This window comes from Equus asinus, chromosome 6, assembly GCF_041296235.1.
Source record: "Equus asinus isolate D_3611 breed Donkey chromosome 6, EquAss-T2T_v2, whole genome shotgun sequence".
Classification (NCBI taxonomy): domain Eukaryota; kingdom Metazoa; phylum Chordata; class Mammalia; order Perissodactyla; family Equidae; genus Equus; species Equus asinus.
Window position 1 is genome coordinate 77,085,965 of NC_091795.1, and position 144,179 is coordinate 77,230,143.

Genomic DNA, 144,179 nt, shown 5'->3' on the forward strand with positions numbered 1-144,179 from the left:
AATCTGCTTTCTGTCCCTATGGATTTTCCCATTCTTGACTTTTTATATAAGTGAAATCATACAATATGTGGCCTTTTGTCTGCTTCGTTCACTTCACATGTTTTCGAGGTCCATCCATGTTGTAGCATGTATCAAAACTTCACTTCTTTTTATGGCTCCATAGTCCATTGTATGGGTATGGATATGGATATGCCATTGTATGGATATTCTAAAGTATGGATATGAATATTCCATTATGTTTATTCATTCAGCAGGAGATGGACATTTGGGTTGCTTCCACCTGTGGGCTATTGTGAACAGTGCTGCTACGAACGTTCATATACAAGTCTATGCGCAAACATATGTTTTCATTCCTCTGGGGTCTATACTTAGGAGTGTAACTGCTGGATCATATGGTAACTCTGTTTAACTTTTGAGAAATTGCCAAACTAGTTCTTTTCCAAAGAAACCACATCATTTTACATTCCCACCAATAATTTATAAGGGTTCCAATTTCCCTCTATTTTTTGGAAGAGTTTGTGAAAGGATTAGTGCAAATTCTTCTTTAAAACTTTGGTAGATTTCACCAGTGAAGCCACTTGGTCCTGGGCTTTCCTTTATGGGCAGTTTTTTGACTACTAATTCACTGTTTACTTGTTATAGGTCTATTAAGATTTGCTATTTCTTCTTGAGTCAGTGTGTATCTTTCTAGATACATATGCATTTTATCTACGTCATTTAGTTTGTTGGCCTACAGTTGTTCATAGTAGTCTCCTGCAATCCTGTTTATTATAAGGTCAATAGTAGTGTCCCCATTTTCCCCTAATTTTAGTAATTTGAGTCTTTTTTAAAATCAATCTGGTTAAAGATTAATCAATTTTGTTGATTTTTTTAGAGAACAAACTTTTGATTTTATTTCCTATATTGTTATTCTATTCTATATTTCATTTATTTCCATTCTAATCATTATTATTTCCATCTTTCTGCTTGCTTTGGATTTAGTTTACTCGTATTTTTTAAGAGTAATTAAGGTAGAAGTTTAGGGTTTTGTTTTGAAATCTGTCTTCTTTTTTTAACATAGTGCTTTACAGTTACAAATTTTCCTCTTAAGACTGCTTTTGCTGTATGCCATAAGTTTTAGAAAATTACGTCTTCATTTTAATTGTTCTCAAACTATTTTCTAATTTTCCTTGTGATTTCTTCTTTGAGTCGGTTATTTTGGATTGTGTTCTTTAATTTCCACATATTTGTGAATTTCTCAAATTTCCTTCTGCTGTTAAATTCTAATTTTATCCCATTGTGGATGGATAATATACTTTTCATGATTTCAAACCTTTTAAATTTATTGAGCCTGGTCTTATGACCTAACATATGGTCTATCCTGGAGAATATCCCAGGTGCGCTTGAGAATATCTATTCTGCTCTTGAAGGTGGGAATTATATCTTACTGGTCTCTTACAATAACTTCCAGCTCAGTACCTGGAATGTGTTAGGAGCTTGAAAAATATTTATTGAATGAAAGAATGAATGTCATGACTGTAAGATCCAATTATTCCAAGTCTTTCTTTGCTGGAATGCTCTTTCAGAGTGTTTTCTATGCTTCATTTCTCTACTTTCTGGGATTTTGTTTCCTGATAATCTTGTACAAAATACATTCTGCTCCCATCACATCAATAAAATGGCTTAACTCAAAGTCTCCAACAGCCTTCTCATTGCTGAACTATTAAACAGGCTCCTTTTTTCCTGCTTTTGGTTGGCCTTCAGGCAGCATTTGCCCTATAAACCCCTTCATGTTTTTACTTCTTTCCTTGATTCTAGGACATCATTCTCCCTGAGCGTTTATCCTAAATTTCTTCACTTATCCCCTTCTGCATGAGTTTCATCAGGGTGGCTTAATGTTCTTCAGTCTTTTTCTAAGAGGCCTCACGCATTCTCGTGGCTTCAATTTATACATCTTGACTGAAGATTCCCCAATCACTAGCTCCAGCCTGGACTTATCTGATGAGATCCTAGCTGACATTTCTAATTATCAGCTTACTAGCTGTCCCATAGGCTTCTCAAATTCAACTGCATGGGTTCCTTTAACCTCCTATTTCTCCCGTATTCCTTATCTTCAAGAATGGTGTAAATATTTTCCAGGTCACTCAGTCTGTCAACATATCATCTTTGCCTCTTTCTCGTTCATTGCTCATGTCTCCAGATCTTGTTTGTACCTCTGAAATGCCTTTCAAATCTCTCTCTGTCTTCATTCCCACAGATACGGACCTACATCCGTTCTTATCATCTTTTTCTTAGATTATTAGTAATAACATTCTAATTACTTTCTCAGCATCCAGTTTCTTTCCCACTAATATATTCTTTACTTGGTTTTAGTTCTAAAACATAAGCCTAGTAATGTTGCTCCACTAAAAATCTGTGTTAGTTACCCACTCCCTAAAGGACAAAATGCAAACCCCTAAGTGCTGCACTAAAGACCCTCCACAATCTTTTAAGTTTGAATCTTTTCAAGCTTATGCCCAGTTTTTCCTCATCATGCACCCCACACTTCAGGCACACAGGATTGTCCATTTCCTAAGACCAACTTATTCATTTCTATGTTTGACTGTTTAAAACTTGTCCCTACCTGCTTGTGTGTAAGCTCCACGAAATCAGAGACTTGATCCTATTTATTACTGTATCTCCAGTACCTCCAACAATTCCTGGCATTATGCAGGTGAATGAATGCCATTCTAGGCTCCTTCATCTTCTCTGTTCCCTTAACCTGGGGTTCCTTTCCTCCACTTTCTCACTGGTCAATGTCTATTCATCTATATATATATATATTTTTTTTTTTTTTGGCTGGGAAAGTTTTGCCCTGAGCTAACATCTGTTGCCAATATTCCTCTCTCTCTTTTTTTCTCCCCAAAAGCCCCAGTACATAGTTGTGTATTCTGATTTTAGGTCCTTCTTGTTCTTCTATGTGAGCTGTCACCACAGGATGGCTACTGACAGATCCGTTCTTTTTTAGGCCAGTATCTTTCCCATTTGAGTCTCTCTTTCTCTGCTCTCTCTTTGTATCACCTTCAACCAGTTGCTTCCCTAATGGGAGACAATGGCAGACAAAGTGTCAGGGAGTAAGAGGAAATCCACGGGCCAATGGATAAGTAATACCATGAAGTGTGTGTGTGTGTGTGTGTCTCCTTTCTATTCTACCTACCGCCCTCTGTGTGGCTGCATTGGGCTCCTGGAAGTGAGCTGGGAAGTCCCTGATCTTGACAGGAGCTATGAAGAATGAAGCCATCACTCCTTCCCAAATCAGTCACCTTCTAGAAGATGCCCAAAGCCCACCCAACATGGGCCATGGCGTACTCTACCATACCAGGGTCAGAGCTGAGCCTTGAACAGGGAACGAAGCAGCCCTGAAATGTCACCATCACCAGGAACCTAGATCCCTAAACATCATGGAAAATGTGAAGCCTGTGTCCCATCTCACTCCATTGCCTTGGCAGACAGCAACCCAGAGATAGCTTCTGACCTCTGTCCTGTCCTGGCCTCCTGTGGCTCAGACAAAAATAGCTCAAAGGGATGTCAAGTTCCAGCATCCTCCAATATCAAATTTAAAAAGAAAACTGCATTACCCTCAATAGACATGGTTTTATTGTAATTCCTTGGAATTTGAATAGCATGCCATAACCATCCCCATAAATTGGATTTCTTTAGATTTATTAAGCTGTTTATTGAATGCTGGGTAATAAACATTCAGAATTAACAACTCTGCAACTGCTCTAAGCCAGTTACATATAGAGTTGCTAAACTCCCATAAAATAATTATGAATCAGTTACCATGCTGACAGACCATAATTGTCAAAAGTTCATTGCAGACTCAGGGCCTTATTTAAAAGTTTATTCTTCTTTGCAGTTTTGAATCTCATCTTCTCCTGGCATTCCTTTTCTTTCTTTTTCTACTTTCTTCCCAGTCCTTCTGTCTTCTTCTCTCCTCCGACCATTCTTCCTCCTTTCTTTCACCTATAATAAATGGAGGTAGAATGGCACGAAGAAAAGAGCAGAGATGTGCAGTTAGACATCTGAGCTCAAGACAGGGATCTGCCACCTACTAGCTCTGGGACCCTGGGCAAGTCACTTCTCCTAGCCTTTATCTCCACCAATATAGAGGCAGACATAGAGCATCCAGGGTGTAAGAGGCTTCTGATAACTTTTGGCTTCCTTCCCCTCTCCTGCTACCCCTGCTCGGTTCATCCCCAGCGTGGCTGCCACACTAGTTCTCCTGTAGTGCTGCTCTCTCCACTGCTCTTGCCCATGGCTCCTCTTACTTAACAGCTCAGCTGGGCTGTCCAGGCCCTCCACAATTAGGCCCACTGCCTTCTAACTTTATCACTGTATCTGTGACCCTAGCATTATCTGGATTTTTTTTTTGGAGGAATATTAGCCCTGAGCTAACATCCGTGCCCATCTTCCTCTACTTTACATGTGGGATGCCTGCCACAGCATGGCTTGATAAGCAGAGTGTAGCACCGTGCCCAGTATCTGAACCGGCAAACCCAGAGCCATGGAAGCAGAGTGCTTGAACTTAACTGCTATGCCACCTGGCCAGCTCCTGGATTTTAATTCAAATAACATGAAAATATTGTTTTTAATTGTGGTAAAATCTACATAACATAAAATTTACCATTTTAACCATTTTTAAGTGTACAGTTCTGTCACATTAAGTACATTCATATGGCAATGCAACCATCGCTACCATCCATCTCCAGAACTCTTTTCATCTTATAAAACTGAAACTCTGTCCCCATTAAAGACTGACTCCCCATTGCCCTCTCCCTCAGTTCCTGGTAACCACCATTTTACTTTCTGTCTCTGTGAGTTTAGCTATTCGAGGTACCTCTTATAAGTGGAATCGTATAGTATTTGTCCTTTTGTGACTGGCTTATTTCACTTTGCATAATGTCCTCAAGGTTCATTCATGTTGTAACATTTGTCAGAACTTCCTTCCTTTTAAAGGCTGAATAATATCCTGTTGTAGGTATGTATTACATTTTGTTTATCCATTCATACATCGATAGACACTTGGGTTGCTTCCACTTTTTGACTATGGTGCATAATGTTGCTATGCACATGGTGTACTAACATCTGAGGCCCTGCTTTCAATTCTTTTGGGCATATACCTCGAATGGAATTACTGGATTATATGGTAAGTTTATACAGTCATAATGACATTTTGGTCAACGATGGACCACGTGTACAATGGTGGTCCTTTAAGATTAGTGCCATGTAGCCTAGGTGTGTAGTAGGCTATACCATCTCGGTTTGTGTAAGTACACTCTCTATTGTTTGCACAATGACAAAGTCCCCTAACAATACATTTCTCAGAATGCGTCCCTGTCGTTAAACTATAGAAAAAATATATGTAATGTGTAAAATGACTATATTTGATTTTTATTGTGTGATAACATTGGTTTATAACATTATATAAATTTTGGGTGTATATCATTATATTTCAGTTCCTAGGTAGATTACATCATGTTCACCACTCAAAGACTAATTACAATCCATCACCACACGTGTGCCACACAACCTTTCGCCCTCCTCCCTCCCCACTTCCCCTCTGATAAACACCAATCCAATCTCTGTTTCTATGTGTTTGTGTGTCATTGTCATCATCTTCTACTTATGAGTGAGATCATATGGTATTTGACTTTCTCCCTCTGACTTACTTCGCTTAGCATAATACCCTCAAGGTCCATCCATGTTGTCACAAATGGCCGGATTTCATTGTTTCTTGTGGCTGAGTAGTATTCTATTGTGTGTGTGTGTGTATATATACCACATCTTCTTTATCCATTCATCCCTTGAATCTTGGCTATTGTGAATAATGCTGTGACGAACGTAGGGGTGCACGTATCTTTGTGCATTTGTGTTTTCATGTTCTTTGGATAAATATTCAGCAGTGGAATAGCTGGATGGTATGATAGTTCTATTCTTAAGGTTTTTAGGAATCCCCATACTGTTTTCCATAGTGGCTGCACCAGTTTGCAGTCCTACCAGCAGTATGTGAGAGTTTCCTTCTCTCCATATTCTTTCCAACACTTGTTGTTTTCTGTCTTGTTATTATAGCCATTCTGACGGGAGTAAGGTGATATCACTTGTAGTTTTGATTTGCATTTTTCTGATAATTAATGATATTGAACACCTTTTCATGTGCCTATTGGCCATCTGTATATCTTCTTTGGAGAAATGTCTGTTCAAATCTTTTGCCTATTTTTCAGTTGGGTTGTTAGGTTTTTTTTTAATTGAGATGTATGGGTTCTTTGTATATTTTAGATATTAATCCCTTATTAGATATATGGTTTGCAAATAGCTTCTCCCAATTTTTAGGTTATCTTTTCGTCTTGATGGTTTCATTTTCAGTTTGATGTAGTTCCGTTTGCTCATTTTTTCTACTGTTTCCCTTGTCCAGTCAGACATGGTACTTGATCAAAGTTCCAACAATATTTTCACAGAAATAGAACAAAGAATCCCAAAATTTATATGGAACAATGAAAGAACCCGAATAGCCAAAGGAATCTTGAGAAAAAAAGAACACAGCTAGAGGCATCACAATGCCTGATTTCAAAATATATTACAAAGCTCTTGCAACCAAAAAAGCATGGTACTAGCACAAAAACAGATACACAGATCAATGGAACGGAATCAAGAGTACAGAAATAAACCCATACATCTACGAACAACTAATTTTCAACAAAGGAGCCAAGAACATACAATGGAAAAAGGAAAGTCTCTTCAATAAATGGTGTTGGGAAAACTGGACAGCCACATGTAAAGAATGAAATTATCTTACACCACACACAAAAATTACCTCAAAATGAATTAAAGTCTTGAAAGCAAGACCTAAAACCATGAAACTTCAAGATGAAAACATAGGCAGTCTGCTCTTTGACATCAGTCTTAGCAGCGTATATTCAATTTTTTGAGTAACCACCATACTGTTTTCTATAGAGGCAAAATATTTTTTTAAATATCTTTTCATTAATTTTAAGGATAATTTACATGCTTTATGAACAATTTGGAAAATACAGAAGGACTGTAGAAGAAAATAAAAGTTACTCATAACACCACCATTTAGAGATAACCAGAGTTTATATTTTTAAATATTTCTGTCCAATCTTTGTTCTATACAACTTTACCCTTATGAGCTTGGCCTGATTTTATTTGTGCTTTTCAAACAGAATTATTTAGATAGTACTCTCTATACAATTATGATCTTTTTCTTTTACTCCACATTATATCATGAGCATTTCCCAGTGTTGTTAAATGTTGTACATGTGTCTGTATATGTGAATGGCTATACAATATTCCATTGTATAAATGTACCATTATTTATAGAATATAGTTAAATTAAATCAATAAAAGTATCAATTAAATTTTTTCTTGTATAAAATTATTTTTTCCGGTTTTATTGAGATATAATTGACATATAAGATTGTCTAAGTGCAAGATGTACAACGTGTTTATACGATACACTTATATATTGTGAAAAGATTACCACCATAGTGTTAGCTAACACTTCCATCAACTCACATAATTACTTTTTTCTTTTTTGTGGTGAGAATATATAAGATCTACTCTCCTACCAACTTTCAAGTATACAATACAGTATTGTTAACTATAATTACCATGCTGTACGTTAGATCTCCAAAACTTATTCAGTTTATAACTGAAAGTTTGTACCCTTTGACTAATATGTCCCCATTTCCTCTAGCCCCCAGCCCCTCGCTCTTAAATATTTTGGAAGAATTAGAAAAGGATTGACAGTAGTTCCTTTTTAAATGTTTGGTAGAAATCACCAGTGAATTAACCAGGTCCTGGGCTTTTCCTATTTGGGAGATTTTTGACTACTGATTCAACCTCCTTAATCATTATTGATCTGTTTAGATTTTCTATCTCTTCATGATTCAGTCTTGATAGGTTGCATGTTTCTAAGAATTTATCCATTTCCTCTAGGTTATCCAATTTGTTGGTGTGTAATTGTTCGTAGTTATCTCTTACGGTCCTTTGTATTTCTGTGGCATCAGTTGTAATGTCTCCTCTTTCAGTTTTGATTATATCTAAGTCTCCTCTCTTTTTTTCTTAGTCTAGCTAAACTTTCGTCAATTTTGTTTATCTTTTCTAAACACCAGCTCATAATTTTGTTGATCCTTTCTATTATATTTCTGGTCTTTAATTCACTATTTCTGCTCTGCTCTTTGCTATTTCCATCCTCCTGCTAACTTTGGGCTTAGTTTGGTCTTTTTCTAGTTTCTTGAGATGTAAAGTTACATTGTTTATTTGAGATCTTTTTTCTTAATGTAGGCGTTTATTGCTATAAACTTCCTCTCGGAACTGTTTTTGCTGCCTCCTATAGGTTTTAGTATGTTGCATTTCCATTTTCATTTGTTTCATAATACTTTTTTACTTCCCTTTTGATTTCTCCTTTGACTCATTGGTTGTTCAGGAACGTATTCTTTAATTTCCACATATTTGTGAATTTCCCAGGTTTCCTTTTGTTAGAATTTGTAGTTTCATACCATTGTTGCCAGAAAAGAAACTTGGTATGATTTCAGTCTCCGTAAATTTACTAAGAATTCTTTTGTAACCTATCATGATCTATTCTGGAGAATGTTCCATTTTTGCTTGAGGAGAATGTGTATTCTGCTGCTGTTGGATGGAGTGTTCTACGTATGTCTGTTTGATACACTTGTTCTAAAGTATTGTACAACTCCAACGTTTCCTTGTTAATTTCCCGTCTGAATGATCCGTCCATTGTTGAAAGTGGGGTAGTGAATTTCTCTATTGTTATTGTACCATTGTTTATTTCTCCCTTAGAATCTGTTAGTATTTACTTTATATATTTAGGTGTTCCTATGTTAGGTGCATAAATATTTTCTAATGTTATATCTTCTTGATGAATTGACCCCTTTTCCTTTATATAATGACTTTCTTTGTCTCTTCTTATCATTTTTGGCTTACGTCTATTTTGTCTGATAAGAGTATAGTTACTTCCAGTGTCTTTTGGATGGAATATATTTTTTCCATCTTTTCACTTTGAACCTATGTGTGTCTTCAAAGCTGAAGTGATTCTCTTGGAGGCAGCATATAATTGAGTCTTTTTAAAATTCCATCCTGCCACGCTATGCCTTTTGGTTGGAGAATCTAATCCCTTTACATTTAGAGTAATTATTGATTGGTAAGGACTTGTTAATGCCATCTTATTAATTGTTTTCTAGCTGTTTCGTAGTTCCCTTCTTTCTTTCTTCCTCTCTTGCTGCCTTCCTTTGTGAATTGATGACTTTCTGTATGTTTTGAATTCCTTTCTCTTTGCCTTTTGTGAATATTTCAGGTTTTTGCTTTGTAGTTACTATGAGGCTTACATAAAACATCTTATAGATATAGCAGTCTGTTTTATGCTGATAACAACTTTGACAAAAACTCTACACTTTTACTGCCCCTTTTATGTTTTTAATGTCACAACTTACCTATTGTTATATTATGTGTTCATTAACAAATTATTATAGCTGTAATTATTTTTAATACCCTTGTCCTTAAACCTTTATACTTGAGTTAAGTGGTTAACATGCCACTATATTACGGTATTAGAGTATTCTGAATTTGACTATATACTCACCTTTACCAACATGTTGTATATTTTCATATGTGTTCAAGTTTTAATTGTCCTTTTATTTCAGCTTGAAGAACTCCTTTCCACGTTTCTTGTAAGGCAGGTCTAGTGGTGATGAATTCCCCCAGCTTTGGTTTTTCTTGGAAAGTCTTTATCTCTCCTTCATTTCTGGAGGATAACTTTGCCGGATAGTGTATTCTTGGTTGGCAGTTTTTCTCTTTAAGTACTTTGAATATATTACCCCAATCTCTCCTGGCACGTCAGATTTCTACTGAGGAATCCACTGATAAACGTATGAGATTTCCCTTGTAAATTAGAAACATTTTTCTTCTCTTGCAGCTTTTAAGATTCTCTCTCTGACTTTGGCTTTTCACAGTTTTAGTATAACGTGTCTTGGAGAAGATCTCTTTAAGTTGATTTTGTTTGGTGACCTATGAGCTTCAGGAGCTTGGATGTCCAAATCTCTCTCCAGATTTGAGAAGTTTTCAGTATTATTTCTTTAAATAGGCTTTCTACCCCCTTCTCCCTCTCTTCTCCTTCTGGAACTCCAATAATTCACAAATAGATTCACTCAGTGGTCCCACAGATCACATACACTTACTTCATTCTTTTTCTTTTGTTCTCCTCTGACTGGATAATTTCTAAGTTCCTGTCTTCTATCCCACAGATTCTTTTTTCTGCTTGATTCATTCTGCTGTTAATGCTCTCTATTGCATTTTTCTCCCCATTTCATTCTTCACTCCAGAATTTCTGTTTTGTCCTTTTTATGATTTCCATCTCTTTGTTAAACTTCTCATTTTTTTCATTTCTTGTTTTCCTGATATCATTGAATTATCTTTCTGTGTTTTCTTGTATGTCACTGGGTTTTCGCTTTCCAAAGTTTCCTCTTTCAAATTCAAAACCACTCTTTTAAATTATTCATTGGGTAAATTGCAGATATCCATGTCTTCAGGGTAGGTTATTATAAGATTATTGTGATCATTTGGTAATGTCATGTTGACTTGATTTTTCATGTTCCTTGAAATTTTGCATTGCTGTCTTCACATTTGAAGTAGCATTCACCTCCTGGAGTCTTTACTGACTGCACTCTCCAATATGTCCAAACTCATATTTTTTTTGCTCCAACAGGTGTGCTAGAGCTTCTCCTCTGGAAACCTGGACTTCCACAAGGGCTCTCTTATCAAAGAATGATTGTCTAAGACAGTGTTTCCCAGGGACTCTTTGACTGCAGCCAAGAGGGGCAGGGACTGGTTCATGGGTCACTGAAGGTTCCACAGGTGGGATTGAGGTCTATATGTGTATCACCCAATGCAGAGGTGGACAAGACTCCTCCTGGTTCCCTTAGTGTATGCTACTAGATCCCACCACTCCCAAAAAGGGACTTTTGTCCATGGATGGATCCTGAATTATTTTTGTTTGGAGGGGGTACAAAAAACAAGGGACATCTTATTACACCATGATGCTGACATTGCTCAAATTATTTTTTATTTATAGAAAATTTGAATGACAATTGTAAGTATATAAAATTCATCAAATATCTAAATATTTAAAAAATTTTGGCCTTTTCTAAAACTCAAAGCTTCTGCCCAGCACCTATATCCCCTATCTCTTGGATATGAAAAACAAATAAAATAGTTATTTTCATTTTGAAGAAATATGTAATGAAAATTTAAAAACAAATAGGAGGGAAAGTAACCAAACATCCTTATGCCTAGGGAAGAAATTATATGTATTGTTTTGCAAGTCCTAGGTTTTTGTTTTCTTTTTTGTATAGCTGTTACCAAACTGTATGTGCATTTACCATACTGAAGTCTTAATAAAATTAATTGTAATGACTGAACACTATTACTCAGAGGGCATGTATCATAATTCACCTGCCAATCTTCTATGGCTGAACATTTTTACTTTTCCTAATTTGTCACATTAAAACACTGTAGTTGGAACATATCAAAGTTGGATATGAACTATGTACACATTATTTTTCAATTGCTTGGATTATTTTCTCAGCATAGCATGCCAGAAGTTAATATATTGGCTAACTGATATGAGCATTTTTTCCAGCTTTATTGAGAAATAACTGATAAATAAAATTGTATCTATTTAAAGTGCACAATGTAATGATTTGATACTCAGATACATTGTGAAATGATTACCATGATCACATTAATTAACACACCCATCACCTCACATAGTTAACTTTTTTGTGTTTGTGGTGAGAACACTTAAGATCAACTTTCAGCAAATTTCAAGTATACAATTACAATACCATATTATTAACTAGAGTCACCATGCTATACGTTAGCTCCCCAGAACTTATTCATCTTATAACTTTGATGTAAATATAGATCTCTCAATTTTCCTGAGTCCCAGTCTCTGGCAACCACCATGATACTCTACTTGTCCACAACATTATCATTGCTTTTTTTAGGTTCCACATGTAAGTAATACTGTACGCCATGCACAGCATTTGTCTTTCTCTTTATGGCTTAATGCCTACTTAGCATTATGCCCTCCAGGTTCATTCATATTGTTGCAAATGGCAGGATTTCCTTTTTATGGATGAATAATATTCCATTGCATGTATATATACCATATTTTCTTGATCCACTCACCCATTGACAGACACTTATTCTATATATTGGTTATTGTGAATAATGCTGAAATAACACTATCTATTAAAGATGATGGTTCATTTCCTTTAGATATATAGCCAGAGGTGGGTTTACTGTATCATATAGTACCTCTATTTTTAATTTTTTTTTATGAAGATTGGCCCTGAGCTAACATCCATGCCCATTTTCCTCTATTTTATATGTGAGATGTCTGCCACAATGAGGCTTGATGAGCAGTATGTAGGTTTGCACCCAGGATCCAAACCAGCAAAGCCCAGGCCACCAAAGCAGAGTATGAGAACTTACCCTCTATGCCACCAGGCCGACCCCTCTATTTTTAATCTTTTGAGGAACCTCCATACTGTTTTCCATAGTGGCTGTACCAGTTTACATTCCCACCAACAGTGTACAAGGGTTCCCTTTTCTCCAATCCTCACCAGCATTTGTTTTTGCTTGTATTTTTGAAAACAGCCTTCCTAACAAGTGTGAGGTGATAGCTCACTGTAGTTTTGGTTTGCATTTCCCTGATGATTAGTTATGCTGAGCACACTATCATGTACTTGTTTGCCATTTGTATGTCTTCTTTGGACAAATGTCTACTCAGGTCTTTTTTTTTTCTTTTTGAGGAAGATTGACCCTGAGCTAACATCTGTTGCCAATCTTCCTCTTTTTTTCTCTCCCCAAAGCCCCAGTACATTGTTGTACAACCTAGTTGTAGGTCATTCTAGTTCGTCTATGTGGGATGCCGCCACAACATGGCCTGATGAGCAGTGTGTAGGTCTGCACCCAGGATCTGAACCAGTGAACCCTGGGCCACCAAAGTGGAGCACGTGAACTTAACCACTCGGCCATGGGGCCAGCCCCTACTCAGGTCTTTTGACCATTTTTTAATTAGGTATTTGGGTTTTGCTATTCAAGTGTATGAATTCCTGGTGTATTTTGGATATTAATTCCTTAGATATGTGGTTTGAAAATATTTTCTCCCATTCCATAGGCTGCTTTTAATATTGTTGATGGTTTCCTTACTGAGAAGAACTTTTAGTTGGATGTGTTCCACTTGTTTGTTTTTACTTTTGTTATCTTTGCTTTTGGTGTCAAATCCAAAAATGTAATTGCCAAGACCAGTGTCAAGAAGCTTACCTTCTATATTTTCTTCTAGGAGTTTTATGATTTCAAGTCTTCCATTCAAGTCTTTAATCTATTGTGAGTTGATTTTTGTGAGTGGTACAAGACAGGGGTCCAGTTTGACTTTTTGGTATGTTGCAATCCATTATTCTCAGCATCCTATGTTGAAGAGACTATCATTTCTCCCTTGTATATTCTTGGCTCCTTTGTAAAAAATTAATTGACCATATATGCATGGGTTTATTTCTGGTCTCTATATTCTGTTCCATTGACCTGTGTGTCTGTATTTATGCCAATATCATACTGCTTTGATTACTATAGTTTCATAATATAATTTGAAATCAGGACATATGATGACTGCAGCTTTGTTCTTCTTAAAATTGCTTTGGCTATTTGGTGTCTTTTGTCGTTTCATACAAATTTTTGGACTTTTTTTCTGTGTCTATGAAATTCCAAATATCATTGGAATTTTGATAAGGATTGCATTGAATCTGCAGATGGATTTGGGTAGTAGGAACATTTTAACAATATTAATTCTTCCAATCCACTAGCATAGAATATCTTTTCATTTACTTCTGTCTTCCTCAATTTCTTTCATCAATTTCTTATAGTTTTCAGGGTATAGATCTTTTACTGCCTTTGTTAAATTTATTCCTATGTATTTTATTCTTTTCAATGTTATTATAAATGGGATTATTTTCTTATTTTCTTTTTATAATAGTTTCTAATAGTGTATAGAAACAAAACTGATTTTTGTACATTGATTTTGTATCCTGCAGCTTTACTGAAATTGTTTATTATTTCTAATGGTTTTTGGTGGATTCTTTAAGATTTTTTATATATAATATCATGCCATATGCGAATAGAGACAGTTTTGCTTCTTCCTTTCCAATTTGAGTGAATTCTATTTCGTTTTCTTACATAATTGATCTGGCTAGAAATTCCAGTGCTATCTTGATTGAAAATGGCAAAAGTTGGCATTCTTGGTTTGTTCTTGATCATAGAGGAAAAGCTTTCAGCTTTTTACCATTGAGTATGATGTAAGCTGTGGACTTGTCATACATGATCACTATAATGTTGAGGTATATTATTCTATTCCCAGTTTGTTAAGAGTATTTATCATGAAAAGATGTTGAATTTTGTCGAATGCTTTTTCTGCATCTATTGAGATGACTGTATGATTTTTGTCCTTCATTTTGTCAATGTGGTGTATTACACTGATTGATTTGTGGGTGTTAAACCATCCTTGTATCCCTGGAATAAATAGCACTTGATCATGGTGTATGATCCTTTTGATGTACTGTTGAATTCAGTTTGCTAATATTTTCTTGGGGATTTTTGCATCTATGTTCATCAGGGATATTGGCCTGTACTTTTGTTTTCTTGTAGTGTCCTCTTCTGGCTTTGGTAGCCGCTAATCCTGGCCTCAAAAAATGGCTTTGGAAGTGTTCCTTCCTATTCTATTTTTTTGGAAGTGTGAGAATAATTGATGCTAGTTTTTCTTTAAATGTTTGGTAGAATTCACTAATGAAGCCATCTGGTTTTGGGCTGTTGTTTTTTGGGTCTAGTAATTGTTCTGTTCAGATTTTCTATTTCTTCATGATTAGTCTTTGTAAGTTGTATGTTTTTAGGAATTTATCCATTCTAGGTTTTCCATCTTGTTAGCATATAATTGTTCATAGTAGTCTCTTACAATATTTTGTATTTGTATGGTATCAATTGTAATGTCCCTTGATTTACAATTTTATTTATTTGAGATCTTTCTATTTTTTTTCTCAGTAAGCCTACCTAAAGATTTTTCTATTTTGTTTATTTTTTTTTAAAAAAAGAGCTTAGTTTTGCTGTTCTTTTCTAGTGTCTTTTTACTCTCTATTTTGTTTATTTCCATTCTGATCTTTGTTATTTCCTTCCTTCTCCTAACTTTGGGCTTAGTTTGTTCTTCTAGTATCTAGTTCCCTGAGGTGCAAAGTTGGGTTATTTATTTCAGTTTTTTCTTAATGTAGGCCTTTGTTGCTATAAACTTCCCTCTTAGAATTGCTCTTGCTGCCTCCATTGCAGGACATTTGGTCCTGCCCAAAATATTCATAAGACATTTGCTCCATAAGAATTTGATATATAAGACATTTGGTCCATAACACATTTGGCCCATGCCAAAAGGTCGTTGACATTTGGTCCTGTCTAAAATGTCCATGAGCATATTTGGTCCATGCCAAATGGTTTTGGACAGGACCAAATATCAAGGACCTTTTGACATGGCCCAAATGTATCCATGTATGTTTTGGACAAGATCAAACATGACCAAACATCAAGGATGTTTTCATGTGGACCAAATGTCTTACAAACATTTTTGGCAAGACCAAATGGCCTTGCAAGTATCAAGAATCTTTTTGGCATAGACCAAATGTCTTATGGAACGAATGTCTTATGGACATTTTGGATAGGAATAAATGTCTGCTTATCACTGCATCTCATAACTTTCAGTATGTTGTGTTCCATTTTTATTTGTCTCAAGATATTTTTTGATGTCTCTTTTGATGTCATCTTTGGCCCACATGTTGTTTAGGAGGATGTTGTTTAATCACATATTTGTGAATTTTATATTTTTCTTCTTATAATTGATGTTTAGCTTCATACCAATGTCATTGGAAAAGATGCTTGATATATTTTCAGTCTTCTTAAATTTACTCACTTGTTTTGTGGCTTAACATATGGTCAGTCCTGGAGAATGTTCCATGTGCACTTAAGAATAATGTGTATTCTGGTGTTGTTGGATGGAAGGTTCTGTATATGTTTGTTAGGGTGTTTCAGTTCATGTGTAGTTTAAGTCCAATGTTTCTTTATTGATTTTCTGTTTGCATGATCTATCCATTGTTAAAAGTAGGATATTGGAATCCTCTACTATTATTCTATTGCTGTCTATTTCTCCTTTTGGATTTATTAATATTTGCTTTATATATTTGGGTGCTCCTATGTCAGGTGCACAAATATTTATAATTGTTACACCCTCTTCATAAAGTGATTTTTTAAATCATTATATAATGACCTTCTTTGTCTCTTTCTTGTTACAGTTTTTGGCTTAAAGTCTATTTTGTCTGATGTAAGTATAGCTACCCCAGCTCTCTTTTGTTTCCATTTGTAAGAACCATCTTTTTCCATACCTTCATTTTCAGTCTGTGTGTGTCTTTAAGCTAAAATGAGTCTCTTATAGGCAGCATATAGTTGGATCTTGCTCTGTGTGTGTGTTTTTTTATCCATTCAGCCACTTGATGTCTTTTGATTGGAAAATTTAATCCATTTACATTTAAAGTAGTTATTGATTAGAATGGACTTACTATTTCCGTATGTTAATTGCTTTCTGGATCTTTTGTAGCTCTTTTCTCCCTCTCTTGCTCAGTTTCTTTGTGATTTGATGATTTTTCTGTAGTGGTATGCTTTGATTCCTTTATTTTTATGTATCTGCCATAGGTTTTTGCTTTGTGGCTACCATAAGGCTTATATAAAAAAATCTTATAATTATTTGTCTATTTTAGGCTGATAACTTAATTTTGAATGTATATAAAAGCTCTACAGGGGCTGGCTCCGTGGCCGAGTGGTTAAGTTCACGTGTTCCGCTGCAGCGGCCCAGGGTTCGGATCCTGGGCGCGGACATGGCACCGCTTGACAGGCCAAGTTGAGGTGGCGTCCCACATCCCACAACAAGGAGGACCTGCAACTAAGATACACAACTATGTATCGGGGGGTTTGGGAAGATAAGGCAGAAAAAAAGAAAAGATTGGCAACTGTTGTTAGCCCAGGTGCCAATCTTAAAAAACAAAAAGAATAAAAACCCTACATTTTTACACTCTCCGTCACATTTTATGTTTTTGATGTCATAATTTACATCTTTTTATATTGCTTGACCATTTAAAAATTATTGTAGTAGTAGTTATTTTTAATACTTTTTTCTTTTAATCTTCATACTAGACTTGTAAGTGACTTACCTGCCATCATTACAACTTAGAATATTCTGAATTTAACTGTTTACTTACTTTGACCAGTGTTTTATACTTTCATGTGTTTCCATGTTACTAATTAGTGTTCTGTCATTTCAGCTTGATGAATTCCCTTGAACATTTCTTATAAGGCTGAGCTAGTGGTGATCAACTGTTTCAACTTTTATTTGCCTGGATAACTCTTTATCTTGTCTTTAATTCTCAAGGACAACTGTGCCAGGTATTCTTGGTTAGCAGCTTTTTTCTATCAGCACTTTGACTATATCATTCCACTCCCTTCTGTCCTGAAAAGTTTGTGCTGAAAAATCTGCTGATAGTTTTACAGGAGTTCCCTTGTACATAACAAGTTGCTTTTCTCTTGCTGCTTTTTAGAGTCTCTCCTTGTCTTTCACTTTTGACAATTTAATTATAATACAACTTGGTGTGGGTCTATTTGGCTTTATCTTAATTAGTACTTTCTGGGATTCCTGGATCTGGATATCTGTTTCTTTTCCCAGGTTAGGGAAGTTTTCAGCCATTATTTCTTTGAATAAGCTTCCTTCCTCTGTTTCTCTTCTCCTTCTGGGATACCAATAATGTGTTTATTGGTCCATCTGATGGTGTCCAATAAGTTCCTTAAGCTATCATCACTCTTTTGCATTCTTTTTACATTTTGTTACTCTGACTTGATGAATTCCACTGCCCTGTCATTGTGTTCCCTGATCCTTTCTTCCACTTGATCTAATCTGCTGTTGAACCCCTCTATTGAATTTTTCAGTTGAGTTATTCTTTTGTTCAGCTCTAAGATTTCTGATACTTTTTTTTTGTATTTTCTATCTCTTTGTTGAAATTCCCACTTTGTTCATGCATTGCTCTTCTAATCACAATTAGAATTTTTATGACCAATATTTTGATGGTCTATCAAGTAAATCACTTATCTCCATTTCATTAAGATCTGTTTCTGGAGATTTATCTTATCCCTTTGTTTGGAACAGATTGCTGTGTTCTTCATTTCCCTTGACTCTCTGTATTGGTTCCTGTGTGTTAGATAAAACAGCCACCTCTCCCAGTCTTGACACAGTGGTCTCATGTAGGTTATGAACCTCATCAATCAGCCCACCCTGAGCTCTTGGTAGTCTCTCAAACCTTTGTGATTGTCCAGGTCACTGTTTTTGCTCTTAGCAGCTCCTAGTTTTTGAGGTTGTGCCAAGACCCATCAGTGTCTCAAAGTAGAGGGTCACCTTTAGTGCCTAGAAGCAGGCTGATTGGAAGCCAGACCCTCAGGCAGCAGCTGGGAAAGTATGTAGTTAAGCCTCTTCCAGAGAGAAACTGGGAGATGGCAGTTTTGCCCTGTCCTTCAGTACTGAGACTAGGTGTGTAGCTGTGGGACAGGTGCTCTTGCACCCATTAAGAACTGCTTCTTTGATTTCTGCTGATTTATGGGACTCATGAATGGAAGTCCTGTTGGCTAGCATAACCAGGTGATCCAAGAACTCATCTCTTGGGTGGCAGCTTAAAAAACTGGAGTGCAGACACATGTATAAGCTCCTTTCAGGGAGAAACTGACAACTTGAAGCAGGCTACAGGGAGATGGTGGTGGAGGTGTCCACTGGCATCCCCAGTCCCTGACGAAGATCAAAGCCAGCGTCTAGATGTATGATAAATTAGAAGTCTGATGCTCAGGCCGCAGCTGTTAAAGTATGCAGATGAAGTCTTTTTAGGGGAATACTGGGAGATGGGCACTTTTGTCTGTTCTCTCTGTGCTCAGCCCTGGGGGATAGCTGATTAAGCTCCTTCTTGATTGGTGCAGTCCTGTGGGACTCCTGGATGGAAGCCACATTGGCTAACAGAGTCAGGCACCAGGGACCCGCTTCTTAGGCAGCAGCTGCAAAAGCTTGGGTGCAGGCACGTGTACAAGCTTTTTTCAGGGAGAAACTGGAGACTTGGAGCAAGCTACAGGGAGACAGCAGGGGAGGTGTCTGTCAGCTACCCAGTCTGTGGGGAAGATCAAAGCCAACCCCTAGATGCGTTCTAAATTAGAAACCTGACCCTCAGGCGGCAGCTTTTAAAGTTACAGATAGACCACTTTCAGGGAAAGACTGGGATATGGGCGATTTTTCCTGCTCCCTCTGCAGTGACCCTCCGGGAAGACCATGATGACTGCTTGTGCTATTAACAACTCTTCCTTTGTTTGCTATAGTCTTATGGGTCTCTTGGATACAAGCCTCCTTGACTTTCAGAGATAAATGTTTTGGGGAACCTGTCCCTCAGGTGGGAGTCTTAAAGTTTGAGCACTAAATGTGAGGTTCAAACTCTTCGCTCCTCAGGGAGCAGCTGGGAGTTGGGAGTTCCCTCCCAATTATATGGTGCTGTGCCAGGGATGGGGTTTATAGTGAGAGTGTAGCTCAGCCTTTCCTACCCATTTCAGGGAGAGTATTTCCCATTTGCCCAATGTGTAGGAGTCTCTCAGCTAGTTTCTGAATTTCTTTTGAGATAATTGCTCTGTGTTTAGCTGTACCACTGGTGTGTCTGTGGGAGGAGAGGAGTCCGGTTTTCCCTCTATTCTGGAAAGTCTTCTCCTTTTCTTCCCTGCTAAACCATCTGTCTCTTCTCCTGAAATCACTGCCCACATGTTTTGCCTTATTCTGGAAGCTTTTCCTGAGTGATCCCATTTGACTTGACTCATCTACACACTTTCTAATTCAGTTAGCATTTAAATATACATAAAAACAGAGACAATGGTAAACAGAGAAAAACAATTTCAGGATTCATTTATAAATAATGCTGAGTCTACATTCCTGCTGTACAAATGCCCTTCAGTTAGTGTTCTCCAAAACAAAGTTCTCTTTGATAGACTCTCCATTAAAGGGATTATACATGTGAATGACCCCAAACACCTGGAATCATCACAAAAGTAGATAATCTAACATTTAGAAGAGGATCGCCTGCATATTAACCAGCTCTCTCTCCTACTATCTGCTTCTTTGTCTCCTGAGGACCCAACTAAAAGTTGAATATGAACTATGTCCACAAATGTTTTTCCATTTTGGGAATTATTTTCTCAGCATAGAGTGCTAGAAGTTAAAATATTGACCAATTCATATATAGAGTATTTGTAAGACTTTAATGTGTTTTTCAAATTACTTTTTAAAATTCAGCTTATACATACACTATTTGGGATCAGTGTCTGATATGGATTCTGTATGCTTATGTTTTTCATAGCCTGGAACCATAAGCCAGGAGGGACCTCTGGAAATTGCTGAAATTAAGTAATTCACAGATTTTTAGTCAGAAGACCTGAGCTCAAGCCTTAGCTACACATTTTAGTAGGTTTATACATGTCCCTGGGCCAGTGGTGTGGTGGTAAACTGGCTTTCTGAGAAGGGAAGAAGGAACTCTGATTGTGCTTGTTGCAAGTTTGCATGATGTAAATATTCCCATCATGGATGATTTCAAGCTACTCGTGTGATGTCACTGAATTGGACTTGGGGAGAGATGTACATCGTTGGTTGCCAGGAGCTGTAGAACCAGACCCTGGCAAACCACTGCCCTGGGCTGATACATAACCCTTCATTTAAAATGAAGGTAAGAATGTCTAGGCAAAAAGAAAGAATAAACATGTGGCTGGCCCAGTGGCATATGGTTAAATTCATGCACTCTGCTTTGGCACCCAGGGATTCACCAGTTTGGATCCTGGGCATGGACCTATACACAGCTCATCAAGCCATGCTGTGACTGCATCCCACATAGAAGAACTAGAATGATCTACAACTAGGATATACAACTATGTACTGGGGCTTTAGGGAGAATTTTAAAAAAAGAGGAAAATTGGCAACAGATGTTAGCTCAGGGCCAATCTTCCTCACCAAAACGCATTAAAAAAAAGAATAAACATGATAAACAAACATTTTCATGTTCATGATAAACCAGAACATTTCTGAAAAAAGCTTAATAAGGGAAGACTTATTCTCCTAGGCGTTAAAATATAAAATAAAGTTTAATCATCATCATAATAAAATATCAATAATATGCAATATTCAAAATAAAATATCATAAAACAATATTGATGACATCCAGCCCTTTGTGACAACATGGATGGACCTTGAAGGTATTACGCTAAGTGAAATAAGTCAGAGGGAGAAAGTCAAATACCATATGATCTGACTCATAAGTAGAAGATAAAAACAACAACAAACAAACACATAGTAATGGAGATTGGATTGGTGGTTACCATAGGGGCGGGGGGGAGAGGGCAAAAGGGGTGATTAGGCTCACATGAGAGGTGATGGACTATAATTAGTTTTTGAGTGGTGAACATGATGTAATCTACACAGAATTTGAAATATATTATGATGTACATCTGAAAGCTATTTAATGTTATAATCCAATGTTACTGCAATAAAATAAAAAAAGAAGTTAAAAAAAAGAAAATATCATGTTCGTATTACTAAGAAAACTAATTCTCCTAGTGCCCTCCACTTACTTCTTAGTACTGATGATTTTGTATTTAAGTAATTGTTTGCATAATTATATCTTAAACAACCATATGAACATACAACGGAATTCCATGAGATGAGAGATGTCTGTCTGTTTCACTGAAGTAGCCCCACGCCTGCCATACAGTGGTCACTCAATATAAATTGGAAGTAAATGAATGAGAGCCTAATTAATGGAGCAGAATTTATATCCAAAGAAGGAATGGAATTTAATGTCCAGAGAAAGATACAAGCAAATATAAGAATTTGTTAGTGCCATTCAGTTGATTCCAACTCCTAGTGACCCTGTGTACAGCACAGCAGAACTCTGCCTTGTCTTTCTGCACATCCTCTCACCTCTGGCCCTACATCAGACAAGGCTCTGCTGCTATTCATAGAGTTTTCCTGGCCAATTTTTTCAGAAGTGGGTGGCCAGGTCCTTCCTCCCAGTCTGTCAATCTGGAAGCTCTGCTGAAGCCTGTCCACCACGGGTGACTCTGCTGCTATTTGAAATACCAGTGGCACAGCTTCCAGCATCACAGCAACATGCAGCCACCACAGTATGATAACTGACAGACAGACAGGTGGTGTGGTTCCCTCACCAAGAAATGAATCCGCATGGCAGCGGTGGTGAGAGCGCTGAATCTTAACCACTAGACTACGTATGAGAATTTAAAATATGATGCAAATGGGCATTTCTGATCCACGGGTAGGAGATGGGTTAGTATTATACCCCACAGAGTGTTTTGGGGGGAGGCTAAGCTTCCTAATTTAAAACATATAACAAAATAAATTCCGGATGGCTTAAAGATTTACATATAAAACGTGAAGAATGTCATGAAAGAATACTAAATTGACAATGGTAGTTACTTCCAGGAAAGAAACTGGGAGTGGAGGGGTGTCAATGAAGGTTTTAATTTTATATTTTGCATTTGAAATTTTACAGAGGAAATAAGTAAATATTTTCCTAATCTTGTGCTAAATCTGACACATGAAGTAAAAATTTGATTTAACTTCATAACAATTAAAAATATCTGTATGTTAAGAAATTTCCTTAAATAACATTAAAAGACTTTTTATGCCTCTCATATTTATAAAGAGATTAAAGAGAATATTACTCTTTAGTATGTGTTGGGCAGACTTTGGGATTAGGGACATCTCATAAAATATGGACGGAAATATAAATTTATTTTAAAAAGTTACAAACTTCCTAAGATAAATAAGTACTAGAGATGTGATAGACAACACAATGACTATAGCCAGCACTGTTGTATGGCATTTTTGAAAGTTGCTGGACGCATTATGTTCCCTGATTTCAAACTATATTACAAAGCTATAGTAATCAAATTCATATGATACTGGCACAAAAAAAGATACATAGATCAATGGAAAAGAACAGAGAGCCTAGAAATAAGCAAGGCATATATGGCCAATTAACTTACAACAAATAATGGGGAGAGGACAATCTCTTCAATAAATGGTGTTGGGAAAACTGGACAGCCACAAGCAAAAGAATGAAACTGGACCACTATCTTATACCATACACAAAAATTAACTCAAAATTGATTAAAGACTTTAATGTAAGACCCGAAACTATAAAACTTCTTGAAGAAAACATAGGCAGTATGCTTCCTGACATAAGTCTTGGCTATGATTTTTTGAATCTGACACCAAAAGCAAAAGTAACAAAAGAAAAAATAAATAAGTGGGACTACGTCTTACTAAAAATCTTCTGCACAGCAAAGGAAATCATCAACAAAATGAAAAGGCAATCTGCTGAATAGGAGAAAATATTAACAAATCATACATCTGATAGTGGTTAGTATTCAAAAGACATAAAGAATTCATACAACTCAACAGCAAAAAACCTCCACACAATCCAATTAAAAAATGGGCAGATCTAAGTTGACGTCTTCCAAAGAAGCCATACAGATGGCTAACAGGTACATGAAAAGATGCTCAACATCACTAACCATCAGGGAAATGCAAATCAAAACCACAATGAGATATCCCCTCATACCTGTTAGAATGGGTATCATCAAAAAGACAAGTAATTTAAGTGTTGGCGAGGATGTGGAGAAAACAGAATACTTATGCACTGTTGATGGGAATGTAAATTGGTGCAGCCACCATGGAAAACAATATAAAGTTTCCTCAAAACACTAAAAATATGACTACTATATGATCCAGCATTTCCACTTCTGGGTATTTATCTAAAGAAAACAAAAACACTAACTCGAAAAGATAAATGCACCCCCATGTTCATTGCAGCACTGTTTACAATAGCCAAGATGTGGAAATAACCTAAGTGTCCATCGGTGGATCAATGAATAGAGAATGTGTGGTACATATGTATACAATGGAATGTTATTCAACCATAAAAAAGAATGAAATCTTGACAGTTGCAATAACATGGATGGAACATGAGGGAATTATGGTAAGTGAACTAAGTCAGACAGAGAATGACAAATACTGTATGTGAAATCTAAAAAACAAAACAAACACACATTGACAAAAAATGAATTCATAGATACAGAGAACAGATTCGTGGTTGCCAGAGGCAGTGGGTGGCAGGTGGGCGAAATGGGTTAAGGGGATCAAAAGGTACGAACTTCCAGTTAAAAGAAAAATAATTCCTAGTGATGTAATGTACAGGATGGTGACTACAGTTAATAACACTGTACTGCATATTTGAAAGTTGCTAAGACAGTAGATCTTAAAAGTTTTCATGACAAGAAAAAAAATTCGTAACTATGTATGGTGACAAATGTTAACTAGACTTATTGTGGAGATCATTTCACAATGCATACAAATATCAAATCATTATGTTGTACACCTGAAACTATATAATGCTATATGACAATTATACCTCAATTTAAAAAAAAAGTTGTTAAGTGAGTAGATCCTAAAAGTTCTCATCACAAGGAAAATAACCTTTTCTTTCTTTTTTGCATTTAGATAAGATGACGGATATTAACTAAACTTATTGCGGTAATCATTTCACAACATGTATAAGTCAAGTCATTACGCTGTACACCTTAAACATATACTGTGCTGTTTGTCAATTACATCTCAATAAAATGAAAAAAAATTTTTTTCTGAAGGACCGTGTGCAAACTATGTCAAAAGTTTAAAATCTGCATAACATTTGACTCAGCAATTCCACAGCTAGGAATCTATCTTAGAAAATGATCAGTCAAGTGAACAAATAGTTTTGCATAAAGATGTTCGTAACAGTTTTCTTAAAAATACTGGAAAACTAGAAACATCTCTTGGGAAATGTCTATTCAAGACTTTTGCCCAATTTTTAAACAGAACAATTCATTTTTTTAAGTTATTTTTATTTATTTAGGCTTCCAATTAAAATTCAAAGAAACAGTTCCATTGATTTTTTTTTAAAAAAGAAAATATATATCTACAAATGACTAATCTATTCCATTTCCCATTTTACAGGTCAGGGCTCTTCAAGTGAGTTCCAATGTCAACTTCAGAGTTTTACGTTGCCTTACACACAGATGCCCCCTTGTGGAGGTATACCCTGAAGTTCCAAGTTTCTTTTTAATCATTAGAGTTCATTCTTTTCCCATAGTGATTGTACGGTATTTTGCCAGCTAGATCAGTATACTTGAAAAGGTGTCAATGGATTAGAATCTCAGACCACATTCCTGGAACAAGGGTATCTGGGAAAAAGTCAATTTCTAATCCAGGGCCCCTTGCTGCTTTGTGAGCTCTAAGGCAATGTAATGTGCAAGGTAAAGAAAGAAAGGAGAGAAAGCAAAATTGGCTTGAATTCCTTGTCTCCAAGATTGGTCCTGGCCAGACAGCATCTCTGACAGCTGGGTGTCCCTACGCTTCCTTTCTTACTAATAAAAAGAACTCCAGTGCTGAACTAGCTGGATTTGAGAAAAACTCTGATTTAAAAAGGGAAAGAAACTGTATTTCTTGCATTTTATCCATCACCTGCCTTTCTTAAGCTCCTCTCCTCTCTCTCGTGCCAACACACCAGGTCATTGGGTCAAGTCAGTTCAGCTTGATTCCTTAGTTAATGGCATTTGAGAGCTTATTGGATCTCTGAATGACACTGTCTTTGAAATTCAAGAAGGAGCAAAAGCAAGTCCATCCTGCTTTTATTTCATGACCTGGGCCTGGGCTTGTCTCTCCTGATCCAGATTCAGCCTCTTTCTGTGGATCCTGGGGGTATCTTGACGTACATGCTCTTCCATGGCTGTACCAATCCACAGACAATATTTGGTTTCTCAGGTCCTTAAGTATCATCTGAGTTTCCAAATTTGCAGCAAATAATGTAGTTTGTCTATGAGTTTTCCAATCTCAGTGCTAATGGTCATGAGGTATGGGGTTGGCATGGATGATTGGAATTCACAGATTTTCCTCCATCCAATAGGGCCAATGTTGTAAACCATCCCTCTGACAAATCTTCTGTATTAATTTGCTAGGATTGCTGTAATAAAAGTACCACAAACCGAGTGGCTTAAATAGAAATTTATTTCATCGCAGTTCTAGAGGCTAGAAGTCTAAGATCACGGTGTCAGCAGGGCCCTGCTCCCTCGCAAGGAGGAAGATCTTTCACAGCTTCTGGTAGCTCCTTGGCGTGGGCAGCGGCAACTCCAGTCTTCACATGGCGTTCTCCCCGTGTGTGCGTGTCTGCCTCTGTGTTCAAATTTTCCCCTTTAATAAGCAGACCAGTCATGCTGGATTAGGGCCCACTCCAATAACCTCAGTTTAACTTGATTACCTCCGTAAACAGCATCTTTCCAAATAAGATCACATTCTGAGGTTCCGGGAGTTAGAATTCCAATATATCTTATTTGGGGGCAGATGGTTCAGCCCATGACATATCCCAACAGCCTATTGTTGCAGAATTCAGACTGGATTCAGATGGGGGTCAAATCCAGGCTTATTACTAACCTCTCTGGGGCTCAACTTCTTTCCTATAAAGCAAAGAGATCAGGCAAGGTAATCTTGTCATCCAGCTCTAAAATCTCCTCAGCTTAAAACCTCTCTCCACCTTCATCGAAACCCATCCATTTGATATTCATTCTCCGTGTACCTGGCTCTCCACCTTAATTCTCTCAATAATGGGTTACATTTGAAAAACACTTGATAATGAAATGACATTGTCCTCAAAGGTCCCAAGAAAAGCCTCACAGGAACTGCAGGGGCAGTGGACCATCAGAGGGGGTGCATATTTTGAATACAGATGGGACTTACCAGGACACATCAAAGCCCACTCCCCACTACATGGGCCCCCACATGCCCCTCAGTGCTACTTATAGCTCCCGACCGCCTCAGACATCTGGTATACCAGCCTTTTCACACTTCCACCTCAGCCCTGACACCTGAGCCACAGTCTCCCACTCTGTCTCACCAGGACAGCTGCTCATGCAGAACTACGACTGTTGTCCTTAGTGATAAAATTACCCTGTGAGGGCTGGGAAACCCACCCCACGCAACAGGCAGCCTGCAGCTGACAATGAGGTTCCCCGAAAACACTCAGCAGCCAAACTCCAAACGCTTGTTAGCACAAGTGTCTGCTCTGCTTACATCTCCTCACACAGAAGTTTTGAGCCCAGGGAAGTGAGACAGACATCCAGTTTTGTATTCCCTCTGCAGGCCCATGGTCATCCATGGGAGAAGCCAGTGGGCAACATTGGCATGTGTATTCGCTCTGGTGGGAGCACATTTTCTGTTTTCTTTTCCTACCCCCTGCTCATTGTGGAAAAAATGAAAGCTATAGAAAAACATGCAAAGAAAGCATGAAAATAATCAGCCACAATCTTACCATACAGAGGCAGTTATTGTGACATTTTGGCGTTTTTGCTTCCAGAATTTTCCTGAGCCATTGTATGACATAGTGGAAATCATATTGAATATATTATTTTGAGTCCCACTTATTTTTTGCATGTGACATTCTCACAGCATTTTGCTAAGCCCGGTTGTTAATCAACTTCATAATGAATACTATTTGGGAACCTGGCAACTCCGTTGATGAAGCAAAAATCCAGTCTGAGTCAATTCTTTGGACTCACTGGTAGTTGTCCTTCACATTGACTTTAGGATTTCTTCAGGCCCCAGGAAGGTTGAGGGGTCTTGTTTACTATTACAAAACTCCCCTTAAATCGCAAGCCTTCCGGCCAGGCCACCAATTAAAGGAAAAGTGGTCAAGGCATTCCTTGGTACTCCAGTGAGGCAAATGGAAATCTAAGAATCGAGGAAGTCCAGGACCAAATGGGGGCAACAGTCCCTTGAGTGTTCTCTCAGCATCTCAGCTACCAGGACCAGCAGCATGAGTTGGAGAGAAGTGGCTCAGTCTCACCCTAAGTGTCCTGTAGGGTCAGAGATGGGAAGAGAAAGCCCAGGTGGACGAAACCCAACTCACGCATGCTCCATTGCCTCAGATACCGCCCACCCGGTGCATTTAACCCTCAGCGGCTCTGCAAGGCACCCAATCATCAGCCCCACTTTAAAGACGAATTAACGGAGGCTTAGGGATTATAGGTGACTTGCCTAAAATAAGTAAGGGGCTGAGCTGGGATTCCAATCCAAATCCAAAGTTTTTATACCACACGCAAGATGCCTCTCAAGGGCACAGAGAAGCCTCTCTTCCTGGAGGAAACTAAATAGATATTCATTTGCATCGGCAAGCTTCTCTCAAAAAATAAAGACCCTGGGTATGTTTGGTGTAGTGGATGATGCGGAATGACAGGTAGATCCTGGTTCAGGACTGAGATAGTCAGTCCCGGATGTCATTCCCCGAACATGCTGGGCATGTTGACAACTGATGGCTCTCAGGCAAGTTCCTCTCCAGGCATTGCCTTGAACAGCCCCTGACTGAAGAGAACCACCTCATCCTAGGTCACACCCCCTTCCCAAAGGCAAACTGCATGCAGTTACTGGTCCATGTAGGGGATATGAAAGACTTGCCCCCGTGCCCCAAAGTGCGACAGTTCTGAAGGGCCATCAGAGTCTACACCTGATGTGCACACATGGGCCCATGACCCCATGGGGTCAGCTGAGACTTTTGTTGCCACGGCCTCTATCCAGTTACTTCTATCCAGTACCTCCCTCTATCCAGTACTACTTCCTTCATTGTCTCACAGACACTGATCCCCACAAAAGTCCCCAATAAACCTTCCGCACATAAATCTCCTTCTCAGAAACTGTTTCTTAGATGACTTGCCCGAGACCACAAGACCATTAGTCATTTATACACTGTGAATGAAGGGGATAGAAAAACGCACATCTTCCCTCTAAGACTCCTGAAAACTGGTGTACTCCCCTTGTACCACACTGAGGGAAGAGGGTTTTACCTGGAAGAGAGGTGTGTTGGGGGGGCACAGAGTGCTCTAAGAAAGAGCAGGCCTGGATGGGGTGGCAGAACTGGGGCCTTGAGGCAGCCAGAGGGTGGTGTTCAAGTACTGAGCTCCTGGAAGTGCCAGGAGAGAAGGGACCTAGGAGGTAAGAGAGTGAACCATGGTTCTCAACACTGGCTGCACATGTGAAGCACCTCAGGATCTTTTTAAATATATTATTGCCAAGAGCAGCCGCACTCAACCCTGAGATTCTGACTTGACTGATCTGGGGTGGGGCTCGGGCATAAGCATTTTTTTAATCTTCCCAAGCGATTCTAATGCACAGCCAAGATTAAGAATCATTTGGCTAACAGAGGTGGGCAGGCAGAGAAAGCTTCCTCTAAAACCTACTCTACGAGTTTACTCTGCCCCTGGTGGACAGGCCCTGACTTATCACTGAAGATCACTTCCTGTGCCCCAGGGCACTGCTCACAGAGGGCATAGCCTCACCTCCTGACCATGGGAAGGCCCGAGGACCCTCTGGCAGCAGCAATGTCCCGGCAGGGCTCCTGCGTGCACGTGATGAGGGGGCTGCCTTTCTAAGTAGTGGACCAGCTGCAAACCAGGGTGGTAAACAGGAATTCATTCTCAAAGCACTATCTCCTGGGATGCTTGCTAACCAGTGGATTCTCGAGCCCCACCCCAAACCTAGTACATCCGAATCTCTGGGATGAAGCCCGGGAATCCACAATTTTTACAACCCCTCACCCCCACTCAATTAATCTGCTGCACCTAAGTTTGAGAACTGCTACTGAGAGCTCATTTCCAGGGAGCTTTCTCTTATGCACAGTTCGCTGAATGAAAGCTTTGCTCCCTATGCATCAAAGGAGCCCTCGCCTGCTCCTAGTTTTCTGATGCACACTAGAGTAGGAGTCTCTTCAAGTTTCTAGATGACCGGATCAGCTTGCCAGTGAGGAGCTGAGCAGAGCGTGAGAATCCTCTCCAGCAAATTCTTTCTAGTTCATTTTTCCTTTTAGCAGCAATGGTAAATACCGCTTGTGAATTGTCCCAAATATTATTTTTTGCAGTGTGCAACTGAATTGATAGTTTTACATAATAAAAGGTTAACGTGATGAGCAAACAAGAAATGAATAAAGCTTGATTGTTCAGACACAGAATTTGCAACTGAGAACACTGTACTTATCTTCACACTCAGTCCATTGTCTAATGATTGTTCCCTCAAGATGGAAGTATGCTTATAAAATGGATAAAAATAGATATTAATAGACTTGCATGCACCTCCCCAGTAGAATCTTCTTATCCAAGGAAGCACACCATTTCTTTGACCACCCATCTTGGTTTTTGTAATCATAACTGGCATCTCTGAGCTTGACTGAAGTCTGGTCTTTATGAGGCATCTTGGTGTATTCCTCATACACAGCAGTACTTGGCGGTTTTAACTTCCTCAGTAACTTTGTAATGGTGCCAGCATCCATATTAATGAAATTATTTTGATTATTCTTTGTAGATAGTGCGTCAGTGGCAGTTAGCAACCCGGTAAAGAGCCCCACACGGATCCTCTGCTAGTCCAGGCCCCAAGGCTTCCCCTTTCTTCCTTCTCTAAGGCCACCACCTACTCTTTTCTTTTCTTCTGGGGATTCATTTATCTGCTCTGTTGTAGTTCCTTTTGTCACCCCAAAGACTGGCTTAGATGGAGACAGTCTTTTCAGGACATTCCTTTCTTTCTGTCCCCTCAAATAAACAAAGGCATCCTTTTTAATTAGTTTTCTTGTTTATTACATTGGGGGACAGATGGAGAAGCCCAGAAATCCACAGGGAGAAGCAGCACTGGCTTAACCAGGCTCTCCAAGATCATTTTCTTAGGGGGTCCCTGGAGGTCTCTCCCATTGGGACTGAGAGCCTCTTTTCAGGTGTCTGATTCACAACTAAACCATTTCACCAGAGCCCCGTGTGAACTTGGGTTGGTGCTGCCACCAGGTCCAGAGGATTCCCAGTCCCTGCAAGAACCTGCGTGCCAAGCCTTTGTCCTGGGCACACTGCCTTTTCCTGCCTGAGGTCTGCTCACCCCCAAGGTTGGTCACTGAGTTTTCTGAGCAAGTGAAACATTTCCCCACCCATTTACCAAACACCCTTGCTCTGTCTTCAAGCCATTCTGCACCAACTTTGAGCATTTCTTATCTGTACTTCTCCCTACCCCACCCTATTTGTCACCTTTCAGGAAGAAGGAAGAGTTTCCCACAAGAACTGCGGGTCAGCTGAAGAATGAAAGCAGAGAGTACGGCTTACACCAACCCTCCCCAACCCACACACTTGCATTGGCTGACCTAAGTTTTCTTGCCTCAAATTCCTAAGAACTTGTTTATCGGAGATACACCAAAGAAGGAAATAGCAATGCAGTCCCATATCCTGTTTTGTCATCCATTAGTAGTCCCAGGATAAACTATGGTCCTAGTCCATGTGTCTAGGCTGCAATGACAGTGATCACCCTTGACTGTGCTTTCATGGACCTGGGTGTCCACCAAAGAAGCTTACCCTGAGGGATGCTGGAACATGGAAAGGGGCAGAGCAAGTACCTGGTAACCTTGCCCTGACACAGACACATCTCTTGGCGGGTTGCCTTCCTGCTCCCTTGGCGCATGCCAGACTTGAGTTTCTCTAGTCCCCTCCCACCACAGCCACCACGTCAGAAGGCAGGGAAGGGGTTCATTTCCTTCCACCCACCCATTACTAAGTTTTCCGCATTAGTAGCAGAGCTCACTTCTCCTTGGCCAAATGCTTCTGTCTTTCTCAGTTCAGCACATGTGGCAACACCAGCAACAAATATATCAAGCCAGTCTCTGGTGGTTTCTTCAGGCAATTTTTACAGTATGTAAACTTACTTATTGAAACAGAACTTTAAGAAACAAATGAAAATGAGTTCCTTTTCCTCCTCCAGGCTTTCTCTTGGTCAGTGTCAGGCTCTACTTCCCTCCCCTGGGTTATCACCTTTATCCTTCCCATAAGAGTCCACAGCTTCCACCTTAGAAGTCCCAGCCTCTCTCCTGACCTGGTTCTCCTAAACTTCCACTGGCCAGGCACTATGTCTGGTTTTACTAAATAATAGCCACCATTTATTAAATAGTTACTATCTACCAGACTTAGTATCAAGAAACTAACCTGCCTTTGCTTTTTTCATTCTCTTGACACCTGATGAGTCAGATTCTATTATTATCACCATTTTGAAGTTAGGAAACAGGCTTAGAGTTAAGTAGCTGGTCCAAAATTCCACAATAAGGAAGTGGTAGGGCCAGGACACTTTGATTTGGAAACTTGAGTGTTTACGTGGCTTCTCTTGAAGGTAGTGTTGATTCGTCACCTCTTGCTCTAAGTCTAAGGACATGACTCAGGTGGTTCATAATCCATCCAGAACACAACCCACAGCACAGAAAACTCAAGCTGGGCAAGCTTCCAGTCTCTTCTTTCTTTTTGGCGGTCGTGAAAATCACAGAACTTTGCTGACTTTGCTTTTCTACCCACTGGAGAATGTAAAAATACATAAAATCTGTTAGATGATCCATTTATTACGTGGCAAACACTCTGAATACTGGTTTGCCCCACCGCAATAGTCCCCTTTGTCATATTTTGCAGGGACATTTGGTTTAATCCCCTAAATCAACACTGGATTTGCTTTCTTATAAAGGAAGAAGAAGATGGAGCTTATCAAAATGAAGAGGATGGGGGATAGTTTGCCTTGGGGGGCACCTTGAGGGGAAGGGGTTGAAAGGGAGCTTTGGGGTACCTATAATGTTCTGTGTCTTACTTGGGGTGCTGGGAACTTGGGTTTCACTTGTTGAAAAATCGTCAAGCCGTCCACTTGGGATTTGTGCTTTCTCAGCACTCTCACCTCTGCCTGGACCACCTCTACTACCCTCTTCTCTTTCTGGGCTCCCCCTATCTGTCACTCTTCATTGGTGCCTCCCATGACTCCTCAGTCGAGCTGAAGTTTCCCTGTTTTAGGCTCTCATAGACCTGTAAATCACCTCCCCAGCACTGACTACAAGTGAAATGATCCAGCTGTTTTTTTGGTCATTGGCTTCGTGTGTGTCTTTCTCACAAACCTTTAAGCAACCAGGGCTTGCTGTGTCTACTGGGTCTGTGGCTGAGTCTCCCAGGCCCAGCACAGTGCCTGGAATAGGTGGCCACCATGAAATAATTTGTAAAGGAATGATGGAAGGGAGAGAGAGGGAAGCAGGCAGAGAGAAAGGATAGAGGAGTAGAAGGAAGAAAGTGAGAAAAAGAAGGGAGGGAGGGAGCGAGGAAGAGTTGTGTCTCCAGGATCTGGTGTTTTGAGGCATTGCTAGAGGTTGGCATGGGAGGAGCACTCAGGAATATATTAAGTGAGTGAGCAGAGTCTCCTGAGAAAGAAATCATCCCAAGGGAAGCTAGACTCACTGTGGCCAAGACTGGTTCAAGGACCGTAGCCTAGGTTCATAAGGGAGGGCGGGGACCCTGAGCCCAGTCTGTCTCAGATTTTCTTCTGGTTCAGAGGAGGTTGCAAAAGAGTGATTTCTCTGTCGTTTCTGTAGGACCCTGAGAGAATGAAGTGTCAACCTCTGGGTGCAGGTGGCAGCCTCAGGGGATGGCCATGACACTGGCACAAGAAGGGCGGGGTGACGCAGCACTGTCGTGATGACTGCATTTTCTACATCCAGTGGGCACTTGAGGCACAGCCCTGGTGGCCCAGGCTTGAGTGACCACAGCAGGGTCTATGCACGTGACAGTGATAGTGGAGGCCTTGGTGGCCTTGTGACAGAGTGGCTATTGTAGGCATGAAGGCAATCAAGCCTCAGTGAAACAGAGGCTAGATCCCATGTGGGGACCAACAGGCTGCATTTCAGAGCAGATGCGAACTGCCCAGCGTGGGAAGGATTTGAGGGGCACACCTCACTCCCTTCAGACCTGGAGGAAGTCCAGCCAGAAAATTATGGCTAGAGGTTACTCAGTTTATAGTCTCAGGCTAGAATTCTCTGGAAAACACAAAGCAGCAAGAGTTGGCATCTAAAGAGCACATATGAATGAGGAGGGAGAACATCAAAGAGCCAATGAAGCCCAGAAAGAAAATAGCCCGTTGGGTTTGTGAACAGCTCTTCGTCCCAGGGTCCCTCACGTAAGCCGATCTTACAGCACAACTGTCACCCAAAGCCTCTTGTCTCTTGGCACTAGGAACACATCCCAGGGAGCGACTTCCCTTCTTAACTCAACACTCCCCAAATCTGCTCTGGGGCAACACTCCTGCTCTGGGGGAAAAAAGTATTTTATGAAATGGGAGGAGTCAAAATCAGCATCAGTAAATAGGAAAACTCCCAATTATTTTTCTTTAGGCACTATCTCAAGATAGACTTACGTGGGTAGGGCTTTCTAAAGAATTTTCACACCATTATTTTCTGAAACTATGGCTTTCAAATATTTTTGATTGTGTATCCTATCAGTAAAATCATTTTGGGCACACACCACAAATATACGTATATTTTTAATAAATTACATTTATACAATAGTATGCTTATTGTTTACTGTATTTATAGTGGAAATTCTCTCAGATCATGTTCCTTAGGGTTCAGGCATTCCAGTAAATACATATGAGGGAGATGAAGCAAGCGTCACAATCCTTACTTTACAGATTAGTCATTTAAGACCCAGAAGGGAAGAGATTTGTCCAAGTCAGAGAGCCAAAAACTGTACGGCTGGGATTAAAACCCACTTCCAGTCATTGAGCGATCCGTCCTCACCACCATCCTACCTCCCAGGAGTGTGGTCTGAGCCACACTTAGCAAGGGCTCTTATTTCTTCCTTCCATGTTCCAAACCCCATCTTTTGCCAACCATTACAACTTGGGGATGGATCCAGTCACACGACTTCCTTGTGATTTCCACATTTTTTCTTGCTTTACCTACTTTATCATTCTCTCATAACATAGGGTGAGCCACACCATCAGGGTTCTGGAGTCGGGAAGCATCTGCTTTACAGGCCTCATCTCTTTCTCCCCAATCCATTAAGCAAGGATGATGCGGAGACTCTCCCCAGGTCTCACCATGCCCAGGGATTAATGTGTTCTGCAATATATTTGTGGAAAGAAGATGCTCTCTCCAGCAGAAAGACCATGTGATGTGATTTACTTTGAGTGGCCGCTCTTGATGTGCAATACATGGCAATTGCACTGCCCGGCTTGAGAACGAGGTTGGAGGAAGGTTGCTTTTCTCAGCACTTCCTCTGCACTCTGAGAGGGGTTTTGTAGAAACACCAATTCCCCGAAGTAGACTAAAGAAACTGAAGTACCTGGAAACAATGAAAAAAAGCCACAACCCAGGCAGCCAAGAAATAGGCAACTCGGGCTCCAGGAAGTGAAGTGGGATCAGGTGGAGATAGGCTTGGGGGGCGGGGGGTAATGGGAAGATCTTGCAGTTAAATCCAGTATTCTCTCTCCAGGAGGCACCAAGGCACATGCTGGAGTTATTGTTTAACTAAGGCGGGGCAATACCTGGGGTGCCCATATAAGGAAGAGCCTAAGGAGAGAAAGCAAGCAGATGCCAGCGCTGCCAGCACGCCAGCCTGCCACTTCTCCAAAGAGACTGCCACCCTCCTCCACCAGGCTCCATCCCATGAAGCTGCTGCTGCCGAGCCTGTGGGACCTGCCCAGTCCTAACTCGGGGAACGCGCCATTCCATGTACCTGACTAGGAAACAGGTAGGGTGTGAGTGGTGACGTCCCAGGACTTGGGACCAAGATAGTGCCCCAAACTTTAGCCAGCATAGGAATTTCCCCAGAGTGTCATCATTGTGTAGATTCTGAGTCTCCACTCCCAGAGATATGTATTCAGTAGCTCTGAAAACTGGGTATTTCTGATATGAGTTGTCTGAGGGTAGACTTTAAGAAAGGCGAGGGTAAAGTTTGTTCCATGGGAGGTTAACTCTCCAGAACCGTCTGGCCCCTTTGGCAGCACTGGGAAATCCAGTTCCTATTCCTTGAGGCTAGGCACCTCATCTGAGTCCAGAAGTAGTCAAAAAAGCTACTTCTTTGTCTGTGGCCACAAAGGGCTAAGAGTTACAGAGACAGGCAACACCAAGAGAACCTGAGACAGTACATAAGATTTGTCTGATACAAATCAAATTATCGTTATTAATATTTGCTGGACACTATGCAAGGCACTAATGTTCCCTGATCTTAAGGAGTCACCTCTTTCTCCCAAAAGACAACCATGATGAGGTCCTCAGGGAGACGGCTCCAGCCCCTCTCTCCTCAATGTTTATAAAAGGTCAGACTGAGTGCATCCTTCCTCTCTCAAACCTTTTACGGCAGACTATGCCATTGACAGATGGTAAGAAAGCCCGAAGCCATGCAAAAGACTAGAGCAGAATCGAGAGAAGAAGGTTGATTTTCTACCACCCTTGGGACTCTGTCTCTTGAACAAGTGTTTCCTAAAGCACGGTGCATAGAACACTAGTGCTGGGAGGGGTGGGAGCTCCTTGATGTAAAATGTCTATGATCAAACACTTGGGTAAATGTTGTCTCCTCCCTGCCCCCTTAGAGAGTCATGATTCAGATTTGCATATAAAGGGTCCGAGAAGGCCAAGACAAAGAAACTAATGTAACTAACTGTGCCAGCACTTCTCATACTGAATACTCGTTGGGGCCAGTGCTCTGGACTCTGGCGAGCCTGGGTTCCATCTCTCTTTCTGTCTTGGTCCCTGAATTCTCAGGGGACTCTTTTCTACCATGCACTACTTTTTGCTTTGTATAACCTTTTTAAATAAAAAATTCTGCAATATAGGGTGCCGGCCTGGTGGTGCAGCAGTTTAAGTGTGCATGTTCCGCTTCTTGGCGGCCCGGGGTACCCCGGTCCGGATCCCAGGCGCGGACGTGGCACTGCTTACCAAAAGCCATGCTGTGGTAGGTGTCCCACGTATAAAGTAGAGGAAGATGGGCATGCATGTTAGCTCAGGGCCAGTCTTCCTCAGCAAAAAGAGGAGGATTAGCAGTAGTTAGCTCAGGGCTAATCTTCCTCCAAAAAAAAAAAAGGACATAAGCAGAAAAACTGATGAAATTTCAATAAAGTTTACAGTTTAAGTTAATAGTATTAAAAAAAAAATTCTACAATATAATGTGAAGCCAGGCGTGCTTCCCCATCTGCAAAGCCGGTTCTTTCAATAGACAACCAGGAAAGCTCAGCCAAATGTTTCCTCATCTTAATAATTAAGATATTTGAACAAGGTGATCCCTAAGAGGTCTTCCAGCCCTTTGTAATCTATGATGCTCATGTTGAAAGTCAGCTGAAGGTCTTCTCTTCCAGCTCCTGCATAACCTCAGAGATGATCTGGTTAGCTAATAAACACATATAAATTTTTAAGAGATGGCATAGGGTTGTGGAAGTGAAGGCTTGCCCCATGGCCGCTGCCTCTGGTAGAATTGTACGAAAGTTGAGACATATCATGTCCTATGTAAAGCCCCAGCAATGGGCTACCTCTGAGTCCCTGGTCTGGAAGACAGCCAGGGCTCCCGGGTTAACACTCTTATTCTGCCAAATCAGCCACAAGGGACCTTTAAAACTGAGAGTGGCCAGAACCTCTGTTTGATTTCTCTCTGAAAGGATGGTCCCTCAGGCAGTACTCTGCCTCTGATCACCTGCAGGGTCAGCCCAGCCAGGCCCATCTCTCAGGCCTGTGGATCAGGCATGACCAGGACCTCCCATGCAGCTCAGAGACCTGAGCCAGACCCCACCGCAGCCTGTGCACCAGAGACCCTGAGGTGCTTGTGTCCATCAGAACTGACCACACTCCTTCCTTCAGGAGATGCAGCCAGTGACCACCATCTGGATCCAACTGGTTTTCAAGTAGCTGAGGTAGGAGAGGTCCTTTCCCTGGTTCTCTTAGCCCAACATTCTGTCCTCTCCCCAGTCTAATCCTTAACCAGAAGTGGCTGCCAACCAGCTGAGCGACAGCATTTAACTCCCTCTCCAAAATCTCCAGCTTCCTTTCAGGAACTAAAGAAACTTTCAGATGGCGTTGCCTGGGGGAGAAGTTCGGGGCAGAGGCATTCAAGATGGGCTGGTGCCTACTTCTCTGGCCTGCGGGCCACCTCAGGCACATTCCATCAACTCAGAGGCTGTCCTGATCCAGCGCCCGTGTCTTCCTCTGACACTGTTTGCGAACCCTGTCTTCTCCCTTCAACCGGGTCACTGTCTCAAGAGAGGCACAGGACTCCCACATGGCCCCTGCTGGCCTCACCTGTCCTGGCATGTGGCCCAGGCAGCAGGCGGGAGCTAGAGGTCTCCACCGCATCTCAGGCCAAGGCTCTGCAGGCATGGTCCTTCTCCCCACTGGCCTGTCCCTCCCACCGCTTGCCTCATGCCCCCTCACAAACAGGCTCTAGGCCATTTCTGTTCCTCTCTCGACTGTCTCTCCTTCTTACCCCAGCCTCCACCTTCAAATGCTCTGGTCTTCTTGGATTTTTTAGAAGTGGGGATGGGAAACAATGAAGGAAGGATAGTGGGAGCCCTCAGAGACTTAAAGCCCCCCTCGGCCTGCTTTTCTCTGCATCACCCACCCACTCAAACACACATTTACACACACACACACACACACACACACTTGTGTTCTAAGTTCGTTCTCTTTCATGATGCTTTTTGACATTTAATATAGAAAGCTCTTGTTTTCAAAAGACTTTTCCCCTCTGCTGGCCCACCCTACAAGTGGGACCCCATCCCCCCGGATTAAGATTACTTTCGGAAAAGTCTCAGAGCGAGTAGCTTGGCCTGGGCTTTCTGTACCACTGTCATGGGGACCCGAGCTAGTGAGAGAAGGAGTCTTCTTGAGCCAGAGTGCTTGGCTGGTGGTGCTATTGGACCTCTCTCCCCACCCCTGTCACCTCCACACCAGGGTGGGGAGGTTCCAAGTCCAGGGCTCTGCCCACTCACCTCTGTGGCTGCCACAGGCCTGAGCTGCCTGGAAATAGCTGTGCACAGACTGGGACGCCCAAGGTAACAGGGCTAGAGGTCCAAATGCTGCCTTCCCTCTCCTTTTCTCTCCTCTGTGTGTGGCCAGAGGCAGAGCCCTGGATCTCACCATATGATCGGGCTTAGAAGGAGGGACTTCATCAGGGAGTGGCAGCCACTGCACGTCTGTGTTCCAGGTGGACTGTGAGTGCTCACATCTGAGGGAGAGGAAAGCACGGTGACATTTGGACACTAGTTCTGCACTGTGGGATGCTGGAACGGTGTGAGGATGCTTTCTTTAGTGGATTTTTCCCTCCCCTCCATCTTGGGCCTCTCATTCCTCCCACTGACTTCCTCCAGATCTCCATCTCCACTAACCAGCTGTCTCTGTCTCTCTGCTTCACTCTGTCTGAGTCTCTCCGTCACTCTGTCATTGTCTCGTTCACTTTCTCTTTGTCTCACTTCATTGAAAGCCTAAGATAGGCCAAGTGGAAATCCTTTAACAATGAATCAATTATTTAAATGTGGTATCAACTTCCAAAGAAAACAAGGCTCTAAACCCAATACGAAATACGCTCAGGGTTTGGCTGAGCCCCTCTGGTTCAGGCCTCTGGGCAGTAAGCAGTCTGGAGCCTGGGCCTGCTGAGGAGCGTGGGTCTGAAACGGGAGCTCTTAGACCCAGATTGTAATTTGACACATGACAGCCCAACTTCCTAAATCCTCCTAATTTGCCTAAGAGGGGCCTTGAGCTAGCTAAGTTGGAAGTACATCCTCTCTTCAAGGATGAAAAAAGAAATCCATGCCCAGAAATCCGAGATCATATCAAATATTACACAGCATTTCCGGGACATGTACAGTTACAGAATCCAGAAAGAATGTCCCACCTTGTCCTCAGAATACACTGACAGTCGACTCAGGAACTTTCTAGCCCTCTTTCATAGTTGAATGATATATATCAAAGAATTTTTGGAATGGGAAGGAGGATCCTTTCATGCAAAGACATGTTTCCTTTTTCTGTTTGCATATGATGAACCTAAACTTAACTGAAAAGAATGATATATTCGGTGGGTCCCTGTTTCACTGTCTGCCCAACAGTGTCATTTAGGGTACCTAAGAACCTACATTCTCAGTTCCAGAAACACAGAATGGTACAGTTGGAAAGCACTTGAAAGAGTAAGTCCAATCTTCTTGGGGTTCCAAATGGGGAAACTGAGGCAAGAGGAGTGGACCGGCTTGCCCATGGCTCACAGTCTTAGTGGAGCTGCACAGACTCCTGTCCATCGGGCACTTGTTCTCTCTGTTACCTTGCAGGGCCTCCTGAGAAGGACTGACCCATCAGCTGAGGCCTCTGAGCTCCCTTAGGCCGTGAGTTCCCGAAGAGGCTGGGTCCACATGGCAAGGTGACTGGGGAGAGAGGAGGATGGGGTTGTCCTGTCTATGGGCCACGGAAAGTAGCTTCTGCCTCCTGCCTCTCTCCTGCCAGGCTGTTCATCTCCTTGGCAGTCAGCCTCGATGCTGAACCCAGAGTCACTGGCAGGCAACAGATAGTTCTATTCTCAGCACTTCCCTCTCTGGCACCTGTTCCAGATCTGGGGAGCTTTGTAGCTTTCTAAATCTGAAGCCATGGCGAGAGGCTTCTTTCGTTTCTCCCTCTCCCATGGTCCTTGATGGATATGAGATTTTCTCCGGCCCCTCTCAGCCCTAATTAAACAAACAGTAAGGTGCCCCCTTCCAGGGGCAGTGAGATGCTTTACTTGCAGGTCGGATCTCCAGCCTTGAAGCTGGGCACTGGAGAGGAGTCTACTCCAAGCACTGTCCAAATTTCTCCTATTTGATCTTAAGCCTCAGTTTCCCCTTCTGCAAAGTAAGCCCTGCATAGGCTTCCTCCAAGGCCTGCCTTTCTAGGGATCCCAAACCCCACTCATGGTTTTCAGGCCACAAAGACATGGAAACACGCTGGAATGACCCTGAAGTGGGGGAGTAGCTCAGGGAAAGCACTGGCCCAGGGGTTAAGTTTCATTTAAAAATCCAAAATTTGGGGCCCAGCCTGGTGGCGTTGTGGTTAAGTTCACATACTCCACTTTGGTGGCCCAGGGTTCACCAGTTTGTATCCAGCATATGGACATATGTACCGCTTGTCAAGCCATGCTGTGGTAGGCATCCCACATATAAAGTAGAGAAAGATGGGCATGGACGTTAGCTCAGGGCCAGTCTTCCTCAGCAAAAAGAGGAAGATTGGTGGTGGATGTTAGCTCAGGGCTAATCTTCCTGGAAAAAAAAAATCCAAAATTTGGGGTTGGCCCCATGGTATAGTGGTTAAGTTCCCTGCACTCTGCTTTGGTGGCCTAGATTCACAGGTTCAGATCCCAGGCTCACACCTACTCCACTCATCAGCCATGCTGTGGTGGCAACCCACATACAAAATACAGGAAGATTGGCACAGATGTTAGCTCAGTGATAATCTTCCTCAGCAAAAAAAAATAAAAATAGAAATCCAAAATTTATCTTCATTCTCACCCTTCCACCACCTCATACAAGCCCTCCTTGAGAAATAGTCACTGACTGTTTCTATGAGTCAGGGGAGACAGTTCTCCTGACTCACAGTAGAATTGTATGTGCACAAAATACCGTTTTTCTTTCTTTCTCCCTCCCTCCCTATCCCTTCTCTCTTTTTTTCTCTCTCCCTCCTTTCTCCACTCTCTGCTTGCCTGCATCTCTCCCCTGCTCTCCTTCCCTCTCTCTCTCCCTCCCTCCTCTTCTCTTGCTCTGTCTCTCTCTCCTTCCTCCCCTCTCTCTCTCTATTCTCTCATTCTCTGTCTCCATCCCACCCTGTCTCTCCCTTGCGCTGTCTCTCCTTTCTCTCTCCCCACCCTTCTCCTTCTCTTTTCCCTCCTCTCTCCAAAGCCCTGAGGTGTGCTGATGTGGCATATAGCTGACAGCGGGTTTGCATGGGGCTTTTTTCCACCCGAGAGCAGTTAAGTGCCTTATTTTCTCCACTTGGGTGGCTAAATTATTCTTGATGTGTTAAACAGTGTAATTAAACACATGCACACGCGAGTGCGAGGGCCCCTTCCCCCACCTTTCCCTGCTCCTTGTCAGCAGAGAGCGCCTCAGCCCCAGCCTTCAAGCTCTGTTAGTTTTAATTTGAGTTGCGGAATTAGTAATGGGTTTTGCTGGAACACTGTTGTGGGAAATGGATCGCTCCTCGTACAGGGTTTGGGCACCATTTCAAATGAGTATTTGTTAAAGGGAAAACCGTCCCTTGTCGTGTTCTGCTACATTACATCAGATTTATTTCCATTGTTCTGAAAAACACCAGCCAGGAGAGAGCTGTGCGCATCATTCCTGGGCAGGGAACAATTGAATGGTGCTTCCTGTTTCTTAGCTGATTGAAAACAAATGCAAACAGAATCATCCTCTGTTGCTAAGCTCGTCTTGGAGGCCTGGACACCAGGGCAAGCCCTGCACCCGTCGCTGTGAGGCCCGAGGGGAGAAGCCATCCCCGGTTGGGTTGTATGATATCACCGGCAGAAAGGGATTGGGTGGTTTAGTGACGAAAAAATACAATGTTGAAGAAAAGCAATCGAGTGGTGAGAACCCCAGCAGGTCAAAGTTGAAAGGATCTGCCCAATTCAAGAATTCTTCTGCATCCCCCTTTTATAATCATCCAACCTCAGCTTGACTATCTCCGTTGAAGAGTTCACCTGCCCTCCTGGGTTTGGTCGTCCATGCCATCAGCGGCTCTTTTCTTTGGTGCTGTCCAAGAAGGCAGCCATTGGATATTTGTGGTAGTCATGTAGATATTTAAATTTAAATGTAAACTAATTAAAATTAAATAAAATTTAAAATTCACTTCCTTAGTCACACTTGGCACATTTCAAGTGCTCAATAGCCACATGTGGCTAGTGGCTACGATATTGGACACAGCTCTGGGGTCTAGAGAGACCTGCTCTTGGAAGTCTGGGAGGTGACTGGCCAATGCCTAGGGTGCCCACCACCTGTTACAGGGCCCTGGCCCCTGGGCTCAAGTTCAGGGCCAGGGCAGTGGCACCTGGGGAGATCCTGACAGGGTGATGTTCACAAGACCTACCACATGATTTTTACTGCGCCCTATGCCAAGCCATTCACAAGAATCTTCTCATTTAATACCCACCTAGTGCTATGAGGCTGGTTTTATTATCATCGCCTCCAACCCATTTTATGTGTAAGGAAGGAGGCTCCGAGATATTAAGGGCCTTACTCAAGGCCGTTCAGTCACCAAGCAACGTCTGGATTCACACCAAGCAACCTACTTCCACATGTTCTTGACCACCATTCCATGACGTCTTTTTTTTTTTTTTAAGGGACAAGGCCAAGCCCAGTTTTCCAAATGAGAGCATAACCTTGGGGATCAGAGAGTAGCAAGGGGGAGTCCAGTTGTGGGACCAGTGGTGGTTACATCTCTGCTCTCACGGACAGGGTTTTTCTGGAGGGCTGGGGACCAGGACTGCAGGGCTGGGTCTGACGGTCGCTGTAAGTTCTTCAGTCTTTCTCCCAGTAAACATTTCTAGATCTCCAGCTTCCTAGGAAGTGATTCTAGGTTCCTGTGTGTTTAGCTGATGGGATGTTTGTGGCAATGTCACCACCTTTTCCAGGTGGGTGTAACTCCATGCCAGGAAACCCTGCTTGCAAGCAGACAGCTTCCTCCCTGGCCAGGTTCTTTATGTTACTCTAACACCTTCCTTTGGATACCACTGAGAGTGTTGATGTTCCTCCTGAAATGCAGCCCCCAGAACTGAACATAGCGGACTACATGTCCATGTGGGGTCAAGAGCAGCTTTACAGGGGCCTAGAGCTGTCCCTTCGGGAGCAATGCCTTTCTTCTGTCACAGCAGTTCAGATTGCGTCAAATCTTTTACCACATTGCCTCATTTAAAACAGGAATTCGAGTAAGCCATACAAAATATTTTCGAACTGAAATTGAGCCAAGGCAGGTCCCACTCACTATTTACTTGCACAGTTAACTTTTAAATGTGAAGACATATTTGTAGTTTCCTTCATTAAATTCCATCATCTTGGTTTTGAGGTCTCTTAGAATTTCGATTCTGCCATCTGCTTGGTTAGTTGTTCTTTCTTTCTTTCCATCATTAAAAAGGATGAAAGAGTTGAAAAGTGTCTTCATTTTCATTTCAACATCTTCATCCAGGACCAAGATAAACACGCTAAACAGGACACGACAAGGAACAGAGTTCTGTGACTGTTACAGTGCAATGATTCCAAGATTATACGGAATCATTCATCCACCATCTCTGGTTCAAAGGGAATTCTATTTACAATCCTCCACTGTGCGATGCTACACTGTTCCTCTGTGCTGTGCATACTGTAGGATACAACTTACCTCGTCTAGCAGCCTGGTCTGGTTTCACCATCTTGTAGAAGGCGACTAAAGGGAGATTTTACCAAATACTTTTAAAAATCAAGATAGCGTGTATATTTATATATATATATAGTGCAACACATATGACCATATATATATATACATGGCAGTCTCCTGTTCCTTCAACGTAGGAACTCTATTTTTGGAAGACAAAAAAAAAAGAGAGAGAGAAAAAGTTAGGTAATTGGTTTTGGTAAGGCTCTATTTGCTTCCAGAAACACGAGCATTATTTCCTAAGTACTCAAAGTGTTTCTTTGCAAGTTTATTTCTGAATTTTGCTATGAATATCATGCATCTTAAAAATATTATTATGAAGCTATAAAAAATTTTAAAAATCAGTGCTTTGGGGAAATGAATGTGCTAATTGCAAATAAAGTTCCAGTTTTAAAAAGAGAATCTCTCACAAAGTTTCTTACATTAAGTTCCCATAAGAATTAATAACATTTGGCTCAATTTATAAAAAATAAACTTGTAAGCAAATATTCATAACACATTTGTATTTGTATAAAGTAAAGAATATCTGTGTTCTTCAAAAGACACTGTAAAGGAAGAAAAAGATAAGCCACCAACTGGGAGAAGATGTTTGCAACAACAGATTTGACCAACAAAAGATGAATATCCAGCGTAAGTAAAGAATTCCTACAAATCAATAAGAAAAAGACAACACAGTAGACAAATGGACATATGAATATTCATTTCACATCAGAGGGAATATACATGAAGACTAAACATGCTGAAAGATGCTCAGTCTTACCAGTCAGTGATCAGGGCAACATAAATTAAGACTTCAAAGTGTTACCATCTTACTCCCACCAGATGGGCACAAATAAGAAGCCTGCAAATACGAAGCGTTAGTGAGGAGATAGAGCAATGGGAGCTCTTTCACATTGCTGATGGGATTATAAATTGGTACACCCTAGGAAAATAATTTGGCATATTTAATGAAGCTGAATATATTCATATTCTAAACCCAGAAATTCCACTAAGTAGTCATACCATTTCACATGTTCGTCAATAGTCTATGAAAGTTCCAGGTCTTCCATCTCCTCACCAGCACTTAGTTTGCTCAGTTTTTTTTTTAATTTTAGCCTTTTTAATGGGTGTGTGGTGGTATCTCATTGTGGTATTAATTTGCATTTCACTGACAACAAGATGGGGAGAATTTTTTCATGTTGGTTATTGCCTTTTGGTTTTTTTTGGTAAAGTATCCATTCAAATCTTTTGACCATTTTTTAATGGGTTATCTTTCTCTTATTGGTTTATAAGAGTTCTTTATATACTTTGGATACAAGTCTTTGCCTGATATGTATGTTACTAATATTTTCTCCCGGTCTGTGGTTTGCATTTTTGTTTTCTTAATGATGTCGTTCAAGCTTTTAATGTTTAATTTATCCTTTTGTTTTTTCTTGTAAGGCTCCTATTTTTTGTGTTCTATCAAAGACACATTTACTTACCCCAAGTTTACAAATATTTCCTCCAATGTTTTCTTCTGTAAGTGTTATAATTTTAAGTTTTACCTTTAGGTTTGTGATCTTTTTAACTTGATTTTTAAGTATGGTATGAAGTAAGGTTCATGTTTGTTTGTTTGTTTCCATATGGATATCCTGTTGATCCAGCATCATTTTTTGAAAGACGCTTCTATCCCCATTGAATTGCCTTGGAACCTTTGTCAAAAATTGACCATATATGTTTTGATCTATTTCTGGGTTCTCTACTCTTCTCCATTGGTCTATTTGTCTATCTTTTTTGCTAATACTATAACTTTACAAGAAGTATTGAAGTCAGGTTAAGTCATCCAACTTTATCTTTTTAAAAAAATTCTTTGGTTATTCTAGATCCTTTGCATTTAGATGTAAATTTTAGAATCAGCTTATCAATTTCAAAAAAAAAAAGCATGCTAGAATTTTGGTTGGGATTTTATTGACTCTATATATAAATTTGGGGAGAATTGCCATCTTGGCAATACTGAACTTTCTAATCAATGAACCTGATATATCTGTCTATTTATTTGGGTCTTCTTTAATTTCTTTCATCAGTGTTTTCTAGTTTTTGATGTAGAGATCTTGGATGTCTTTAACAAGATTTTTTTCCCAAGTATTCTTTTTTTTTTTTGGTGCTAGAATTTTCCTATTTTTTTTGCTGCTAATATATAATAATACAATTTATTATTTATATTAATCTTGTGATCTTGCTAAACTCAATTATTAGTTCTAGGAGTTCTTTTGTAGATTTCCTAGCATTTTCTATAATTAAAATATCAGATAAGGACCATTTTTCTTATTCTTTGTGATCTTTTGGTCTTTTATTTTCTTACTGAACTGGCTAAGACCTCCAGTACAATGTTAAATAAAAGTATTGACAGTGGGCATCCTTGCTTTAATTTTGATCATAAAGGGAAAAAAATACACTCTTCCATTGTTAAGTATAATGTTAGCTGTAGATTTTTCATAGATACCTTTCATCAGTTTGGGGAGATTACCTACTTTTACTGGTTCCCTGAGAATTTTTATCATAAATATATGTTGAATTTTATCAAATAATTTTAACTCAATTATTGGTTTCCTTTTTTTGTTTGTTTTTGATGAAGATTAGCCCTGAGCTAACATTCATTGCCAATCCTCCCCTTTTTGCTGAGGAAGATCAGCCCTGAGCTAACATCTGTGCCCATCTTCCTCTACTTTATATGTGGGACGCCTGTCACAGTATTGCTTGATAAGTCGTGCATAGGTCCATGCCCGGGATCCGAATTGGTAAACCCAAAGCAGCTGAAGTGGAGCACATGAACTGGCCCCTATTGGTTTTCTTTTTAGCCTTTTAATATGGTTAACTACACTGTTTGATTTTTCAGTTTTAAACCAACCCTACATTCCTGAAATAAACCCAACTTGATCTTGATGTGTTATCCTTTTTCTTTTCTTTTTTATGTTGTTGGATTTGATTTGTAAAATTTTGTTAAGGATCTCTGCTCATGAGGGATATTGATCTGAAGTTTTATTTTCCGGGGGATGGATTTCTTTATGAGGCTTTGTTGTTAGTGTTATGCTGACCTGATAAAATAAGTTCAGCAGTGTTTCCCTTTTCCTCTATTTTCTAAAGAAGTTTGTGCAAGATTAGAATTAGTTTGTCCTTGAAGGTATAGTAGAATTCACCAGTGAAACTATCTGGGTCTGTGGGTTTCTTTCTGGGAAAGATTTTTACGGTAAATTCAATTTATTTATTAGATATAGGGTTACTCCGATTTTCTGTTTCTTCTTGTGTCAACTTTGGTAAGGTGTATTTTTCAATAAATTTATCCATTTCATATAACATCGAAGTTTTGGGTCTTGGTTTGTTCGTAGTAGTCTCTTATTAGCCCTCTAATGTCTATAGGATGTGTGATGATGATTCCTTTATCGATGATGGTATTGGTGATTTGCGTTCTCACTCTTTTGTCCTTGACTAGACTCCAAGGTTGTCAATTTTGTTGATCCTTTGAAAGAAGCAGTTTTTGCTTTGTTAATTTCCTTTACTGTTTTCTTCTTTATTAATTTCTGCTCTTGTCTAGATTATCTACTTCCTTCTACATATTTTGGGTTTTCTTATTTCCCTTATGATGTCATCTTTGACTCATGAATTATCTATAAGTTTTAAATTCCAGATATTTGGGGTTTTCCTAAACATCTTATTGTTATTGATTCTAAATATAATTCTGTTGTTGTTAGAGAATAGTGTGTGTGATTCAATCCATGGAAATATATTGTTTTATGACTCAGCATTTGTCTATTTTGGTGAGTGTATCTCATACACTTGAAAAGAACGTACATTCTGCAGTTAGATGGAATGCAGTATATTTGTCAATTATATCAAGGTGATAGTGTTATTCAGATCTATGTTTTCACTGATTTTTTTTTTTTTGTCTGGTTGGTCTATAATGACTGAAATACGGGTGCTAAAACCTCCTATTATGATTGTGGAATTGTTTCTTTCTCCGTTTAATTCTGTTAAGTTTTGCTTCGTGCATTTTTAGATTCTGTTATTAGGTGCCTATGCATTTATGATTTTTATTTCTTCCTAATGAATTTTTACCAATCTTAAATACCCCACTTTATCCCTGGTAATACTCTTTGTTATGAAGTCTATTTGATCAATCTATTAATATTCATCCCAGCTTTCTTATGTTCATATGCTATATCTCTTTTCATCCATTTATTTTCAGGTTTTATACCTTTGTGTTTAAAGAGTGTTTCTTATAGGCAGTATATAGTTGAGTCTTGCTTTTTTATCTACTTTGTCAGTTGCTACCTTCTAACTGGAGTTAAATTAACATTTAATTATTGATATAGCTGAATTTAGGTCTATTTCTTTGTTTGTTTATACACTATTTCCCCTTTATTGACTTCTTTTGATTATTAATATGTCTTAGTATTCCATTTTGACTTAGCTATTGACTTTTTGGCTATATCTCTTTTTATTATTTTGTTAGTGGTTGTCTAGGGATTATAATACACTTATCTAACATTTCACATTCTATTGCACCACTTCATGTATGATACAGAAAACTTGCTGCCATGTAGCTCCCTTTAACTCCCTACAGTTATCATATGAATACATGTTCATATGTTACGGTTGTCATATGAATTATTCTGTACACATTGAAGCCTCTCCAGACAATGTTATAATTTTTGCTTTAAACACATATATGTATTTTAAAAAATTTAAGAGGAAAAAATAGTCTTATGTATTTTCTCAGATATTTGCTATATACCATTCCTGAAAATTCAATTTTGTGTGTCATGATTGCCCTGCAAATTGAAGAACTTCCTTTATCATTTCTTCTGAAGCACGTCTTTGGACGATGAATCCTATTAGTTTCCCTTTATATGAAATGTCTTTATTTCACTTTTATTCCTGAAATATATTTTCACTGGCTATGGAATATCTGATAATTTCTACATCTAGGTCATTGCCAAGTTGGCACCTGTTGATTGTTTTCTCTTGAGAATGGGTCACATTCTCCTAGTTCTTTTTATTTTGAGTAGTTTGGGATTATATCCTGGACAAAGCGAATGTTATGTTGTATAGACTTTGTGTTCTGTGAGAATCCTCTGGAAATGTTTTTTTTTTTTTAAGCAGGCAATCAACCCGATTAAGTCCAGTCTATGCATTCTGGCTCACCTCCTCTGGGAAGTGATTCAAGTCTCAGCTGATTTCTTTAAGCCTTTGCTCTGCTGGTTTAGAACTGTCCCCCACATCCAGAGTACAGATGGTGTAGGCTAAGACTTGTGCAAGTTTATGCACAGAATTAGAGGATCCCATTCTCGGGCTCCTCCCCCTAGAACCTCCCCCCAAGTCTGTAGGAACTCCTTTGTGGGAAGATGGGAGAGTTTCCATCAGAGCTTCAGTCATCTCCACCAGGCCACTTCACGACTGGGGCCCAACCTCATGGCAGAGATGGGAGACAGAAAAAACAAAAATCTGGAAATTCACCCTCATGCTTGATCTTCTCAAGTTTTGACTCCCCATGCAATTTTCCTGCTTTTGTTTTTATTTCAGGGACCTCAAGGAATTGTTTTATTTTTTTCCCCCAGAGGTTATAGTTATAGTCAGCAGGAGAGACGCCTATATAGGGGGCTCCTTACATTGCCATAAAGGAACTAGAACTCCTACATAATTTTTAAAACCTGTAAAGCAGGCAAGATTAAAACAATGCAATGTGAAGATACATAAATATGTGATAAAGCTACTTTTCAGTAAAAGCAAGAGAATGATAAGCATGACATTCAGGTGGTGGCCTCCTCTGGCCGGGGGCAGGTGAGGGAGTGGCAGAGAGGAGGGTACAGGTAGCTTCAGCAGTGTTGGTAAATTCATAAGCTGGGGGGTGGGTTCGTGGGAGTTCGTGTGATTATGATGCTTCATAACCTAAATAGTTTACATATTCTCTTCTATGTATCAAAGTGAACTAATTTAAAAATAAAGAATTTTAATAGTTTGTATAGTTTAAAGTCTTTGGCTACCTATTGTTCAACCGTCCTCAGGAAGGTTTCTACCAACTGTGAGGCTCCTTGGGGAAAAACATCTTTCTTTCTTAAATATGTTTAAAGCTCACTTATCTCGAAAGAATAATAACAACTCTTCAACAACAACAACAAAAAGACAAGAAAATTTCTTAGTATATATTAAAGCTATTCCTAAGAGCATCTGTGCACACACATACACATATTGATTTTCTCCATTTCCAAAGCTAATCCAGACGGGGAATTTCCATGTAGAAGACCAACACATATGGGAGGTCTTATCTGTGGGATAAATGCCCTTACCCTGTGTCCAGGCAGAAGGAGGTTAGATAATCCACCCATGTATTCTTATAACTATCCTTTTCTGAGTGGGAGAAATGCAAGAAAGATTAGGACAAGATTTTTAGAGTCAGAGAAATAAATAATTCAGATCTCTCTATAAGGTTTTATGATGTAAATCTCTTCCCACATATTTTCTCATGTTATTTTTCAACAAAGTATCATTGTGCCCATTTCACAGAAGAGAAAGCTGAGATGCCGAGTGCTTAGAAAACTTCCTCAGGATCATATGGCTAACGAAGGCCTGAATGACGACTTGACTCAGGATCTTCTGAAGTCCTTTAACTTTTAGGCATCTTTTCCGTATAGTAATAAGAGTTTTCCAGTAAACAGACTTGCTGGTTATATGTGTTTAAACTTAAATAACTTCCCTTATTGAAGGACTTCTTGGAGTCTTTTGTGAATCTCCATAAGGACCGTTGATGTGAAATATTTCCAAAACAATTTGACCTCATAATCTGTTATTTATGGAGCATTTCATGAGGCTTCTTCTCCACAGAAATACTTGAGAATAGCTGATATGTGACGTTCATTCCACCAACACTCACAAGAATTCTATGGAATACCTACTGTCTGCCAGGCCTGGTACGAGGTGCTGGCAGACCAAAGATGCTACTCTCTAAGTATCTCAGATCTTTCAGCCATGAAGGCGCCCTCCTCTTTCCATTCATTTGAATAATGTTTACATGCTTGGGACCGTTAGGTGCTGCCTGTCATTTTCCCTCGTGTTCACTGAAACGCTCCACCATTCCCTGAGGTCCTTGTTGATATGCCCCCAATTCCACTTTGATCTGCACACTCCCTGAAATATGCAGCCACGGCTGGGAAAGTTGTCGGGACAACCTGGGGTTAGTCACTGCTGTGGACTGAAATGTGTTCTCAAATTCATTTATAGAAACCCTAACCCCCACATGCCTGTGTCTGGAGAAAGGGCCTTTAAAGAAGTAATTAAGGTTAAATGAGGTCATAAGGGTGGGGCTCTAATCCAATAGAACTGTGGCCTTCTAAGAAAGAGATCTCTTTCTTTCTCTCTCTTTCTTTCTCTCTCTGCCATGTGAGGACATAGTGAGAAGGTGGCCATCTGTAAGCTAGGAAGAGAATCCTCACCAGAACCCGACCATGCTGGCCTCCAACTTACTCCACAGTCCTTTACACAGATCTGATCACGACCCACCTCTTCAACGGCCCTGCAGGGCTTGCAAGGTGTAAAACACTTCACAGTCTAGCTTTCCAGCCGAACTTCCTGGCCATTTCTGCAATACTCCCTGTGCCCAGCCCCCACCAGTTCTCCACCTGGCAAATTCTTCTTCCTTCAAGGCCCAGTTCAAATGTTACCTCCTGTAGGAGAATCATCCCAGACTCTCCTCAGCAGTTCTCATAGCTCCTCTTCGTTATATCCAATGGACTTTGTACATACACGTTTTTAATTAGATAGTTTCTGTTGAATGATAGCTGGTCGTTAGAATAGCTAATCTCTCTTTCCCACTTGATAACGAGCTCCTAGGGGGTAAAGATCATGTCGTACTTGTCTTTGGATTGCCGGCATTCAGAAAAGTGCCTGGCACAAGGCCAGTCCTCAATAAATGCTCATTAATGTACAAATACCCCCACGGCCTCTCGTGCACTTATTGAGGAGCTGTTCAGTGCAAGGATGGAAAATTGAGCTGGGAGGATGGATGCTTGAATTCTAGTCTGGCTTGCCCACCCATTGGCTGTGTCACCAGGGGTGGCACTGATCTGCATCTCAATCCCCTCATTTGCAAAGGGGGGACATCTAAGCGCCCTTCCAGGGCTCACATCCAATGATGCAAAGGACTTGATAACTTGTCTCTCAAAATCTCTATTTTTCTTCCCAGAAAGAAAAGACCTTAGACGTTTTCCAGGGAGAGTCATGGCACACAGCCAGGAGCCTCTAGCCAGGACCCCCGTTGTCAAGTTCAAGGGCCAGGACTTTAACTCCTTGCGGGATCATTGCCTCAGCAGAGGCCGGCTGTTTGAGGATGAGACCTTCCCTGCCAAGACTTCTTCCATAGGTCTGCAGCTGCTCCAGGGACAAAACCTCTTCAGCCTGAAGTGGAAGCGGCCAAAGGTGAGTGAGCCCCCTAGGAGCACACCCTGCTTCTGGGCCCTCTGAGCTGCCTGCTGTGGTGCCTCCCACTGAAAGAAGGATGGGCCTGAGACCTGGTTTTCAGGGATAGCCCAAACCAAACTGGAAGGAGAATGAAATTCATCTGGTCCCTCAGCTACCATCTTGTATCCTCAGTGGGATGGAAAGACCCTGTACCATGAAACAGGACCCCTGGGTTCTAACCCAGTTCTAACAGTACATCACTAGATTACATGACTCAGTATTCTCATCTGAAAAACGGGAAACCTTGGGCATGAAGATTGTAGCAGATGGTCTCTAGGGTCTCCTCCGTCTCCATAATTGAGCCCTTCTATCAGTCTTTGTCACTCTTTATTCTCCTCAGGTATCAGTCTTTATCTTCTTTTCTCTTTCCCTGTTAGAATTTACTCAAACAGAAGATATCATTTCAGTCACTTATACAATAGAATGAATTTAAATAATTGCTTCATTTCTCTCATGTTTGGATTTTCAATCTTGTAAAGGCTTGATTCCTAGAGAAGAATTTCAGACATCAGCTGTAAAATTAAGGCAATATCACAGGGCAACATTCACACCCCTCTGACACCCCCACCCCAGGAGATTGCCACTCACTCCACCTGCAGCAAGGTGAGCCCTGTTGGTTTCTCCAGAACTACCTCAGTGTCAGAACATGAAGCTCCAAGGGAGATTTCTCAGCACACTCAGCATCCTCATAATCTCGTCAGGGCTTCTGTTGACGCAAAGGACCCCGATAAGCACCGCTTTGAGGGCCCTGATGCCCAAATCTCCTGTTCCTGCTTCCAAAAGCAGCCAGCAGAACCCAGAACAGGAAAAAATTATATAATGTCTAGTAAGCTCGTGATGACAGTATCATCAAGTGTCGCTGAGCACAGACTAAATGCCAAGCATCTACTGAGCACTTTCAATAAAGCCAGGTCAGGTTACGCAGAAAAGGTATTTTCTGATGACATAGGACAATACATAGAACTCTGGAGGGGCCAACTCTTGCCCTGGCTTGTGACAGATTTGTAGCCTTGGGGAAAGGGAGGGTTATTGGAGATCAGATGGGGCTTGGGGTGCTATTTGAAGAAAGATGAGCATGCCTCAGCCTTTTAGGGTCCATCTCACCAGCCAGAGACAAGTCCCCAATGATGACCCTCTTCTTCTGGCCTCCACCTCCTAAGGGTGGCTGAACAAGAGAACTCTATTTAAAGTTTGGAAGAGTTATATTTTTTTTGCCTTTGTTATTTTGAGAAGCTGAGATCCTTTTAGAAAGTGTTTTTTTTTTTTCCCCACAAGGTGGTAAGCAATAGATGTGAGACCGTATTTATAGTGTTGAAGAATTTATAACATTTCTACTTAGAAAGAGTTGAGAGTTTCTTATCTTAATTCCAGCAACATCTCAACTTGTGATGTCTTTGGGGGTCAAGGAGAAACTAAGGCAAACAGAAGTGAACTGACTTACATAGAATCATGCCAGGAACCTGAAGTGGAAACGGCCAGGGGCCAAATAAGTTTTACTCTCATTCCTCTTCTCATCCAGAAGCTTCTCATCCCACACTCTACCAGGGGTCACTTTTCATTCCAGCACTTCTTTTAAAATGAATATGTAGATATGTCATGTTTCTTTGTGTCCCTTATCACTACTGGTAGCACTTACCTTTGCTTGTCTCTCTTCTCTCTCTCTCTCTCTCCCTCTCCCCCACCCCTTCTTTTCCCTACCCCATTCTTCTTCTCCTCCTTTCTTCTAACAGTTCACCTAGTCCATTTGCTGCTGAAACTTTGTTTTCAGTAGAAGCTCCTTCTACTATTTCATTCAGCTTTTCTTGGTTTAAAGAATTTCCACCCGACCCCACACACCCCAGACTCCCCCCATCAGCAGGCAATCAGGCTCTGCAACAGCCTGTGACTGTGCAGTGGAGCAAATGGCCCTAATGCAACCCAACTCCTCATCAGCCTCAATGCTTCCTACACCCCCAGTCTCAGCAAGAGACAAGGCTGAGAATTACACTGATACATGGAGTATCTATGTGGCATTTCCCTGAACTAAATTTGGTACTTAGAGTGACTTTCCTTTAGAATTTTTATTTCATAGTTAATAATAATAAATTGTATCTATCAAGTGTATACGTGTGCTAGGTATTAATCTAAGCACTTTACATGCAGCATTTCATTTACTTACCATAACGCTCCTGGGAGGTAGATAATAGGATTATCCTCATTCAGTAGATCAGCACTGTCCAATAGAACTTTCTGTGATGATGGAAAGGTTCTTCCTGCACTGTTCAGTACAGCAGCCACTAGTCACATGTGGCTACTGAGCACTTGGAATGTGGCAAGTGTGACTGAGGGATTGAAATTTTAATTTTATTTAACTTAAATTTAAGTAGCCAGCATGGCTTGTGGCTACCATGTTGGAGAGCACAGAATTGTAGATGTATGTCTTCACAGCACAGTCACCAATGTGTCACATTGAAGGACTGAAATTTCATCTTTGTCCCCATTCTTTAGTGAGAAACATTTCACTGCTCAACTGAAGAATGGGCTGTGGGCCTAAAACATGTTGCCTGATGGGTGTTCAATGCTCGGCCCCCAGCCCCACTGTGGATTCTGGCCTGTGGCCATCCCAGAATGAAGCATTGCCTATTCAGACAACAACTTTATCTTCCAAGTAGCCAGAACAGAGTTTCTGGAAGGATGATTCACTAGACGTGATTTGCCTTGGGACCAAAAGGAGTTCTTCAGAAAAGGGAAGGCTTAACTAAGTGGAGATATGAGTGTAGGTTGTGAAGGCAAGAGATGAGAAGATAACAGAGAGTAAACATGCCACAACCAATTGCCATTGAGCTAAAGAACTTTGATGCCAATAAAGCAAACTTCTCTAGCAAAAATAGAAAAAGGAAGTGACACTGCCTCCTCACCCAGCCTGAACTCTGGCCACTCTCTGAAAGCGCCTGTGTCTGAATACTAAGACGCTAAAGCTGGTGCTCCTCATCCAAGAACAGCACGCCATCTGGGGAAGTGCATGAGCAGCCTTTGAAAAGAATGCAGGAATCGCTGCTGAAAATATACAAAGTGATGTCACATTGGAAGAGACACCTCCAGATACAATTACAAGAGAGTCCTGGGTTTGCTACCACTTCAGAAAGAGTAGTTTCTAAGATTCCAGGAGCTTTTGCATTACATGAGCTTCTGGCATACCTAATATGACAGAGATTGCTCCAAACTCCATTGAGGAAGGGCTCCACAATCCCAAACTAATTTACTAAGATTACTTAGTTTGACTATGGCTGATGGCTTCTGTGTTAGTCAGGGTTCTCTAGAGAAACAGAGCCAGTAGGATATATATCTATATCCTAAGGATATGTTTATGATAAGGAATTGGCTCACATGATTATGGAGGCTGAGAAGTCCTCAGTCTCGGGTCTGCAAGCTGGAGACCCAGGAAAGCTAGTGGTTTAGTTCAGTCAAAGTGGGAAGGCCTGAGAACCACGCATGGAGTGCTGGTGGTATAATTCCCAGTGCAAGGGCAGGAGACTGATGTCCCAGCTCAGCAGTCAGGCAGAGAAGGGGGGAATTCTCCCTTCCTCTATTATTTTTTCTATCCAGGCCCTCAATGGATTGATGATGCTGATCCACATTGGGGAGGGCACTCCACTTTACTGAGCCTACCAATTCAAATGCTGATCTCATCTGGAGACACTCTTACGAACACACCTAGAAAGAATGTTCAGCCAAATACCTGGACTCCCCACGATCTGGTCAAGTTGACACATAAAATTAACCATCACAACTTCCTTCTGTACGAATGGATGATTCAGAGCCCTCCAAGGGCCAGTCCGTCTCACAGAATCAGAAAACATTGAGGTCGAGAAGACCCTGCCTGCTCGTATGGTCCATGGAGAAGAGCTAAGCACCACGGAGCCTGAGTGTCTGATTCATAGTCTGCTTCCTGTGGGACCTGGAACAAATCACTCAACTGCTCTGAACCTGTACCCTTGCTCTTGCTGGGCCTCAGCATCATCTGAGGAGCTCTGAAAATCCTGTGCTCTATGCCTGGCTGACATACTAAAACCAAGGTGTGGGAGGTAGGACCCAGCAGTCTCCATGTCTGGGGAGCTCCCGGGTGGTTCTGAGTCACACTCAGGGCGGTGACTGCTCGCTGCCAGTCTTATCACACTTACTTCATTGCCCCTGGTGTGCCTGGCCCACCTGGTGTCAGGACCTGCCCAGATCTAGAGTGTTTCCATCTTCCCAGCCATCTTTACCTATTTCTTCTCTGTGCCTTGTCTCAGGAAGTCAGCCTAGCTGACTAAAATGCTTCTGGCTATAATCTCTGTCTCCTCCTACCTTTGCTTTTTTTAGATCATCCAACACCCCTCTAAAGCCCAGGGTGGGGAGATAACAGGCAGCGTAGAGAACAGAGACATAGATGCTGGTTTTGTGCCCAATTTTGAAGCAAACAATAGCAGTGTTTGCCCACAAAATTATTGTTATTGATTTTTTATTTGAAATGATTGCCATTTAATTTGCGTAACAATCAAATATCTTTTTGTTCCTGAATTAGCTAAAATTTTTGTTTTTTAATTTTATTTTAGTAAACCAGAGAAAGTTGTATATTTGTCAAATGCTTTCATAGCATTTATTGGAAGGATATAAATTGTTTCTCCTTTAGAACATGTAAATGTTATTTTATGTTATTAAACGTCCTGACATGAAACCATTCTGGCATCCCGCTTGTTGATGGCAAACCTTAGTTGATAGCGGGTTAGTCTAATAATTTATTATTGATTCATTTGCTGAGTGGATATAAAAATATTTAGGTGTATTTCCATAAGTGAAATCAGTGTGTAGTGTGTGTAAGTGTATTTGTGTGTTTTTTCTCTCAGGTTGGGCATCCACGCTATGCTAGCTTCTCAAAACAAATGGTAGCAGGATTCTTATTTTTGTTTTTTCTTTTTTTTAAACTCCAAAACTGTAAGTGACACCAGAATTGTCTATGCCCTGAAAGTTTGAGGAAACACAGGGGGACAATCATGTGTACTTAGAAGCCTTTACAGAAATATTAGAGAGATATTCTTTGATCACTTTAAAATAGTGTTCCAAGGTTATTGATCTTTTGGGGTTATTTACTAATTTGAATCATTTGGGGCCATGTTAATTTTTATCAGAAAATCATCAGTGTTTTTTTAAGTGATTATATGGAATTTTACATCATGTTTTTATATTGCTAAAACCTCATTTCTATTTCTAATTTTATTTGGGTTTCTCTACCGTACTTGCCAAAGGTTGGGTCTATCTATAACTTCTCCCCTAAATAGAATTTTATTGATTTTGCTGTTTTTTCTATTTTATGATTCACTAATTGTTCTCTCTATTGCTCCCTTCCACGTATGTTTGCAAGGCTCTTTTTGTCTTTTTCTTTCTAACGTCTGTGAGTTGATTGCCCAATTCATGTTTTTATTCTATCTTGTTTAAATAATGAATGCATTGAGGCTCTGGGTTTGTCTATGATATGGCCTTTTTAATTTTGCAATTACTACAGAAGAAAGGAATCAATATTTATTGAACATGTACCCTGCCCAATGCTGCACTAAGTATTTCATATCCTTCCTCATTTGTAAAATGGAGAGACTCCTGCTTTGCGAGGCTGTTGGGAGACGCCCATGGAGAAGGCGCCTGGCCCTCAGCGAGGGCTTGGTAAGGGCAGCCAGTGCTTCCAAGGCTTTTACATCTGATTCTCCCAACTGCCCTCCAGTTTGTATTAATGCTCCCATTTTACACAGGAGGAAACCGAGGCTCAGCAAAGGACAGGAAGTTGCTCCAGGTCGCCCAGGGGGAAATGTGGGGCAGGACTCCACAGCATGTCTGTCTGAACCACCCTGGAGCATACCCACCCCTCCTCTGTGGATCACTGGAGCGAAGCCAGGAGAAAACAGCAAGGAAGAGCTGAGGCTGTGGGCAGGTCAGAAAGCTGAGCGCAGTCGTCTTCCTTCCAGTCCAAAGGCCAGGCAGACTCCAGCCTCTTTAATTCCTGCTAGAGGAGGATGGTAGGCATCCGTCCACTGACAGTAGGCCTCCTTTGAGACGTTTACTTCCTTTTGCCATTGGAAGGAAAGGGACAGTTAGAGCCATTGAAATGCCCCACGTTGTTTTGAAATGGAGAGAGTTGCTCCCTCCAGGGCCCTGCTCTCCACAGCGTGGCCCTCAGAGGGTGCTGCCCTGCTTGCTTGTGTCGAGAGACCTCCAAGTTCTGCCCAGCCACGGGTATGGCAGAGAGTCAGGTTGGGGCCGCCCCAGGGTCCCCCTCACCCTGGGAGGGCCTGGGCCTGAGGGCAGTTCTCCTGGCCATCTGAGAGGGCCAACTGTTTGCAGAGCAGGCGGTAGGAGGAGGCTCAGGGGGTGAGGAATATAGGACACATGCAAGCTGGGCCCTTAGTGTGATGGGGACCCTCACATGAATGCACGTGAGCTGGGCCCACACCTTTGTTTGCTTTTTAGTGGCTCCATCAGGAAACTGGCTGTCTACGAAGGGCCGGCAGGTCGCACAAGGCACAGGGCTCTGTATATTCACGGCTGCTGAGCAAATGAATGCATTTCTACTTTGCAGCCCTACTCTCTGGGGACTTAATTGTCAATGTGAAAAGAAACAAAATAGGAACAATGACCAAATTATGCAAACACATACAACGGAAAGCCAGGAAGAGCTGCACAGAGAGGATGCTGGGGATAATCCTGTGGGCTCCGAGGAGGGGGCAAACCTAGAGGACTGGTGAGGCTGGGGCAGGAGCCAGGCCCTTGGCCCAATGTTCCCCTAAAGAGCCTGGGGAGCCCCCCCAGGAACTCTCACAATCCTCAGGTCTGCTGAGAGTTTCCACCATTCTCCCCAGACATTGCCGCCCTGCCGTATCCTCCAGCGAGCCCCTCTCTGTGGCTAGCAGGCATTACGCGTTTTAGAGGCTGGGGAAGGACTAGGTACAGAGTTACAGCACCTGAGACAAGGGGCCTGGGGTCTTCCAGAGTCAATGTGTAAGTTAGCCAGGGTGTGGGCAAAGATCTGAGTCATACGCATCCTGTATCCTGTACAGCATGTGGCTGGACTTGAACCCAGAGCCTGGAATGTCTACGCTGACTTCTGAGAGATGACAATTCACAGAGAAAGCTCTATTATGTTTATAAAAGCTTCCTCCTAATAAATCTATCCTATTCATTTTTTTTTTTTTTGGTTGTTCATAACATCTTAATGAAACACTGCTCTTTGGGACCAGGAGAGCTGACTCTGTGATGTAAGGATCCTGGGCCTTTATTTATGTTCTCTCTGCATGCAGTTTGCTTATGCCTTTATTGCCTCTCTTGTCAGTTACATATACACCCAAGTGACCTCTGCCTTCCTGATAGCAATAAAACCTGAGGAATGAGGAGAACTTTCCTAACTCAGATTTTAAGCACCTGTTTAAGAATTAACCTTTACCCCTCAAAGATAAAGTTAGTGATGTCTTGGGTACCACAGTGGGACATAGAGGAATGAAAGATGCTCATAGCTTTTCTCCATCTTTCTTAAGGATTTATCAAAGGGGATATCAGAGCCTCACTTCATCCTGGAAGGTGCAAGCAGATTTGACATCCAACAAGGACAGGCAGGTAAGAATTCACCCCTCCTGGCCCTGGATCAGGGCAGCCTCCAAGCAGGAAATGTGGAAGGTGGCGTCCACCCAGACCCACAGAGTTCTGTCCCAGCTGAGGAGGCAAGGCCAGCACCCTCAGTGCTGCTGTGGACGGACTGCCCACGCCCTGTCCCACAGCCTGCAAGTTGGCTCAGAAATGGATGTGCAGAGCCATTTGGCATAAGGAATTATTGAAGAAAGAGAGAAAATGGACACAGGGTTTAGTCTGAGCTCTGAGCAGAGAGAAGCATCAGCTGCTGGAAGATGGGAAGGAAAGAGAGACCGAGAAAAGGGAAGCAAACATTTATTGAGCTTCTGCAATGGTTGTGCCAGATACTTTGCATGTGCTGTTATTTCACGTATGTCTTGAAACATCCCCATTCTGTGAAAATGAAGGGAAATGAAGGGTCCAAGAGATGAAATAATTTCCTTAACTTCACATAAGCAGTAAGTGACAGAGTTGGGTTTGAATCCAGGGCTGTTAGACTCCTTCCCACCTGCCAGCCAGCCACGGGACAGAGTTGTTGCTAAGAGCTGAGCAGTATGGGCAGGGAAGTGGACACCTGCCTTGAAGGAGGCCCCTGGGCAGTATCAGGTATGGCCAAGTGAAACCCCTGAACAAGAGGTGGGTGGGACTGGCTGGGAGGGGAAAGTGGACAGGCAGTTGAGAGACACAGCCAAGTAAGACAGCAACTCTTCTGAGAACAGAAAAGCCCCCACCAGCCAATAATCCTCCTATTAGGGTTCCAGCTAACTGGAGGAAGAAACTCTCTGTGAGTGTCTTTGTGGCTTCTGCATCCAGCACAGCGTCTGACACGAGGTGGCATTCAAATAATTGATAGTGTTGAAGGTGAAGCAGGGAAGACTCAAGAGAGGGGGATGAGAATGCTCAAAAGGGCTCACAACGATGTCCAAGGAGAAACCTAAGGCCACATGTCCCTCAAAGGGGAAGAGGAGAGAACCCCTGTGTGGGCTGGAGAGGCCCTGACTTGGGTAGGGGCTGAGCAAATATTAGCAAAGAGAAACATAGTCAGTTTTCCCCAGTTGTAGAGAGCGCCAGTGCCCCTGATGCTGGCAGCAAAATTCACTGTAACTTTAGCTCTGGGACACCCCCCCCCCCGCCCCGGCAAAATGAGAATCAGAAGGCAAGTTGGCTCACTAGCTCTGCCCAGGCCCAGCTGGGGCTCTCTGACCTCCCTCACCACCATCACCTCTCTCGTTACCATCCTCATCACCCCATCTTCACCACCAGCCCCACCCTCACCCCTATCGTCACCACTACCCCTCATCAACCCCCCACTTTCATCACCACCCCCACCATCCACACCACCCCCGTCACCATCACCCTCACCATGACCACCAGCTCCTTCTCTGTCTTGCTTGGAACTGATCTCAGTGAATCCTTTGCCCAATTCTCTCTGACAGAAAAATAAGGTGTTATTCAGAAGAAGGTGTGCAGACTTTGGTGAGAAAGACCTGTGAAAAGCATGGAATGGGGCTTCCAAGTGTGTCCAATAGACCTCTCGTGGCTTATGTCCCCTCACAGGAGATTGCTGGTTCCTGGCAGCCCTGGGCTCCTTGACACAGAACCCACAGCATCTACAGAGGATCCTGATGCACCAAAGCTTTTCACACCCGTATGCGGGAATTTTCCGTTTTCGGGTACGTGTACCACTAGGACGCTCCTTACCTGGGGTTCTCTGTGAGCACAGGGACGCAAGTGTCTTGAATATTCTTGTGCCCTGGCAGCCTGAGATGGAAGAGTCAGTTATCTGCTAGTTACTCTGCATACCTCCAAAAACGGATTTGAGCTCACGATCCGACAATGTATAGGAAAGATGAGAGTTAAAATGTCTTTGTGTAAATAAAAAGAAGTGGCAGAAACAATTGGCAAAAAAAAAGTCATTGATCAAGAACCCTACACATCACTGAGCTTTTGTCGATGTCTGTTGCTGTGCCATATCTTGCTATTTTGATTATAGTAGCTTTAGAGTAAGTTGCAACAGCTGGTAGGATAAGTTCTCCTTCATTATTCATTATTCTTTCCTCAAAAATATCTCGGTAATTCTCGCACATTTATTCTTCAATGAGAATTTTAAAATCATTGTGTCAATTAAAAAGAAAAGCCACTGTGATGAGGAGCGGAGCAGCATTAAATTTATGTATTCATTTGGAAAAAATACATTTTTATTATTTAAATTATTGCTTTTCAGAAACAGTATATCTTTCCACTTATTCAGAACTAATTTTATTCAGAACAATAAAATGCTGCAGTTATGCTTTCAGATTGGTGCTATGCCCTCAAATATTTTACAGTTTTGTAGCTGGTGTGAGTGAGATTTTTCCCTCATTTCTAAGTAGGTGTGGTTAACCTGCCTCCTTAGCACAGTACGTCGAAAGTCAGTCTCCAAATCTCAGTAGATGTTGCTGAAAAGAGGAAAACTACTCCTTACTATATATTAAATTGTATCTAGCCATCTGACCAAATTCCTTTACTAGTTCTAATTTTTTTCTTTAGGAGAGTTTGGATTTTTTTTAGTTATCTAATATTATCTACAAATAAAGATAGTTTTATCTCTTCTTTGTTTTCTGGTGAGCAAGATTGGCCCTGAGCTAACATCTGTTGTCAGTCTTCCTCTTTTCACTTGAGGAAGATTTGCCTTGAGCTAACACCTGTGCGAATCTTCCTCTGTTTTTTGTATATGGGATGCCGCCACAGCATGGCTTGATCAGTGGTGTGTAGGTCTGTGCCCAGGATCCAAACCCACAAACCCTGGGCCACCAAAGCGGGCTGCAGAGCCGTCGCCTATGGATTTTTTTAACTGGGTTGTTAGTTTCTTTGTTGTTGAGACATATGTGTTCTTTGTATATTTTGGATATTAACCCCTTATCTGATACATGGTTTGCAAATATCTTCTCCCACTTGTTAGGTTGTCTTTTCGTTTTGTTGATGGTTTCCTTTGTTGTTCAGGAGCTTTTTAGTTTGAATGTAGTCCCATTTGTTTATTTTTTCTATTGGTTCCCTTGCCTGGTCAGACATAGTACTTGAAAATATGCTGCTAAGACCAATGTCAAAGAGCAGACTGCCTGTTTTCTTCTAGAGGTTTCATGGTTTCAGGTCTTATGCTCAAGTCTTTAACCCATTTTGAGTTAATTTTTGTGTATGGTGTCAGATAATGGTCTACTTTCATTCTTGTGCAGGTGGCTGTCTAGTTTTCCCAACACCATTTATTGAAGAGACTCTCCTTTCTCCATTGTATGGTCTTGGCATGAAAATTAGCTGTCCATGAATGTGTGGGTTTACTTCTGAGCTCTTGATTCTGTTCCATTGATCTGTGTGTCTGTTTTTGTGCCAGTACCATGCTGTTTGGTTACTATAGCTTTGCAGTATATTTTGAAATCAGAGGTGTGATACCTCCAGCTTTGTTCTTTTTTCTCAGAATTCCTTTGGCTATTCGGAGTCTTTAGTTGTTCCACTTAAATTTTAGGGTTCTTTGTTCTATTTCTGTGAAAAATGTTGTTGGAATGTTCTAAAGGATTGCACTGAATCTGGAGGTTGCTTTAGGAAGTTTGGACATTTTGACTATGTTAATTCTTCCAATCCAAGAGCAGAATATCTTTCCATTGCTTTGTGTCTTCAATTTCTTTCAACAATGTTTTATAGTGTTCAGTGTACAGATCTTTCACCACTTTGGTTAAGTTTATTCCTAGATATTTTATTCTTTTTTGTTGCAATTGTAAATGGGATTGTATTCTCAGTTTCTCTTTCTGCTGCTTGGTTCTTAGTGTACAGAAACACAAATGACTTGTGTATGTTGATTTTGTATCCTGCAACTTGACCATATTCATTTATTATTTCTAAAATTTTTTTATTTTTTCATTATTTTTTATTGTTTATTGCTTCTAAAAGTTTTTTGGTGGATTCTTTAGGGTTTTCTATCTATGAAATCATGTCATCTGCAAATAGTGACAGTTTCACTTCTTCCTTTCCAAATTGGATCCCTTTTATTTCTTTTCCTTGCCTGATTGCTCTGGCTAGGACTTCCAATACTATGTTAAATGAGTGGTGACAGTGGGTATCCTTGTCTGGTTCTTGTTCTTAGAGGGATAGCTTTCAGTTTTTCTCCACTGAGAATGATATTAGCTGTGAGTTTGCCATATATGGCCTTTGTTATGTTGAGGTACTTTCCTTATATACCCATTTTATTCAGAGTTTTTATATTAAATGGATGCTGTATCTTGTCAAATGCTTTCTCTGCATCTATTGAGATGATCATGTGATTTTTATTCTTCATTTTGTTAATGTGTTGTATCATGTTGATTGATTTGTGGATGTTAAACCATTCCTACATCCCTGGAATAAATCCTGTTTCATCATGTTGTATGATCTTTTTAATATATTGCTGTATTCAATTTGCTGGTATTTTGTTGAGGATTTTTGGATCCACGTTCATCAGTGATATGGGCCTTCAATTTTCTTTTTTTGTGTTGTCTTTGTCTGGTTTTCGTATCAGGGTAATGTTGGCTTCATAGAATGAGTTCAGAAGCTTCTCCTCCTCTTCAATTTTTTGTAATAGTTTGAGGAGGATAGGTATTAAATCTTCTTTGAACGTTTGGTAGAATTCACCAAGGAAACCGTCTGGTCCTGGACTTTTATTTTTGGGGAGGTCTTTGATTACTGTTTCAATCTCCTTACTGGTGATTGATCTATTCAAATTCTTTATTTTTTCTTGATTCAGTTTTAGAAGGTTGTATGATTCTAAGTATTTATTCATTTCCTCTAGATTATCCAATATGTTGGCATATAGCTTTTTGTAGTATTCTCTTATAATCTTTTGTATTTCTGAGGTGTCCATTGTAATTTCTCCTCTTTCATTTCTGGTTTTATTTATTTGACCCTCTCTCTTTTTTTCATGGTCAGTCCAGCTAAGGGTTTGCCAATTTTGTTTATCTTTTCAAAGAACTAGCTCTTGGTTTCATTGATTTTTTTCTATTGTTCTTTTAGTTTCTATTTCATTTATTTCTGCTCTGATTTTTATTATTTCCTTCCTTCTACTAATTTTGGGCTTTTTTGTTCTTCTTTTTCCATTTCCTTTAGGTGCACTGTTAGATTGTTTATTTGAGATTTTTCTTGCTTGTCAAGGTAGGCCTGTATTGCTATAAAAACTTCCCTCTTAGAACCACTTTTGCTGTATCCCATAAATTTCAGCATGTTGTATTTTCATTTTCATTTGTCTCCGGGTATTTTTTTATTTCTCCTTTCATTTCTTTATTGACCCAATCATTGTTCAGTAGCATTTTGTTTAATCTACAAGTATTTGTGGCTTTTCTGATTTTCTTCTATAGTTGATTTCTAGTTTGATACCATTGTGGTCAGAAAAGATGCTTGGTATTATTTCAGTCTTATTAAATTTATTGAGACTTGTTTTGTGCCCTAATATGTGTCAATCCTGGAGAATGTTCCATGTGAATTTGAAAAAAATGTATATTCTGCAGTTTTTGGATGGAATGTTCTGTGTATTTCTACTAAGTCCATCTGGTCTATTGCGTCATTTAAGGCCAATGTTTCCTTATTGATCTTCTGTTTGGATGAGCTATCCGTTTGTGTAAGTGGAGTGTTAAAGTCCCCTACTATTATTGTATTACTGTCTATTTCTCCTTTTATGTCTGTTAATAATTGCTTTCTTTATTTAGGTACTCCTATGTGGGGTGCATAGATATTTACAAGTGTTATATCATCTTGTCAAATTGTTCCCTTTATCATTGTGTGAGCTTGTCTTTGTCTCTTGTTACAAACTTTGTTTTAAAGTCTATTTTGTCTGAGATAAGTATTGCTACCCCAGCTTTCTTTTCTTTGCCATTTGCATGGAGTATCTTTTTCCATCCCTTCACTTTCAGTTTGTGAATGTCTTTAGGTCTGAAGTGTCTCTTGTATGCAGCGTATATATGGGTCTTGTTTTTTTAATCCAATCAGCTACCCTATGCCTTTTGATTGGAGCATTTAGTCCATTGACATTTAAAGTAGCTATTGATAAGTATGTACTTATTGCTATTTTGTTATTTTTTTCTGGGTGTTTTAGTAGTTCTTCTCTGTTCCTTTCTTCTTCTCTTGCTCCCTGCCCTTGTGGTTTAATGGCTTTCTTTAGTATTATGTGTAAGTTCCTTTCTCTTAATTTTTTCTGTATTATTATAGGTTTCTGGTTTGTGAGTACCATGAGGTTCATATATAATAAGCTACATATATAGCAATCTATATTAAGTTGATGGTCTCTTTAGTTTGACCTCTCTCTAAAAGCTCTACTGCTTTACTCCCTTCCTCCCATATTTTATATTTTTGATATCATATCTAAACTCTTTGTGTGTGTGTGTGTGTGTGTGTGTATCCATTACCCTCTTATCACAGAAATAAGTAATTTTTAGTACTTTTGTCTTTGACCTTCATATTATCTTCAGAGGTGGTTGATCTGCTACCTTTACTGTATTTTTGCCTTACCAGTGATTTTTATTACTTTTTTTGGTAGTTTTCTTATTACTATTTGTGGTCTTCTCTTTCCAACTTAAATAAATCCCTTTAGCATTTCTTGTAAGACTGGTTCTTGTTAATAAACTCCTTTAATTTTTGCTTGTTTGGGAAACTCTGTATCTCTCCTTCCATTCTGAAGGATAACCTAGCTGGGTAGAGTATTCTTGGCTATAGACTTTTTCTTTTCAGCACTTTAAATATATCATGCCACTCCCTTCTAGCCTTAAGGTTTCTACTGAGAAGTCAGCTGATAGCCTTATGGAATTTCCTTTGTATGTAACTTGTTCCCTTTCTCTTGCAGCTTTTAATATTCTCTCTTTATCTTTAATTCTTGACATTTTAATTATAATGTGTCTTGGTGTGGGTCTCTTTGGGTTTATCTTGTTTGGTGCTCTCTGTGCTTCCTGTACATAGATGTCTCTTTCCTTTCTTAGATTAGGGAAGTTTTCAGCTATTATTTCTTCAAATAGGATTCTCTGCCCCTTTGTCTCTCTCTTCTCCTTCTGGAACAGCTATAAAACAAATGTTAGTGTGCTTGAGGTTGTCCCAGAGGTCCCTTAGACTGTCCTCATTCTTTCTAATTCTTTTTTCTTTTATCTGTTCAGCTTGGGTGATTTCCTCTAGTCTTTTGTCCAGCTCAGTGATCCATTCTTCTATATCATCTATTCTGCTATTGAGTCCCTCTAGTGAATTTTTCATTTCCAGTATGAATTCTTCATTTCTGATTGGTTCTTTTTTTATATTTTCCAGTTCTTTGTTGATGTTCTCACTGAGTTCATCCATTCTTCTCCCAAAATCAGTGAGGATCTATATGGCTTTTTGTTTGAACTCTTTGTCAGGTAGATTATTTCTGTTTCATGTAGTTCGTTTTCTGGGGTTTTGTCCTGTTCCCTTCTTGGAATGTATTCCTTTGTCTCCTCATTTTGCCTTTTTCTCTGTGCTCATGTCTGTGTATTAGGTGGGTATCTATGGCTCCTGATCTTGGAGAGGTGGCCTTATTTACGTGATGCCTTATGAGGCCCAGCAGTGTATTTCCCTCTTGTCACCAGTTCCAAACACTCCACAAGTGTTGCCTGTGTGGGCTACATGTGTCCTACTGTTGTGTCAGGGTTTCTCTTACTGCAGTGGCACATAAAGACTAGACTGTCTCCCTGGCTGGCTGGTTGTAATGCTCAGCTGTGTGTGGTTGCTATGGGTCTTTCAGTCACTTTATCAGGTATGGAGAGCCCCAGAACAGTTGGCTGGAGGGTCTAATATCACATTCCTATTGCAGTTTTTCTGTTAAGTGAGTAGGCCCCCAGCATGGCTGGTTGTTAGGTTCACAGGCTTATAATTGCTGTAGGCCTCTGGCCTGCAAGGGTCTTGTCCACTCTCTCAGGATTGCAGCTGAGTGGGACTGGCCCCAGGCACAGGAGCACCCAATTGTTTCAGGCTTTGGAAAGTGAGGCCAATCCCCTATGTGGCTGTTTGAGAAGCACAAATCTTCTGAAGCTGACAAGCCCCACTGCCCACAGGGCCACACACACTGTCAACACAGTCCTGCCCCATGCATGCACCCCAACCCCTTGAGAGGACCCAGTCACCCCTCTGGAGAGGCCCCACACACTCCACCAACTCCTCATGCATGCCCTGCCCCTCAGAGGCAGACCCACAAGGCCAAATGCAGAGGCTACAGGCACCCAGCCTATACATGCCCACAAGTTGCCCAAGGGCTTGCTGTTGGGTGGAGCCAGTCCCTAGGGCAGACTGCCTGCCCTGGCTGAGCTGGATTAAATTGGTGCTATAATGGGTGGGACAGACCCTGGGCTAACAGGCCAGGAGAAGAACTCCAACAGTGTTCACCAGTGTCTGTGTCAGCCTGTACTAGGCCACAATAATGGCTGCCACCAATGTCTCAGTACCCACAGAGGTCTCACCTCTCACTGAGATGCTCCCAGAGCCTATCAGGTGAGTCTCTTTTCACCAAAGGACTGTGCACCTTTTTTTCTGATGATTTTAGGTTGTTTTCTGACACAGATGAATTTGTGCTTGGGCCCTTTAAGAGCTGGGTTTTTCCCCTTATGTCCAATAGCTTTTCTGGAGGTATTCCCCATTGTAGTTAGTAGCCAGCAAAGCTAGATATTATGACACTCATCTCAGTTGTGCTGAGTCCAAAAGATGTTTATAGCACTAATGCTCCTCTGCTTAGATCCCCTTCTCCTCCAGGGAATGCTGTGTGCCTTAGGATCACTCCCAGCCAGCCACAAAGCACCGTGGCTTGCAAAGGTGGCTTTTTTTCTCTCCAGAAAGGGCATTCTGCCACTTCCACCTCAGTCAGGTCTGTCCTTTGTTGCAGAGGTTCTTTTTATCCAGTTTTCAGTTCTCTCTCAGTGGTAATTGCTCCAAGAGTAGTTGTGAATTTGTTGTGTCCATGGGAGGAAGTGAGTTCAGAGTCCACCTGTGCCACCATCTTGACCTCAAGTCTGGAGTTAATTCTTGAAACTCATATTTTTTCCAGGAAAACCAATTGTTTCTTCTATAGTTCCAAATTTATTGCCCAAAAGTTGCTTATATGGTTTTCTGAAAATTCATTTAATTTCTTCTAATCTGTGGTTAAATCTACTTTATCAATTCCTGTGCCATGTATTCATTTTTCCTTTTTTTCCCCTTATTCCAGCCAATATGTTGTATTGGTTGTTGAACAAATAAACTTTTAATTTTCATTGTTCTTTCTTTTCTTATTCTTTTGGGGCTTTGTTTTCTGCATAATCTATTTCAGTTTATTTTTATTAATTTCCATTTACTTTCTCTTGGTTAATTTGTTTTGTTTTCTGAACATGTACATTTAATATTCTTAGTCTTTTTTTAATGATTAAAGCTTTTTAAGACTAAATTTTCCTCTGAGATCTTATCTGTATCTATAGGTTTTGATATAAAATGTCTTACTTTTATTAATTTTACAATAATATTCTTTTAGTTTTGATTAAGTTTTATATGGGGTAATCTTTTGTTTGTAGAGGTTTAGATTTATTAAATTAGGGTCAGAGACTATAATTCATAAAATCTCTAAATTTGGGGAAATTATTAAAGTTTTACTTATGGCCAACACAATAGTTTTTGTAGATGCTTCATGGACATATGAGAAAAATATATATTATCCAATGGTCATGAGTTTTATATATGGAATCATGCATCTGATTTATAGATTGTATTATCTGCCGTTATCTCTTTCATCTTGGCTTATGTTTTGTCTGCTTGATTTGTCAAATTCTAAAAAAGGTAAATTGAAGTTGTTCCCCAAAGTTATAGTCTAGAGGTTCCTCTTATGTTTTCAGATGTTCTCACTTTACATTTTTCCTGCTATAGTCTTTGGTGCCCAAATTTTTATGTTCTTGCTGTCTGATTGTTGGAATAAAGCTCGTATAACAGCTCTCTTTGTTATATTTAACACTTTGGCCTTAACTTCCTCTTTATCTGATATTTCTATTGCCACTCCAGCATCCTATGATTTATGTTTCCCTGTTACATCTTTGCTCATCCCTTCATTATCAATTTCTTTTTCACTATGTTATAAGTATGTTTCATGTACAAAGCATATTTAAAACTCATTTCTTACCATTGTTTCTCTCACCCTTCATTTCCACTTAAGATTTTTGTTCTAATTTCATCCTCATTAGGTAAGAGTAGTTCCTTAAATAATTTTCTCAGATTACATGAGTGTTTTTCATTTGCTCTTATTTAAGAACAGTATTTTGGTTGGATTTAGGACTCTTGGATCACATTCTCTTTCCTCAAGAACCTGTAAACATTACCCCATTGTCTTAAAGTTTCTGATGTTGCAGAAGAAAAACCCAATACTAATTTGTGCTCTTGACTTTGTATGCAACATATTCTTTCAAACTGCAAGTTTATAAAGAGCTCACTCTCTCCTCAGTGTTCAGGAATTTCTCTGGAATATGTTTCGAAGTGTGCCTTTTAAAAATTAATCTTGCCTGGAATTCAGGGAGCAGTTTCAGTCTGAAGACCTGCCTCCTCTTTCTGCTCAGCTAACTGTCCCTCCATTGTTTCTGAATGTTCTCCTTTATCCTGTTCTCTCTTCCTGAAGTCCAATTATTTGCATATGAGGTCTTCTAACAAGCACCCAGGTGATGCTGACGTTGCTGGCCCAAGGATCACACTGAGGAGTAAGCTAGAGGGTGCAGGGTTCAGCTGTATCTGGGCTCGTGTCAGGGCTGCAAGTGTTTTTAGAGGGACAGAATGTTAGAACAACCCAAGGCTGACACAGGACATGCTCTGCCCTTCTGGGTGGTAAAGGAAGTCCCATAGTTCCCCCAGAAACAGCTGCACTGCTGACCTCTGTACATCTCTTCTCATCACTCTGAGCTTCGTCCCTGCTCTCTGGAAAGGGCCCAGTACCAGGGCAACTTGGATGCTTTGCCCAAAACGCTTCTTGTTTCCCTCATACACATGGGTGTTGGCAAAATGGCACCAGTATGCTTCTTGGAGGGTGCAGATATTATCCAGATGCCAGACCTCCTCACCCAGAGGGGAGAACCAGGAAATGCAGGTTGGTGGCCTCATTCTTGACTACCAGTCAAGCCATTTGTATCCTCTCTGGGAACGATGATGTTATCTAATGTTCCCTTTGCATAGGGAGAGCAAGTTTGATCAGCATTACTGGTGTAGAAAGATGGGAGTGAGGGTGACTTCTAAGGGGAAACCAACCAGAGGAGCTCATTCAATCCAGGACTCATTCATGATGGCTGCTGTACACCAGGCACTATCCTAGGTGCTGAACAAAAAGTCTATTGAAGAACAGTTTCTCCTTACCAAACTATGATCTCACTTTCACAATCTCATCTGATCCCTATCGTAGCCCCATGAGGCAGTTCTTACTCTTTCCACCACTTGACAGATGAGGAAACTGAGTCACAGAGAATTAAGCGTCTTACCCAGTGTCTGTTGCTCAGGTAACTAAAGGCAAAACCAGGAATCAAGCACAGTTCCACTGACTGGACACTGTCTACTACACTTTGCTATCCAATTAAATCCAAAATCCAGACAGAGCTGTCCCGCCAGTACCCCTCTTCTGGGAGCTGGGATTAGCTTTCCTTGGTGCTTCAGACACATTTCATTATCTCTCTCTAATAACATCCCTGTTAGCTCTCGACTTACCCACCTATACATCTTACTTCAGTAGGAACACACATCCACATCTCTTCTCATCACTCTGAGCTTGGTCCCTGCTCTCTGGAAGGGGCCCATTATAGGGGAAACTTGGATGCTTTGCCCAAAACACTTCTGTGACTAACCAGCTGCAGTGCACTGGTTTGTTAATGACCATGGAAACATCTTCTTTGCTTTGTCTCCACTGACATCTCTGTCTTAGTCTCCATCCCAGCTTTGAAAGTGCCTCCTCAGCTGAATGCAACAGCCCAACATCTGGGACATCCAGCTGTGGAAAAGGCTATGTGGATAGCTTCCTGTCACTGCTGAGAAGATGATAGATCGCATCCACTCAGCTTTACTCTGAGCCCACCTGTCAGAGACTTGCCTTCATCAAGGCTCAGGCCTGAAGCCTGAAGCCCTGCTGCTTATCCATCACAGGGGAGACCAGGGAAGAAACTCCAAACGCCTGGCTTTGTTATGAATTTTCCTCATTTGGCGATGTCCCTGGGTGAACCATTAAGAGTTGAATGTGGAAGATTAAAGCAGTCTGTTTTAGAGAGGAACATCTGGTTCATTTGTGCTCTTAGCAGTAGCAGCGCCAGCCAGTTTCACTTCTGCTGCTTGCATGACAGGGCCAGCTTGATGTGAGGAAAGGAGGGCCAGAGGGAGGCCATAACTGCTCAGCCCTCCTGAGCAATCCTTATCATTTGGCCTCCAGGCCTTTGCCCAGGCTGTCCCTGCCATCTGGGATGCCTTCCCCAATCTCTTCTCCACCTGCTTAAACCCTGCCTCCTCCCTCATGCCTTTGGCTCCCAGTAGGCTCTCCTTCCCCAATTGGTAGATACAACACTCTGTATCTACCATTCTCCTTAGTTTTTCAGCATCTACTACCGCTACTGCCATTTTGTGCACAAGATGTACCTTGAGAGTCTCATATTTGGAGCTCACAAAGGACTTACCAAAGTGAGGACAGAGTTGGGAGCAAAGCTGAACTAAAATCCAAGTCTCCTTCCTCTCTGCTTTTATTTTCCTTGTCTAACAAAGTCTGTGACTCATTTTCTCCATCTCAGTGGAGATGACATGCTCGTCCCCTGTTCATCAACATGGGCTGAGATTTTGGTCTGGATAGAGTTCATTTTTGCACTCTGGGGGTCATATGGTGATGGCGGCTGGTTTTTGATATCAGTCGGGGTTCCAAGAGCTCCTTCCTGCCTCGACTCTGCTAAGGTGTATATTTACCTCTCTTCCAGTTCTGGCAATGTGGCCAATGGGTGGAAGTAGTGATTGATGATCGCCTGCCAGTCCTGAATAAGGATTACCTCTTTGTGCATCCTCGCAAAAACCAAGAGTTTTGGCCCTGCCTGCTGGAGAAAGCCTACGCCAAGTAAGGATGGGCCCACCACTCAGCCCTGGGCCTCAGTGCTGGCCCTGCCCACCCGGCTACTTGCCCTGACAGATGCTCCCCACCAGCCAACCCTGGGACTTTCAGAAGCTCTGCTGAACACAAGCAATGCCTCTGGGAGCATCAGAGCCTTTGCCACCCAGCTGGGCATCCTCCCTAAACAATCACTGTTTGCAAGGCTGTGTTGGGGCCATGGGGAGAGCCCCAGAGGCACATAGTGAGGGGTGGGCAGGACAGAGCTGGACAGAGATATACACTGACAAGGATATTATTGCAAGGGCTGATATAAGGGCCCAAATGAGATATGATATCATGGTCAAAATCTGATGAGAAGGCAGAGAATAGAGGAAACAATCTCGACTTTCTGACTCACAGAGAGTCAGGCTGAGGCTGTCCAGGGGAGCTGGCACTGAGCAAGGCCTTGAGGGATGGGTAGAATTTCAACAATGTGAATGATTCAAGCAAAGACCTAGGGGTGGGATGATGCAAAGTGAGGTCAGAGCAGTTGGGGACCTGGTGTGGCTGCTGTGAGATTGCACTAATGTGTAGGGGCAGGGCGGGAGTTACTTGATATTATGTGGTCCAAATGCCATGATTCAGGGCCTACCTTCTGGTGTTGACAAGCTCAAGGACTTATAAACACCCCAACTCATATGTGTTGCTTAGATTCTTGAGTCGCTTTCATTCAACAGATGTTTATTGAGCATTTAACCAGAGGCCAGGCACTATGCTTGGCACTGGGATAGAGACTCTCAGACTGGCTCAGGTGGGTGTGTACAAGAGGATGTGTGTGTGAGAGAGGTCACTGTCATAAAGAGCCACATAGGTGGGGGATGCATCAGAGCTAAAAATCAATTCTAGGTGATAAAAGGATGGAGGACCACATTTTCAGGAGAAAACGTGTAGCAGAGAGTATCACCAAATCAGGTTCTTCAAAGATCGTCCTAACCAACCATCGTTTTATAAATAGGGAAGCCAAGGCCCCAAATAGTGATGTGGCAGGTGGAAGTAGGCAGCCTGAATCTGCTAAAGTCTTCAGTCATTTGACCAGGGGACATCTTTAGCAAGGCTGAAGACTGTGCCCAGTCCAGTCCCAGCTGTTAGGAGCGGTAACAGCCCTCAATCTACCCCGTCCCTGTCCTTCTTGAGGTCACAATCTGAACAGTGAGACATTTCAAGACCTCTTTTTTGCATTCTATCTTTTGAGCCAACTTGTGAAAAACTAAAGCTATTGCTCATTTCCAGTGTCAGGAAGAACTGCTCATTAGCATTTGAGAATGAAGCTCAGATAACAGCCAAGGTTGTTGAGCCAATCCATATGTTTGGGGAGGTTAATTCACTTCTAAGCTACTTACACAAACACTGTCATTATCTTTCCAGTATGGATTCTGCCCTCAACACTTCAGGGCGTCGTTTTTTTCCTTACGAAAAGGGAGTAAAGGGGGGAACATGGCAGTTCACTTGGAGAATTAGAAAGCTTGTGGACTGAAATGATGACTTTGACCCCATTTTGTTAACAACTGACCTAAGGCAATCATTCAGCTTGAAAAGAAATAGGAAAGTGGACCCGGAATCCACATTCCACTGCCTAAAGAAATCTAGCAGAGGATAAAATGTTTCAAACTATTAAGCTATTTAAAAGCTTTTGCCGCCATCCAAAGAAGGAAGTTAGAGAATGCAGGAAGGAATCAAATAGAATTATAGCATATCAGAGCTGGAAGGGACCTCTGTCAGCATCAAACTCTACCTTCTTCTTTGAAAAATAAGGAAACTTAGGCTCAGAGAGGTGAAATGACGTGCCCAGGGTCACACAATGTTTGGGGCCAAGGTGGGATGAGAACTAGTCTCCCTAGTCGTGTGTGTTTCCATCATTCTTGAAACTGTCAGTCCTACACAGAAGGATTTGTCTTTTTACTTCTTTGGAACTCGGTGTCAGGTACACAGGGACCACAGCAGAAACATGGAGAACCCATCCGTCCAGGTGGAGATGGCTCTCTTTCCCTCCAAAAGTGTAGGCAATACCGAGTGAGCATGTGGACTCCAAACTTTCAACTCTCCTTGTGGCTGGAGAGTCTGGAAATGAATTGGTCAAGGCAGTCAGAAGTGGGGAGAAATCTCTGTCTGCAGATGTTTTCCCCCAGAGGTCATACGACAGAGAGGAGACTGGGGGACAAGTTCTGGTAGGCTGCATATCACCCTCTATAGAATCTCTACAGTTAGAAATCGCAGCATTTCAGCATTCTTTCTGGCTCTCATTTAGACATCTGAATTATTCCTTCTTTCATATCATTGCCAGGAGATAGACATTTCCCCAAAATAAGGCTGAAGCAGAGAGATGCGAACAAGGCTCTCTCAGAATTCCTGGGTTCAGGTGACAAGGCGTAGTGACAGGTGTGGGGAACAGTTCTCTCTATCTTTCCTTCCCTTTCTATCTCCTGTCAGCAAAGGGGGCTAAGAATAGTTGCCATGTTCCTGAAGCATCAGTGGGATTCATGAGCTCATGTTTGTAAAGCAGAGAGATAGCTCTTGTCAAAACACCCAGCTGCTGCTGGGACGAGCTTTGTGGGCATTGTGGAGAGACAGTGAGAGAAGATGCAGAGAGAGAGGGCTGCTGGCCGCCAGTCCTTTCCCTTCTATTGGGTGTGTCTGTGGTGACTGCAGATGGTGTGGGTGTAAGACATCAGACAAGGCCCATAGATCCTGAGGCTGTGGGCCTGAAGTGATGGGACAGGGCCCCATGGCTGCTATTTCGCGGTGGCTCTGGTGCAGCCCTATTGAAGCCAGGGAGGGCCCCTGAGTGAATCACCTGGAAGGGGCTGACACAGTGCAGATGTGGGCTCTGGAAAGGGTTCTAGGACCCCAGTCTTTGTGAACTTCCCGTACTCTTAGCAAAGCTCTCTTAATTTAGGACTAGGAGCCAGAATAATACACGTGGGTAATCAAGAGAGTCAGGCATTCGACCCAAGCAGGCATAATCCTGATAAAAGGCAGCCTTTGCAGTTGACTAAGCAAACACACCAGAGATAAGAGTCTAGTACCAGGCCTCACCCTGGGTCAGAGAGAGGCAGAGATAGATAAGATTCAGAACCAGTTTTAGATCCAGTTGAGATCAATCTGTCATGTGATAGTTTCTGCAGAATTTCCCTTTTGTCTGTGTATCCTTAGCTTCCTTCGATAAAAGACTTTCTACGCCATTCAAGGCATTCATACCTGGGACGGTGTCCTGCTTAGAGTGGCTGCTCGATATGTATTTGCTAAAGTGAATTTACATGAATTCTGGGTGATCCCTAGAAGGAGAGAATGACAGGGGTGGGAATATGGTGAGAAAGGAGAGTCTGAGGGGGCCCAGAGCTGACCCAGTCAGCCTCACTGTTTCCAGGTCTCAGGCTGAGGACCAGAAGGAGAAGGGTTTTGTCCAAGGTCTCAGGTCCCATTAGAGGCAGCAGTACAGACGCAGTCAGGCCCCTGACCCTTGCATGGTTTTGCATGACCAGAAAGAAAGCCATGGAGGAGCTTCCCCGATGCCACCAGCCTCTGAAGGGCTTGGCCTCCACTTGCCCATCAGGGACAGGGGTGCTCAAGTCCCTGGTGAGAAACCTGAAGGACAGGCGTAGTCCCATGGGCAACTTTGACCCAGGAAGCAGCCCCAGGGTCTCCTGCCTGGCCTGGCCTCAGCTCCATAGCCTTTGCCCTGCCTGTATTTTGGGATTCCACGGGAACCTTTCCAGCTCAACCCACTGACTGGAACTTGAGTTCTCAAAACAGATCTGACCTCCCCTGGTCCCTGCTTCAGTGGTTCTCCTTGTGACTGATCAATCCACCCACTCTCCCAGGAGCACCAGTCAGCCCATGATGGGCACCCCTCCACCATGCTCTTCCAGCTCCAGAAGCCTCCCCGATTTGATTGTTTCTCCCTAGAATGCTCGTCCCACTTGTCCTGACCTGGGTAAAACTGAACTCAGAGGTGTACCCCTCCCAGAAGCCTTCTCTAGACCCCCAGGCTGGGCTCAGGCACTTCTCTGTTCCGAGGTGACCCATTTGCTCTCAGAGCAAATAGACACACAAGGAAGGCAAAGAAACTTGACGTGTCATTCTAAGGAGAGAGTGTCCTGGTGGCCAAGGGGGACCAGGACACTTGGTGTGGCAGAGGGGGAGACAAGTTTGAAAGTGGAAGCAGGAGAGCTCAGATTTGCTGTGCCTGATGATGATGGCAGCAAGCACACCCTCTGTGAGCCAGACACTTTTCCATGTGCTCTACACGCATTAACTGGCAGAACCCTCACCACACCCACTGAGGCAGGTACTGTCACATGCCCATCCCCCAGACGAACAAAAGGAGCCTTAGAAAAGCTCAGCCTCCTGCTGAGAGCTCATGAGACGGGGAGCCAGGAGTTGGACCTGGGAGGGAGGGCAGAAGTGCTCTGAAGAACAGCTGGGAGAGTTTCAAGTGGTTTGCTTTGGAATGTTAGGTAAGACTTGTCCTCCTCTACATTACCTTCAGTAAAGTCGACTTATTGCCCTCATGATTCTGGGGCGAGTGGGTTAGTGCTGAGAATAGGAATGGGAATTCTGGACCAAGGATTGCACGGAGAGAGAACAGAGGCTGCTTGTGGCCACAGTGGGTGTCAGGGTCGTTGACTGTGAACTCTCTGAGGGCAGGAATGGGGTCTCACCCATCTTTAAACATTCAGTGCCCTGAATGGTACCCCAAACACAGTAAATACTTAACACTATTGTTAAACTGAACAGGAAACAGTGGATTCTCATCATAAGAATATCCAGTATTCATTAAGGGCTTGCCGTATGCCAGGCACTATGTGAGCCTAGCCCCATGAGGTTTAAGTAACTTGTCCAAGGCCAAACAGCTAAATATGTAGTGAGCTTGGGATTCAACCCCTGGCACGTGGCTCCAGCACCTGCACTCCTGACCTCTACACAATACTGCTGCTCGTGGGGCTGCCCAGGCCCCAGAGACCAGGGGAAGGAAGGTGGTGAGGGTGGCACATCTCTAGAATCTCCATCCAGGCGAATACAGGTGGGTGGCCATGGTCTAGGGGTGGATCAGGCAGTCCTTCACCTGGGAAATATGCAGGGGTCAGGTGTGCAAACTCCATCCCCAGAGTTCTCACCCCAGGCATTGAGCTGACTGTCTCCCTCCCAGGTTTCGAGGGTCATATCTCCATCTGCACTATGGCCACCTCCCTGATGCCATGGTGGACCTCACAGGAGGGGTGATCACCACTGTCAACCTGCACTCCTCCCCTTCCGACCTGGTGATGATGGTAAAGATGGCAGCCAAGGCGGGCTCCCTGATGACCTGCGCCACCCCAGCGGGAGTGAGTAGACCAGGAATCCCTTTGCACTGGTGCCAGCCTTTCCTCCCCCGGGAGTGTTCATCCACTGGCCCATTCAGCTGGTGAGAGGAATGGCCAAGCAGCCGTCACAGAGCACTGACGCTGTGCTTTACCAGGGTCGCCTCATTTAATCCTCACAGCAGCCCTCCTCCGAGATATGGATTGCAGAGTTAAATGATCTCAGAGAAGCTAAGTAAAATGCTCATCACCACACAGCCAGTAAGTGGCTGAGCAGGGGTTCAAATGTTGCTGTCTAACTTCAAAGCCTTTACCTAGTGCTTGCCCGTGACCAGGAGCAATGGGTCCAGAGTGACCAGGGAGCCCTCTGATTCTCACTGAATCTAGAGGCAGCACCCCAAGGGCAGTGTGTCCCATTTTAAAAAGCTTGGATAACTCTCCAAATGTATTTGAGTCTGTTCTGAGACAGCTAGTGCCCCATCCACGAGGACGCTTCCTTCACTCTTAAAACATGTGGACTTTGAGTTACACATCCCTAATCTGAAATGCCACCCAAAAACTAAGATGCACTTTGAACTCCAATTACTCCCAGCACAGGGGTGGTGGGTATTCCCAACTCCTACAAAATGATCAGCAGACACGTTTTGTGCTGTGTCTCACTGGTGATGAATGATTGGAGGAGCAAGCAGCCCATGTCCTCAGGAATCTGTGGGGTCCTATCGGTATGGGGTGTTCTCCCGATGTCTCGAATACCTGGACCCTCAACCATCCAGCAGCCTTTAGACCCTGCCTCTCTAGAAAAGAGTTCCAGGAACATACGCCATTCCAACGTGAGTCAGTAGGACGCTTTCATCAAGCCACATCTCAGCTGCTGATTGAATTGTGCTTTTCTACTTTGAAGAGGCTGTGAATGTTTAATGCTTCTGCTTTTCTCCTTTAAGCCAACAGGTGAGGCCACGAGAATGCCAAATGGCCTGGTGAGTCAGCATGCCTATACAGTGACAAGAGCCGAGCGGGTAAGTCACCCATGGGCCATGCCCCAGTGTTCTGGTTCCTGGGAAGAGGACTCAGAATCACATGCCTTCAGCAAGCCCAGCAATGCCGAAATGAGTATCTATCATTCTCACCCCTATGGTGGCACCCATCATGGACAGCCTCAGTTTCTTCTATTCATACAGAAATTTTGGTGTCCCATGTCCTCATCCCCCAGGGACCCGCCAGAGATCTTGCTATCCTTGAACTTATCTCAGATAGGCTGAGTGTCTAGACTAGGGGATTTGCCCAAAAAGAAAGCAGAATGAACTACACAATTGACTCTGGGGGAAGTTTTGCCCTGAAATGGTTTTATTTGTTAGGTACCAACTAAACTGCTATGACAAAGACACTCCAAAATACAGGGGTCCAACAAGATAAAATTCCTTTCTCCCCCAAGTGAGCAGGTGATCCCAGAGCTGGTAGGTGGCTCTGCCGTCCACAGCATGGGGCTTCTACCTGGGAGCCCAGGGCAGCTGCTCCAGCTCTCCTCATCTCCCAGCCAAAGGAAGAGCAAGAGGCCAGGGGACTCTTTGGTACATCCAGATAGAAGGCGTACATCGGAAAAAACACACAGCATTTTCCTTCAGATCCCATTAGTCTGAAGCTAATCAAGTGCCATACTGAGGCCCAAGGGAGTCTGGGAATCATACCACCTACCTGGGCTGCCGTATGCCCAGCTAAAATGTTATTCCCATGGGAGAGGGGAGGATGGCTATTGGAAGGCAGTCTTTCCCCTTGATGCAAGAACTGACTTTGTGTGGACAAAAATGTATGTAATTACTGTGTGCAGTACCATTTGGTCTGGAAAACACTGCCAAAGTCCAGCCTCCTGCATTCATAAATGAGGAAGCTGAGACCTCAGAGGCAAAGGTCTTTCACAAGGTCACACAGCTACTTGAAATGGCTGGGCTTAGATACCACGCCACCTCGGTTCCTATCTAGCATATGCCTAGCACTTCCTGTCCTTGTGATGACTTAATACAAATGTTCCCCCATGTCTGTATTTCTTATAACTCTTGAGGTGTAATAATGTCTTTCTAGGCCCTAAGAGACAGTGTTCCAAACTCCAAGATACATTTTTCACTGGTATTTATGGGCCAAGGAATGCAGAATGTCAGGTTCTATTTCTGGCATGCTTTCTCATATTTGCCTTCCCTCTCTCTGTATCAACATCTCTCCTGTCCATTGACCTAAGGCCGCCTGCTCCATTGTTTCGTGTGTTGGTGAACGTTCCAATCCACAAAACAGGGGCAATATCTTCTGTCTCCCTCAAGAAAGCAGTAACAAATGCTTCCGCTGCACAGCGTCTGGGAGACAGCGGGCACCTAATAAATGCTTCTTGGATCAATGGATGAGTGTGTTTGCATCACTGAATGAATACATTTGTTCTTGGCCTATGAAGCTGGCATCACTGACCCTCCATCATAGAACATACATGAAGAGCTCAAAAGACATTTGCCACAAGCAGGGAAGAGGTCGTCCTGATAGACCCAGGCCAGAAGAGATCCCAGTCACAGCAGCTCCAGACTCCCTTCTTCTGGATTCTCCCACGCCCTTCTCTGAGTTCTCAATGGGAACAGCCAGTGCCATCATCACACCTGGCCACATGCGGACACTCTGCTCCCCACAGCTCCCCTGTCCCAGATGTGGACAAGTCCAGGCTAGGGATAACAAATCAGTTTTCTTGTGTGTCAACATTGATCAGTTAGCAATGCTACCTGGATTACTATGTTGACGAGACTCTGGCACCGCTTCCAGATCTGAGGAAAGAGAGCTGTGATCAATTAATGACATCTGTGCCAGGCATGGAATGAAGAAGCAGTGGTACCTGCATGATGTACCTGCCATTCCTGGACAAGGCCCTTTTTATGCATTGAGATAGCCTTTGTATCTCCTCAGGTCACAGGGAGGAGGGGCTTGTGTATCCACAGGTCCAGATGGCCATGGAATATGAGTCTCCACAAAGACATGGCCAGGGGATGGCAGTGACTGCCATGTTATCAAGCAGTCATGTCAACATCTAGGGTCGAGGTGATAGAGATGAACTTGGGAGTTGGGCTGTGGGCTCACCTGGGGTTTGGGTTCCTCATGATTCTGCTCACAGCCTGAATGTCTGCTCCCCCAGAGCACACTTTCAATTGTTCTTATAATACACTGAGCAGTCTGAACAAAGGACACCTCCCCTGTAACAGTAGGTGATCAAGACTACGTGTCCTCTATGGTCAATTCCTGCCATTCTGTGGCTGCTGACACTTTCCAGCATATGCCCTAAGAAGCACCAGCCTGGCGAGATCCTCTGTGAAAGCAGTTTTCCAAATGTTTGGAAAATGTTGCTTGCCATGTCCTCTGCTTGGAAATTCACAGTGGACATTAGCATTTTAAAGGCTCTGAGAAGGCCTGTGTTAATGCTACAAGTATAGCTTGGTTTTAATTTAAGAAACCATTTTTTCTAGGAATAGCTATCAACAGCCTGTGGAACTAGCTAGAATTCAAGAGAATACATTTGAGGAAATACTATCCCAAGGTAGATAACCTGGATTATCTCTTGCTCAGTGGCACCTTTTCTGAGAGAGTTGACCAGGGTCAGGGGTACAGTCAGTAGCCAGGAGAATGAGGCAAGGAAGCCAGCCCACTCTCAGATGTAGCTGTGACCTTGGCCTTGAATGGACTCTTAAGCCACCTGGCCAAGGCCCATGTGATCACCACTAGGGTACTGTCAAAAAGGAGTGACATCATTGGCCAAGGGCCCAAGAACTGGACTTGGTTAAATGTTCCTCCTCCAGAAAGAGGAGGTTATAACTCTAACCATGAGTGCTAAGATTAAACCAGCCCATAAATGCAGTGCGCTCTTTAATCTGCTCATCCTCCCTCTGGGCGGGACACAGACAGGAAGATAAATGAAATTGGCATTTTTTATTATGTACCTAGCTCGGTCGGTGACTCCCCTGGGCAAGGGGGTAGTGTTTATCTGCATGCCTCATTTAGCCCTCTTTCAGCCCCTTCCCGTCACCGGCCACTCTTCTCCCCCCTGCCTAGCTGAGCCCCGGACTGTCTGTTAGGCACTGAGTGTGGCTCATTAAGCTCTTTGGGCCACCAGGCAACCATTTTTCATGTCCCTGCTCCACGGGCTCCATCAGGGGCTGGTGGTTAATAATACACCGTGAGCAAGGCGGGGAGTGCCTGGAGGTGGGGCAAGGAGGGTCAGGATGCTAGGTTTATGCCAAGAGCCCCCATCTCAGGTAGCATTAAAAGCCGGAGCACCTTTCATGGCAGTGCAGTGATAGAAGCAGATGGAGAGGAACCTTACCCAAGCCGAACTCCTGGGCCCTTGACTGACGGCACTGCTCCTTCATGGCAATCACCTACTTGTGATCACATGGACCTTGGCCAGGTGGCTCAGGGGTCATACTGAGGCCAAGGTCACGGCCACATCCAAGAATGGCCTGGGCCCCAGAGCAGCTATATCTTTTATCTACTCCCAATTCCAAGACTAGGTACCTGGGCTTTGGACACTGACAGTGGCTGGGATCAGAACTCTGCCTCTGCCACTTACTCTGAGGCCTTAGGAAAGTTGCTTAACATCTCCGATGCTCGGTTTCCTCCTCTGCAAGAACAGGATTTTGTGAACACCTACCTCAGAGGACTGAAGGGTGTAACACACAGCAAGCACCAGCCAGCCCCGGCTCCAAGCCCTGCCTCCACACGCGAGTTTCTCTTCCATCTGGGGATATTCCACTCAGGGCTTTCTCAGCCTCCTCTGACCTGGAATCGCTGAACCAGTTCGCCCCTTCCCTCACCCCTCCAGGCCTCCGTCTCCTCAGACAACATCAGCACAGATCAGTATCACAGCTACAACTCAATCATCCTTTAATTCCTCTCACAGGCTGAGGGCTACTGGATCCGGGAATGTAAGTTCCAAGGACTATGGTTGTTTTGCTATAACTTTTCTGGCTACAGTGGTCTGAAGGAGCAAGTGTGCCAACCTCCGTATCTGGGAATGAGTGAGGATGGGGTCCCAGAGGAAGGAAAGTTCAGGCCATCAAGGTGCCCTGCTCACCAACAGAAGCAGGGTGATGGGGACCTGGTGCAGGGCCAGGACTGCAGGCTAAGGAGGGCTAGCCTTGGATATCTCCACTCCCAGGCCATCCTGGTCTTGCTCAAGTCAGCCTTCTCTACTGTCCTCGCTCAGGACAGCACTGTGTAGCCCTTGGTACAACTCCCAATGGGCCACTGGCACGGAAGCAGCTTTGTCCATGGAATAGAGACACCAGCTCTATTGGAGGATGCCAGAGACCCATAAAAATCTCTCCTCCGCAGCCTGTGGCAACATCTCATGCTATTTATCTGCTATTAAATCTCAGCTCGCCCAAGTTCTAGGATGCAGTCATATGGAATGATGAAGTTGCACCTGCCCTGCAAGATGCTGAGCAGGAAGCGGGGCTGTTTTCTCCTCTATCTCATTCCAACTCCACGCAGGCAGCAGAGAGACATTGATTTTTTTCCTTGCAATTTTTTTTTTTTTTCCTGGCTGCAGCCAAATGAGGTCAGAAGTTAAATTAGTCCTTGGAGGTAAAAAACAGCTGCATTCATATCCCTTCTCTCTGCTGACTTTTGCTGGAGAGGACTGGCAATTTCCTTTTCTGTTCTTCTTTACAGATTTGGTACAGGAGTGGCTGGGAAGATCTTATCCACCTGTGGAACCCCTGGGGCAACACCGAATGGAGAGGGCGCTGGAGAGATGGGTATGGCATCTGAAAACCTCTCTCTGTCCTTCAGGAGACCCAGCTTTCAGAAAGCATCTTGCCCCCCAAGGGCGGCATCTATCTGTCCTGCTGTGGATCTCACTGCAGGCCTGTCCAGTTCACCCCTGTGTGTGGCTGTCAGTCCATCTCACACTCCCATGATGCCATTTGCCAAGCATCTATGAGACACCTACTGCATACTGTCTATACTAAGTACATTGTGTTAGGTGGGTACTGGAATATATACAGATGACAAGACCCAGTGTCTGATCTCCAGTAGGTTACAGTCCAGAGCCGTGAACCCACATACCCAGAATTAGTTTTTAAAGGGACTGGGGGAGGCAGGGCAGAGCCAAGTTGGTAGAGAAAGTTGGAGAGAAGGAGCTTTAACCCATAAAGGGATCCCATGGGATTCTAATCCTGATGATGCTATGTCATCAAGATGGACAAGGCTTCATTTTGGGTGATTGGGGGAGCTGAGGCAAAGATCTAGATGATCTTTTTATTGAATCCACCTGGGTCGCCCATCCTGCCCTGCGGATCTGGACTTTCGCATGTAACCCACGCCTTGCTCACAACAGGAGTGAATGGAGCTCTGTGGGTCTCAGAGGCCCCTGTTAGCCATGTCCCAGCAGCTGCTCTCTGACCTGTGGGACCCAGCTGTGTGGTCAGTGGTTCCCAGGGAGCTGGGCTGGCATTTCCCAGCTTCCAGGAGGACTGACCCCTGGTCCCTTTCCGTTTGCTGACCGAGAATGAGAGCAGTCCTGAGAAGGATCGAGGGCCAGCCACGGGTTACTTGCTCCTCTGGGCAGCCTCCGAGGGCCTGTGCGTGCCCACGAAAAGCGTGAGGCAGCGGCAGCCACAGCACATCGCTGGGGTGGAGGGGGAGGAGGGGGAGGGGGGAAGGAGAACATGGCCTGAAAGGAAATGCGAAGCCTTCAGACAAACAGAACAGGACCCAACAAGCAGTGAAAATCAATACAGTGAGAGGTGAGCTCTGGAAGGCAAATGCAGAGCTGGCCAGCGTCCCAGCCCCAGATCTGGGCCACCAGAGCCCCGCCCGCCACCTAGGCTAGGCCACGGTGGGGATGGCTCTGATGCTCCGTGAGCGCCCACCGCTGATGTGCGCCTGCGCAAGCCGGTGCTGGGCAAATGTGAGCAAACGTCCTTTCGCTGGGGCGGAGGGTAGGGAAGCGAGGGAGTGAGGGAGGAAACAAGCCACATGTATTCATAGAATAAACCTGGATGTGCCTCAGATGTCCCCTGGAGAACAGGGCAGCCGATCCCTTCCGCAGAAGGGGAGTGACCCTGTGAAACCATGAACTGCTGGGCGGTGTTCGTATTTGCTGTCGCCCTCCTTCCCTTATCTCACCTCTAGTCTCCCTTCCCTCCCAGGATTATCTCTTGCCCTTTCCAATGTAAATCTTAATAACCTCTGGCCTTTTCCAGATCTTCCCAGTCATTACCCCGAGCTACCAAATATGGCCCAGGGAATGATACAATCGGCCAGGATCCCGGATCTGGGGTTGGCTGTTGGGGTGGGACTGGAGGAAGTGCCATGTCAGTGACACCTTCCCCTTGGGTAGGAGAACAGCCAATCAATTCACATGCGTTGATAGTTTGCCCATGTCTCCCAAATATCAAATGATCGGTGACCACAACCGAGGACATCAGAGATCAGGGAAAAGAAACTTCCCTCCAGCTGCCATGTTCAGGGAAAGCTTCATGGATGGGATTGAACTTGAGTTCAACCTCAAAAAAAAAAAGGTCTGACTCACTTCAGAAGAAATCGCTGGGTAGGCAGGGATGGGTAGGTCACTGTGCTGAGCCCAGAACATTTGTAGTGTGTTCAGGGCCAGCAAGCTGGCCTGAGGCAGGGGAACCTGAGAGAGAAGTGTTGGGAGCTGGGCTGGAGCCCAAATGCCAGCTTAGAAGTTTGGGTTTACACCCTCCAGGCCTGGGATTCATGAAGGCCCTTGACCAGGAAGAGAGGTGTGCAGAGCAGGAATTAGCGGAGGGACCGTGCACGCTCTCCATGGGGTCATGTACTTCCAGCGCTAAGGTTCACCGTTTCCCACCAGAAACCAGGCTGGAAGGAAGCGGCAGGGGCTGCATAATCACTGTCTCCACACAGGTGGTCGATGTCCTCCCTGCTTTTTAAGGAGTGGAGATGGATGGAGAGAGCCGCATGGTCTAATCTCAGCCGTAATTGAAATTTCAGTCGCACACACTTAAAGGCAAACTTGCATGAATCGATAGTGTATTGATTTACACTACATTTATTTTCCCTTACACACTGCAGAAAATGTAATTATTGCTTAATTATAAAATTGCCATTTTACAATAACACATCTGACTGGCTCAGCCTGCAGCCAGAAGCCTGGGTGGTGGTCCCTGCCTCACTCTCCCAGCACAGAGGTGACCCAGGCCCTCCATGCAAGCCACTTCCAGAGAAAGATCTCATGACACTTCTGTGCCCTTGGGGCCCGTTGCCCATGAGCCTGCTTCCACTTTGAGGAGTGGACTGAATAAGGGACAACAGCTCCCTTCTGCCTGTAAGGGTGTCGTCCTTCACCACAGACCCTAGGACTAGCTTCTGGAACACGTTATCTCAATGAAGTGGACAGCTTTAATTATTAATTAAGCAAGCAAAAGATTATTGCATGCCTACTATGTGCCAAGCATTGTGTTAAACCCCTGTGACGATATAATGGTGAGCAAGCCTCACAATATCATGGCGCCTGGAGTGTAGTGAGGGATAGCAAGAAATCAATGAGCACTAGTGACACAGGGAACTAAGTGCTGAGACAGGAGTGGTACAGGGTGCCATGGGGCCTCAAAGATGGGGTACCAATCCCAGAGGTGGGGCAGGGGCACCATAGGGAGACATGCAAGGTTTCTCAGCAGAAGTGCCTTTTAGGAGGAGAGAAGAGTACAAGTTCTTGGTTACAGGACTGAAAGCAGGAGGGGGGTTCCAGCAGAGGGAACAGCATGGTGAAGGCCAAGAGGTTGTTGGGGGGGGGGTGGCATGGACAGATGGACACGGGACAACACAGGTATTTCTAAGGAAATGAAGACAGTCATTGCTTCTGGAGCATAGAATTCAAGCAAGGGCAGAGAGAGAGCTGCTCAGGTAAAGCTGGAGAGGGAGGCAGAAGCCAAGGTTCCATTTCAGGAGTGTGAACTTCATCCTGAGAGTAAAAGGGAACTACCGATATGTCTTCAACAGGGAGAGGCCATAATCAGACTCTGCTTTAGAAAGATTTGATGTCCGAGTGGAGAGCGGATAGGAAAGCGAGCAGGACTGAGTTGGGGAACTCTGAGATGGAGATGGTTCCTAAACCAGGGAAGCAGCAGTAGGGATGGCAATCAGTGGATGGCTTTGAGAGGGGTTAGGAGATAGAATCAATAAATCATTAATTTTTGGTGATTGTTTGGATGTGGGAGTGCGAGAGGGAATGACTCCTTATGTTTTCATTCAGGCAACAGGAGGAGGCAGAGGATAAAGTATCGTGTGGGACGCGTTGATTCCAAGGTCACTGTGGGGCTCAGGTGGAGACGTGGGATGGACCGTAGCCTGTATCCATATAGAGCTCAGGAAAGAGGCTCAGGCTGTTACAGTTTGGAAGCCCTCAGCATACAGAGAATGCTGAGTCCTGTCACTAGGTAGAATGCCAGTCTCCACGTGCACCCCAGGAACTAATGGAGGCCTGTGCAAGGGGCCTCTGTTGGGCCATGTGTGGTTGAGATGAAACGCTCTGGGAGATCTCACCCTATGGTCTGTCTGTCAATCCTCAGGTCTCTGGAGTGGCAGGAAATCCATAACCAACAGAAAAGCCAGCTGTATGAGGAGGATAAAAACGATGGCGAGTTTTGGTATTTACTCTTCTTTTAAAATTATATTTTAAATCTTTAACTATTGCTCAAACCCTCCATCCCTACCCCTTTCCCTAAACTTTTGAAGAATAGAGATGAGCTTTGCAGAGACCTATGTAGAAAGAGCCTGTTTTTTCCACCAAGACAGAAAAGCTTTGGATGGGAAATTATTTGGGTGCTCCCTCTGTGTGAAAGGCATTTCAGCTCTGAAATATTGGAACTTCCATGAAATTTTCATGGTGAAAGGAAATATTGACACCAAAGCTTTGAAATCAACAGTTTCCTGGAAACTTGGAAACACTGTTATTATGCCTGTATCTTCTCTGCCATCTTTTGGGGGCCCTGGAGCTCCACAGTCTCCTCTGGCATGAACTGCGACCTCCCAGGCCTGAAGCTAGGGTTCTGAGTGAGACATCAGTGTCATCACCCTGCAGCTACTTAGGACTAGATGTTTTAAAAAAACATTCTCAGCCATATGCTCGCATCTTAAAGGATAAGATGGACATTTCTTTGAGAGGTTATCTGGTTTGCTTAGTGACATCTTTAAATGAAATCTAGCATGTGTGAAAAGGAACCTGGGTCTAAGTAATTAAGAATCAGAGGGACAAATGTAAATTAGAAGGAAAACTATTTGTAGTATCTCTACTTTAATCAAAGTACCAGGTGGGATTTTAGGTGTTGAATCCATTGTATTCTGATCCAGTCCTCAACAATAAATTTGGCAAAGTGTCCCAGCAGAAGGTGATTTTCCTAGCAGTGTGTAGGACCCATGGCAGAGAGAGACTGGCAGTCATCCTGCTGGCCATGAGAGGGACATGCAGAACCAGAATTTGACTCTGTCCTTGCCCTCCCAACTACTGGTGGGAGTAAAAGTGTCCTTGACAGTGGATGGGCCAGAATGAGGCTCTGATCTTTGGCTAGGACAGTGGTAAGTCAATGGGTACTTTAGCTGACAGGCAAAGGTAGAGCAAAGTAATAGGAACCCCCATCCTAAGGACAAAACTAGTGGTCATTGAGTGATGTGTATCTATTTTTAACAGGATGTCATGTCGAGATTTCCAAGAGAACTTCTCCTGCTTGTTTATATGTAACCAATTTCCAATCCTCCTGGACCATGGAAACATGCCCCATGAAAGATGGTCCCAAAACACGTTTAACGACCGTGCAATTCCAGGCAACACTACAGGTAGTTATGACATTGGTAATTATTCTGCCAGACGGGAAGCTGCCAGCCCTAACCCTGTCCTGGCTTCAGGTCTCAATGGCCCTTGATTCTGGACCATCAGCCTGAAGTTGAAAGGAGAGGAACTTGTCAGCGTAAAGGGATAGCCATATTTTCCCAAGGGAAATGACTGCTTGTGGGGGTGGGCAGGAGAATCTCAAATGTGCCTCCCCTGCACTTTCGTGTTCTCCCACTGTCCTTCTACTAACCTCCACCCACCTACCAGAGTAGGACAGGCTCACTGCTCTTCGGTAATTGTCCAGGACAGTGCAAGGGGCTTTGGAAAAAAAACACTAGACAGAAGTCAGGGCCTGAGTTAAACCATTGCCTTGCCATATACTGGCTTTGTGACCCTGAGAATATAGCTGGTCTCTCTGTCCTCAGCCTCCCCAACTGTAAGCAGTGGAATTAGTAACCCATGTTTGCCCCTTGAAACCAGAGTACCATCCAGACACAAGGGAGAATGTTCCTGCCCGTTTGGGTTGATGTATCCTGCAGCAGGATGCTGAGATCCCAGAGGTAGGCACCTCAGAACCTGCCTTTGGGCTCCCCTGGGATAAATCTTGTTGATTGTGACCTTGGGAGAGTCATATATTCTCACTGCACTTCCTGCTCCCCATTTGTGACACCAATGCATAAAATAGCTCCCTGCGAAGACGAACTTGAGTATGCTTACACATCCTTGATTGAAGAGGCTGTGCAAACAACATATTTGTATGTGTGTGTGCCTCTAGACATGTGCGTTCCCTTTCCAATGCCTGTGGAGAATCTTTTTCTTAAATGACCCGCTACCCCAGGGTTTCCCTCTTTTCAACCTCCAGCTCTTCACTCTGCTGGTCAGAGAACCTAGTCACCTGAAGGCCATGGTCACTCTAAGGAACCGCTGAGTCACTCTTGGGCAGAAAATTTACTGATTCATCTTCCTGACCTGCACCTGTCTGACTGTGGGGTCAAAGTCCTCTTCCCTGGTTACAGTGCATATCAATGAACTAATCAATATTATACATTGAGGCCATTTTAAGCAATTCCTTACAAGGGAGAGAGGGAAGGGAGCCAGCCAGCACCTGCTATGTGCTGCTAAGTGCACTGTAATGTATCATCTTGTTCAGCTCTCACAAAAAGCCTATGACTGTGATGGCCCTCGATATCTCCCCATTCCTGTTTCAGAGCTTCCCAGTTGTGACCCAAACCTTCTGAGATGTGTATTAATTCATCTCCATCTTGACTTGTCTTCATTCTTTCATGCGTTTGAACCATGGTTTTCACATTAGTTCTCTCCCTTGCTCTGGCTTTGATGAGCACGCTCGGGTAGTAGAGTACTATAAATTGCCATCTCTCTGCCTATTTTCCTCTGTCTCCGTTGGTGCTTGGGAGATTGACATCATTTCAAGGCCCTGATGGGTATCACCAATGCATAAGTTCATGCATACCTGAGGACTCTGGAATTCCACTTATTATTACCAAAAGAGCCCTCAACTTTGCAGTTTAAGAAACATTCTCACCAAGTGGGGAATATTCTTCCCCTCCTTGTTTTTGAGAGGAGAAGACTGAGGCTCAAAAAATAAAGGTTGTGCCACAATAGTAACTGTCGGGGCTGAGACCCAGGCCTTGGGTCTCCAAACCCAGAGTTTCTTGTCCAACCCGCAATGGCTCTCTAAATGGACATGGCCCCACCTGGGAGTACCAGGAGCCGAGTTAAGCTCCTATAACAGCTCTTTCTGCTGCAGAAGGACTTCAGAGGGAGACACAATCCATCTTCTCTGTGCTCGAGAGCATGGAAGGATACAATGTCGTCATGTCCTTCAACGTCAAGCCACAAAATTTAAAGGCAAAAGACGAGAAATTTCCACTCAGCTTCCATGTGTTCAAGGTAAGGCAGCCAACTTCAGGGCTTGCCCTTTCAGGACATTTGAGAGAGCAGCTGGCCAGGCTGGGAGAGTTCACTGAACCACAACCTTGGAGATAAAACCCAAAGGGCTATGGAGTTCATCTGGTCCAACTCTAAATTTGCAGGAAAACCTGAGACAGAGAGGAAATTAGACTTGATGAAGTTTTCGGTGAGACACATCTCTTGCCCATGTCACTTGTCAGCATTTCCTGGCATGCTGCAGGCTCTAATGCTTGTTTCTCAAAGAGTAGTCTGACCCAAGATCAATTGTTATAATAAAGCAGATTCCTGGGACCATCCCAAACCTTCTGAATCCGAATCACCACAGACAGAACCTGAAAATCTGCATTGTCACGAGCTCCCCTGTTTATGCACATGAAAGTTGGAGAATCATTGGTTAAACTTTGGGAGGAGTTTAAGGAAAAACACAATCCTGGTATAAAGCCAGGAGGTATGTTTTTCTCTTATATTTAGACCAAAGTCCAGTCAGCTCGGTGGTTGGTTTGCAAGCATCTGCTTGGCCACTAATCCAGCACCAGGTTCCCTCTCCACCTAGCCGCCCCTCTCCTCTCATGGCACTCTCAACCAGCTTTTCAGCTCCTGAGGGGCCATCCCCTACCACCACACCTGTACCTACCCCAATTGAGAGTAGGTAATCCGGGGATTCATTTTTTTTTTAAACTACCACTTAAAAGAGTTATGAAAGAAAATCTGATACCTCTGCTCCTTCCTCCTCCCAAATAATTTGACGCATCCCAAAGATAAAGCAAATGGTTCTCAAATCATATACCCCACAGCCTCTCTGCACCGATGTGGTGAACTAAGATCATGCAACCATCACATGCTGGGGTCCCCTCTCCTCATGTTAGAGTTGAGGAAACTGAGGCCCAGCAAGGTGAAGTGACACGGTTAGAGTTAATGGCAGAGCTGGGGACTGGGCATCAGGTGTCCCCTAAGCCTTCACTTAAATATACCCTCTCTGGTGGAGCTCTGATCATAGCATCTCTAGGAATGATCTCAGTTTCTGTTCACTGAGACTAAGGCAACATTCGCAACCATGGTTCTTAGCCCATATGGACAGGTGGGGCTCCTAGGTACACCACTCGTGGCAGGGCAGTCCTGGACGCTGGCTGTGGTTCACTCTAATAAGAAGGCCTCACTGATATAGTCTTTCAGAGTTCCAAGCGCCTTCACATTCATTGTCTCAAAAACCCTAGTATCCCCATTTTTATAGATGTGGAAGCCAAAGCTCAGAGATCAAGAATGGCCTGCCCAAGTTGCAGCTAGGAGGTGACAGGGCATTGCTTGATACCAGAACTCATGGCCCCAGGTCCAGGGCTTTCAGCTGGGCTCACACACTTGCATTTCTGGTGATGCTCACAGCTCAAGGAAAAACAGTGACTATGGCTCTAGAAGGAGAAGAATCTTCTGGGTTCTGCTCTCTGAGCACATTTCCACTTCCTAGTTGCATGAACTCAATGGAAGAGAAATTTTTGGGATTTAGCACAATACCTTTGAGGTACCTCGAACCTGCTTAGATTATCAAAGAACATCTAAGGATGCAGTAGTGGACAATCGTCATTTTTATCACCACCAGGCACCTGAACACTCTTCCACTTGGTGGAAGGCAGGGCCTAGTCTCCCACTGCAGGAGCCAAAGAGGCCAAATATTCCCTCCCCCCAGCCCTTGGAGGCAAAAGGGTAGATTGGTGTCCCAGTCTTGTCCAATTAGATGCTCCCCTCAGCCCACCCCACCACACACATTCTCGGTCACTCTGGGCTTTGACTCTCGAGGAAGTAACTATAAGGTAGGACCAGCCAAGGGATTATTTGCAGCAAATCTTTGGGCCCAGCAGCAGTAATACAGGCAGAGCCTGTGGCGGTGTCCAGCTGTGTTGCCACATCTTCTGGTTCCTACACATTTTCCAAGCTGCATTCTCTAGACTTCTCATTGACCCTGTAAGCTATCCTTCCCGTAAATTATGTTCTGCTCACCCCGCCCTCGGTTGGTTTCCATTGCTCTCAGCCAAGAATCCCAACTGATTCAAGTGCCTTCTAAGAAGCCCCTCATCCTCAGAGTCCCCCAACTCTCACCTCTGAAAAGAATTGGAGGAAAGGAGTTAGGAAGGGCTGGAAAAGAATTGAGGCATCTGGTCTACCAAGCCAGATTTACACAGTTCAGGGCACCAGAGAGGACAAGACCAGACAATGTCTCAGCCAACTCTTCCCTTTCCTAATGAGAGACAGAATCACAGAGAAGGTATGAGGACTGCTCCAGTACGCAACTCCTGGGGGTGCTGTTCACATTGTCATCTATGAGCCTGGTGCCCCAGAGCTGGGCAATGAAGCAGCTTTGTGTTAAATAATTTGCCCAAAGTCTTTATGGTTCAGAAGCCCTGGAAAGATTGTAATCACATGTTTTTTAAGTGCTGCCAGGACCATTTCTCTACTTTTCAGTCAGAGATGCATTATTTCTCAGCTGCCCACTTTTCTTAGGGGCACTCAGATCCGAGATTTCCTCAGGGTCCTTGGAGATCCCACCGGGTTTTGCAGGATCCTGATCAAGTAAAATGCCAAAGAAGAGTGCAGATCTTGAAAACTCAAGAGATGCTTCCGTTCATTTCACAGTTCAGCTGAGAAACAGGCTATGGTGTGAGGCCAGCCAGCAGACTCTCGGAAGTCTCCAGGGCTCTGGTGGTGTTAGTGGGTGCAGTGCTGCCCAGATGACAGCTGCGTTCAGTGCTCTGGGCCTCTGTGGGCCTGTGACTCCCTAACTGCTATGGGAACACTGCTTTGCCTTGCAACAAACCAAACATAGGTGGTGTACAAATAGGCAAGGAGAAGACAGGACAGAGAAAATGGGCAAGGGTGGACGAGCCATTTCATCCTCACCCTAAAGCTCCTCCCCAAGGCTGGGACTTTCCACCTCCCTCCTAGTTCACCCCTGGTCTGCAGAGAAGTCTCCCTAGGCAAATCGAGTGGTCCTGGTGGGGACCAGGATCAGCAATGAAAAGAACTAAAAGCCACCCCAATGGTGGAAGACAGTGCCTGGCAGCGAATCTTAATTACAAAGGAAGCAACACAGCTTGCTGTGTTCTCACCTCTGCTGCTTGGACTGCTGAGCCTCAGTTTCCACATCCATAAAATATAGAGCCTAGCGTCTGCTTGCAGGATTACCGTGACAATCCAACGCATTTCACAGAAGCACTTTGCAAACTGTGGAATGGCTTAAAAATGGGACTGCATCCTTGGTGCTTCCTTCTGCCACGCGGAAAGACTGGGACATAGGTATTTCCCCATTCAGACACGCACATACAGTCCTTTCAAACCCTGGGGGGCCTAGAACAAATTCCTATCGTATTTTGCAGTGGTCTAATGGACTAAGGAAGTTTTCTCCTTATCAGAGCTCCTGATATTGGGGAATTTCCATTGGTCCAGGTTTTGCTTTACATCCAGGCCCCATCAGTATCTGACTTCTCCCAATTTTATCATCATTGCTGTAAAGAGTACCCACAGCTGGCTGAGCTGATGGAGGGACAGTCTCCTTCTCCCAGGCACCCTCTTCCCCTCCCTGATTTCCTTCCCCTCCGTGCTCCCTACTATGGGTTAGGTTTCCTTTTTCACAGCTCCACACAGGGAATGAGTAACCATCCCCGTTCACCCCAGGGGGTGCAAGGGAACAGGCTGAATGTTCAAGAAGAAGGAAGGCAGGGCCCTGAGCCAGGCTGCCCGGATCCGCTCACCTTCGTGTTTTGGTTTGGGTTCCTGAACGTGTTTTTTTTCTTCTTCTCCACAGATTGACCCTCAGGTATGGCTCACTGCAGCCCTCACTGGGCTTCTCACACCTCTCTTGTCATCCGTCCTCTTCCAGCACCCGTGGCCTTGATGCATCTCTCGCTGTTTGGTGGCTGCAAATTCGGTCTGCTATGTGCTGTAACAGATACCAGCTTAGACTATCCAAACAGGTCAATGGTGCGGGACACATTTTAGCCGTCCTGGTCTAAAGACTGACCCCCAAGGGCTGCTCCCTAGTTTGACATTCCAAGAGGGGCTGCAGCTGTGAAACCATCTTCAAGCATTTGGCCTCTAATAGATAACACTATGCAGCCAGTTCCTTTTTTAAAAAAGTTATTTTATTGAAGTCATATTGGCTATGACATTGTGTAAATTTCAGGTGTACATTATTTTATATCAGTTTCTGTTTAGACTGCATCATGCTCACCACCAATAATCTAGTTTTTATCTGTCACCTCATGTGCCTCTTTAGCTCTTTTGCCCTTCCCCACCCCCTTCCCATCTGACAACCATTAGCCTGTTCTCCTTATCCATGTGTTTGTTTATCTTCCACATATGAGTGAAATCATACATGATTCTTATTTCTCTTAACATAATACCCTCAAGGTCCATCCATGTTGTTGCAAATGGCATAATTTTGTCTTTTTATTGCTAAGTAGTATTCCAGTGTGCGTGTGTGTGTGTATGTGTGTATATGTATACCACATCTTCTTTATCCATTCATCTGTCGATGGACCCTTGGGTTACTTCTACATCTTGGTTGTTGTAAATGATGCTGCCATAAACATAGGGATACATAAATCTTTTTGAATTATCGATTTCATGTTCTTTAGATAAATACCCAGTAGTGAAATAGCTGGATCTTATGGTATTTCTATTTTTAATTTTTTGAGGAATTTCTATACTGTTTTCCATAGTGGTTGAAAGAGATTCAGGGCTAATCAGGGTCCCTTGGTAGGATCTTTAACCTCTCATATTCTTTGTTAGCTCCCAAATACCCCACAGCCTGGATGCACACTGTGCAAATGCAATTTCAAGGCACATCCTTTAGCTTCTTTTACAGCCAAACTGCCACCCATCATAAGTAGATATTCTGGCTTGGCACTGGTGATATGTGAGTAAGGATGGAGAAGGACAGATAGAGTTTGAGAAGCTTGACCTCACAGGCACTCAGACTCCTTTAGTGGAGGTGGGCTTTGTTGGGCTGTCGTTGCCAAGTGGAGGCGTGTGTGTGGGGACCAAGGATGGAACAGAGGGAGCGGGATGTAGCCACAGCCAACAGGTGGTGACTGTAGCATGCTAGTGCGTCCGGGGAAGCTCCTCCAGGCCTTCCAGGGTGCCCTAGCAGGTAGACAGAGGCCAGACGGGTATCTCTGAGCAGGAGATACTCAGAAGCCTGGGCAAGAAGCAGACAGCAAGGAAGCCTCTCTGTCACAGCAGAGGCCCAACCACAGAGCTGGGTTTATGATCTGACTCTTGTGCCTGGCACCCCAGTCATGGAAGTGGAACTTCCAGAAGGGTTTCAAGGGAAGCACTCAGGTGCAAGGAACAAGTTGGTGTTGTAGTTCCCAGAGCTGGAGAATGAGGTAGAGACTTGATCCAGAAGAGGCACAAGCCCCATCCCTAGACCTACAGGGTCGGGTCTGTGGACGACTAGCTTTATGTCAGTTTGTCACTGGGTCTTCTGAGCCCTGAACCAAGAAGCTCTTGTCATGCCCCTATACTCACACTTCTTGATGCCAGTGAGTAAGTCTGTTCTGAAGGATCAGGAGCGTGGACAGGGCCACGAGGGTCCAATGGAGGGCAGGAGAGCAGGGAAATCCTTATCTTCTAGATTGTAGGAGGCACGATGCCCACACACCTCGTCACACGCACTGTCTACCCATGTGCAGGTGTGCATGCACACACACATGCACCCAGAGCCACGGGACAGTGCTGACTCTCTGGAGAAGGACCAATCTCATCATTGCTTTTGCCAGAAGGGCCCAAGCAAGCCAGGCTCCAGACAGACCAGTGCTGCAGAATCACCTCAAAGGTTGCCCATGGCCCCCTGCTACATATCTGGGACAGTGGCCTCTCTCCTGTCTCCCCTTGTACCCAGCCCTGTCCCCAACCCCTGAAAAGAAACTCTTCCCTTCTCCCTATTTTTCCCCAAGGCAGAGCTCACAAAGAATCATTTCACACTGCGTAATCATTCTAAATGGAACCACCATCTCGATGATATTGGGGAAAATTTATTTAGTAAGGGGGTTTTATTATGTAATATATATGTGACATTCGGTAATAGGAACTGCATTATATTTATTGTTTTATCTCTAAGAAAATATTGAAATAAAAGGAAAGTGATCAGGGCCTATTATTCTCCGATGAGAAGGAATTTCAGGGCTCTGCTGGAAAGATGGAATGGAGGAAGTGGAGAGTGCAACTCCGCAGCGCTGCAGCATCCAGAGAGTGCTTTTGCAAAAGGGTCAGGAGAGAAGGGGCTTTAGAGGCTCCCAAAGTAATTCCGTGTTGCAACAATCTCACTAGTTTTCATGGAAGTCTTCTTTATATACAAGCGGAGAGATAAACCCAAAAACCCAGGATGCTGTTAGATTTAATGAGGTAAAACCGTGTCATATTTCTTTGCATTCATTGTAGTGTTAGCATCTAGAGTAAATAACAGTCTAAACTCTGTTGCATCTTGAGAGTTCAGGTAAGCGCTGTCTCCCTTTCTAGGGCCTGTAATGCTGTTTTGGTGAACGGGGAGGGGTCTGGAAGGTGGTGGGTGGCTGGGGCACATGCACACAGGGGCTTTCTCACCATACTCTGTTTCTTTTAGTTCCAGCACTTCAAGAAGTTGCCGCCCACATTTTTTTCCCGGTTCAGAAATGCTGACATTTCTGTCAAAGTTTCTGAAACTATGTGCAACCTCACGAAGTGCTTCAGTCTGAACCCTGGGACCTATGTAGTGGCTGCCACTGCACACACAGAAGCAGTTGATTTCCTGCTCCGAATCTTCCTGAAAATGCCAGATAGTGACAGGTATAGAACCTCTGGGATTGTAAATGTTTTTACTGAATTTTATAAAAGCACATTGCATCATTCTGGGCAGCACATACTGTCTGAGGGGTATGCAGCACCGGCCCCTCTTTCGAGAAGCTCACCACAAAGGGAGGTGAGAAAGTTCGTGCGCCAGTAACTAGACCACAAACAGGATGCAGCCATTGCTATATGGAAATGCAGAGTCGCATGGGAGGACAGAGTAGAGGGACACACCTATGGCAAGAGGGACCGAGGGAGGCTTCTTGGAGGAAAAGACCTTTGAGCTAATCCTTGATGGAAAACATAATTTATCATCTCAAAGAGGAAGGCAATGCAGCTGGAAGAAAAAAGCTTGAGCAGAAGCAGGGAAGTGGGTGAGCACAGGGCTTGTTGAAGAATAAGTGATATCGGCTATATGCACAGGAAGGTGGTACACGCCATGCACAGCAACTGTCTGAAATGTGGCCAGAACTTAGAGTGCATCAGGGAGACAGTGAAAGATGGGCCTGAATGATACAGTCTGATCATGGAGGGTCTTTGGTGCCAAGACAATGGTCAAGACTGAGATCAGCAAGTATATACCCTGCTGGGTACTTCATCCCCTTTTGGAATTGAGGCAGACATCACCATAATCATGGCAGCCTTTACAGTTGAGCATGGATGAGAGCTTATCAGTCCAGCATGCCAGACAGCCACTGTGCCACCAATCAGAGTTGGAACATAGGACAGAGCTTATCTGCCATCCTGGCAATGGGAGTCACTGGTTGTGAAAGGAACAATTTACTAAATGGTTTGAAGACTAGATGATGTCTACCCAAAAAGACTGGACTTGTGGTCGTGATGCTTGTATGCTGACTACTGTGGCTGCCCACTTCACATCCTGCTGTGCTGAGGGCTCTCTGCTCAGGTCCTTGGCATAAATGTCCAATGCCACCTAGGTTGCCTTCCATATGTAAGCCTCCTTTGAATAGTAAGCTGGTCATCTTTGTCACACTGTCTTCCTGATTTTCTAGGCACTTGGGCAGCAATTTCCGCCTCAGACCATTGAAGGTAGGTGTTTGGCAAGGTTTGGTTGGCACGCTTCATTGGCCACATCCCATCCCTAAGAGCTTCTATCCTTCCCTCTTGCCTCCCCACTGACCAATGAAAGCAGAGACACAACCAGTCGATGATGGCTCAAAGATACAGCGTGGAGGGGAGACCAGGCCTCCAAGACCAGGCTGGATCCAACCATCTTCCTTCCACGAACTTCCATTTTCCCATTCCCCTAAAAGTTTTATCTGATTACTGGATGAACCTTTTGTCTCAGATCCAGGTGGGGGGTTCTTGTGCCCTCATTATACCTTACAGGTGGCCTCCTTCCCCAGAAATTTGATGTTGGCTATTTTCTCTTTGATCCAGCCAAGTCTTCCAGAAAATGGCTTCCAACAAAGAATTTTCTACAAATATGCTCATCAGGTACAGTACTTAGCAGGGGACAGGTGAGGAGGGACCAGAGGGAAGGAAACCTCTCCCAAGCCCTTATCAGGATACAGAGAGGAAAGGTGACTTGATGGGTCATTTTATCAGCCTCTCTCCCTGGATGTCTCCAGAACTGATCTGGCTACAAAACTCTGGAGAGAAGTGGTGCCCCACTTGGGTGACATCTGGGATGGAATGTAGAGCTTGGAAAGGGAGGAGCTAATTATGGGGTGTGAGAGAGAGAGAGACAGACAGAGAGCTTTTTAAATCTTTAAACAGGCAATTGGCAATACCCCTTGAAATTTTTCCTTCTCCCACTCTGCTGCCTCGCACCAACCTTGGCATCATCCCTCCCGGGAGCCGGCCAGCTTCAGAAAGCACCAACAGTCTTCTTCCTGCCAAGCCACCTATGTGCACAGGGGATTTTCTTAATGGTTTAATAAACCATTATAAAGAAATCCTTGACTTGTCAGTATAAAAACAGCTGCCAAGGGCTCTGCACAATGGACCTTTTACCATTGATACAGACAGTTGTGTGTACCATGCCAGCCTTGGGCCAGCAGAGGCCAAGGACAGGAAGGATGCCAGGGCTTCAGAGGACTAATGGGGCAGTCGTAACCAGGAGGCAGCCCAAAGGGAAATTATTCAGGCAGCCTTGGCCCAGAGGACAAAATAGAGAAAAATGAAGAATGTGGCTGGCATGAGGGGTACATATTGCGAGGAGCAGCTCAGTATGGACCTCCTTGAAATCATTATTGGCCCAAGATTCAGGTCCACATCTGGGCTGATTCAGAAGGCCCTTTACTTGATGCAGGACAAGGTCTGCCAAGATGATTGTCCCCAAGATGATGTTGTATGCATCCCTTGTCCCCAGTACCTATCACTACCCTTGGCACAGAAAAGGTACTCAATCAATTTGCATTGAATTAAGACAGGTTAGCTTCCCCGGAGCAAATGCCCAAGCTAAGGTTACTGAGCTGAGGTGATCAGCAGGACCTGATTAGGATACCTGAGACCCAGCTTCCTTCAGGGGCAGGTAGTAAAGTGCTCAACAAGGCCCATGCCCCTGCACATCTGAAATAAAAAGTATAATTTTTATATCCTCCTAGAGGGCAACTGTAAGCCCATATGGGGCTTTTGTAGGAATTAGGATGAGACACAGATGCAGCTTTGTGCCAGGGTGCATGGCTGGGAAGTGGAACATGGACTGAATTCAACACCCTTTTTAGCCCTCGGCCAGGAACCCTTGAGCAGGGCCAACCTAGCATCATTTTGCACAACCTGAAAACTGTTGTCAGAGGTTGTGTCCTTGAAGGAAATGTGAAAGCAGAATATTCGTGCATGCGCTCCCTGTGTCCCCTCTCCTCATCTCTTGTGCCATTTAACTAGGCTTAAGTGAACACAAAGACTGCTTCCCGCTGCTACCAGGATCATGAGCTACCTTCATGTTTGTAGTGGTGGTGATGGTTCCATAACCCAGGGTCTGCCTGTGGGGAAGGAAGGACTCATTCAACCTCCAGGACAGGCCAAGTCTATCCTGCATCATTTCTTCAATTGGCAAACACGTACCAGATACCTAGGTCATTGCAAGTACCATGCTGAGCTTTGGGAATGCAAAGCATCAATCCTCGGGGATCTTACATTGAGCTGGTAGAGGCAAACGTGAAATTCATTGGGAATTTGTTTATCTTCATTCCTATCCTCTTCTCCTCAAATATTTTCTTGGTTACCAGGTTCAGGGTCCAGGTCAGGGGCTGTCCTAGGGTGGGGGATGTGCAGAAGGAAGGAGACATGGTCCATGCCCAAAGATGCGTATATTCTAGTTGCTGACTCCATGTAAGTTAGTTCCTCACCAACATGTCAACTGCTCTTCAAATTGAGGTGCTGTGATTCTTTCAAGGAAAAAAATCAGTGAGGTGGGCACACAGCACCAACTTCCCTGACGTAACCAACCAGTGAGACCTGAGGGCCAGTTTTAGACACTGGCGGGATGTGGTTCTCAAAGGGCATCCTGAGGGGTCGTCCTAGTTGAAGGACTCATCTAAAGACAGGCCGTAAGGCCACTTTTGCTTTCAGTTCTGTGTGGGGAGGCCAACCCTGTGGACAGAGTGGCTGCTGGGAGACCTCACGCCAGCTCCTTCCGCCATATAAAAGCTTTCCCAGGGTGATGATGTCACGTCATCCCCTCAGCTTTTACCAGGCTCGATGTAAGAACAAGCAGCATATAGAAACAGCTCTCTTCTCTCTCAAGTTGTCATAGAAGATGCTGTCCATGAAGCTGCTCAGTGTCCCCAGGAGAAAATTGGATGCAGTTAACACCTCCAGAAGCTCAGACTAGCAAGAGTTTTTCTCCTCTCAACTTCAATTGCTTCTTTTTTGTAATCCCAGGAAGACCATGATGTCTCCCTTTTTGTTTCAGTGGCTGAGAAGACTAATGCTAAGTATGTGCTCAATGAGAGCAGCTTCTCTTAGCCTAGGTTCCTGGCATTTTTATCACCTGTCACCACACACACACACACACACACACACACACACACACATATACACACACATTCTCAGTAGGCATATTTTCTCTTAGTCTCTTTCTGGCAGCAGATGGGGAAACATACCTTCAGGGCTGAATTGATTCATTCAACAATATTTCTCTGAAGTGCCAGGTATGAGGCCAGTGAGGGGGAACAAACGCTACTTTCAGACCAATAACAAATGAAGAGATAATGCCAGGTGGCCACACAGGATCTCCAGTGTCAGGAGTGATCAGCACTACAGACGTCCAGGGGAGGGAGTTGTCACCCTGGCCTGGAGCAATCAGGAAGGGCTTCTTGGCAGTGGTGAGGGGCCACGGTGGGCACAAGTGCTCTTACAGAGGCAGGCAGGTGCGCCCCTCAGCTCCTGGGGGCTGATGTGGTCCCTGCATTTCTCCTTCATTTGGATCAGGGACTGGACATTGATGCCACCCAGCTTCAGGGCCTTCTCAACCAGGAATTCCTGAAAGGTAAGGACCTGCTGGCCCCAGCCTCATCTTCACTGCCAAGCCAGTCCAATGTCGCCCTCCTGACATTTCTGTCCTTCCTATTCTCCCCCCTCAGGACCTCCAGGGGACACTTTCTCCTTGGATGAGTGCCGGAGCATCGTAGCCCTGATGGATGTATCCTTTGCCATCATCCCCCCTGCCCCTTCCCCAGCCCTGAGGGCCCATCTGCTCAGTGGGCTTCCCCAGGGGTCTAATTAGGACGTTAGAGAATCCTTTTCTCACTCAAGATTTCTCTTTTGCCTTGGTTCCAAGGCCTCACCGTAGAGCCTGGGTTTCTGTGGATTCTATACTGACTCACTAACTCTCCAGGACAACCACAGCAAAAACGACAGTAGTGACCATCTATCAAGCGTCTACTGTGTGCCAAGAACTGTACTGGTATATATATTTTTTTTCTTTGTAATTTTCACAACAACCCCTGTGATAAGTATTATCCAATCATACAATTAAACAATCAGGGTTCAAAGAGGTTAGGTAATTTGCCCAGATCATGCAGCTAGTCAGAATTTGCTCCTGGATTTGAAGTTGGAATTTTCAGCCTTCAAAGTCTATGTTCAACATTATCCTACACTGCCTCCTAGTAGCCCCACTGGGAATTATTCTCCTTCCACCCGTCCCCTTGCCCCTGGTGGAGTCTTCGCTATTTAAATTCCTTGTTCAACAAGCCCCCAATTCAATAAAGACAACAACCACCGAAACTTGTAGAAAACTCCTCGGTCTACACAGTAGTTGCACCTCATTATTACTAGTTTGCTGCATTTGCAGGTGAGCAGACTGGGGTTGGAACAGTCCAGTGACTTGTCCAAGTTCCATGGCCACAAGTGGCAGGGCTGAGAATCAAACCCAGGTCTCCTAACTGCCATCCTGACTTCCTCTCTCCCATTAGCCACTTCTTCCCCCACCTGCCACGTCTCCCAATGGGCAGGCAGGAGAGACTAGCCCCATGTGTGCATAACCCCAGCTGCCACCTTCTAGCTCTTCACTCGGGTGTGTGCTGTCTCCTGGGAGCAAGACAGATCCCCCGGCTCTTCACACTTAACAAGACTCCATTGGAAATGTGAAGCCAGCCATTGTAGAGCAAGAGGGCTTCTTGAGGAAATCATGAATCAGGTGCTGTCTCTGCTGGCAGTGGTTTGGGATCACTCAGAGACACTGCCCTTCCTTGCCGGATGAAACAAAATAGCCTGGGGCAGGTGACCCTCGGGGAGGTCAGGCCTGCCAGATCCCTGCAGAGCGGGCAGGCCTTTTCTACCTCTAGTTCCTTAGAGACTGATTCTTTTCCTTTCATTAGTTCTCATTAAACCCATGACACAGAGTGACCAAGGCTGGCTTCATACACAGAACACATTCCATCCACTCGCCTGCATTCACTTCTCGTGCTGCCTCCAGAGGTGAAATGACCCCCTCAAGCTTCTCCCCACTCTCCCTGCCAGCAGCCCCACTCCAACTGGTGAAGGCTGAGTTTTGGTCTCTCTCTCTTCCTCTGGATGCAAGTGATGTAGGCCCTCCTTTCTCAGGGCTTCTGTCTCCTTCCAATTGTTCATTTTTCCTTGTAAAATAAATCTAAGGCAGGTCCTTTCAGACACAGTGGGAGCCAGCTGGCTTGGGGCCACATCCAGGTGACGTTGGACCAACTGTTACTAGTTGATGGATGGAGCTGCTCCTGCTTGCTGGGCTGGCAGGACCTGCAGCCCCTCTGCTCACTGCACACTGGACTGGTTAACTCTTAACTCCCCAGCAGCTGAAAGTGAATGGGAGGCTTGACCAAGATGAGTTTTCAAGGCTGTGGAGGCGTCTTGTCCACTACCAGGTACTGGCATGTTCTCTTTTGACTAGCACCCTCATCTGTCCAATTTAGCAAATAGTCACTGGGTGCGCAACACTGCACTAGGGTTGAGGGGTAGGAAAGAAGAGAAAACTCACCCCTACCCTCAAGGAGAGCTCCCATTTTGTTTGCGGAAACGTATATGCCCAACTAGGAGCACCAGGCAATGCCCGATCAAGTGGCGGGATGAGGAGCACTCCAGGAGGCTGAAGCAGAGAGGGGTCACCGTGAACTATAGCTAAAACTGCCAGCAAGCACTGCCCTTCTCCTTCCCCCCCTCTCCTTCCTCGCCCCACCACCGCAACATCCCCCTAACCACGGTTCATCTCATTCCCTTCCCATCCATCTGCCAGAACATGCTGCAAAACCACAGATGTGGTCTGTGGCCTCCCCGTTGTTTTCAGGACAAAGTCCAAACTCACCAGAGCTGTGCACAAGATCCTCTGAGCTGGGACCCTACTGTGGGGTCCAGGAGAAGCCTCTTCACTCATCCCACTCATTCCTTCAGACCCCAACTATGAGACTCCTCACTGTCCCCTCCCTGTACTCCGAGCCTGGCCAGGGCCCACCCACCCTGAGAGTCTGGCCTCAGATGCACCTTCCCTGTGGGGCCTCCCTTCGGCCCTTGCCTACCCCCAAGGCCCAGTTAGTTCCTCCTTCAGCTCCTAACAACAACCCACAATAAAAAAATAAAGTGTTCCTGTGTGGCTCTACCAGCGTGTGTCACCTAATCCCTGACTTGGGGTCATTTGGCTTCTGACAGGGTACTGCAATGGCTGACATGTCCCCCCCCATTAGATTGCAGGGTCCTCCAGGACATCCTCTTCAAGGTGGGCACTGGGACTCACATGGGCTTCTTGCTTCTTTTCCTATATCAGAGTGTTTTCCAGAACACCCAGGAGAACTCTGGAGTTTTCCTGAGCCAGGATTTGTGGAAGACCATAAAAGCTACAGGTAAAGCAGGGGACCTTTTGAGCCGTGCTGATTGGAGGCTGCGGGTTGTGTGTGCATGTGATGCCCACTCCCCTGGCATGCTGTAGGCAAGGCTGGTGCAGTGATGCTGGGCAGTCTGGAGAAAGCAGAGCTGCAGCTTCTGCATCCTCTGGTTACAGGGGCCTCTGTGGGCCTCCAGGCTCCGGACTCAGACTCCATCCTCCTCCGCCTGAGTTCTCATGCGTCAGTCAATTTTCCCAATTTCCTTTTCTCCCCAGCACAGCTCTAATTGTGAGAAAATAACCCTGCCTGATTGATAGCCTAACAGAAATTGCACTTGCCTTCGAGACACTTCCATCACAGCATCTGGGCCATCAGGGTTAAATACCCTTGGGCGGGCTGATGTGCTCTCTTCACAGAGGGTTTTGGGCTAAATGAAATCAAATGGCATCTGTCGGCTTCGAGTAGGCAAAAGCTTTCAGTCCTGGGATAATGATCATAATACCGTAGGGTGCAAAAGTGCTTCCTAGTTGAGCAAGAACTTGTTCTCACGTCATCTCACTTGATTGTCTCGGCTCCTCTGCAAACCTGGAATGGCAGGAATCATTATCTCACTGTACCATGGGGAGAAATGGATTACAAAAAGTTAAGTCAGGAAATTACCACCTTCCTTAATAAAATCTAAAATCAGGGGCCAGCCTGGTGGTATAATGGTTAGGTGTGCACACTCTGCTTTGGCAGCCACAGGTTCGCAGGTTCACAGGTTCCGATCCCGGGCATGGACTTGGTGCTGCTCATCAAGCCACACTGTGGCAGCATTCCCCATAAAATAGAGGAAGATTGTCACAGATGTTAGCTCAGCAACAATCTTCCTCAAGCAAAAAGAAGAAGATTGGCAACAGTTGTTAGCTCGGGGCCAATCTTCCTCACACACACAAAAAAAATCTAAAATCAGATTCCCCCAGGTTACCACAAGAATAATTCTCCCTCTTGTGGCTCCAGCGGGTGGAAACATGGCCTGCTGCTCCCCACTTTAGCATATTTCCTGCCCTTAATTCTTCATAGCAGAGGGCTGGGGTTCTCAAACTCGAGCGTGCATCAGAACTCCCTGGAGGCTTGTTAAAGCACAGACTGATGAGCCTCACCATCCACCCAAAGTCTCCGATCCAGGAGGGTTGGGGGAGGGCTGGGGTGGGGTTCAAGAATTTGCATTTCTAAGTTCCCATGCTCCTGGTCTGAGGACCACACTGAGAACCACTGAATAGCCAGTGAATGATGAAATCTTTAGAGGAGATCTCACTAATGACTCCAGCATAATGAAAGGCAGAAAGATAGAGAATAGTTGGAATTCAACTCAAAAGCCTTCAGGCACCAGGCAGGTAACCGAAAGGGGTAATGGAGCTAACCCAAGAAAAGAGGGTTATTTGGGAATGTGGCAAGCTGGGGAGTCGTGCCCTGTCGAAAGGCATTCAATTCACATGTTATTAACTCTGCTGGAGAAACCAAGCATTCCCCTGGCTGCATCCCCTGGATGGGTGGTTTGACCTGGAAGGTTCCGCTGGCCTCCCAGAGCTTACAGGCCCGACTGTGCCAGCCTGCTGTTGTCTACTAGGTGGTGGATGCCTCCCTAAAGCTTATGACTAGACGTGCAAGACGACAGGGTCCAAAGAGGGAAAGCCACCTCTGGCCTGCCCACTGGAGGCCACCTTCTGAGTTGTGGTCTCCCCTCGGAGGACTGACCTCTTCACTGGATGACTGACTTAGGACTGAATCCCCCTTTTCCAGGAACCACACTTGCCCACACAGGCAGCATCCACACCTAAGACCCACAGACAGTCATGGGGTTGGGGAAGAAGGTTGTTTTACAAGGTCACCAGTAGAGGGAGGCCTGAGAGAGGCGGGGCTGGGACAAGCCCCAGGTGTCCTGGCAGCTCCCACCCACAGGGGAATTATCAGATGATGATGAAGGCTGATGTGTCCCCAGAACAGTGTTTTTGGGGCCCAGCAGCCAACAAGAAAGAGGCAGCTGGAGAATCAACATCACTGCAGAGGAGCGGATTGGCCTCCGCACCAGGCTGAGGAGGAAATGGTGGTGGGAGGCCCCTAGGCCCTCTGAACCGGTTTCTCAGACCTTGGAAGGCAGAGGCGCACACCACCCTGGCTTCCTCCCTGCTCACTGGCTCACTCTGTGGTCCAGACTTTCTTGCAGAGGTCTCCATCAGCGATGAGCTGCTGGACCTCATGGCTCTCCGGTACAGTGACGGTGCTGGCAGGATCAGCTTCCCCAGCCTGGTCTGCTTCCTGATGCGGCTTGAAGTCATGGCAAGTAAGTGTCACCTGCAAGACATCCTGAGGCCTTCACAGTCACCAAAGAAAGCTCCAGGAAAGGACCAGGAATGCACTCCTGCCCCAGGCCTGGGCAAGGGTAATAGGCTGGACTGGAGTCCTGTGCAAGGAGCCCCTGCCCCAAGAGACAGGGCCAATGTTAGCCCACGTAATGGTGTAGTTGATGTGTGTCCCCAGCATCCCTTATGCACCCTTCTCTCCCCAGGACGTTCCCCTGTCCAGCCTCCCATCTGCTCCTCCCTCTTCAGTGCCTCTTTCAGGAACAGGGTTAAATCACTGTGTCCCCTGTCCAGATTGTGTTCAGGGTTTACACCTGCTCTTCAGTCACAGTGAATGGTTCGGGTCTCTGCTGAAGGGATTGCACGCCAGAGCGAAGAGGTGGGGGCTGGAGGTCTTTCCCAAGGCTTCAGAAATCCAACTCTGTAGGCCAGAAGTTTTGACATGTTTTAGCATCATACTCCTTTGTTTTAAATGAAAGTTTATGTAATGGAGCTGCTGTGGTTGAGGTAGAAGTGGGATCTGACCTCCACTCTAATCCTTGCCCCGTCCCTGGCATGAGGCACCTCTGTAAACCCGGCAGCTCTGGGCTGACAATTAACAAAGATTGAAAGAACGGAGCCCTAGGAAGGTAAAAGAGGAGCCTGAGGCATCAACCTTGTTCCAGAGAGTTCTCAGCTGGACAAAGGACGTTCCTCAAACTGTTCCCCTGAGATACTTCCTAAGACAAGCCCACACATCCCCACGTCAAGTGTAGAGGGATGCACAGTGCAAGGGAAGGGAAGAGAGAGAGGGATGTGAGGGCCAGAGCCGTCAACAGGAGCTCTTTGGAAGAGGCGAGCCCTGAGATGTCCCTGTAGGGTTTGGCTGCAAGGAGACAAGGAGGGGAGGCAGGTACGCTCTGTGGAGAGTGAGAAAGTGGTTTACACAACATCCCCACCTTTGCTTGGATCTTCACATCGGCCCAGGCCTGCCTCCCATGGCTTGGCCTGATTCTTTTCTTCCTCTCTACCCTAGAGGCTTTCCAGAACCTATCCACGGATGGAGAAGGACTCTACCTGACAAAAAGGGAGGTGAGCTACCTTCCCCTCCTAGAGATAGGGCACAGCCCCAGGCTACCTCTCCTCATCTGATTCCAGGGGGCATTTTTCTCCCTGAGGATATTGAACAGGCTGTCAAAGGCCAGCCAAGCTGCTGGCCCCCCTGCCTCCAATTATTGCCTTTATATATTGCTCTCTGCCAAGGCTGCTTTAGGATCTTGGCAGACAGATTTTATTTTTTTCCAATAGCTTAATAAAGCAGAGGATTATGTGGGAGTAATAAATCCAAGCGGGAACTGAAGAACACCCGCTTAGCTCACTGTACATTAAACTTACTCCTATTGAGTTTTAGAGCGAGCTTCCTGGCCCAGCCAGCTGGTCGACCTCAGCTACCCCTCTCACTGCCTGGCTCTTCAGGGGGTAGCAGAAGATAGGCTGTGACGGCGGCTAGGACCTCTTGCTTGTGTTGGAATTATCTGGAAAGGGTTGATGAGACTAGACTGAGATCTTTCAAGGGAGGAAGGTACCATTTGCCCTGCTGTGTATTAAGCTAACAAATTTAAAGATGGATTGTAATGACGATGCTTATTTCTCAGTGGATGAACCTGGTCATGTACAACTGAGCAAGGGGAAGAGCAGACTCCAGAGTCCAGGTAAGATATGGCAGCTTTAGAATCATTTTCTTATGGGGGTAAAATTTCCTTTCTCCTCCAGGAACTGCACATAAGACTGTCTCTGGGAACAGCCTCCCCAAAGATTACAGAGCCCCTATCTGTGTGAGCCAAGGTTCAGCTGCTCTGGACCCCTGAGTTTCAAGGCCAATGCTGCAGATTTCAGCCAGGCCATGTAGACCAGCGGGCATTCATAAGAGTGTGGCCTGAAAGTCATGAGTGAGGGATTTAGAATTCTTTTTTTTAATTAATTTATTTTTTATTGAGATATAATTGACATTTAACATTGTGTTAGTTTTAGCTATACAATATAATGATTTAATATATGCATATATTGTGAAATAATTACCACAATAAGTTTAGTTAACATTCATCACCATACAGAAATTTTTTTCTTGTGATGAGAACTTTTACGATTTACCATCTTAACAACTTTCAAATATACCATATAATATTACTGACTCCAGTCACCATGCTGTACATTACATCTGAGGGACTTATTTATCTTATAACTAGAAGTTTGTACCTTTTGACCACCTTCACCCCCAGCCTCTGGCAACCACAATGTATTCTCTGTATTTATGAGTTCAGTTTTGTTTTGTTTTTTAGATTGCACATATAAGTGAGAGCATACAGTATTTATCTCTCTGACTTATTTCACTTAGCATAGTGCCCTCAAAGTCCATCCACATTGTCATAAATAGCATGATTTCCTTCTTTTTTATGGATGAATAATATTCCATTGCATTATGTATACCACATCTTCTTTATCCATTCATCCACTGACGGACACTTGGGTTGTTTCCATGTCTTGGCTATTCTCAATAATGCTGCAGTGAACGTGGAGGTGCATATATATTTTCAAGTTAGTGGGTTTTTTCCTTTGGATAAATACCCAGAAGTAGAATTGCTGGATCATATGGTAGTTCTATTTTTAGTTTTTTAAGGAACTTCCATGCTGTTTTCCATAGTGGCTGCACCAACTTACATTCCCACCAACAATGCAGAAGGGTTCCCTTTTCTACCTCCTCATCAACCCTTGTTATTATTTGTCTTTTTTTGATGATGGCCATCCTAAAAGATATGAGATGATATCTCATTGTGTTTTTAATTTGCATTTCCCTGGTGTTTAGTGATATTGAGCTCCTTTTCATGTACCCATTGGCCATCTGATATCTTCTTTGGAAAAATGTCTGTTCGGATCCTCTGCCCATTTTTAATAGGATTGTTTTTTTTTTCATTGAGTTGTATGAGTTTTTTATGTGTTTTGGATATTAACCCCTCATCAGATATATGATTTGCAAATATTTTCTCCCATTTGGTAGATTACCTTTTCATTTTATTAATGATTTTTTTTGCCTGTGCAGAAGCTTTTTAGTTTGATGTAGTCCCACTTGTTTATTTTTGTTTTTGTTTTGGATGTCTTTGCTTTTGATGTCAAATCCAAAAAATCATTGCTAACACCAGTGTCAAGGAGATTACCCCCCTATGTTTTTTTCTAGGAGTTTTGTGGTTTCAGGTATTACATTCCATTCTTTAATACATTTTGAGTTGAATTTTTGTGTATGGTGTAAAATGGTGGTCCAGTTTCATTCTAGAATTCTTAATCAAAGTTCCAAAGAGGAAAGCCAGTCACTCATCACAGGAGAGGCTAATGAGCAGAGCAATAGAAATGAGCAGACCTTGGGGAGAGGAGAGTTGGGTCCAGCCCCAGATCTACCATTGCCTCATTATGCAGCTGTGGACAGATCACAATCGTCTGTAGGCACCAACGTCTATACCTCCATCATGAATGTGCTGAAGAATTAATGCCCATGTCACTTGTCTTCTACATGTTTGTTTTCAGGGAACAGACCCTAGAGTTACATAGTCCATACTCCATGCTACTGTAGCAGAAGCCCTGACAGAGTCAGCTATAATCTTCCAGGCCTGGGGAGCTCAATATTTTGTACTCCCCATTGTTGGAAATCTCCAGGTGTTAGGTATTCTTTATCTAGAGACAACAATCTACTTCCCTGGAACTTTCTACCCATGCTTCTAGCTCTATTCTCTGGACCACTGTAGAAACAAGTCTGGACATGCCAGAGCTTCCAGTACTTGAGGATAGCTTTGCTGCCTAGCCCAAAGCCTCTCTTCTTTAGTCATCCCTTTGGTTCTCATCCAGGACCTATTGGTGACCATTCTCTATATGCCAGTGTCCCTTTGAGATATCCGGTTCCCCTATGCAGCGGTCCCAGGATCAACACATTCTGGAACCCTATTATTTTTGTAAACAGCATTTATTTAATCTGCCAATCATGTACCTTGAGCCAAGAGACAGACACTCTCTCCATAAAGAAATAATATTGTAGCATAAATATTTCCTGATAAACACTTGGTGCTTCTTAATGGATACAAGTTAACAAATGTTCCAGAGATCAAACTTAATTAGATTCAACTATATTTTCTTGAATTCCCCTTTCACTCCTTTTTAAAAATAGAACAGTTGATCATTTGCAATTTCCAATCTGGCTGATTCCTATTCCAATCTTCATGATTTCTAATATCAGGAATGGTTTTTCAATTGTTATCTTGAAGCTAATTCAGTACACAGGACCTAAAGCTTGAACTTTTGAAATAACTGGATTCTCTCTCATTATCCTTTCTCCTATATAGGGTCCCAATTCCCTCTTAACTAATTTTTCCACACTTCCTTTTCTGAAGACTATGTAAGAAGGAAGTAAAATATAAAATGAGTGGTTATGTGTGTTTTAGTCTCTTTCATTAATGCCTATCATCATCCCTAAGAATGCTCCCTTGCCTTCCTCATCAACCAGCACCCTCTGACATCACATTATTAAAGCATATCCACTCATTCTTGGCTTGTGGGTTGCTTTGCAAAATTGGAGGCAGGAGGTTGAAGAACTTCGGCCTTCAAATCTAAAAACCCACTTTCCTTTGTAATCATCTCCCACCTTCATCTTGTTATGCTAGAGATCGGATTCATATCCCTCTGAGGATGTCCTGGATCTCGTTACCTTCCATCTTTGCAAGGGCCTAATTGAATGAATTCTCGCCTCCATCTTCTGAATGCTAAACTTCTCTCCATCTCTCTTCTGGAGTCTTCCAATTCCCACTGAAACATGCTTAACTTTTAAATTTCTTCCATCTCATATTCTCTTCTAGCTACAACTCCCTCTTTCCCTTTACAGCCAAACTGATACAAGAGCTAATCGTGTCTGTGTTTTCACCTCCCACTTTCCCCTCAGACTACTTCAGTTCGGATTTCTCAGGTGTCATCTCTCTCCCAGACTTTTGCATTGGCTACCTGTCTGATTTTACTATATCTACCCCTAGCCCTCAAATCAATTTCCTGCAGTCTAAGTACACTTTCAAAGACTCAAATGCAGTCATTGCACTCCCAAGGGGAAAACTTTTCAGTGTGTTCCTACTGATATTCAGGAAAAGTCTAGTCATGAACATGGCCTGCATCATCTGGCCCCCCATCCCCACCTAGCTGACCATACTTTCCTGCACCCTACTCCCACCACACCAGCGTTACCTTTATTTCCTTCAACAGTCCATGCTTCTCCTGACCTCTGGTCCTTTGCCCTCACTGTCTGCTCAGCTCTGGGGTTAGTTACCTAACTCCTGATCCTTCACGTCTTAGCCCCATTGGATTCCCATATTATTTACTCACATATCACTCTTCCCCGACCACAACATTCAAAATGCTTTTTTATTGTTTTTGCTCACTCCTTCCTTATTTTTTTAGAGCCTTATCGAAATTTAATTCATCACCATACAGTTTACCCATTTAAGATATGGGGTTCAATGGTTTTCAGCATAGTCACAGAGCTGTGCAACCATCACCACAATATAATTTTAGCACATTTTTCATCAACACAGAAAGAAACCCCATGCCCATTATCAGTCACTCCCCATGTGTGCCCCACCCCTCTAGTCCTAGGCAACCACTAACCTACTTTCTGAATCCATAGAGTTGCCTATTCTGGATATTTTACATAATTGGAATCATGTAATATGTGGCCTTTTGTGACTGACTTTTTTCACTTAGCATAATATTTTCAAGGTTAATCCATCTGGTAGCATGTATCAAGACTTTATGCTTTCTTAGCCACAAATATTATTTCATTTTGTAGATATACCATGTTTTATTGATCCATTCATCAGTTGATGGGCCATTTAGGTTGTTTCTACTTTTTGGCTATTGTGGATAATTCTGCCATGAATGTTTGTCTACAGATTTTTGCATGGATGTATGTTTTCATTTTCCTTGGGTGCGTACCTAAGAGTGAAGTTGCTGGGTCAGATGATAACTCTGTGTAACATTTTGAGGAACTGCCAAACTGTTTTCCAAAGCAGCTCTACCATTTTACATTTCCACTAGGAGTGAATGAGAGTTCCAGTTTCTCCACATCCTCGTCAACTTTTGTTATTTTCTGTCTTTTTTAGTTAGCCATCCTAGAGGGTGTGAAGTGATATCTCATTGTGGTGTTGATTTGCATTTTCCTGATGGCTTGTGATGTTGAGTAACTTTTCAGTGTATAATTGACCATTTGTATATCGTCTTTGGAGAAATGTCTGTTCAAACCATTTGTCCATTTTTAAATTGGGTTATTTGTCTTTTTGTTACTGAGTTGTGAGGGTTCCATATATATATATTCTATATATATATGTATGTATTCTAGTTACATGCCCTTTATCATACATGTGATTTGCAAAAATTTTCTCCCATTCTGCAGACTGTCTTTTAAGTTTCCTGTTGCTATCATTTATAGAACATGAGTTTCTAATTTTAATGAAGTCTAACTTACCTATTGTTTCTCTTGTCACTTATACTTTTGGTGTTGTATCTAAGAAATCAGTGTCTAATCCAAGATTATGAATATTTACTCTTATATTTTTCTCCTAAAAGTTTTATAGTTTATCTCTTACATTTAGGTCTTTGATCCATTTTGGGGTAGGTTTTGTATAGGATGTGATCCATTTTGGGGTAGGTTTTGTATAGGATGTGATGTAGGGGTCCATCTTCATTCTTTTGCATGTGTGTATCCCATTGTCCCAGCACCACTTGTCGAAGAGACTCTTCTTTGCTCCATTTTATTGTCTTGGCACTCTTTCCAAAAATCAATTTCTCATAAAGTAAAGATTTATTTCTGAACTTTCAATTCTATTCCATTGATCTATATATCTATCCTTATGCCAGAACCACACCATGCTGATTACTATAGTTTTATAGTAAGTTTTGAAATCAGGACGTGTGAGTTCTCCAACTTGATTTTTTTTTTCAAGATTGTTTTGGTGATCCTGGGTTCCTTACATTTACACATGAGTTTTAGCATCAGCTTGGCAGATTCTGTAGAAGAAAAAAAAAAGGCAGCTGGATTTGGATACCAATCACATAAATCTGTAAGTCAATTTGGGGAATATTGCCATCTTCACAATAGAAAATTTTCTGATCTGTGAACATGAGATGTCTCTCCATTTTTTTAGGTCTTTAATTTCTTTCGACAATGTGTTGTTGCTTTCAATGTAGAAGTCCTATACTTCCTTTGTTAAATTTATTCCTAAGTATTGTATTCTTTTTGTTGCTTTTATAAATAATTTCATTTTCAGATTGTTCATTGCTAATGTATAGAAATAAAATTGATTTTTGTATATTGATCTTATACTCTGCCACCTTGTTGAACTCATTTCTTAGTTCTAATAGATTTTTAGAGGATTCCTTACAATTTTATATATATATAATCATGTCATCTGCAAGTGGAAGTAGTTTTATTTCTTCTGTTCTAATCTGGATGCCTTCTATTTATTTTTCTTGTCTAATTGCCCTGGCTAGAACTTCTAGTACAATGCTGACTAGAGGTGGAGAAAGGAGATATCCTTATATTCTTGATCTTGGGAGAAAACATCCAGTCTTTCACCAATAAGTAGGATATTAGCCGTGGGGTTTTGTAGATACCATTTGCCAGCTTGAGGAAGTTCCCCTCTGTTTGTAGTTTAATGAGTCAACAGACTTTTAATTACTTGCTTGATGTCTGTATTCTCTGCTACACTGTAGCTGAGGTGTCTCTTGTTTATTGCTGTCTCCTTAGCATGTAGCACAGTGCCTGGCATAGAGAAACCACTCAGTAATGATTTCCCAAATGGCTAAAAGAAATTATCCTTTCAAGTTCGTGTCTTCCTTCATTTTGTTCTCATCCCAACCTCTGTAAATTTTGTCTTAAACCCAAGTCTTCCTGCTATTTCAGCCATTTCTCTATTTTCTTTCCCATTGGGATTACTAGGGAGCTGATAGTTAACAATATCTTGTCATAATCTCCAATACATCATGATGTATAGTCTTTTATAAAGGCTGTTGTCTGACCTATTGATCCTCTCACCCTTTTGAAATCTGCTTTCCTGTGTCCAGGGCACATTTCAAGTCTGCCCAACTTTCCCTTACTTTGCTACTCCAAGGTCAAAGTTACTTTCTTCCAGGATTTCCATAACTTACAGGTTGGCCAGCATTCAATCCAGAGGAGAATTCCCTCTCCTCATCCATTTAGTCCTCTGTGCAGTGAAGCAGTCACTGTAACAAGTGAAACCTTGTCACATGAGCTAACCCCAGAGATTGTGGTTGCTGAAACCCCTTACCAGTCTAATTTCCTTCCAGAACACTCCCTACCAACTGTGTACAAGAAGTGTCAACCTTCCCTTGGACTCAACAGGCAGGCTGGGCTGTACTCCCATTGTGAGCCCGCTCTGTTCCTCTCTCTCTCATTTTCAACCCAACTGCTCTCCTCTGACTTCGTACATTAGAAAATAGAAATGTGCAACCCGACAACAACTCTTCCTCCCCTCCATCATATCTGTTGTTTTTTTTTTTTTTTGAACAAAACATATTCCTCCATTGCCTCATCACAGGGAATGTTTATGTTCAAATTGTTAAAAGATAGTAAGTTCATACTTTAAAAAAATGCTAATACTCAGTGCATTGGTATATGGTCCTTGGACATTTAAGGCTATGTTGATCTTAATTGATTTTGGAGTGTAGAGGAATAATACACTGCAAGTGACACCCTGCTGAGAGTTTGTCCAGCTAATGTCATCTACATTCATGTTGGTCTACTGTCAATATGGCTGTAAAGTGCCTTATTCTAACAAAGTTAGTCTTTATAACAATTTCCCACTACACAAGAAGACAGTGTCTTGAGGAATGGGTCACCTTCTCCTGGTCTGCATGAAGGTGAAATATGGGCAGCAGTGGCCCTGATCCTGCTGATTTACCTACAACAGTTTTCACCAGAGTGGGTCTGCTTCTAATCTAATGAATCCAGCTCTCCATCATTCAGACCAAAGCAGTTCTTTCTGCAAGTTGGGAGTCTGGATTTGCCTGGGGGTGTGCAAACTCCCCACCTGCTTCGACAAACAGACACCTGGTGATTACCAGGCACCCTTTGAACCTGGGTGCCCAGCCTTCCAGAGCCGGCTTTTAAAGAGGAATGCATCCAACTGGGAAAATGACAGACACCCTGATGGCATAAACCAAGATGGAGAAAGAGTTGGGACCCAGGACACAGGAGGTCCAGCCTAGATCCTTCACTGGCTAGGGAAGCCCAGGGACCAGAGCTGTGCAGCTGAATGAGGGGGGGAACAGGAGGAACGACCTTTGGGGAAAAAAGTAGCCAGTAGTTTTATCTGATCGCTTAACCATGGGGAAAATAGTGTTAAGAAAGATTTTGAGATTCTGCTGGAGAGTTTTGGAAGAATTATTGGATAATGACATATAGACTAAGCAGATTTTTTAAATGAGGTAATTATTAACTCCTGGAAGAAAAAAGAATTATAGAAGAAAGGAAATGTGATCCTAGAGTATTTCTTCACTCGGCAGTGAACAGTACATACATAATTGTAATAAAATAAACATTGAATATTGATTTAACGAAAAATGTGACATAACTATAGTAGAGAATGGAGGGAGAGAAGATGCACGTATGAAAGTAGGTTAGGAGTGCCCAGCCCCATCATCCATCATGAGAAGTCAATAGGCATTTAAAATTGATGAGTCAAGGGGTAACCATGTATGCGTGTTATTTAGAAATATGGAGGTAAGCATCAGAAGAAAGAGTTTAGAGAGAGAAATTCGAGATAGGAATGGAACAGGGACTGCTGTTTTTCCTTCATGCCTTATAATACTTTTTGAGTTTTTAAATTATGTATATCGGGATGGATTTTTATCAAAAACAAGCGAACTAGCAAATAGTCTGAGAAACAAGAGTTTAAGATTCAAGGAAGGGCAGGGAGACAGAGAAGAGTGAAGGCTTCTTCCATACCACATGGGCAGGAAAGTTGGTTGATTATAGTTGGAGAAAAAATGTCTGTGCAAGAATGTTACTTTAAGCCAAGAGACGTACACTAGAAAAGCCATTCTTCATCAGGAGTCCACAGCCCAGCTGGAACAGAGGAAAGAGCTGTTGTTATTGTAGCTGCCCCTGGTCTCAGCCCTTCCAACCTGCCCAGGGGGTTGGAGAGACATCTGCTCCCCAACTTTCCCTCCCGGCTGCTGCAGGCACTCAGGAGCTAAATGCACTGCAATTTGAACTCAGACAGGGCAGAGCGAGTGGGTAGGGTGCCTCTGAGGAATTTTGAAGAGTGAATTGGGCACCTTCCCATCCACTGGGGAGCCATGGGAGTGATGGAGCTGGTCCAGCCGTGCCAGCAGGTGGTACATGTGCTCCCTCTGCTGTCTGGCAGTCCCAAACAGCATCCGTAGGAATGGGGCCAGGACTCTGTGGTCGGTCCCTCAAAGGAAGGAAAGGTCTCTTTACCCTTCCTGAGGCTTCTGTGTTTGAACGTCTTTGTCTTTCTCTAGGACAAGCTCCCAGGGATTACTCAAGAATCCAGCTCTCATTCCAGGAGGCTGTGCTGCCCCTGTGGTTGTGATACACTGAATCCTGCCTCATCTGAAATGTAGTCAAAGCCGCCTTTGAGGAGCCTCAGCCAGGTCCTCAGATGGTCAGGCTCTGGTAAGCCTGAGGTTACAGAGCAGGTCATCTGAGCCCTTTGGGACACCAGCCCGGAATCCCCTGGAAAATGAAGCAAGAGATGTTCCACTGTGGGAAAAAAAGGGGAGAAGCTATATCTTGCTTCACTGCCACCAGTCCAATCCATTTCTTGGAAGAGAAATGACCACAGGGTGCTGTGTGTCACACAGGAGCGGTCCACTGGGCATTTGCGGAATAATCTTACTCTCCAGTGTCTGAATTCTGAGTGTTTCACAGCCAAAGGGCAAAATAAAATATGGTTCCCATAAAGGTCTTGGACTCCATGGCAAGTAGGATCTTAATTCTGGTTGAAAAGTAAATTTGGGGAAGGGAAATTCCAGCCAGCAAGGCAGGCACCTCCCTCCCTCCTTCTCCATAAAGTGGTCATCAGGTGTCTCAAAAAGATCATGATCCACTAGAGCATAGAATGCATTCCAGAGGATGACCAGGTCAGACCCCACTCAGGAGAACTTGCAATTTGAGAACTCATTCCTGGAAGCATATTCCCAGTGGCAGAATCTTGGCAAACGTGTATGTCCAGAGGACAGGTGGGTGGGGACCTTCCTAATTATGACCTTTCTGAGCAGACACCAACAGAAGTGGATGGTGTGGGCAGGAGTGCGCCATCACACAAACACACGCTCTCAGGAACAAGGTCAGTGTTTGGAAGTGGACACATCCTAGTACAAGGAACAAACACACAGCCAACTAATCTGCATCCCACGGGGACTGTTGCAAAGCGTTCATGATTATTTCAGTGACATAGCAGGGTCAGACGCACAGCACAGCTTGGGCCAGGTCGTTTTTGCCTCCTGGCCCTGTGCTTAGTTAACCAGGATGGATGGCCATGCTTATCAGCATCGACTCTGGAGGCAGACAGAGCTAATGCCTGAAGACCCTGAGTCCTAGGCTGTCACACTGCCTCATTACATAAGGTTTTCTGCACACAAAACACTGGTACCAACAGGTCAACGTAGACTCTACTGAAAAAGGGAAAGTCCAAAATAATAAATGAGCCATTTCCTGCAGGACTCAGAGATGATCTTCACCTTAACGTCCAGGTAGAAAGTCCAACACACCTGCCCACTTTGCTGCCCCAACCACATGTCACCCCAAACTCCTGCTGGGCCTGCTTGGGCCCTGCAAGACAAGAGGGATGGAATTTTACAGGCTTAGGGTCAGTGGTGAGCAGCCCGGGCTGGCCGTGCCCCCTCTAGGTCAGCTGGATTGGTTCTCAGGATGCAGAGTGGTTTCCTCCCTCACGAGGCATTGCTCAAGAACCAGTCTTTAAGAGAGAGTGCATCAGGCAGCATCAGGCAGGAAAACAGGAACTACTCAAGGTATTTCGAGAAGGAGGGATTTAACACAGGGAATGAGGTGCTTACAAAGCTGTTGGATTGGCTGGAGGAGCAAAGATCAGAGGAGGTCACCACTAACTCCCAGGTTCACCACCAGCTTTCAGAGAACCAAGAAGCTGCTGCTACCACCCAACCAGACACTACGGGGAACTGCCAGAAATGATCACTGCTGCCTGCAGCCCTAAGGCAGGTGGTTTGCAGGACAAAACCTCACATCTGCTGAAGCCTCTATGTCTGCCCACCCTGCTGGAGGCAGAATAATAAGGCTGCTGCCTCTCTTCTGCCTTCCAAATGACACATAAATACATCTCACTAGTGGGACTTACAATGTATCTGGAACTCTCCTGGCAAGGTGGTTCTCAGGCTTCCAGGCCCTGCCAGACAGGAGAGAATACAGATGGGGGTGGAAAGGGTGTCAAGTGCCAACAGACAATAGTCAGCACAGGGAAAAGAGAAAAATGGGGGTAGAGAAGGAAAGACAAAGCAGATGGAGATGGAGAGCTGGAGGGAGAAGGAAATTCAGACCGAGGGGCAGACAGAGGAGGCCTTGCAGGGAGCAATATGGACGAAATAAGATGGGAGATACAGAGGACAGGAGAGAGATCAGGACATCAAAACGGAAGCAAGAAGGCTGGGGTCTACGGATGTCAATGGGAGTGTTGGCAATCGAGCCCAATCATCTGAAATCCATCGCCAGTGGAAATGTTGACAACAGTGATCAGGGTTGTGGCTATGATTCTCAAGCTTTATTGTACATAAAAACCACCTGGAACAATAACTTTTTTAAAAAAAAGCTTCTGAAATTCTGATCCAGAAAGTCCAGGGCTAGTCCTAGGAATCTGGATTTTTTTTTAAAGCTCCCCAGTGATGCCTGTGGTCCTTGGGTCACATTCCAAAATCCCTGCTTTTGCAACTCCACTGAACAGAGGAAATGCTCGGAGCTACAGCAAGCAGGGTAGCTACCACAAGCCTACTGAGTTCAAGCGCAAAGTCTGCTCCATCAGAGACTCCCCCAGCCCCACCCCCAGCGACACTCTGCTACCTGGGCCGTCTCTAAGACCTCTTCCCACCACCTCCTCACTCATGCTCACATCTCCCCTTCCTTCCAGCTCCCAGAGAACTGATGTCCTAGTTGATTTTTACCTCTAAACAAGCTAATTAAGCAATAATCCTAGAAGAATCCATCACTGTGACAAGGCTGTTGATTAACCATCCCCCCAGCCAAGCCAAAAGTGCTTAATATCCCAGCAGAATGGTCCATACTGAGAGCAGCAGCAGCACTGGGCAGCAGCAAAGCACGCGATGGCTGTGTCTGAGAAGACACAAGCAGAATGGGTAATTGGGCCCAACTCTGCAGCCAAGTGGAGGACGGTGGAGAGGAAGGTGGACTCACCTGAGGCTGCACAGGCTGGGGCATCAGTAACCAGACTCTAGACCATTCTTTCTGAGACCACCAAACGTCCCCAGAGAGTTTCTAAGGTTACAAACCACTCTGGACCATGGGAGACGTGTGAAAGGGAGCCAGACGTGGAGGCATTTTTAATTCTCCAACTTTACAGCTGTGTCCACTATAGAGCTGCTGGAGTAAAAGCAGAAACAGGCAAAACGATAAAATGGCTGCCTTTAGAGATCAATTTCAAGTATAGACTGAAATATAACTTTCTCTTTTCCACATTTAGAGTCTTAATCTAAACACCCCCCTGTTCCCTTAAAAGATTTGCTTTCTTCAGTGCTAGTAAAATAGTCTCTTTGACCGAGCAGGATTTGATAAAATACTGTCTCCTGATGGTCACAATGTCGCAGCTTTGAAGCATCCACCTCCAAAGGCTCCTTACCCCTCAAGGAGCCAGGGGGGCCTCAGCGTGGAACCTCCAGCCAGCCCGGCCGAGCGTGCACCATCTGAGCTGCCATATCTGTGAAATTGTCCCATCGTCTGTCTGACTCCATCTTTGTTTGAATTCTGGTCTCATTTCTGCCACTTTTTGCATAGAGAGTGGATGAGGTTGGCAAAACCTCTGGACCTTGGGGAAGGAAACTGACCCCCAGCTGTGCCACTCAGATTTGGTCACTGACGTGCCATGTCATCTTAAGTCTTTGAGTTTCCAATTCTGTTCAGCCACAAAGAAAAGAAAATAGCATATAGTAAGCAATGAAAGTTAAGAGAATGAGTGACTGGACATCCGTAGGGGAGCATGGTGGAGGGGGCAGAACATGGGCGTGGCCTCTGCAGACCACGGTGTAAGCCCCGGCTCAGCCTCCGTATAGCTGTGGGTGCTTTGGAGAACGGACTTCTCTTTCTGGGCTTCCTTCTGCTCTAAATGAAGGGGCTGAACTTGAAGATCTCTAAGGTCCCTTCCATGTCACAAACTTGGAGAGCCAGGTCGTAAGTTCTAAACCTCAATCATCAAGGGGCAGCAATTAGCCAGCAAAAAAGAGCTCCTAGCAACGCAGCAGCGACAGCTCTTACTGGGACCCACTGTCTAGGGAAATAAATCGAACAGGGCTCTTCTCCCTCAGCCTGGGAGCTGCTGCTCCTTTCAGGACATTTGTGACAATGGACATTCAAAGGCCCCTGCACTCACAGGGGGTTGGCTATTAGCATTGATGTGGCCCTGGGAAGGCAAAATCAGGATGATGGTGGTGAGACAGTGACACCTAGTGGCCATCTCCACTAATCACAGCCCAGCCCTGCTTCTCAACTCTTGCCAAACCCATCCTCCGCATGGTTACATGGCATCAGGAACCCACAGTGCAAGGCATGCAGGGCCCTGGCTTGTAATCTCAGTCTTGCAAATGCCTGTCTGTCTGGCCTTAGTCAGTTTCTTCAATAGAAGTTTGGCTGTTAAGTCCTTCCCTTCCAGCTGCCTTGTTCTCTGAGACTCTGCCATGGATTAATGATGTATAGTTAAGGACCCTGGGCCCATGTGGTGGGCAGGATATCCCTACTGGGAAGGTGCAGCCCAGAGTTCACCGCTGGGACCTGGCGCTCCATCCACATGATCAAGCACAGTCCCGCCACTCCACACAGCCACGAGCCAGGCCACATGGCCAGGCCACCGACAGCAGACATTCCATGCCAAGGCCTGCCTCCATCCCAGCCACCAGCTGCTCAGGTGGGGGAAAGTAACAGAACCAGCCAGAAGGAAGCCTTGTTGAGCTAGCTTTCCAGTGGGGGAGGGCAGTTCATCTGGTGTGGCCCACTTTGGGGACCACAGTCTTACCCTACTGGTAAGGTCCATAGGGTTCGTGTATCCCTAAAGAACAATGCAGATTGGTTCTTTTTAACCACTGTACCCCTATGCTGATGCCCCACAAACTGAAGGACTGGAAAGGGGGTTCAGAACCTCCCCCCAGGGCCCAGGGACTTACCCTATCTCTTGGCACAGCTGAGGACACACAGGCTGAGCTTGTTGGGGCTTTCCTGAGACCCATTTTATTCTCATCCTGGAAAAACTGGGCTCCTGCCTCTTGAACTATGTTCCTATCGCTAATTTTTGGTCTGTGTTTATTAGTCTTTCTCAGGGTAGAATCTTTGAGTGCTTGCATGACTTCCGCAGAAGGCCTCGGTGCTTCCCAATACACAAACTGCAAAAACGCTGGATGAGGCTGTCTTTATGTCACCTTTACTCCTCATGGCCTCCCGTAGACCATTGCCAAGAAGTATACGGGGGTAACGCTTCCTTGAAGAAGGAAGCCATTCATTCAGGTTGGGGATGCAAATTCTAGAGCTGCCACAGCTTCTGGTGGTATGTGGTAACTTTCCCTTGTCATTAAATGGCGTGTGTAAAAATGCTTTCTTGGAGATGGAGAGCAGCTGAACTATCCTTCAAAACACCTATCCTATGTTAGTCAGGCTCCAGTTTGGAGTCAAAAATACACCAGCTGTTTGAGTAGGGAAAATTTAATATGAAGAATTATTAACTACTGAAAGGGGCAATAGAGCACTCGACGGAATACAGGGCTAGGAAGTGCAGGAAGCGGCTGCTGCCTCTAGGGCTGAGGGGGTTACCCAAAGAAGGAGTGAAGAACTTGCATGAGATTCAGACCACACTGGAGAGAGTGTGGCTGCAGCCCCTCGAAGGGTAGAGAAGTTAACCGGGGCAGCAGCAGACTGGAGCTGCAGCACAGGAGGTGCTGAGTGCCAGAAAAACTCACTGGAGAGAGCACCCTTGAGCAGGAGAGCCCAGAGGCTGCCGCCTGTGGGAAGAGGAAAGGCCCATTGGAGCAGAAGAGGTGCTGGTCCTCTGTATGCCTTGCAGTGTCCCTCTAGCACCCTCTACTGACAAAGCCTAACATTACACCTGCTGGCAAAGGAGAAATGTTTACAGGGTCCAGCTTCGGTAGTATCAAGCAGGGCAAAGAAGGGTGGGTCTGGAGTTGGCGAGGCAACAAATTGATACCATGCACACCTACTCTGTGCCAGGCCCTGTGTTATGAATTTCCCTCATGACTCATAACCTCAAGCATAATTCCTTGAAGGAGATATTATCATTCCCATTTTAATGTTGAAAGTCACCAAAAGCTGGAAGTCACCTAAGAAGGATGCGCACCTAATACGTGCCTGAGCTGGGGTTTAAGCTGGTGTGTGTGTGACTCTAGAGGCTGTGTTTCCACACCAAGCTAACAGTGCCTCTCTCCATAAAGGACAAAGGATGGTAAGATTCTGTTCTCTCTGCCCGCCCTCCTCTGTGAGCTCATGTAAACCTTCCCAGCATTGCTTCCTGGGCTCTCGCCCTCGGAGAGACTGACAGTGAGGCAGATGCCCTGGTGCTCTGAGGCAGCAATTCCCAAACCAGACTCCCTGGGAGGGCTTGGTGAAAATGGAGGCTCCTGGGCCGACCTCTGCAGATTCCAATTTAGCAGATGGGGTAGGAACATGGAATCTGCATTTAACAAGCTCCCCGGAAGTCTCGATGTGCTCCAAGAGAGAGGCACCAACCTCCACTGGGCTGGAAGTGGAAAGTGAGGAGCTGCCTGGCCGTTGACGGGGGGAGAGGAGCTAACAAGCTCCCCTCAGCCCCAGCACCCTGCAGAAAGGTCAATATTGATATTTGGTTTCTGAAATGAAAATCCAATCGGGCACATGGATCTGCGTTATGGGTGATGAAGTTGTAATGACTGTAACAGAGGCGGAATTGATTCCTACTTGTCATCCTGGGAAATTGGAGGATGGGCTCCGGGACCCCCATGGACAGGAGGTATTACAGAGCTAGAGCAGGCCAGAGGTAATCCCATCTGGCTCAGGAATAAGAGCCACTAGCTTATGAGTGCCTACCATGTGCCAGGAATCATGCTCCATTATTTCCAATCCTTAAACCCTCTTGCAAGGATTAACGCCACAACTACCAGATGAGGAAACTGAGGGTCTTGTCCAAGGCCACACGGAGTTGAAATTCAGGCACAGGTGGCTCTTGTTCCAAAGCCATGCTCTTTCCATGGACCCACATGGCCTGGGAGAGGAGCCAGCTCCTGACTCGGGGCCCTGCCGGGGGAGAGCCAGGCTGGTCCTTAGTGGGCTGAGGGTTTGCTGCCCTGGGAGGGCTGATCCAGGAGGGCCAGAACGCAGGCCAGGAGGCCTGGAAGTGCCCCAGAGGGGAGAAGGGGATGCTGAGCCCATACTTTGGGCCCACCCAGACAGCCAGATACGAGGTGAGAGAGGCTGAGGGGAAGCCACGGATGGGGCCTTTTTAAGGAACAGGGAACCAGTTCACCACTAACTGGGGCCCCATTGATGTTACAATATCTGATCAACCCCCTGAGTCACTGTGGAAAAGGCCCCCAGTAAAATCACATGCAGGAAGGGGGAAAATTCAGAAATGTCTCGAGCGCCAGCCTGTTTAGTCCTAAAAAGGGTGAGAAGAGCTGAAACTCTTCCCTGTCACACAGCCCAACCAACGCAAGAGAGAGAAAACTCAGCGTCGGCTCACTTACACCTTGTGAAGACAAAGCAAAAACCAGCTGGGGTGCGTCTGCAGCCGCCCAGCTCTGCCTGCTCCAGTTTATCTCCAGTGGCCAGCTCATGTCTGTCATGAGGTGGGCCCTCCGGAACCGTGTGGACCAGTACAGAGTCGGACAGATCCAGGCTCAGATCCCTGAGGCCTCTCAGTTGTGTGGCCTTGACCCTAACCCCTCTGGGCCTAGCTGCCCTCCTCTGTAAACAGCCATTTGGAAATACCACCTCCACCTCTTGTCCAGCCCATTGAATGTACAGCAGCAAGAGTGAACCCTACTGTAAACCATGGACTTTGGTGATCGTGATGGGTCAATGTAGGTTCAACGATTGTAACAATGGACCACTGATGGCGGTGTTGATGGTGGCAGGGGGATATGCTTGTGCGGGGGCAGCAGGTATTGGGAAACTCTCTAGGCTCTTTTCTGTGAACCTAAAACTACTCTAAAAACTAAAGTCTATCTAGAAGAGGGAAAAAATTACTGCATCCCAAGGTTGTCATGAGAATTAAATAAGGTAATGTTGTGTAAGGGCCCAGCCCAGTCTCTGGCACTAAGTGGGCTCCATGGTAGCAGAATGAGGGGGATATCACCCTCGTTAGCATGATGCAGACCCCGGAGAACCCTGACAGTGGGAGAAGCTCAGCTCTATCACAGCCTCATCTCCCTCGGAGCCCTCTAGGGGGTAGGGCATATGTAAGACCAGACTGACCAAGTGACCTTGTTAACAATCAGGAGACAGGACGGCAAGTATGGCCCAGGGCTGGATATAATAACAGGCCCAGGGCTAGGATTGGTAAGATCCAGTCCTCCCTGCCTCCCTCTCTCCAGAGAAACCTTCTCATTGCCAAATGAAGGGAAGGGAAAGGGCTTGGCAAAAGCTCAAATCTGGCTGGCCACTCCCTTGCTCAAAAGTCCTCGCTTGCTGCCCAGTGCCTCTACCTGGCACAGAAGGCCTTCCCTCCAGCTACTCAACCCCACAGCCACGCTGGGAGCCATTCAGTGGAGTAGAAAGAGAACAGGTGGGTGTCTGTAGACCCAAGTTTTAGACCCAATGCTGTAGTGGCTGTGTGACCTTGGGAACATCTCTCCCCCACTCTGTGCCTCAGTTTCCCCAGATGGGATTCCTTCCTTCCTTCTTTCACTGAATGTGTCACTGAGTGTCGACTATGAGCCAGACAATCTCTCAGGTCCTTCCTATTGCAATATTATCTTTTATTCAACATAGTTCAAATGTACTGGCAGAAATATAAAACCACACACACAAAGCATGAAGATGAAACTTTGAAAGGTTTCCTTAATCATGGTTCCCAGAGACGGTGCATTTCCTCCCAGACTCCACCTCTTGAACCCACATTTCTGTGCCCACCTTTGTGGGAATGGGGTGCTTGCTTGAAACGTGCTCGGATAACTTTGAAGATGGCAGGGCTGTGACCTTGTCCTCAGTATCTGTCCAGGGCTGATCCGGGACGAAAGTGGATGCTTCTTGATTCCCCTTCAGCCTCCCACCACAGCCACCTCTCTCCTCCCTGCCAGACCCCCTCCCCGGCTCAGAGCCTTTTGAGAGGGTTCCGGAGTTTCTTTGGAAGAAGCATATGATGCCCAAACAGGCATGAGCTTGGCCCTAAACATATATGGTTCTAATCCTAGCCCTGCCTTTTCCTTGCTGTGTGACTTTGGGAAGTTACTTAAAAACATCTCTGAACCTTGCTGTCCTCTATCTATTTGGTGGAAAGAATAAATCTCTACCCGACAGTGTTGTTGTAAGGATTAAGTAAAATGACGCATGTAATGTTTCTGGCCACATAAATGGCAGTATCACTTTATTTAATATGAGATGTTAAGTATCTTGTCCTCAAATAAGATAATCCATGTAAAGCGTGAGGATGGGGCCTCGGTAAGAACTGGGCATCTAATAGCTATCACCATCATCCTTATTTTCATCACCCCCTTCAGTCATTTCATTTCCTTCTCTGTCACCGCCAGGTGGCAGCATGGGGCTGTGGAACCAGAACCCTCTTTCTTAGGCTGTCACCTCACAGATGTGAGTGATTCAGGGACCCTTGGGTGACAATAACCACATGGCTGTTTATTGAGCTCCCGCCACGCTGGGTGCATAGGAGCACTTAGCAGACGCCTTCTTTCCCTCCTCCTCAGGACTTAACGAGGGAGGTGCTGTGTGCCTTGTCCTGGGGAGGACAGGTGGGCTCAGAGGGGAGGGTCCTCTGTGTGGGCAGAGCTGGGAATCACACCCCCTCTCCCCTGCCAGCAGCTGGGGCACTTGCCCACTGTGCTAGGCTGCCTCCTGGCGGGTTCCAGGAGCCCCATTGCAGATGAGGACAGTGAGGCCCAAGGAAGGAAGGCACTAGAAGCCAGGGCCCCGACCCCAGGAATGTGCCCTTTCCCATAGAGCCAGGTCTCCAGGGCGTGTCCCATCGGTCAAGACCCCCACTGCCCTGAGGCTCAGCCTGGGCTCTCTGGGGGGCAGGGACGCCAGGACAGCAAGCACCCCTGTCTCCTTCTGCCTCATCCAACAGGACCTCTTCTGATTCCCAAGGAGTCTTCGCAGCCGGGAGCCCCAGTGATTCGTGGAAAATGTCATCCAAATCCGCCTTTGATTGAACCCCTCTAGCGATCACCTTTGCTGCTCTCTGGCCTCTAATCCTCTCACCCCCAAATGCTCCTGGGGGGCACCCATGCAGACATGTATCCTGCTGGGGCCCGTCAGCCAGCGGGTCTGGGCCAGAGCAGACCTGAGACTACCAGCTTGTCCCACTCAGCATCTCCCTTCTTTTCTCCCTCCTCCAAGTCTCACCTGACAGCCGCCAAGACGCCCAGGCTCCTCAGACGCTGAGTGACTCTCAGAGGAGGCTCTTGTTTGAAATTAGGGCCTCAGTTTCCTCCTCTTTTAAATGGAGATAAAAATAGTCCTGCCTTGTAGGGGTGCTTATGAGGATTTACTAAGGTAATATATTCAATGAGCTCAAAGCAGAGTTTGGAGCCTGACAAGCAACCAGAGCAGTTAGCCACGGTTAACCACAGTGTCTACCTGCCACCTCCCCACTCAGGGACGGCCAGAGCCCTCCTCTCTCTCCTGCCTCTGGAAGTGTGGACCCCCAAGGGACAGCAGTTCCTCACAGAGGCTGAGAGGTGCAATGGTAGGAGGGCCCACTGAGGGCTGTGCAGGGTCTGGGGGCTCCCAGCACATCAGCAGTTCTGGCTGGAGAGAGAGCAAGGACCTGCAGCCCAGAGAAGATGCACCAAGTGGAGGGGCGATGCACAAGGCAGCCATGATCAGGTGTGGGGCTCAAGCTCTTAAGAGATATGGGAGTACAGGGCCGAGGAGGCAGGAGGGCTGGGGAGGGGCAGCCGCTGCATCCTAGGCAGGAACGGGCCGGCCCCTGCTGGACAGAGAGTGTGGTCCCAGGCGGAGCCCAGGCAGGGGGCCGCTGCAGCAGCTCCATGAACCTGGGTAAATGATTTCATCTTTGAGGCACAGTTACAGGTGTTTTTTGGTAACCCACAAGTCAGCAGGTCACCCTGCCTGTAAGAAGGAGGTCAGATGGGCTCACACTCCCTGTGCAAGTTCAGCTGCCCCGTGGAGGTTTACACTCGCGCTCAGACCTCCCACCTCTGAGCTCCAGCTCTGCTCTGGGCTCGCGGCCGTTCCCTCCTCCCCTCCCAGGTGTTGGCCTCCTCTCCTCACGGAAGCCTGTGTCCTTTCCCCATGTCCACGCCACACTGAAAATCAAAACTCTTTCCTACTCTTCAGGATAGAGGGTTCCAGGCCTTTCCTGGGCATCCTGCCCTGCTTAGCCCAAAGCTCAGGAGCACACCCTTGGCCAGCAAGGAACCACCTCCTCTTTGGGAGACTCCTGCACTCCCTGGTCCAGCTACACTTGGAAGTTGGCTTCTGCCATGGCCCAGAGGCTAGCACCTGAACTGGCCTGTCCTGGCAGCTTGTGTGTCAGATACAGAAGGCCATGGCTTCACGTTACTCGGAAGTGTGTTTTACCAACAGCTACAGAAATTTGACTCCTCTCTCAGCCTGGGAGTCCTCATCACTCTATCGGCTGGGTTTCCTCCCCGGACTCTGGCATACAAGGAGGCAAGGAACGAAACAGGAGCTCTTGATGCTTGTTTCAAAACTACATGGCAGTCAATCAATAATTTGCTACCTTTGTTAATGTGACAGAAACACTTTGCTCACAAGAAAACTTCATGCAGGAGCCCCAATCCATATAAAACAGTAAAAACAGAACTGCTTGCCTGGGTTTGGAGGAGGCAGAGGGAATAGAGCTCCTAATCCTGGTCTCAGATACCTCCCGCCCACCCCCTCCCGACCTCACAGGGACCTACGGTCCCCTGGGCCCTGGAGAACAGAAGGGGAAATAAAGATGTCTCCTTAACCAACATAAGGACATTAGGTTTAACTCTTAGGAAGATGAATGCAAATTAAAACTGCCCTGGGAGTCTATCTTGGCTCTATCAGATTGGCAAAGATCCAAAAGGTTGGGAACACTCTATTTTTGGCAAAGGTGTAGGAAACAGACACTCATGCATTGTAGGCAAGAATCTAAACTGATGCAACACCCTTGGAGGGCGATTTGGCGACATCTATAAGACAAATACACACAGACTTAGACCAGAAACTCCACGAGCAGGAACTTATGCTACAGCTGACCTCTCTCTGCACATAGGAAAATGATCTTACGACAGTGTTTGTAAACAATGTAAAAGGCAGTAAACAAACTAAGTGTCCGTCAACGGGGAGAGGTTAAATAAACAGTAAGCACACTCAATGGGTTACTCCATAGCCACTAAAATGAGAAGATGCTTTATGTCAGTCAAGAAAGATATCAAAAACACATATTGCTAGGTGAAAAAAATGAGGCAATAGAACAGTGGGCAATGGATGCTACCATTTGTGTAAAAGTAATTGGGGAAAGAATAGAGAGTTTTTTTGCAATTGCGTAAAATGTTTCTGAAAGGATAACAAGAAACTTGTAACTGGCTTCCTGGAGAAAGAACTGGGTGGTGGGGAGAAGGAATGGGAGGGAGACTTCTTACTGTAAATCCTTTTGAATAGTGGCCCATGTCACAGAGTATCCTATTCAAAACTTAAATTAACAAAGAGAAAGCAGTTGCATGAGACAAAAGCAAAGATTTGCATTGGTCTCTTGCTTTAGCTGTGTCCGGAGTGATTTGTACTCTCAAAGAATCCAAAAAGTCAGGACCCAAATTCCATTTTGAAAGATTTCCTAACGTTGCTCAATAAAGTAAGCTTCTAGACTTTTAAACTCAAAAGGCTAGAGGATTTCTGGCTGCTGCTTGGGGTGTAGAACTCTGCAATGGGCACAGTTCTCACCCTTACCAAAAATAATGCCACATTACCTACAAATGATGCCTTTCCTTGAGCTCACCAGAGAACTGAGATGAAAAGCAACAAATTGAGCTGAAATCGAAGGAAAAACGGGCACCTCCAAGGAGAGATGGGCCACAGTCCTTGCTTACGTGTTACAGATGTTGGACACCATACAAGCTGGAAAGAAGAATCCAACCAAACTTTTAAATGAATTGCTAAAGGCCAGGTGCAGGGACCGCATGAACGTATAGACCCCTTGGGAGCTGCAGACATCAGGGAAGTCCCCACCCATGCAGAGTTTCCATGGACCACACTGATGCTCACAGAAGAGACTGCGGGGAGGCAGAGAGACTGAGGAAACCTCTCTGTTGGGTCAGGTCTTGGGAAGGGGAATGGTGCTTCAGAGAAAGCACAAAGTTCCACACAGATCCTTCTCCCTGTGTCCCTTGTGGCAAAAAATATAAACCTTTGGAAAATGGCAGCGAACGCTATTGGCTGTTGGGCAGAGGAGAAGACCCATTGTTTCTGGGAAAAGGGACGAGTAAACGGTCTACCCTGGGTGAGGGGCAGGGTCACTGAAGTATCCCCCCTCAAGACACAGGGACACAGCACCCACCCAAGGCTGAGGCTGAAGCAGAACAGCAGAGAACGCCCCCAACCCCGACCCCAATCCCCAACCCCAGGCTAACAAGCATTCAAGGGCACAAAGAGAAGTGTTCTCTGAGAAATGGGGGCGAAGGGAAACCTTGAAGGGAGGACTTGTTAAGATGTCAGGTCACCCCAAATGGATCTTTGCAGTCAGTGCAATTCCAAGGAAACTCCTGCAACACTTTTAATAGAAAATGTCAAGCTAAGACTAAAATGTATATGGAAAGGTAAAGGAACTCGAAAAGCCAAACCAATTTTGAAAAAGAAGAACAAAGGTGGAGGAACTGAATTATCTGATTGCAAAACTTACTAGCCTTACTATAAAACTACAATGATGAGGTCGGGGCAGTTTCAGAAAAAAAATATATATATATATAGATATATAAAATATATAATATATATCTCTCTCGAAGGTACAGAATAAAGATCCCCGAAGTGGATCCACACATATATATCAACACATTTTTCACGAAAGTACAAAGGCAATTCAATGGAGAAAAGATGTGCTTTTTTAATAAATGATGCTGAAACAATTGAATAATCATATGCCAAAAAAAAAAAAAGAGAGAGAGAGCAAAGCTGAAGCCAGACCTCCCACCCTATACAAAAATTACCTCAAAATGGATCAGAGACCTAAATGTAAAACCTAATATTATAAAACTCCCAGAAGAAACGTAGAACATCTTTGTGACCTCGCTGTCTGGAGATGACACCCCGAATCTGTCCGCAGCGGCTTCAGAGGCCCGGAGTCAGGTTGCCCAATCCCCTACCTCCTTGATTGACTTCCTGGAGACATTTGCAGGCTGTGGTTATTTTAATTTAAATGCAGAACTGAAACTGTTCATCCTTGTAGCACTTCCTCTTATTGGTTTCTCATGCTTGCTCTGCCCCCCTGAATCTTGCTTCGGATTTCTCTCCCCATAGCACTCAGGTTGGGGTCAGCTGCAAGCTCGGTGTGTCTGCTCAGCAACTTCATCGAAGCCAGAAAGCAAACTGCTCCTTCTGTCCTGAAGTCCTCAGCCCCAAGCCCCTGACAGGTGCTTCTCAGGTCTTCTCTCCTGCCCTCATCCGATTTCCCTCATACAAAGCGAATGTTCAGTGAAGTTAGAAGGAAAAAGCAAATGACCAAACCCACAATCTCCTCAATGTTTCTCTCTCTATTCCCTCTGTCTAGCCACCTTTCTGTCTGTCTATCCATCATGCTACATAGGCCTGAGTCAACCCCAGAGAGTCTTGGAATAGTAGTTGCTGAACCACGTGTCTGCCTTTGTGCATGTGTGTATGTGTGTGTTTGTGTGTCTGCATCTGTGTGTCTGCATATGTGTATGTGTTTATACAGAAGAAGTGTGTGAGAGGCAGAAGCAGAGACAGAAAGAAATGAATAGGAATGAGAATTTTTTTTTCTTGGAGAGAAAGAGCCAGAAATTACATCCGTTCAAAAATATCCTGCCTCTCCCACAGATAAATATAGCGACGTGAGTAGATGTGTCACCGAACGAACATTTCAAAACAAGTCGGGGAAGAGGCTGCCGCGGCTGGCCCTCTCCCCGTGCTCTTCTGTCCCTGTGCCCCCAGGTTCCCAGAGCTCCCAGACAGCGGCTGGGAGGAAGAGCGAGGAGGGAGACCAGTGCCCGACCTCCCCCAGTTCAGGCAAAGGGAAACAGTCACAGGAGCAGTGGTTCTTCTTAGAGGGCTGAGAGGGTCCAGGCCGCAGATGTCCCCCCACAGAGAAGAGCTCAAGAGGCAGTTTCAGAAAAAAAAAATATATATATATATATAAAATATATAATATATATCTCTCTCGAAGGTACAGAATAAAGATCCCCGAAGTGGATCCACACATATATGAGAGAATGAAAGCTCCGAACTGGAGGGAAGCCCCACAGAGGCATATTTACCAGGTGTGGTGGCTGCAGCACATAACTGGAGCTAAGAACACGTGACTTGGACCCAAGGGTGGCTTTAAAGTCATTTGGCCACCAGTACAGGAGAGGCACCTCCCGGCCAGGATGGGCTCCAGCCCTGACGAAGGGGAGGTCTGGTGGGCACGGCACTGCGTACCAGCTGAGACAGCTCCCCTCAGACCCACATGCTTTCGATCCTTCCAAGCAGCCCAGTGAGGGAGGTATTGTCATCCTATCTTTCAGATGGGGAAACTGAGGACAGGAATGATCAGTGACTTATCCGGGGTCCCATGGGTGGTCATGGCAGAGCTGAGCTTTGTCTATTCTGACAGTGTCAGAGAGGGTCACTCTGCCTCACGGCTACACCACATGAAGGAGGGGAGAAACTCTGCTGGCACCCCGGTCCAGCCCGCTTGTCAGCAAAAGCCTTGGCCAGCTGTGCTCTCTGAAGGGGCAGCGCCTGGGTCCTAGTTCCTGCCGGAGCAGAGAGTTGTCAGATCATCGCAGGTCCTCTATGGGGAGGCAGTTGGGGCTGTTCTGCAATTGTGAGCTTCTCTGTGTCTCACACCTCCCTCGCCTCCGACTCAGCCTGGAGCCGCCCTCCAGTGCCTCCAGCATCTGTCCCTCGAAACTGCTGCAGGCCTGGGACACCCCTGTTACCTGACCGAGCAATAGCACCTTTGGCTTCTGGGCTCTGAGCTCTGATGAATGTACCGTATATACAATAGCCTTGTATATTAGTTTCTCACTGCTGCTGAAGCCAGTTACCACAAACTTAGTGCCTTAAACAACATCAATTTATCGTCTCACAGTTTTGTAGGAAAGGCACCAAAATCAGTTTCGCTAGACTGAAATCAAGGTGTCTGCAGGGCTGCGCTCCTTCTGGCTCTGGGGGAGAATCCATTTCCTTGCATTTTCCAGCTTCTAGAGGTGCCCGCGTTCCTTGGCTGGTGGCGCCACATCTCTTGGACCTCTGCTTCTGTCATTGCCTCTCTTTCTCTGACTGTGGTTCTCCTGCTTCGCTCTTATAAAGATCCTAATGATGATCTTGGGTCCATCTGGATAATCCAGGATAATCTCCCCATCCCAAAATCCTTGAGCACACAGGCAAAGCCCCTTTTGTGATGTACAGGAATCCATTCACGGGCTCTGTGGGTTAGCACGTGGACGTCTTTGAGTGGGCAGCATTATTCAGCTTACCACACCTCAATGTCCTCACTTGAAAGATGGGGGTGATTATCTGTACGTGTGCTGGGAGGATGAATTATGTTACGAAGTGCTCAACCCCGTACCAGGCACAAAGTTGAAAGTGAGTCTGAGAAGCGGCCTCTGCCCTCCTCCCCTTCCACGTCAGCTTTCTCTGGAACCGCTGGCGCCTGTCCCCAGGCCTGGCTCTCAGTGGAGACTGAAAGAATCCCTGTTGAAATAAAAGGCCTGGTGGTGATGGATGGCTCTGACCTCCCAAATGCCGAGGCAGAGCTGTTTGTAAAGTTAAAGGCTTTTAGGCAGCAGGGGGAGGAATCTGAGCAGAAACGTGGAACGGTATGTTCAGGGACATAAATTCCAAGTGGTTATTGTTGGGAAAGCTGAACGGAGACATATTCCATCCGCATTCCCCACGTCAGAACTGCTCCCCCAGGTTGGCTCGGCTGCGGCCCATTCCAGCAACCGAGCACCTCTCTTTGGAGGCAGAGGTGAGGCCCTTTGTGAGGGAGCAGGGCAGCCTGATTGCTATTTCCCCAGAGAGACTGTCCCCGCTCGCTGCCCAGGCCTGGGAGTGTGACGGCTCTGGGTGGCAGGCTGGAGCAGCAGGTGGCTAGTCGAAGAGTGCAGACTGGAAGACCTCGTCTTCTGAGGAGGAAGTCAGAGCACTGAGGGGGCTGTGTGCTTCACTGGGGGAGCATGGGTCAGGGAGGGGGCTGGACCCCCAGGAAGACCTCCTTCGACCAGAGCTCTCACTCAGCGCAGTTTAAACCAGTTTTAATCCAATACTCCTCTTAGTAAAACCTCTTTCAGCATGCTCCAATAAATGCATATTTATTTCTAACTTATATGGCATAAATTACTGTACAAATATATTATGTACCTTAAAACTTTCAAAAATATAAACATAGTAAAGTAAAAGGCTATGAATTAACATAAACAGAAGATCAACATTTTGGTCCTGTGTTGGAGGAAACCCATCAGTGGGCACGCCCCACTAGGGAGGCCACCGGTCATGTCAACCACACTTGCATTAACTGCACTCTTGTTGTCTGAATCTTGACTATTCATGTGTTCAATTCAGTGAGCACCTCTCCTGCCAGGCAGGGTTGATATCTTGTGTCTTCACCTGGCTTATAAAGTTGCCTAAGACTAAGAGCATTATGCTTTGGACAGTGCAAAGTGCATGGTACACAGCTGGTGCCTAATAAAGTCATTCAGTAAATAGTTTCTGAACATATGCTTTGAGCCCAGCTTTGTGGCAGGCACTGGGAGTTCAAAGAGCAAAGCATTGTCTTGCCCTCATGGAAGGAGCTCTGCAGAGCAGTTCTCTGCAGAGAACTGGGTGTGGGAACAGTTAGGCCAATTGAGGCAGAGGAGCAAAGGACAGGCATCAAACAGAGGAGGAGCATGTGCAAAGATACAAAGGCCTGCGGGAGTCTGATGCATTTGGGGTGTGATCACTGGGTGCTTACAGCTGGAACTCATGAGGGAATGGAAGGGAATAGTGAGAGAGAAGGCAGGAGGTGGGCCACAAAGTTTCTAGGTAGGCTGAGCTGGTCACGTCTGCTTTAGGCAAAGGAGCTTTAAATGCTTTCATGGGAGCTATCTCACAGGCCAGGGGAGGAGATGTGTGAAGACACTGGCCCCTGAAGTTAGGGGTGGGAGCTGCCTAAAGGGAAAAGATCCTTAAAGAGAGAGAGAAGGGACCCAAAACAATCTTTCCTGGTGCACCACGTGGCCTTGAGCCTGGAGAACTTGAGTGTCTGACCATCTGCCTTGGGCCCCAGGCCTCAGTGGCTTTAGGCCTCGCTGGGGAGGGCGTGGGCGGGAGCTGGACCTGGGACATCAGATTTAGCCTCACCCCAGAGGCTGAGAGGAGTTAAGAGAAAAGTCTCACATCATTTACTCCCAGATCAGTGAGAACATGCACAGTCTGAGGAGCTTGGAGAGGGCAGGAGAGAACCCCCTCCAGGAGGGACCTGCTCTAAGGTACCTGGAGGCCAGAATGAGCAGTTCGCTCTGTGTCTTCAACGAGTGGCAGAGAGCAGACTTCCAGACATTTGCATGTGGCCCACAGCTGAGGGTTGAAGGGAGAGCATCTTGTGTAAGAGAAATTTGGAGCAAGGGTCAGTGTGATGAGTGCAAGCTTGAAAAACATGGGAAGGAGAAACCCATGCTGGTTCGCTTCAGGATGCCCCAAGCCCATAAAGCCCCAGGGCAAAGTCACCCTTGGGAGTGACCCGTTTGGGTGCACCAGCTCTGAGTGGTGCTGGGACAGGGATAGGAAGCACCTCCAGCACCTTTGTAGATCCATCACTCCAACATGGGCAGGGGTGGGTGAAGCGGGGAGAGCCTGAAGATGGGAGATCTGTGGTCCCCTGGTTTAGAGACACAGTGGCAGGAGATGCTACACAGCTCAGAGGGTTCACTCAGCCCTCAGGGGTGGGATCCGCCCTAGGATCAGACTGGGTCAGGCCAGCAGAGAGGGATAAAGGCTGCCAGCGTTGGCTCTGCCCTGACCCACTGGGACCCGGCTTTGGGACGCTTATGTGGACAATGAGAAGGGTGGGCTGCATGCCCTGTGGGGTTCCTTCTAGCTCTGACATTCTTGGCTCTGTCTGGATTCACCCACGCCCTGTCCTGTTCTTTTCCATTTTCCAGCCTGAGCCAAGAGCCCACCAAATGGCAGGCCGCCTGAGAGGGGATTGGGCAGCCCTGTGGGTTTCTGAGGAATTGCAAACAACCGGCAGTTTCCTTCCTGAGAAGTAGGGGAGATATGCAGAGCCCTCTTCCCCGACTCCCACCCCTCTGTAAGCTCAGGGAGAAAGCGCCACCCTCCCCTGGGCTCTCGTGGCCTCAGTGGCATTCTGTGAATGAGTCTGAAAACAAACCGTTGGGGGGAAGGAAAATAAACCACTGGTCCCAAAATAGCTCCCTGAAGCTCTGCTGGCAGCCTAATCTCATGCTTTGCTACAGAGACATTCTGTTATTTTCACAGAGCAGAGCAGGCCACCTGATGGATCCTTCTGGATCTCTCTGGGGTAGGGGCAGGGGGAGTGAGCTTGCAGCATGCACATGAGGACAGGCTGGGTCAGGAGTGAGCGTTCTGGCCTTGGGGCGATGGATAAAGTTCCACAGACCCAGGAGGGAGCACTGCAGACTTCCTTTTGCAGCTGTCCCTGGTGAGGGATGGAGTAAGGGACAGCCTCCGGGCCAGAGGCACTTAGGTCATGACCCAGTGAGAAAAGATGTGGAACAACGTTTCCCCTCTCTGGTCACCAGGACTTAGAGCAGAGAATGAGCACGAAGGAGCTCGGCCGAGCCATGCCGTTGTGCCAGCTGCCTCAGAAGAAAATGCCACCAAGAACCATAATTAGGGATGAGGAGTCGAACAGCTAACGCATACAGCGCAGATGGATTTACAGTAGGGCCCGCGGGGCCCACGGACAGAGTTCAAGGGGTCTGTGAACTTGGATGGGAAAACATTTTACATCTTTATTTTCACTAATCTTCAGGCGAAATTTAGCGTTTCCTGTTATTATGAACATGGGCACAGAGCTCGGAGGTTTTGGCAGCGTCTGTGATTTGTCACCAGTGGAAATCGCAGATACTTCATATCACAGCGCTCTTGTAGCAGATATCTTAAATTACTGTGTAGACTCATCGCAGCTACGGGATGATGGTGGTGGTTAGACCTGTCACCAGATCTTGCTCAGTGTGTTATCGAAGAAGCACGTACAATATGCTATCACAAATTTGAGAGTTTAAAAATATTTTGATAACCATATTCCCATGTAATTGGTTTCCTTTGTATTCTGATATATTCTGTTTCATGCATTGAATAATTCTGCTCTGAGGAGGGGTTCATGAACTTCATCAGATTGCCTTGACAAAGAGGTCCAGGACCCGTTTTCCCTGCAGAACCTGGAGTCGTCCTCCCACCCAAACAGCCAGTGTGGCGGGTGCAGGACTGAGAGGACGCATGTGGTCCTGCAAACATTTTGTGGGTACAGATCCCTTTGTTTAAGCAAAATGTTTCAGGAAGCCCAGCCCATCATATGAAGGTGGAGGTGCTCTGATTGAATTTGGGAGTGGGGGGTTCTTGGGGCTGCCTTACCCCTCCAGCCACCTCTCCCAATCACATGCCCTCCCCTCCTCCCCGCTTCCCAGAAAGCTCCACGGACATCTTAGGTTTCCACAGAGCACATCTCAGATCGTCAACCCAGGACAGCCCCTCTCTGGGGACCAGAGGAGCAGTACTAAGGTCTCACCTTGTTGGTGGCCTACCTTCCAGACTGCCCTGCCTGTGGGAAGTCCTGCCTGTAGGCTTGTCTGGGGCTGGGTCTGGGGACGTCAGTTATAAACCCAAGGTGAGGCCACCCATGTGTGTGTGGAAAAAAACAGGAAAGGGGTGAGAGTGTGGATCCCAGGACACTCTTCACAGTGAGCTCTGGGCTCAAGTAATGGTTCCACCACTTACTAATTATGTGGCCTTAGGTTTCATATGTTAATTAGTAATAATAACAGCCTTCACTTTGTTTATTTTTTTATTCTGCTTTGTGAGGAAGATTGTTGCTGAGCTAACATCTGTGCCAATCTTCCTCCATTTTGTATGTGGGACGCCACCACAGCATGGCTTGAAGAGTGATGTGTGTGTCTGCACCCAGGGTCTGAACCTGTGAACCCCGGGCTGCCAAAGCAGAGAAGGCAAAAGTAACCACTATGCCACCAGGCAGGCCCCTAGCCCCGACTTTAAAAGGTTGTTTGGGGGATTACAGGAAATAGCACATGTGAAGAGTTTGGCTGTCTCAGTAAATTCCTTCTGCAACCTGATCCCTTTCTCTGGGGAAGAGGTTTGTACTTGCCATGGCCTCCTCCTGCCACACACTCCCTCCCTGTCCTTGGCCTCTGAGGTGACCTGACAGAGATGACCTGGGAGCTTGTTGTCACGCTCAGTCCTTCCCATCTTTCCAAACCTGTCACTTGGCTTTCCTGAGGTGTTTTGGTAGCAGCCGCAGCAGCTCACCCAGATGGCACACACTGCAGCTATTATCTAATCATCTAATAATTAGCTTGACATTTAGAAAGGGCCTCGAAGGCCTTGGGATGACAGTGCTGTTTTCAAATGCAAGGATACTGTAGTTTTGCACCTGTGCCAGACAAGATGCGAGCAGAAGGGAAAAGTGACCGAGGTTCTGCATGGTTTGGCAGTCTTTGGCATGTTTAAGTGCGGGCAGATCATCGGGGAGCTAAAGAAGCATAAACCCAGGGCCCCCCAGTTGCGCAGTCCCATGTTTTCTGTGAAACTTGCAAAAGTAGTATATGTTTGCATGTTTTTCCTAAAGACACTCTCCAAAATTGTTTAAACTTCAGGCTCCAGAAAACCTAATCCACACCTGGATTTAAACCAAAGTTTTCTCTTGTGTCTGGAAGCTGGCCTAGCCTATTGTTGCTGTTAAGGACTGGCAAATGGATTTGGGGGTGCTGCCGAAGAGGGGGTTAAAGAATCTGGTGATTTGTAGGAGCAGAAGATTCTGGCACTTGCGGTTCTCAGGGAGTCAGAGTTTCCTGCTCTGCCACCTGCTGGCCGGCAGACTTGGGTGCAGCCACATACTCTCTGAGCCTGAGTCCTCCTCCATCAAACGCAGTGAGAAGGCTGATCTGCCCACAGCGCGAGGTTGACACGAGGAGCAAGTGGATTATCTGTCAATGCACTGAGATGGAGATGTCCAGGGTGACTGCAAACACACACAAAACATTGATTTAGGGATTAAAAGACCAGAGATAAACTCCCTACCTCAACCCCTGGCAAGTCGTAGAACAAGGTGCATAGCCTGTGTCTGCCTTACTCGACTAAGAAGTAAAATGTGGGACACAAAAGTCTCCCCTCACCATCATCAGCAGGAGCACAGAGGCTGGAGAGGGAGGAGAGCCATCTGCGCTGATACCTGGAGCATCACAGTCCTCTGGCTTCTGCAGCCTCAGACCTTTTAGAGTAGCCCCTGGAACAGACGACCAGGGAAAAGCATGTGGTTTCAGCCAGGACATGGAGGAGAGAGGTGGGGAGTAAATGAACAGCTCCTGCAGCAACAAGGCCGGGCTCTGTCGTCGTTTCTCTTTGTGGCCCCACCTCCCAGCTGGGATCAGACCCCACACCCCTCTGAGGGCTTCTCTTCTATTTTCCTGATGTCTAATCAGTTGTTGTCTAAAATTCCCACCCTCCACATCTGCTACTTCGTTCCCTCCTCTCTCTTCCTGCAGGCCATCACCCATTTCTTATCTGGCTGAGAGCAACAGACATCTAATGCAGGACTTCCAAACCCATGGGCTACAGGTGTGCTCAGAGTTCCACCCCCCCCCCACCCTCCCCACCCCCAGCCCTCAGTGCGGCCAGACAAGGTTGGGGAGGCTGGAGCCTCTAGACCAGAATTTTGCAGCCTCAGGAAGCCTCCTTTGTTAATCTCAGTGTGTAATTCGAATGTCATCATTTTTTCTGTTGCTTTTATGTGGGAAATTGGGGGAAGCACCGGTCTCCCCAGTGCTCTTTCTGCCCACACAGACCCATCTGAGGCACTGTGTCCAGAGTCATCTCTGTGGGGTCCAATGATGACAGTGCAGCTTGCCTTCAGAATGGCCATCAAGATTCTGCACCGTATGAAATTTCCTGAAAGCTACAAGTGCTGGCAAGCGGACCCAAGCCAGGCTCCTCGTCACAGCATGGGCTGAGGAGACATGCAGGGGAGGCAGCCTTAGGAGACGTCTGGGAAGGTCGCTCTTCCTGCTCCTTCAGCCGGGATGCTGGTCCTCAAACTCTACAGGGTATAAGTGTCACCTGCTGCACTTGTAAAAGATGCAGATTGCAGGGCCTCCCTCTGTGACACCAAAATTTTCAATCAGAGTGTTTGCAATGAGTCCCAGCAGTCTGCATTTTTGGGAAGCACGCTGATGGCGGACACAGGTGTTGCACAGACCTTACTTTGAGAAACTGCCTTGATGACGTCAGCTAACTGGCAGATTTCACCCAGTCGGTTCAAAAGATGAAACAATGGCGCATGGGCAGGAATTTGCAGTAAAAAGCTGTGCATCAGCCTAAAACCTCAAATCAAACATATCACTTTGAAAAAATACATAGAATAAAGGATTATTAAAATATGGAAAATGGCTGAAAGGAAGACCATCTGAGCAAACCAAAGTTACTCATCCGTAAGAACATTCTCCCAGAAAGGCAAACTGCATGGAAAACATAAAATGAAACCCTAAGGCAAGAAGAAAGTCTTGAAATTCTGGAAAGAAATTATCTGTAATCTATAACTTGGGCAGACAAATCCAGCAAAGTACTCTCTAAAATGTGCCAAGATGGAAATTAGACTGAAGACATGGATACGCGTGTGGCCAATGCTGGATAGCCAGGGGGTAAATGGTCGAGCTCCTTTAGGAGGTTCCCAGAGTGGAGACAGCATCATCAATGGCGTTGTTACCTGCAGTGTGAGCCTCAGCAACAACTCCAGCCAGTGCAGGGACCTGTCCCCCGACTCTGCTGGATGCCTCTACAGGCTGTCACAACATTTTCTGCTTCCCAGATGGATGCGTGGTCTGGCTCACAAGAGCGCCATGAACTCTACAGACAAGTGGCACCGAACGTTTGACATCCAGACTAACTTGAAAATGCAGCTTGCCCGTTCACCATGATTTTGGGGGGATGTTGGGATCTTCCAGTTTCAGATGTTGCCATCCCTGCAGGTTGTTGCGGCTGCTTGCTCATCTGCCTCCTTTTGCAACCACATGAACCATTTCATCACAGTGTAAAACTCCGCCTCCCCCTTCACGCCGGAACATGGAGTGGAGCGGAGGGCTCAGGATCTGTTCAGGGCGTTAAAGGGCTGTGGCTAAATAGAGACCCAGGAGCGACTGCAGGCTTCCTTCAACTAGGACAAAAGCTGTGGTCCTTCTTCTTTGCTGGAGGGAGACCAGGAGGTGGGTCTGGAAGGGGCCACTCCATCTGGCTTAACAGCACCTGATCTGGGCTAGTTCAACACCAGTGGGACGATCACCTGCTGACACTGTTTCTCTAGAGGAAAAGTGGGATTGCTTGGCTTGCGTTGCTGTGGGATCTCAGTGAACTGGCTCAGCAATGATGACTCAGGAGGAGGCTGAGAACCAGCATGAGGAAGTGTAGAGAAGAATCCTATTTTCAGCTCTTGTGTGACGCACTATTTTTAACTGTGATAAAATATCTGTCAAGAAAAGGAAAATAAAAGCCTCAATGGGATCCTTTTTGAGATGCACTGGAAACTCATCTCGGCCGAATGTAGAATAGCCAAGTGGTAAATATCGAGCTGAAGCCAAATATTGCCATTATAGTTACCCTTGGGGATACAGTAATAAATATAAAATTTTATTTTAAGTATGTAATTAGTGCTGCACTTTATTATTAAAATGTTTAACGTTCAGATTTCTAGTTCGAACTTACAGGGTAGGAACAGCAATGTCAGCACCGTCTGCTGTGAGATGGCTCCAACTGTCACGCTGGGATACACACTTACAATACTCCCTAGACCCTCACCCTTCTGAGGTCGCTCTGCCGACGTTGGCTGCTCATGATGGTGATGTGGTCCACGTTCTCAACTTTCCTTTTTCTTGAACTATAACCTACTAAAGACAATTCCTATTCAAGTCCTTGATGTAAAGAAGTCTTAACCAGGGCTTCTTGAAAGACTCATGGCACATATTAAATTAAATAACTAAAAGTGAAATGTAGCTCTCATGGGTTAATTTGTTTATTATTTCAGGAGCTTATTATACCAAAGGATTCTATCAA

The 144,179-nt window shown here is 44.6% G+C and overlaps 1 protein-coding gene across 12 annotated transcripts; it reads left to right on the forward strand.

The window, feature by feature from the left end:
• Positions 1 to 35,627: 35,627 nt before the first annotated feature.
• CAPN13 (calpain 13) lies at positions 35,628 to 119,205 on the forward strand. Of its 12 annotated transcripts, none has more exons than XM_070512333.1 (24): positions 35,629 to 35,865; positions 37,807 to 38,017; positions 52,714 to 52,946; positions 60,527 to 60,605; positions 62,175 to 62,290; positions 73,550 to 73,683; positions 78,863 to 79,037; positions 79,955 to 80,029; positions 84,705 to 84,790; positions 88,589 to 88,666; positions 89,707 to 89,852; positions 91,619 to 91,758; positions 95,573 to 95,584; positions 98,393 to 98,595; positions 99,609 to 99,645; positions 99,946 to 100,053; positions 102,994 to 103,051; positions 103,146 to 103,204; positions 104,829 to 104,900; positions 105,794 to 105,869; positions 108,046 to 108,174; positions 109,209 to 109,264; positions 109,828 to 109,884; positions 118,760 to 119,205. In XM_070512333.1, the coding sequence occupies exons 3-23, from the start codon at positions 52,749 to 52,751 to the stop codon at positions 109,852 to 109,854; spliced, it is 2,064 nt and encodes a 687-aa protein (XP_070368434.1). In that variant the 5' UTR covers positions 35,629 to 35,865; positions 37,807 to 38,017; positions 52,714 to 52,748; the 3' UTR covers positions 109,855 to 109,884; positions 118,760 to 119,205. The 12 variants fall into 12 exon arrangements, with proteins under 12 accessions (XP_070368437.1, XP_070368434.1, XP_070368439.1 ...); XM_070512330.1 differs by having other exon boundaries at positions 35,632 to 35,865; positions 91,616 to 91,758; XM_070512332.1 differs by having other exon boundaries at positions 35,634 to 35,865; positions 91,616 to 91,758; positions 104,832 to 104,900.
• The last annotated feature ends 24,974 nt before the right edge of the window (positions 119,206 to 144,179 follow it).

Bases quoted from the DNA above. Each gene is read 5' to 3' on its own strand.
- CAPN13 (XM_070512330.1), top strand. From the start codon at position 52,749: ATGGCACACAGCCAGGAGCCTCTAGCCAGGACCCCCGTTGTCAAGTTC. The intron at 99,646-99,945 runs GTAGGTGTTTGG...TATACCTTACAG, and splicing joins TCCGCCTCAGACCATTGAAG to GTGGCCTCCTTCCCCAGAAA. The intron at 103,052-103,145 runs GTAAGGACCTGC...CTCCCCCCTCAG, and splicing joins CAACCAGGAATTCCTGAAAG to GACCTCCAGGGGACACTTTC.